At 38.2% G+C, this 121,896-nt stretch overlaps 4 protein-coding genes and 1 non-coding gene across 14 annotated transcripts in view; 2 read left to right on the forward strand and 3 right to left on the reverse strand.

Annotated features, from left to right (window-relative positions):
- Nucleotides 1–3,892, reverse strand: part of MTF2 (metal response element binding transcription factor 2) — a 22,642-nt gene extending 18,750 nt beyond the window's left edge. For all 3 annotated transcript variants that reach the window (XM_030454788.1, XM_030454787.1, XM_030454786.1), the window contains exon 1: nt 3,659–3,892. In XM_030454788.1, coding sequence (XP_030310648.1) covers nt 3,659–3,663 — 5 coding nt within the window. In that variant the 5' untranslated portion in view covers nt 3,664–3,892. The remainder of the gene's footprint in view (nt 1–3,658) is intronic.
- Nucleotides 3,893–21,553: 17,661 nt separating this feature from the next.
- DIPK1A (divergent protein kinase domain 1A) lies at nt 21,554–36,044 on the forward strand. 2 transcript variants are annotated; one of them, XM_030455196.1, is made up of 5 exons: nt 21,554–21,831; nt 30,810–30,853; nt 31,179–31,286; nt 31,935–32,111; nt 33,281–36,044. In XM_030455196.1, exons 1-5 carry the CDS (start codon nt 21,765–21,767, stop codon nt 34,091–34,093), a joined length of 1,209 nt encoding a protein of 402 aa, XP_030311056.1. In that variant the 5' UTR covers nt 21,554–21,764; the 3' UTR covers nt 34,094–36,044. The 2 variants fall into 2 exon arrangements, with proteins under 2 accessions (XP_030311056.1, XP_030311055.1); XM_030455195.1 differs by having other exon boundaries at nt 21,560–21,831; nt 30,810–30,944.
- A 738-nt stretch (nt 36,045–36,782) lies between these two features.
- Nucleotides 36,783–43,712, reverse strand: RPL5 (ribosomal protein L5). The gene is made up of 8 exons (XM_030455197.1): nt 43,573–43,712; nt 42,662–42,731; nt 42,431–42,546; nt 40,896–41,030; nt 40,113–40,315; nt 39,010–39,187; nt 37,094–37,182; nt 36,783–36,951 (listed from the first exon to the last, which is right to left on the reverse strand). The coding sequence occupies exons 1-8, from the start codon at nt 43,573–43,575 to the stop codon at nt 36,852–36,854; spliced, it is 894 nt and encodes a 297-aa protein (XP_030311057.1). The 5' UTR covers nt 43,576–43,712; the 3' UTR covers nt 36,783–36,851.
- On the reverse strand, nt 39,351–39,446 carry LOC115598725. The gene has a single exon (XR_003987865.1). It is a non-coding gene; the product is annotated as a small nucleolar RNA SNORD21 (small nucleolar RNA).
- A 2,009-nt stretch (nt 43,713–45,721) lies between the features above and the next one.
- EVI5 (ecotropic viral integration site 5) lies at nt 45,722–120,691 on the forward strand. Of its 7 annotated transcripts, none has more exons than XM_030455193.1 (20): nt 45,779–45,897; nt 57,470–57,699; nt 61,636–61,825; nt 64,733–64,957; nt 65,832–65,906; nt 66,525–66,650; nt 67,475–67,618; nt 68,627–68,716; nt 68,825–68,922; nt 70,346–70,406; nt 72,816–72,869; nt 75,202–75,234; nt 75,784–75,930; nt 82,724–82,858; nt 84,964–85,104; nt 85,642–85,797; nt 87,231–87,377; nt 90,468–90,563; nt 98,912–99,007; nt 119,425–120,691. In XM_030455193.1, exons 2-20 carry the CDS (start codon nt 57,551–57,553, stop codon nt 119,728–119,730), a joined length of 2,469 nt encoding a protein of 822 aa, XP_030311053.1. In that variant the 5' UTR covers nt 45,779–45,897; nt 57,470–57,550; the 3' UTR covers nt 119,731–120,691. The 7 variants fall into 7 exon arrangements, with proteins under 7 accessions (XP_030311051.1, XP_030311053.1, XP_030311049.1 ...); XM_030455188.1 differs by lacking the exon at nt 45,779–45,897 and adding an exon at nt 46,332–46,419; XM_030455190.1 differs by lacking the exon at nt 45,779–45,897 and adding an exon at nt 59,932–60,025 and having other exon boundaries at nt 57,625–57,699.
- The last annotated feature ends 1,205 nt before the right edge of the window (nt 120,692–121,896 follow it).

The raw sequence follows: 121,896 nt of genomic DNA on the forward strand, positions 1-121,896 counted from the left end.
CCTTCTGGTTCTGTTCATGTAAATACAGCCCAAGATACCACTTGCCTTTGCTCACAGGACACACTGCTGGCTCATGTTCTGCTTTTCATCTGTCAGATCCCCAGCCAATTTTAGCCTGGGGTTCTTCCTTCAGATGCAGCGCTTTGCTTTAGTCTCTGATGCATTTCATGAGGTTCCTGTCAGCCACTTCCTTCACCCTTGCTGAAGTCAAGATAAGTGAGACCCACTCCTCTCTCCCTTTCTCCACAGATCCTGCCATTTTTAATACAAAAGGTCGTCAAGCCTGAATAAGTCAAGTTCACTTTTGTTTAAACATGTGCAGCAGCCCAATTCACAGCAATGCTTAAGCAAACACAAGCAAACAATGCTTAAAAATACACCATGGAGAGAAGTTGAAGTATCGTTTAAGGCAGAAAAACTCTGCTCTATCACTGACTTCATGACAATCCCTGTATAAGCTGTTCCTTGTCAGCAAGATGAAAAATTGTAACTTGCTTACATCTCTGATCTGTCCAGTCAACCATAATACCACCCATCACAGTCATGTGATTTTCATGTAATACACTACTATCCCAATAGAGCTGCTGTTCATTTTTGTTTCTTTTTAATCCTTTGAAAGAGCCTCACATTTTGGCTACCATTTTTGCTCTATTCTTCTGTCTGTCTAGACACTTCAATGCAATCTCTGGTAAACATAGAACATTTTTTCAATAATGTGGTTTTGTTAAGTAGCTCTATGCTTTTCATAGTGTATCTGTCATATTATCTGACTAAAGTGGTAAGTTTTAGTTCCAAAAAAGAGGTAATAGAAGTGAGCAAGTCCCTGCAGCCCATTCACCTGATTAGCAGTTAGATCTATGGATCTGTTACTCATTATAGATAAGTTCAGACAGAAGGCTGAGGGAAAATTACTATTGCCCTCTACACAGAACTGTTCAGATGACATCTAGAATAGTGTGTTTTGGTTCTCCCAGTGCATAAAGACCTCAAACTAGGTGGGTTCAGGCGAGGGCCTCCTAGACCAATGGTCTTTTTAAAAAGATCATTACAGAACTACATATTTCCTTACAATTTAGCACACAGAGGAGCAGGGCAGTCTTCTACTATAGGAGCCATTTATTTGGAACGGACCATGTGTTTGTACACAAAGGGAAGAAGCAGAGGTAGTAGCCGGGAGAAAACAATGACAATAGGTCATAACATGCCTCTTCATATCAGATCTTCCCCTAATTTTAAATTTAGCACCTCGTTGAGCACAGCAACTGCCTATTGGATTTCTACAGTACCCAAATACAATATGCCCAGCAACATACCTAAAGGAGTGTAATATGAGCATGCACTCAAACAGTGAAAAAGCTAAGAAACTACAACATGATGAATTTCACTGGGAGGTAGTTGGGAGGGAGGAAAAGGATTTCAGAAATGATCAAAAGCCCGTGAAGATAAATTTTTCTTTAAGACTAGTCTACAAGAACAGCAATGTTCATGAGCACTCCACAGGAAGAAACTAAAAATAAATCAATCTAAAGCGTAAGTATTATTCTCCAAGATATTTAGTGAATTCATTATGTTCAAGACTCATCAGGAATACTATCATTAGCCTTCTTCCTACTAAAGAAAATAAAGCCTCTTGATTTCACTCCTCCATTGATATTCTACCTTCTAGGAAGAAACCATCAGCTTCAAATCTAGATTGTTCAAAATGTAAATTCAACTTTAGTGTTTTCATTAACAGGTATCACCCTGCCCAGTTATGCCTGTGGTTTTATAATTCTTCTCCTGATGTGTTTTACCCAAAGACACACTTCCCCTTCATTTCCTGCAAGGAAGGCCTGTAAAGAAGGTGAAAACAACTCTTCATAGGTCGGTCACATACGAAGTACTGTCAGATGCACAAACTATGAAATTTACATTCACTTCTAGTTGCACGTGTTTCTTCTCTCCACAAATTGCATGAGGAGCACAAAATACACCTGAAAACAATTATTACTATTTTCATTCACATCTATCTCCAGGGAATTACAGATGACCACTCTCTACCAGCAAACAAAACACAATTCACTTGTTACTGCTGCTCATATATTTCACCTGATCTTCTAATACAGGGAAAGACAAATGAACTGTATCAACCTTGATACTAACTACCAGTGCATGTCTTCCATCCATTTGAAACAAACAAAATTCTCAGCCACTTAATGGTAACTAGCCATTTTAAGCCAACTTTTGAGAAGCAACCTAAATCTGATTTAAAATTCCTCCCAGAGTAGAAAAGATAAGTTGTTGAGAAGCCACAAATCTATATTTGAAAAAGTTAACAGTAACACTGCTACATTATACTCAGTACAGATCCACAATTAACCAGCTTGTAGTTCCTCACAAAGATCCTTCTCACTTTAGTGCTTTATCATACACCTTCTTTCATTTTTTCAATCTTTCTTTTCCTTTCTTCTCCTTCCACTAAAATGCTACAAATCTATTAACCTGTATTGCAGTACTGTAAAAACTAAGCTTTTTTTCTTTTAACCTCAAATGCTTTCAAATTAATTGTAAATTCAGGACAAACATTAACATACTAACTTTTACCAACCTGATTACAGAAAAAAAAAATCCATGGGAACTGTTTTGTTATTATCCCTTCCTTTTGAAGCATTGACCACTTTCCCTTACACTAAGTCAGAAGAAAATCATGCTGTTATACACTACCATGGCCTTTTAAAAGTCATGAGCACAGGCTATCAGAAATTCAAGAAACATGCATAATGCTGTACTGTTCTCCTGGCAGGCCCTTTCAATAATTACTCAGTGCCCTTCCTTTAAACAGTACCCAGATACTTCATGGGAGGATGCTAATTCCCAGGATTTCAACACTGGTATCACCGTCCTCAGCCTCCAACATAGTCCCATATTGTTCCCAAGACTAACAAAGTATCAACCCATTCTTCCTACAGAACTCAAATACCAAAGAAAAGGCGCTGCTGCACATCCTTCCAGCCACCAAGTTACCGTATGAGCTAAAAACGTGAGCGTCCAATTCATATTCTCCTTCTTGACAAGAGACTACGAGGTGAGGCGTTGCAAACAAAAAAACCAAAAAAAAAAAAAAAAAAAAAAAAAAAAAAAAAAAAAAAAAAAGAAGCCAAAAACAAAGTTACCAGGGAAGACCACAACCTCTTTTGTGCTGCGCTCTGCGCCCTCGAGCAAATGCAGCCTACTCGGACAATACCCTTACACGAGCAGATGAAAACACAGCAGCCACAAGCCCGACTGCCGCCTCACCGCTGCAGCACCTCCGCGGCCCCGTTCGACGGCCTGCCTGCCTCCGCTCCCTTTGTTTTGGTCACTGGTGAGCACCGCTGACCCCTTCCTCGCTTCCCAGCGTCTGCCTCGGAGGGAGCTTCCCCCGCCTCCCCCAAAGGCCTCCGGGGCCCCCCGCGCCGGAGCGGGGCCCCTCGCACCCCCTCCCCGACGGGTGGCGCGGCCGCCTCGGGGGAAAGAGGGGGGAGGATGCGGCACCGGCGGCCCGAGCTGCGGGGCGCGCCTGCCCCGCACACACACCCCAGCCCCTCGCCCCACCGCCCCTCCCTCCGCCCCCCAACCTCCCCCCCCTGCCGCAGCCCGGCCCGCCCCCCATGCCCCCCCCCCCCCCCAAACCCCTCACCTCATTCGGTCTCTCCAGTGGTGCCAACCGCCTCATACAGGGAAATCAGCCAGCTCAGGAGCCTCCCCCGGCGCCCCGGTGCGGCCGGGCCTTCGGTGCCCAGCGGGACCCCCCCGGGCACGGGCCCCGCGGCGCAGCAGGGGAATAGAGGGTGGGGGAGGGGTCAGACCTGCTTCACAGACAGCCCGGCTCCACCGTAACCCCTCGCCATTTTTGTTTCCCGCGGAGGAGAAGCTGGTGCATTCTGGGAGCACAAAGGGCCTCGGCCCCGCCCCGGTGGACCCCGCCTGCGCCGACAGGCGGCTCCGGGGCCAGGGGGCGGGAGCAAGAGCGCCGCAGCGGAGGGACACAGGTGAATCCAACCTTTGCCGCTGGTGAACAAAGAGGGACTACTTTAGGAGTGCTTGCCGAAGAGAGATCCCTGCCCGCCACCCGGGACTCGTTGCGGCAGTGCTGGGGGCTGGGGGCAGTCCCGTAGCCACCGCCTTTTGTTCCCTCGCACCTGCAGGAGGCGGGAGGTCTGGGGCGGGCGCCGCTCATCGCCGGCTACCTCACCGTCCTGCGGTCCTGGGGATTTCCCGCCCGCCTCAGGGCCGCGGCACAGCTCTCTGGGATTGGCCTCGGCATCTAGAATGATCCAGGGTGGGCGGGAGGGGAGCCTGGTTACATGGCCGCTGCGGCGAGGCCTGGCCCGTGTGGTGGAAGAGCACTGCGGCCCGGTTGGCGGGTACGAGCAGCCCTGCGGTGATGGTCATCAGGAATGCTGCTATCTTAGGAGGCGAGCTAAACCTCATTGCCTTTAGAGGTAGCTGTATAGACAGCCGGGACAGGCTCTGCACTTTCTGTCTTTGGGAAGAACTCGTTTTTGTGTAGTGTTGGAGCAGTCGATGTGGTCCAATGGTTGAAGTTGGCAACTGCCTGGTGCAGCCTGGTGCAAGGCCTGCGAGCTTGTCCTCTGTCCATGTTACTCAGCACTGCTCAGGCCCCTGCCCAGTGCTGAAATGGAAATGTCCACTTGATCAGAAAAACTGCTGAAACAAGATGCCCATCAAACAGATGAATTTGGTGGATGGGAGGGTAAATCTATGATTCAAGGTTTGTCTTCCTCATGCAGCCCAAGTTCTCAGACTTAATAATAATTAAGTTTAGCTTTATTCCAGGCTTCCTTCCTTTATTCCTTTTGCTTCCTTCCTTTATTCCTTTTGCTTCCTTCCCAGGGTCAGCCACTGAAAATAAGACAATCGGTTTGCTGGCACAGGAAGGGAAACCAGGGCAGAGCACTGGAGTACAGCTTAGTGTTGCCAACTCCTAGTTACATCAGAATAAAGCAGTATTTATGATCACAATCCCTTGTTCACAGTTTTTAAAATAGTTTTAAAAGTTTTAGGGGTAGCTCTCCCCTGCATGTACTAGCTAAACACTGTTCAGTAATGGTGATAGCCTACTCGTAGAAAGACTTTCACAACATAAATACTCCTGACAGCTCTTCAAAGATTTTAATGGACTCTGAACAGCAGTCAGGTACCACTCATGCTAATGTCAACAGTAGGAGGAAAAAGATTGCACTCACTGTATGTATGCTTGTATGCAAGTTTTTCTTTTTTTATCACAACAGTGCTGTAAGAACTAGAGTCTAGCTAAGTTAAGAAGCAAACTTTCTCGTCAGTAACAGAATAAACATGATTAAACACCAGTAATTGGCTCCCCCACAAGTTACTTTTTTTTAGTATGATATATGGAGGATCTTAACCAGCCTTGCTATGTTGTACCATTGAAAGTATTTAAATCTACACTTCTCAAAGCAGAACCACTCTGCTATAATGTAAATTCTTTTCTTCACCAGTACTGCCACCAAAATAACTCCTACAAATGCAACACAAGAGATCATGACCATCAAGACACATGTTGGCCCTACCTTCCTTTGCCCTTAGGCCATTGCTCCCCAAAGCAGTTCGTATAACTCTGTTGCTGAGCTGCATGGCCACATCCTATCCATGAAGCATCCCTTGTCATAAAGTTGCTGCTGGAGTGGCACCTGAGAGAGGCATGACAAGAAACTAGGAATCCCTAACTTACGTAGGAAAACTTGGGTTTGAGAAACTGGTTAGTTTTCTGTTTCGGGGACTGCACAAGTTAGTCTAGAATGTATCTTGCAAAGTTTGTTAGCAGTAACTTCATTGCTGCAAACAGCAGGCTATCAGTATTTTACCACAACCTATATTCCACATCATATCTTTCTCCCACAGTATCCAAGAAGTACAATATGGGCTTATAGCCAAACAACAAATAAAACAATTTTAAACTCTGTATTCTTTAAGATCAGCTGTTGCTGATGGCTAAAAAAATTCCAAGCCATATATCTTCCACATACACCTCTCACTCCCCACCACCTTAATTTAGTAACTCATAACATCCTTTTTTAATCAGTTTAGCAGGTCACTGGCTGTCCATTCAATGGGAAACCTCCTTCTGTGGCAGTGACCATGTGACTTCTACCCCTCTAATCCATCTGCTAGACCAAGTACACCAAGTGGCTGATGTATACATAGACAGAGGAGACTTAAATTCAACAACTTGTACTCTAGGAGGAAAAATTTGCACTGGAAGAGTAATTTACATGGTTCCTTTGCACAACCTGGCCAGATTATTACAGGTTTGGGATCTTACTGGAAATGTGCAAATGATCCCTTACAAATAGTTTTCTAGTTAAAATACTCAGCAAACCTGTTTTTGCAGCAGAAGGAGGATCGTTGTTATTACTGGCATATATGGGGCAAAGAAATCAACAGCAATAATTAAAATTTAGTTCAAACATTATTTCCACAATTGCCATTACCATACTCTGTATTATGAGACATGTTTGAATTACCTGATTTGGAGCAAGTTTGAATCCTTGTCTGCTTTCTATTTACTACTAGTAGTAAAACATCAGTTATTTCTATTTTTAACATAAGGCAAGACTGTGTGTCAAGACTTGGAGACCTTTCCACCTTACTTTCTTTTTTGCCTTCTACTATTATCTGAAATGTATTTTAACATGCAGCTTAAGCAAACTATTCTGCTGTGTTTTCAATTTGAGACATATTATCTATATGCTTTGAAGCACTAAGTGAACAAAGCCAAATAAATTACATTTCCTCCAATGTCTGTAAGGGCTTTCTTGTGGAAAAGTTTCAGAAAAAAAATAGTCTTTGATTATCTATCTGGTTCTGCTTAATAATAGATAAGTTTAGCTTTATTCCATCTGATCTTAGAAATAGCTCTGTTACAGATAAGAGCTAAAGAATAACAACCTGGACTGTCTGTCTTTACTTCTGTTCACTTTTGTCCATATATCTGTTAGGCAAGCTCTTGCCATGAAGACAATGCAATAGAAAAGTCTTGTTTATTTAAAATTGTATCTTGCCTTGCTAGCACAGAGAAAATAAATTTCATATTAAAAATGTTAATTCCCTAGTACCAAGTAGAGATGGATAAATATGTAGAATAAGAAATAATGCCATTTCCACTAGCCAATAGCCTTTTTCTCAAATGCAATGTATTTTTTAGAGCTTGGTGTTATATATATATACTTTCTTTGCCACAATGGCCACATATATATTAAACAAGCAAACCAAAACACACAAAAACCAAAAGTGTAAGTCAGCAGTGTATGTAGATGAGAGCACCAACTGCTCTACAGTATTATTTTTCATCACTTTTTTGTACCACACAACTTAACATCAAAACGATACCCTGGAATAAGACAATACTGTGAGGATTATCCTTGTACAGTTGGTTGTCATGACCACAATAAAATAAGAAGGGAAATTAGATCCCTGGCCATTTTCTCTGCATTGTTTAAGCATGGGAACAGCAAGGAAGCTCACCTGGGATCTTCCTATCTGAAATAATTATGAATATGGTACATCTATTTTTACATAAACATAATAATTAGCGAGACAATGTATGAATGCTGCATTTATTATGGCTTAACTCAGAATCTTCAGTTTCAAAATTTAAAAAATAGGCAAATGATGTTTTAAAGAATTTTTTATTGTCTTGCAACTAGGCAACAATTGTTACCATAAAATGACAGTTATTATTTTATCTTTACACTAAATATATAAAAATAACACTGTAAATATTTTAAAATAGACATATTGAAATATTTTTCTAGATAGACAATAATATGAATAATTTTACATCCTCTTGTATCAACAATACAGAGGAAAATAAATTAACATTACTGCCTGTAAGTTACCCTTATACTGATCTTTATAAAGAAACACTTTTTTTCTAATACAAGCACTTTACCATTCCCATCTCTTTGGTAGAGGTATATCTTCTCAGAGATCAAGAAATGCTGAAAAAACTGTCCTGTATTTCATCATCTTCTTGTGAATGTCAGGAACTTGCTTGATAAAATTGAACTGTTAGTATCTTTTATAATGTGCTCAGTACCATGGTAACTGTTGACCCAATTTAACCAGTCCATTACTATTTTTTTCAGTTGAATTCAGTGTATAGAAAACCAACATATTTGCCCCACTATCTTCATTTATATCTCCTTAGTATTTAACAATCTATGGCTTATAGCTTTTGAAGATAGAATATTATGGGAGTATTGCAGTCCCGTTTTGAACTGTAAGTCTCTAAAGGACCTCTGCATGTCATGGGTTAAACAGCAATTACTGTGTGTTAGTAAATGATCCATTGGTATCACAATCTTTATTAGCCTTTGAACTAAGCTACACTTAAACTTGAAAACCATTTGAAGGCTGTTTAACTTTTAAAAAGGAACATTTAGCAATGTAACTTTGTTCTTTAAATCCTTCCCTAGAAATATTACTCAAAGCACCAAAGACATAAAAAAACCCTCTATGGATGTTATCCCTGCATCTAGTATCAGACACTTTGGATGTCAAACAAGAAAAAATGTCAAACAATATGCAACTTAACAAGTCCTTACTATTTGATTACTTTAAAATTCTATTCCAGATGAGTAACCTTTCTGAAACTACTTTTAGAACAGAAGTCAAGATTTTGTCTCTTCAGGTGCAGTTCTATAGTTCTATCTATAGTTCAGAATTAAAAGCACTTGAACTATTAAATGTTCACATATTTCTAATATAAGACCTTAGTTATTCCTGATTTGGAGTCTACCCTCCACGATGGCTGAAATAAGTATAATGGCTGAATGGCTGAATAAGTAGCTGAATAAGAAACAGTCCTTCAGTTCACATATGTATAACAGCGGGAAGAATAAAACTTGGAATAGACTGATATACCCAAGATCTGAAACAGCAAGAGCTTGAGACATAGTATTTCTAGATTAGTTACAACATCTCTCAGTAGGCTAGCTAAAGAGTGGGAAAAGCATTTATTGTGAGAGAGTATCTATCTTAGTTATATTCAGTCCTTTTTTTTTTTTACCTAAAGGTGATGAATGAGGTCTGAAGGAGAAAAAATAGGTGCTTTACTGGGTTTGGCCTTGCTGGGGGTGCCAATCACGTATGAGTTACTGTGTTCTTACTGGTAATACTGGCTTTTCTCTATTGAAGACTTGTGAGCATATGTAGCATTATTTTAGCTCCAGAAAATAGTTGAGAGAGGACTGCAGCTTACTACTATTCTAGATAGTAGAAATTCTGTGAAGGTATGCAAGCACAGCCCTGCATAATCATTCTTCCTTTTTTTTTTCTTGTGAGACTAGTTACTAAAAACATGAGCTCATTACTCAGAGGTAGAATTTAAGAGGTTTACTACTCTCACTGTATTGTCATTCTGCTACTACGTTCATTCTACACTAGTCATATAATCACCTTCTTTCAGAAAACAAACAGCTGCCAAGACTTGAAATTTTGGTTAATTGCTTGGATCACAAAGAGGTTCCAGTTCCCAGACTCCCTGAGAATTCAGTCATGCATCCATGTGATGCATTCCTTCCCCTACTCTCTAGGCCGAACTCTGAAAGAAGTTGCTGAAGCTCTGGGGGCTAAAGTTAAATGTATATCCAGCAATTCACAGTTCAAGCCCAAGAAAGCATTTTATCCATTCACTTAAGCTCTGTTCTGTAGATTTTCAAAACTAGTTGCAGTCTCAACTATTTTACATCATGATGGATTGTACCATAACGTCTTGAAGACTGTAGCATTATACAGTTTTATGACAATATTTTGTCCATCACTATCTAAGCTCCTTTCTGTAGTGTTAAAACATGAGCTAGGGCAGAGTTTTCAGCTCTTCTGTGGTTAAATTTTGTAACAGTACAGAGCAGACTTACCTCTTAACCGTGTAAAAAAGTGTTTAAGGGCCCCTCAGGATACAGTTACATGGCAGAATATTGCTGTTTCATCTGAAGTGAAAAATCTGTTCTGGACATCAGTATGGCTGGAGGGAGAATTAGTACAGCATTCCTTCTGCTCTCCCACCGCCTGGAATGCAGTATGGGCCTTCTCACAAGCTTTCAGCTGTCCTTTTAAGTTCCATTCAGACATTAAGTCCCTCGCTCCTCTTTTTTGCTCTTTTTTTTTGCCCTTTTTTTCCTTTTTTTTTTTCCCTGTAGCATCTCTTTGTCCAATGAAGATGGAGAAAAAATTTTGAACAGTGCAGCATGGCAGGATCCTGCTAATACAGCTGTTAATGGGCTTGTAAATTTAGTTGCAGGGGCTGAAGATTGGGCAGAAGCCCTTTCTGTAGCTGCTGCCACTCCAAGAGGTCTGCACAGAACAAATGCAAAGTGGTCCTGGGCCAACACACTACCCAAGTCTTCGATTCCATACTTCATTTTTCCACTGATTATAAAATAGTGATAGAGTTAAATTTGTTCATTTTGATGTACTTAATTAAAGGGTGCAGTCTAAGTATCATTGTTTTGGCTAATCCAGATGTAATAGCTACTGTCCGATACTTTGATCTTTTCATATTGATGCCATGTTATGTCAGTCTGAAAGCCAAGATTCTGTTCTAACACAGTGTTGCATATCTGCATTTAGCTAAAAATTTATACAGAAACAGGATCAAAATAAATTCTTATTACATCAGTCATTTCTTCTCTATTTTGACATCCTTCATGCCAGCACTGACATCTCCACCTATGCAGTTCTGTCTCTGTAATTAAAATCTGGGGCTGGAAGAACAGACAGGAGTTTTGTTTTTGGGTGGGGTTTGTTTTTTTTTTTTTGGTTGGTTGGTTGGTTGGTTTTTTCTTTTTTTTTCTTTTTTTTCCTTTTTTCTTTTTTTTTCTCTTTTTTTGAGGGGGGAGGGGTTTGTTTGGTTTTTTTGTTTGGTTGGTTTTGGTTTGGGTTTGGGTTGGGTTGGGTTTTTTTTGCTGGTTTTTTGTACCATGTGCTTTTTTGACAAGTTAAGAACATTAGCTAAATATCAGTGTAAAACCAAAGCAACAGTTCAGTTGCAACATCATCAGACTGCAAATGCATGCTGTGCCTTTGTAAGCTAGTGAGATTATTATTATTATATATCAAAAAAACAGTAGGAAAAGTTTTTTTCTATTTCTACTACACTGATGTAGTTAAAATAGTACAATCTGTAGCAGTTGTAGCATGGATGTAGTTACCAGATAGCTAAACATAAAGATGAATTTGGGAGTAGTGGGGAGACATCACACATGGCCCAGCCATCAGAGCAGTCCCCAGCTTTTGCAGCAAAGTAGAAGTGTGAAATTTTCAAAGCAGCTAATGGGAGCTTTTAAAGGCTTCAGCCCTGCTGCTTTCCTCCCAGCGCGCTGCCAGGGCTCCCATTGAGCCCACTTGGGCACTCCACTGATGTTACACTGATCTCGTATCAGAGCCCAAAGTACTACAGACAAACCCCACAACAGTGATCAATCATTTTCTGCTGGCTCAGGCCCCTGAGCCTACTCCTTGGGGAGGAAGGAGAGGGCTGGGCTGAAGGATGGGGTAGGGAATTGAGCCCCAGCAAGGAGCTGCAAGTCCAGTTCTTCTCTGCAGTTGTAGCTGAGGGTAGTTTTCTGACCCAACCACACTTGTCCTGCAGCTGCTGTCATCTGAGGCTGGACCTGCTTCTGCTCAGGGGACTGCTGACATCTGCTGTGGTGGCTGTCCTCTGTGCCAGGAGCCACACAGAACTGTTCAGTGAATTGCTACAGCTGAAAAACATTAATTTTATGCAGCTATGTATACATAACACACACATGTAGAAACATGGATTATTTTTCAGCCAGATCAGCTAGCACTAATTTCCTGAGCCTACAGTATGTATATATTGAGGAGGGAGTACAGAACCAAAATATTCTCTTTTTAAAATGGAAGTTCAAAGAGAGAGAGGGCTTATTTCTTCCTCTGTTCCAGCTGCAGAATGAAATATGTACAAGACCATCAGGAAACATAAACTTACCTTCAGTTTTACCCCATGGATGGCCTTCTCTCTTTCAGATGGGCAAATGCACGTTTCATGGTGGTGGGCACCTCTTGAAGTGACAACTGAAATACTTCTGTTCACAGGACAAGTGAGATGATTCTTGAGTCAGTAACCCAGAAGTGGGTCCAGCAGGACTGCCAGGTAGATCTGCTGGCCCTGTAAATTTACTGATACTGAAAAGCATTGTGTGGTGGCCTCAGCCAAACCAGAGTTGAGAACCACATGGCTTCCTAACCTGGGCAGCAGTGGTGACTGTACAGGGGTCTTGATGGTTCTGTGGTGTTCCATTACAATAAAACAAAGTCCATCATCCTACCCATGACAAATGTAAAGGAGGCTATCCAGACCTGCCATAACCAGATGGGGTGACAACTTCAGGATGAGAAAGTCCACATTCAAAGTGCTTGCCTACATGAAAGCACCCTGAAAATCAAACTTACAAAGACAATGCACAAAAGGGAAAGCATACTAAGAATATGTGAGTGTTATCTAGTTCAGAATCAGTTTGCTGCAGTTTAATTCTTCAGATTACAACTCTCTGTTGTCAGTTTGCCTCTCTCAGGACCCTTACCCGCTGTCTCAGTTTTCTCTGGTAGGGATGATTCTAGAGCTGCACTTGCCAAGGAATGGAGGAAATAGAGGCAAACATTAACAAGATGCTGTGCTAGCACACAGGTGGTTGCTAGAAGTCGACCTGATTGTCTTTTGCCCTGCCTGTAATTCATCAAAAAGACCAAAAGGTCAAGTAGTGATGGCCTCCAAGGACTTTTTAGTTTACTGCAGGTTATAGGATGTAAAACATCTGTGACAGTGCTAGCACACTAGTAAAGAAATAATGCTGTATCAGATTACTGGTGGGGTTTCATTATCAGTGGATAGCCTGTAGTGAAAAAAAAGAGCATCCTTGATTGCTAGACATGTAAATCCAAGTCTTATTTTAAAATGTTTTTAAAGAGAAACAAAAAATTTAGTATGAATTAATCATTGAGTACAAATTAAACACTGAAATATGTAATTTTATTTAGAATCCACCTTAAATCATAAATAATGGCTGGGCAAAGGGATGCAAAATAAAGACAAGGAAAAATCATGTGGTTTTCACTTTGTTCTGATTTTAAATTTAAACAAACTGTTACCATCAATTTGTGACACATGGGAAACAATATTCGTGGTTAGAGTTTGACTTGAAGTAAAGCTATAGGATCAATCAGCTATAGGATCCTATAGGATCAATTGTGTACATGAGTCCATCTTCAAACACTGCTGTGAAGAAGGGTTTTTATGTGGACAGTGGCAGGATGTGAACAGGAAACTGGGACAGGACATAGGTAAACAGGGGTCAGTTTGGGTGTAAATCTGTTTGTTTGTGTATATGTAGAGGCAGTCACAAAAAGTTGATTGAAAACTCCGCAAATCCCGTATCAAAGATAACCTAAACTAAGTCATTTAGTACATATCGAGACAAAACAGAAAATAAATATCTCTATTAATCTGAAATATTGTCAAAGAAATGGCACTACGGGTGTCAAATACATTAACTGCAATGACCAGCTACCTGTTAAACCTTATTACAGGTGTAAAAGTTTAACAAAGTCTCTCTATGTCTTCGAAGAACTGTTCAGTTTACCTCACCTACTACTAATGTTTTTGCAGCTATACTCCAAAATTCCAAACCCAAATTAATTTTGTGGGTTGGAAATGCAGGTTCGCGGGTTACATCTCCTTTTGTGCAGATACTTTCAATACAAAAGATCTAGAAAGGGTCTGGTTGCCTACTTGGTCAAAAGAAAATGCTCTATCTGCTGCAACTTCTGTCCAGGTGTGATGTCATTTGAATGCACTGCTTGGAAAGAGAGCTCTGAGCCTCTGCACAGTGAGAACTCAGAGCATGTATAGTTATACTGTGCACCAAAAAGGCACTGAATATATCCAATTCATTGCAAAGGATATATTTTCAATATGTTTCCTCTGAGCTAATAAATGTTTTAATTAACTGCAACTTCTTATGCATTTAGGCAAAATATAATTATTTTTAATAGACCTAATTGTATACAAAATTCACCTTTAGTTTACGTGAAAGACAAGGAATAAAACAGCACTATTTCTGATGCAGACTCCTAATTCTAAAGTACATACATCAGTTAAAATACTTCTTTGAGGCCTACATTCTTACAAATAAATTGTCAAATAACAAAATTACTTTAGTTGCAGTTCCACTACATAGTTTTTTAAGCAGTCTGGTTGGCTTAAGAAGTTCCCACCACAGCCTTGTTCTCAGGCACTCTCCCTGCATCTCAGCGCAGGCATCAACTGTTTGTTCAGCTGTGCTGTGAATTTCACCACAGAAACAATCTGGGTTAAAAATAACCTCTAATTAAAAATAATTGAATAATATTGATGGTCTGGGTTATAAAACTGTCTCCAAATGGTTTTATCCAGACTGAGGGGTGGGAGTAGGGAAGAATGTTACACAGAAATTAAATGAGTTAGAGGGGGAAGGGGAAAAATAACTTCTGTTGTGAACTGCAGTACTGCTGAGAAAGTGTGTGGCAAAACTGGTCAGAGAGAGCTGCAGTGCTGCAGAGCCTGGAAGGAACTGGGCATAAACATTATTTGAAAAGATACTTCTGCAGAATATTGATACGATGTAGTCAGTCTATGATTGCTGTGATGCTTATATCCCTGAACTTAAGTTAAGCATATAGATAAGAGTGTGTACTATATTAACATAAGCTTGATCATTTACTTCAAGAGTTTCAAACAGTTACTGCTCCAGATTGCCTCTTGTAACTCAATCAGTGGGAAAAAACCCACACCTATAGAGATGCTGTAATCTAGTTGGTATTGGGTTGGAATTTGTTATTTTGTATAGATGTATCAAAACCATCTGTTGCTCAGAACTGTTCACTATGACAAAGAACTCAAAGAACATATCTTAGACTAGAGAATTTATTTTCTTGTGGGTTTTTAAAATTTTTTTAAACAAAATTTGTGTGGATAAAGTTCCATACATTGCTTAAAACAGCATTTCTGCTTTATAAAAAATAATTCTAAATATAAAACTATTTTACTTTATTAAAGTAATTCTGATGGTGAGAAGTACTGCTAAGTGCTATAGAAATGTAGATACTGACAAATTTAAAATAATTTCATTAATACCTTATGCCTCCTGGGATATTTCCAATCAACACTCCCACATTACTTTCTATAAAGTAGGCTACAATAATTAATCAATATACAATTAATAAACTGCCTTCTCTGGGGCTTGGAAAAGGCATCTGCTCTGTACCAGAAATATACTTATTCAGGTCTGGCTGTTTGCTTTGTGGTTTATTTAAGGTGAAAACTCTTTTATCTAGAAAAAAACCAATTCTGAATATTTAAGCAGATCAGCTGTACATACAGTTAATTCACAGCTTGGAATTTAAGCAGTATACTGCTGCTTCCTACGAAAGGGGTGGTAAGCTTTTTAAGAAAGTTTATATATTACAAATTACCTCAGAATTACCAACTGTAATAAGATAATACCAAACCTAAAACATTTCTGATCCATAAAGTTAGACTTCTGAAAGGAAATCTTTATTTATTGAAGATTTCTGCTAATTATGACAGCTTTCCCAGTGTATTGTTAGTCTTCTAACAATTTGTTACAAAATTTCTGCTTTTCAGGTACAGTGATTTTGAACACAGCAAAGCAAGTGAGACAGTGTTATATTTTTAGTAAGTTTTGCCAGTGTCATGAAGACTGTTTGATAAGCCGTGCCAGTAAGTTGTATTCATCTTGCATACAGGGACAGATTCCCAGCTTCATTAAAGCCTGATTCAGATTTAATTCTGTATCATTCAGAGCCTGAAGGAATGATTATTTCAGTTCAAAGTCCTGCATAATACAGTGATTCATTCACCCTGCCCAACAAATCACTGGGCTGGAGTATATTTTTTAAGGACGCATCAGTTTTAGGGCAGATTTGAAGAACTTTTTTTCTTACCCCACTTTAAGCAGTTCCCATTTCTGCCACTTCTTCCAAGTGCCAACCTATTCCTGCATTTCTGAATCAGACAGTCTTTAGAGCAGCATGCAGAATCAGACCAGAAAACTAATGTGGCTTTTTGGTTTTTCTGGGTTATTTTTCATTTGGGTTCAGCAAAGAGTTCACCATTCTTGCATCACATGCTTGCGTGGCAGGAGAGAGAGAATAGCATGAGAGTTAAGTGTAAAGAGTACAAGAGAGGAAGGGGCTTCACATAACAGCTCTGTTATCTGCTCTTGGCCTTCTACCCATTTTTCTCCTCCACACCATAGCTGTGTGCTATGGCATATCTTTGCCTCACTGTCTGAGATTTATAGTCTGGCATTTCTGTGTGAACTGACATTTGCAGGCAATTGAAGTAAATGCACCAGACTGAACCAAAACAGTTGAGTTGTGGAAATGTCCTCCAGCAGGGGGAATAGCAGGATGGCAGGGGGTAGCAATGTCTCAAACCATTGCAGTTGTTTTCCTCATTGCACTTAACTCGGTAATTAAGTACACCATGTGCTGAAAAACATACCACTGCAGGTAATTTCTTCTGATGCTAAACTCCCTTACAAGGTAAAAATCAACATTCTCTTTCAGAATTGAATTCTGCTGAAATCTCCTTCTCACCATTAACCTCACTTCTGTGTCTTCTCGCTTCAGTACTGGAATTCAGTATTTAAAACCTAAGGAGGATTTTTGAGTGTGAGGTAGAACTTGGCTGTTTCCTAGCTCTCTGAGTTATAAAGTAAAGAGGAAGGTGTAAATGTTAATTGAGGATAAGAAGTTTTGGGAAATGGCAGTAGGACTCTAAGAAAATGCCAGACTACTTATCTTTATGGAAAAGTCCATAAATAGGAATTAAGACTAACATTCTGATTACATATTATTTTTTCTTTTCAATAATAAACAGTCATAAGATAAACAGAACAAACAAGTATTTTACTTCAAGTAGTGTGAACAGAAGTTCATAGTAGATTATAACTTTATTTTGCCACTCATTCAAAGATGGAAATAGCCTGTGTAATTAAGCAAAACAATCATGCTGAAAGCTGGGTACATTTTAAAAATCATTAGGCAAAAATAAGTTGTATAAAATTATAAAATTATTTACAAACCAGAAGTAGGTTAACGCTAGCAAGTGTACTTTGACCATGCATTTTAACATTTAAACTTGAGTAAAATTCTTGAACTTCTCCAGCAATTAATAGAGGAAATGGACTTCAAAGGACAAGTATGTGCAAAGGAATTGGTTAATTGAATCTGAACTGTGTTGTCTTTGTAGACTTTGAAACAATGAGAACAAAATGCTGTCATTTAGCATTTGCTTACAATTCACCATTAATGAGGTAATAACTACCTTCAAACATTTTCTTCTGAGCAAACTGTATTTCTTGAGTTTCCTCAGTCCTCTAACATATAGAGGGCTGTAATACATAAAGCTTTCTATTCTAAATTTACAAAGATCTATTTACTCTAGACATGTTATATCTTATGTCTGTTATGTCTGTTACATGTTTTTGCCTGCTATTGTAACTGGGGAATGCAACCCCCCCTGTCCTTGTTTCCATTAATGAACCCTGAGGTGGATTTTCTCCTCTCTGTCTCATGGTGTGGGGGGAGGTGGGTGAGTGAAGGCCTGGTGGATACCAGGTGGGCCTAAACCATGACATTTATTAAGACCTATTAACTGTAATATCTTCTAGTACATTTTGAATTTTAAACAATATACCAGAAAAAACAGTAGACACTGTGACTCTCAAAGCAAAGACTTGTGCCCCAAATTAATCAGGTATGTCTGAATGTTCAATAACAGCAGGATCTAATCTCAGTCAAAAGCTAGAAATGAGTTGCATACATTTATGTAATTTATCTGACTGTATTAAAACATGATTTTTTACATAGATAAGTTTAAATAAGATAAAAGTTTCAGTGATTACAAACAGACACTTTACTCTGGAATAAATCCAAGCTGTTGATGAAAAGAACTGGACTGTCTCTAACCTAACTCAGAGGAAAAAACGAAGTAAGATTAATTTTTAGTTCAGATCATTGAGGTAGTTCTTTGTATAACAGATACGGTTTTACCAACCCAAAGGAGAAGGTAGACACCAACCACAGGAGCAAGAGAAGAAAGTGACACCATCTGCTTCTGCAGCAGATTTGTGCAAGATTAAAGTGACCATATAAATACAGCCTTAGAAATGAAACCTGCTGGCTATAAGAGTCTGTTTCCTCTAGTAGATTAATGATTTGTTTATGACAAGTTAAGCCACAAGAGAATCCTTAATGGGCTTCGTCTTCTTTCTGGGTGAGAGATGGCTCCACCTATTCATGCCTCTGAAGCACCAGCACTTTCAAGAATTTCAGTGTGATAGGAAATATTCTGTTAAGTTAAAATTAAAATTAACACACCAATTAAATAAGAATTCAGAGAAGTTTGCAGAGGGGAAGGAAACAGAATCTCACTCTGAAGGGAACATGAGGGAAAGTTTAGGTGTATGTGACTCCAGATCTTAATTTCTTTTCACAAAGAAAAGCCTAAGGAAGGTCTATGAAAACAGACTCCCAGACAGGTCTCTGAGCAAGCACCTCAATAGCTGGGTAATGCAAAGAGATAGAAACCCCTAGATTTTTTTAGATTTTATTTAAGCAATGCAGATGGTTTTATTTTAAATAATTGTCATGGTGTATATTGTATAAATACAGTTATTGAAAGCAATTACAGACCAAAGTAGTGGGCAAATACTTAGGTGTTCAATTCCTACTAGTGCCGTAATACTTTAAAACTGTGGTACTGCCTGGGATCATAGAATATTTCTTAGGCATTTCCAAAGAATGAGAGCACTAATCCAGGAAGCCATGCTAGGCAGACTAAATGTGGGTAATGCTGCTGTGAAAAAGAGAAGTCTTGTGATTATTAACATTAGCCAGAGGCTTCCTGCACATAATACAATGGTGGAGAGTGTGTGAACCCTAGGGATTTCCCATGGAGTTTCTTATGATAGCATTTAACTTGAAGTGCTACGTGGGTGCAGCTGCTCCAAATAACTGCAAGAAGCAAATCCAGCACCATTATAGTAAGTTAACATTTAGCTTTTGGTTAATGTTAAAACCTTTATTACTTGCTCGAGTAACACAGACTTTTCTTCAAAAGAAATTGGATAAAAATATTTGTTGTATTTATGAAGATGCTCATTATACTGAGTATCATGAAGAATTCAGATTCTTCTCAGTAGTTTTCCACTCTCCAAATAAGTCTCATATTTTTATCCATAGCATATACAGAATTCTGGACACTTAAGCACATGGTAACCACTTTTAGTTTTTTATGAGTAATTTTCAGTATTTTTGCAACAAGCTCTGAGTTATCACAGTGCTGAAGTTGAAGGCAAGAAACCACACTTACCTTTTGACACTGTGAGTGACGAACACTGCATTTTTATATTCAGCAAGTGGTTTCTATCCTACACACAATCCCTGCATCACTATAATAAAAACACTCAGTGTTGATATAGCTGGATAGGAAACTTAGGTATTAACAGGTAGCAATAAATCACTATAACTTTTACAGCTTGGGAATCAAGATATACCAAATTTTTGGCATTGACAAAATTGGATAAGGTGTGAACTGCAGAGTGGAAAGGTGTGTGTGAATGGGGAGGCTGTACAGTAAGTACAACATCATTATGATTGATGTTCTAACTAATTTTGCATCTGCCCCCCTGTCTTTACAATACTTACTTGGTTTTGCACACCCACTGAATGCCAAGTCAGTGCAGGTTGTATCCTTTCTGTTACTCTTCTGGTTCACATGGCAGAGCTTTTAGCAGGAGTTGCCTCTCCTAAGGCTTAACTGGGAATTCCGTGTTGAACGGGTAGCTGAAAAAGGCTGAAATGGCAGTACATTTCAGCATTTGGCAAAGCCTGGGCACAAAGAGTCCCTCAAGAAGAACTGAAACCTTCCATGCTGCATCTGCTCTCACAGATGACTAAGATCTCATGTACTAAGTGAAATATATATCCCCTAATGAACATATGCCAGGAACCATTTGGATCCAGACATAAGAGGAATGAAATATTTAGAACCTTTCCTGCCATATGGGAGACACACATTTCCTGATTACTCTTAGCCTGTCATCTCAAGGGCTGTCACAGAGCACTGGATGAAGTAATACCTTGAGATTATTCAGCAAAACATTTAAATGTTTGCTCTGTGGCCTCCTCTTGTGTTGCCTTTACATTTCATACCCATAACCAAGCTAAACTTGTGCAAATCACTGAACAGTAGAGGAAGGTGATGCACACAGCATGGCCATCTGGGCCTGCCTGAATAGAAAGAGAAGAAAACCCCTGACTGTGAGAATCGCTGGCTGATATTAAAGCCAGGATTGCTTTTACTGGAGTGACAAATCTTACTAATTAATTTTCAGATTTATACTTCAGAGTGATGCTGGTAATGATTACAATTATTCAAAAAGCAGACACAGACTGTTCTTGAATCTTAAAGCACACATCTCTTTAAATTCTGCAGAGTTTTAATACTTTGTGAGCACCTAACATTTGGTTTCCAGATATATATCTCTCCTTAAGAGTAAGCCTTGCCAAAAAAAAAGTAACTTATTCTTACAGTAGGATTTTTGTGACCTGTCTTTTCATCCAAGAAGCCCTCTTTGGTAAGCATATTGAACACCAGAAGCCATAACATGCCACATTCATTTCATTATTTTTATCCCTACACTGTGGCACTATCTTTTTGCTTGAAGTCTCACAGCCAAAAAGTCTTTGAACAGGTGAGTCTCAGTTTCTGACTTAGACTCTGCTAAACACATTGCATTAAAAGAAGTCACAGTCAATTCATAAACAGAAGAAGGCAAAATAAATATAAAATTTTGCATAAGAAAGGGCGATTTTACTTGAAGTTAGTGATGCTACCACAAATTTCAGCAGATCATGAGCTTCACCAGTGTGTGCTGTTGAGAGATCCTCTGGTGAAGGAGCCATTGATAATTTCTCCCCAGCTTTATGAGACTGATGTCCCAAATCTGTGTTAATAGGACAGTATGCAAACACTCTCCCTCTTATTTCGGAGGAAATACTCTTTATTTTTTTACGACTGCGGCAGCCCCGCAGCTGTTTTTAATACCACATCGAGTAAATGACGGGAGCCTGTTTGCAATCTGTGAGACACGTTATTTATTAACTGACTTCTTCATAATTGTCCCCAGGCAAGAGCACTTTTCTGCCAGACGAGTCTCACGCCCGCCCCTCACAGCCCGGGAGCGGGAACCCAGACCCTGACAGGCCCACCGGCCCCAGGCGGCTGAAGGGGGCAGAGGGGGCGGGACAACGAGAGACCACGCCCATCAGCTTCACGAAGGGGCGTGGCCTATAGGCGCCCCGCCCTTCTCTCCCCTCGGCCCCGCCCGTCTGGCTCTCAGCAGCTGCGATCGTCCCCTTTAAGAAGCGGGTGGCGGGGCGGGCGGGTCGTTGCCTCAGTGGAGGCGGGGGCTGCCGCCCCTGTTGCTCGCTGACAGCCGCCGCTGCCGGTGTCTGAGCGGGTTGGCAGCCGTGCTCGCTGCCTCTTCCCTCGCCACCACCACAGCCACCGTCGCGCGTGTGCCGAGCCGAGCCGTCGGCGCGGCTGCAGCGGCAAGGCGGGGAAACGTTCCTCGCCGCTCCGCCTCCGATCGCCGCCCGCTGCGGGGATGTGTGATTGCCATGGCGAAGCGGCTCTTCCCGGGGGCCTGGCTCAGAAAACCCCAGTACGCGCAGGTAGGCCGGCAAGGGGTCCGTCCCCCGCGGCGGACGGGGCGGGGCGGGCAGGCCGGTGCCTGCACCCTGCCCTCCCCGCTCTCCCCCCGCAAAGTTACCTCAGGAGCAGGCGCCCCCCGCAGGGATCGCCGCTTCTCCCGGCGCGGGTGCGGTCGTCGTTCCTTCCCGCTGGCGCCTGGCGGCGGAGGGAGCTCGGCTGTGCTCGGCTGGCTGTGTTGTTTGGTGGCTCGGCCGGCCGGAGATCGCGGTGTCGGTGTCGGGGCTGAGGCGGTGGCCGGGGCCGCCGGTTCTCTGGGGAGCGCGTCTTGGGACACGGGAGCAGGTGCCGGGAGGCATCGGGGTTGCCCTGCCTGTTGCCGCCCCTCCCGCCGGTCGGATCGGGCCTCTCCTGCCTTCTCTGGGGTGCAGCGAGCTCCGGTCCCTCCCCAGCTATCTGCTCTCCGGCTGGACCTGTTCGGCGGCAGTCTCCCCGCCGGCCCCCTCGGGCTCACCGGAGACTGAGCCACTGCCACGGCATTGCCAGGGCCCGGAGGAGCGCTCACGCGTTGCCCCACATTCACACCTATTGCTGGTGCTGTGGAATTCCATCCCATCAGGGGCTGTGCTGGAGCTTGCATGAGCAGACTAATTTTCCACGTATCTTGAAAGAATTAATGCTGGATACTTCCCTTTTGCTGTCCAGTATTTAGTTGCTCCATGTATTTGTGTATGCATTCGTTGACAGTCTTACATTTACATGTACAGGTGCATGTTTGTATTACTTAAGCTGTCTGTGTAAGGATGTTTTGGTTTAAAGTGCTGTGGCTGTCACGTAGCAGGAAGTTCTGCTGTGAATTACTAGTGAGGTGAGGGTTATTCTCTGGGATTCCTTTTTATCTGTTGTTACATTTTAGTTAAATTGTAACCTAAATGAGCGTTTGTTGAGTTGAAGGGGATAAATATAGTATTTTCTTGGTTTTATATATGCTACTTACATGTACATCACCTTTTAATATTTTGTTAAATGCTATGTGGTCATTGGATTAGAAATTATGAACATCCTTATGCATTTTAAAGTCCCAAATGTTTTGATTCCTTCTCATCTGCAGATCTAATAGTGGCCTCGTGAACATTAATGTATTTTTCTGTGTTAGATAGTGAATGAAGTCATGGCTGAACTACACTAATTCCTGAGTGTTTTATTGAGATTTGTCTCAAAAGAGTCCAGTGTTCATTACGTAAATGCTAGACTTTAATGCTTTGATATAGCTACAAGCTAGATGTAAAGATTTGTGTAGTATTGCTATGCAGTATTTCAACTAGCACACCAGGAAAGATGGGTGTACAATGGAAGGTATTGCTGAGTGACTTCCAGATCTTTTGGCTGTTGTTCCAGACTTTTTTTAAAACTGTATTGTTGATAGCGAGTTGCTAGAACACCAGGTTCCATGTGGCAGAACTTAATACCTCCTCTAGTTTTCCTGCTGTAATAGGAGCAGGATGTTATCAATTAGTTTGAAACTGATACTCTGTGGCAAATGCTTTATAATAATAATAATTATTATTATTGCTATTATTTTACATGTTCTTTAACTTTTATGCAGAATGCTAGATCCACTGGTAATCAGCTGATGATCTTTCTGTCTAAAAAGGACGTGTTGCTAAGTACCAGCTCATGGAGCAGGGTAAACTCTTAAGTATCTTACCTCAGCCCCAAACCTAGTGGCTAGGGACTCACAGAGATAATGTTAGAGTTTTGTTACAAAGCAGAAACTCTGAAATACAATTTTTTCCCATTGCTCAGGCTGCAAATCATGTAACAATAGTAAAACATAAAAAGCCCCTCAAACCTGACAAATTTTTAAACACTCCTAAATAGCACCAAAATAAAAATCTTAATTGTAATTTAGAATATTACAGTTGATTGATTAACACCGTTGGGATTTGTTTCATGTTTTATAAAGCGAGGTTAGTGCCCCAAATTTGTGAGATGCTGTCCTGAAGTTTTTTCTGATAGCTGTAGTCAGCAATTGTATCATGAGGCTGAGGGCAAGCCAGCAGGATAGCACATGACAATAACTATGTAAATAACACCTGCATGTTTGGAAGCTTTCAGGCCTCTAGAGGTTCTGGACCAAGTTTACAGACTGTTTAGATTTAGAGATGTCCCATCTCTATGTCCCATCCCATTTAGTCATTAAACATGCATCATCTGCTGTTAAAAATCTGAATGTGTCTGCTACATGTCATATATTACAGCATAGGCTATTATTCTCAGACATCATGTCAGGCTTCCTGAAATGGATCCTGTGATCCATAAACCAGTCTGAATAGGGAACAAAACAGAATTATTTTTTTTTTTAATCTCTTCTTTCCTGTTGCTGATAGGTAAAGCAAATGGAGTCAGCAACTTGGATTTGGAGATAAGTTATGTGGAATACTTTGCAGAATAAGTTCTTTGTACTATTAAACAAAGAAACACTTTTATAATCTTTAATCATAAAAATCTTATAAATAAAAAGTACCTTACCAAAAAAATGGCAAGTTATGTTGCATTTTGATCCACTACTCTACATATGCTTTGGAGTACATCCAGGCTTGAGTTCTGCCAGAACTGGTTTTTCAGTTCTGTTCCAGACGATGAATATCTAATTATTATTCAATGCACATGACGCAGGAGAACATACAAGTGATGGAAGAAGTCTCTTTAATATCCTTTTAAGCATTACAAGTGCCTTCCGTCATTCTTGTGTTCCTTGGCTCATATTTGAAAGTCTAAATGGAAGAGTGAAGGTGCAAAGGGAAATAGTGTTAGCTGGTTTATTCCACTTTCATCCTTTACTGATAACTTCAGAACTCTCAGTTCTTCTGTCACCCTGAATATGTTATTAAAAATGTTTCCTAGCAATTTCACAATTCCAAATGACGTTTGTCTATATGTATTGCTCTCTAATATCTGTCTGGGAGTTGTTGCTCAGAAATGTATTCAAGTGATCTGTGTAACATAAGCACAGCAAGTCTGCTTGCTCAGGGTGCATTGGTGCACATGTGACCTAACCAGTTAAACTCCTGTCCCTGCTGCATCAGCACAGCACATGCACACCAGTTCTGACACTTCTGAGATGAAGGGGACTGAGTGTATCTGCACTTGCAGACCAGTTCTGGGGAGGAAATGGAAATGTGATGGGGTGAACGTATGGGAAGAAACCAAATAATGATAGCAATTTTTGTTGAATGTGATAAGGAGGTTCTTGTTAGAAGAGTAATTCCCTTTGAATCAAAGAGTGGAACCTTGCAGTATTCTGTGGGCAGATGTCTGCTCCTGCCTGTGCTCTGAACTGGCAGGACATAAGCCTCTTTCAAGTCAAGAGCTATGCAACTGTGTTGGCACAGTGCTGAGCCCAAAATAAATCTAGCTTCTCTGGAACTTCCTGCCAAGTGTATGATGTAGTTAGATGGCATTTGGGGAGGATTTTCTGTCCCATACATACTTGCTTTCTGCCTAAGAAGGTGTACAGATTTGGATAAACCCATATATACAGCATTCTCTCCAGGCCTGTGCTGTGGTCCTGAGCTGCAGTCCTGACCACTGCTGGGTTCTGAGATTGTAGTAAATGGTATGCATTTAATACAAAGTTGCATTAAATTAGTTTGAGGAATGAAGGGGGTTTGTTGTCCTAAAAGCTTTGGTTCCCAAGGAGTTTTAACACGTGGAGCAGCTTTGCCTAAAATTCTCAGATTTATTTCTATTGATTTTTCTGAGATTTTATCAGTAGTTTTCAGTGCTTTAGTACTTACGTTCTGCAATAGTAGAGTTAATAGGAATAGCTTAAAAAAACCCAACAACCCACAACCCAGATTCCCCCATCTCTAAAGGAAATCATTGTATGTTATCTTTCAAATAGGTAAAGCAGGGTCTTCTGACAGGCTGTAGGAAGATGTCATGGTTGTCTGTAGAAATGACGGTGTGATAAAATAAGTTTTAGTTCTCCTGTAGGTCTTCTGCACTATTTTATTAAAGACTGGGTAATCAAATAGGTTCATTTCTAAAATCAAAATTCAGGTTGTAAAAAAGGAAATATTTTTTATGTTTCCTATTAAACTCTGCCCCAAGCATCCTGTTCTTTGCAGACTTACTTTCCAGACTGACTGCAGCTGTAGAATAATAATCTTTCATATATTTTAATTTAGTATCTATAAATGGCAGCTGTATCCTTCTTGTGGTTACTTTTTAATAATAATCCGCAAGCCGTGTTTTTTGATTGTTTTTTTTAAAGTTTTATCAGTGTCTGTCTCAGACATGTTTCTTGAATCACTGAAAACTACTTGCCATTATGTTTGGTATCCTTTCGTGGTTTTGAGTAGACTTTCACATAGTAAAAAAAATCTCATGTTAACTCTGTGTGATGGAGTTAGAGATCCAGACTTGGCTCCAGTGAGTGAGAAAGTCCTGAAAGAACTGCTGGTATGTTGAAGTAAACATACCCAGAAACTGTACTGATGCAGTTTTTGTCATTGACTGGTTTTATGCATGGTGTTTGTTATCAAGATATGGAGTGTATTGTGATGGTTTCTGGCAAATCAGGCTTTTCTTTGGAGAAATAAAACTAAAAGAAAGGAGGTGCTTTGCTCTATCTTCTTCCTTGATTTGATTGTTTACAGCAAAAAAAAAAAAAAAAAAAATTCCCCTTAAGTTCCTTGTCCTCCAACTTGGACAACAGAACTTAAAGGAAATAGTTGGAATGCTTTGTAGAGTGCAGTGTGGAGTAAACTGGGACTTGGACCATATGAATAGAACCCACCTCAAAGAAACTGAGTAAATCTAACATTGAACTTTTATCAGCATGGTTGTATGTATTGATGTTGATGCATTTTGGCACAGAATTTTAGCATTGTTGAGATGGCTAGGTTCTTTTATATTGCAAGAACTCTGGATGCAATTGGTTTATAGATAGCACTCTTAAAGAGGAATAAAAGTAGGAAAGGCTACAACTGAATGCCCTTTGTGTTAACTTGATTTCCCCCTGCCAAGGTTTGCATAGTTCATCCTGCCCTTACGTTGCAGCCTGCCCATTTGTGGCTAGGAGGAGAAAGTCATGAACTTGTGTTTTTAATGAATTGAATTGTACCATTTGCATTGGAAACCTTTTTTATAATCTTATTTTTACTTTATGCTTTTTTTTATTTTCTGAAGGAAATAGACTTATCTGAACAATAGGACTTATAGGGGAAGTATTTCCCTGAAGAATGTGCAGACAGTATGTCAAGATATGAGATGACTTCTGACAGGATTAAAAAGTAATTGTTTCTTCAGATTCTAACTTCATAAATGAATGGCAATTGAACATTTAAGTACATGATACAGTAGAGAAAGCACTGAGCTTTGCAACTGAATTCTGAAATTATTATGATTGTACTATAGTGCTGTTTACTTAAAATAATCCCCAAAGAAACTAAGAAATCACAAAACCTGCATTTCAGGAGAAAGCTTTTATGTGTAGAAATGTTATCTTGTCAGCCTTTCCAGCTTCTGTAGGCCATGTGCTGGATGGACAATAGGAGACTACCATTCTTTCTTTCTCTATATAGTTTATCTTGGCACCTCTGAGCTGAGTACAGACTATGGGAGATTGGGTAGAAAGGAAAACAGCTTACCTGAAATGCAAAACAAACCTCTTTCTGTTTTTTTGCTGGTAGCAAATTTAGGTAAAACATCATAAGCTGTTTAAAAACATGAATCTTTTTCAGATTGGCTGCTCAAGGGTTCTGTTGCTGGAGTTGTGTGTGTGTGTGTGATGGTTGTCTTTGGGATTTATTTATTTTTGAAACACACATTGAGATTAGACTTGTCTGAGATTATGTTCACATCACTACACTGGTAGTTTATATTTAGATGGAAAACAAAGTTTCTGAAGTTAGCTCTGGGGCAGTATGCATGCGAGATGTTAAGCATGGTTTGAGTCAGCCTTTGCCAGTGCAGCCATTTTCATTTCAGTCTGGTTCATTGTAATTGTACTTGGTAAGTGTGCTAACAGCTGAGCTCTGGGGAGTGTTGTTGAGGGAGTCTAAGATACCCTCTGACCCTGTGCTGCATTAATTTAATAAACATACAGTTTAAGAGGCAGACTGAACATGTGCCCCTCGCTTAGGTACTCATTATTTGTTTGACTACAGGAAACTTCCAGTGAAAATGTTTTTTCATTGAGAGGATTATTCCCAGAGTATGAGACCTATGCTTCTGCTGACTGTGTGGTGAGGTGGTAACCTTTGACAGAGGATTTGGGCAAGGGAGTGGAAGTGAGAATAATGGGCAGCTGTTTGCTCAGTTGAATAATAGTCAATACTGACAAAAAGACAAGTACAGAAAGAAACCTATGAACATGTCTTCATTGCATAGTTATCAATAATGGAATGTGATCTGATTTTATCAAAATACCATGTTTTAATTACAGGTAGCTTTTGTACCTCTCTTTAGATGCTGTGCTATCTTATTGTGCTTGTGAAGGCAAAGAAGATCATTCACTATGTTTGATACTGTATTAGTTACAGAAACATTAGGCCAAAGTAAAAATAGATGAATGACTCATGTAGTTAGGTAATTTCAGGAACTGTACTACAGAGCATTCATTGGTATTATTCCTGTGTTGAAACAAGCAAAAAACCTTAAACTCTAGGTTATGAAACCATGAAGTTTTAGGTTGTATAGAAGAAATATGAAAAATATTACAGAAGATACTGAACCTGCATTACTATAGTGCAGTAGCTCTTATATGTTAGCACTAAAACTATTAAATATCTAGCCTGCAACCAGCAGGTTGTGTGAAGGTAGCAAAGAAACAGCACATTATGGTCTTTAGACAGACTGAGAAAAATCTGTTTATTTGCTCTCAACGGATCCAGATCTGGAAGTCCCTCAGTGCTGTACCTCAGGTGTTTCTGATCTGCTGGTTCAGTTCGCTTTGCAGTTGAAAACTGTTTCAACAGACCTCTGCTGGAGAGCTGCCTCAGGGCTGGTAACCTGGGCTTCCTGGGACAGATCTGCTGGGGAAGAATAGATCTCTTTGGGTTTGTTCTGATATATTTTGTGTAGTGTGGGTGTAAGAGCTAAACTATGCAAAGAATCTATCTGCCTTGCTTACAGCTTTCCTTTGATTCTGGAAGTGAGAACAAGGAGAGGCACTCTCTGAAGTGCTTTGCCATACCAGTTCTGCTGGCTTCCCAGAGCTGCAAAAGAAGGATGCTTGTGGGTGATAAGCATATTTTGTACATGGGCAGTAGTTCAAGACAAGGATTCTGAAGCAGGCAGGTCATGCTGGAGAAACAGGAGAAGCAGTCCTGAAAACTTAGATGAAAATGGAACACAGACAGTGGAGGAACTGGAACTGAGGCCAGTGCTGCAGAATCAGATGGAAATAGACAGGAAGTAATTTGAAGAAAAGGTGAAGGCACTAGCATTGATGACACAAAACTTTAAATAAGGCAAAAATATTGAAAATGTTGTTAGCAAAATTACTTCGTAATATTTCTACTGGTTATGCCAAGGTGCACTATCCTATAGTTGTGCTTACACAACAATTTTCAGGCTTGGATTGTGAATCAGGACAACTCCCTGATTTCATCTGTGGTACAGACTCGTGACCAGTTTCTTTAGCTGTAATGACAACAAAAATAGGCTTCAATATAGAGATGCAAGAATCAAGGGCAAAGCAGTTTGTACCATACTGAAGAATTTGCACAGAAATTATAGTTTGAAGCAAGTTCAGAGATTTGACTGGTCTGTTTCAGTTCTGATTTTCAAAAGCAGAAAAACTGAGAAAATTACACTAATGAATTTTTGACTGTTTACTTATCAGTGAAGTTCCTGTGGCTGTATAACCAAATCATCTTGTGATATTTCAGATGAAATATAGAAAATTATATCTTAGTATATCAAATAAAATAGAAGCCACAGTCCAGATGCTGGACTGTAACTACAATATTTACTCAAAGGCAGAGGAACTGGTATTGAAGCAAGGAAAGAGGTTGTGAGATTATAAATGGAACATATTCGTGTAAATGATCCTACGGAAAGAAAGCATCCAATTTCAAGTTAAGCCTCTTATATTAAACTCATATACAAGCTTGTTAATGCTCTCATTTACTTCAATAAGATGTCTGAAGTGTAAGGTTGTTTCCACATAAACTGTAGTGATGCTTCTAATTTTTTACTGAAATTTTGAATTCTTGTGCTGAGCAAAGTGAAGACTGCAGATATGAAGAATTTGCAGATTTTGACTGGAGAAAAAAAAGACAACCAAAAAACCAAAAACCAAAACATGCTTCTTCTCTTACAAGGCACTTAGCTCTCCCTTAATTCTTCATGTATAAATACTTTTTTTTCCCTCTATCCCTAGTGAAAAATGTAAATGTGAGGCCACAGAAACAACAGGAAAGTCTTGCATACAGTTATGGGAAAGACTACTGAAGGTGAGGCTAGTACAGAGGAATTTTATTTGCATAATTAAAATAGTGTAACTTCAAGGAAGGAATGGGAGACTTCAGCACATGGAACCTGTCTGATACCCATCCTGCTCATTATGTATCTGTTTTGCATGTTTTACCATAACACACATTAATTTTTTACCAGATTCCTAGTCTGCTGGATTTAATTTCCCAGGAGTGGAACCCATGTAACTGGTATTAGAGAAAAATGCTAGCAGCTGAGCTCTGACAGTTTCTGATTTTCATAGACCTGGTTCTTGCAGTCTAGCTTGCCCTGTGAGGGTTGGTCATGTTTTATATTCTTTATTTATATAAATTTTCCTTTCACCTGTGTAAGTCAAACTGACCTCCCCAGTCAGTTTTGCTCACTGAAAGAAGTAGATGTTCCATGTAATGCAGTCTGCCTATTTTATCACTGTGGGGTTCAAGTTCTTAAATGTGAAATGGTGACTCATGTTTGTTTCCATTATTTTGACTGCTGAATGAATTATGAACAATATTTTCTCTGTGTCCTCTAGGTCCGTTTCTCGTATATTCGGGTGAAGTATCTCTTCATCTCTTGGTTAGTAGTATTTATTGGCAGCTGGGTTATATATGTTCAGTACTCCACCTACACAGAACTATGCAGAGGACATGACTGTAGGAAAATAATAGTAAGTATATTTAGCATAGCTTTTTAAAGTGTTTGTCCTGACTAATTCCACAGCCATTTCAGTCAGTGTCACATGTAAGTTAATTAAATTCTGATAGTCCAATATGCTGAAATAAGATTTCCTTTTCAGTTACAGATGGTATAGGGTTATTTAAATTGTTTTGTTAAATTTTTTTTCTTTCAAGAATCAGGTGTTGGTAGAGGCTTGCTAAATATTTTTCTGTGTTTGTTTCAGTGTGATAAATACAAGACTGGAGTTATTGATGGGTCAGCATGTAGCAGTCTTTGTGCAAAAAAAACATTGTATTTTGGAAAATGTTTGTCAACAAGGCCTAATAACCAGGTAAGGCTTTATGCATCCAACCTAGTTTTATGTCCCACCAATATGTCATTCTCTAGAGCATGAAGTAGATCTTAGTGTCAGCAAGCTGTGTCTGTTTAACACAAATTATTTCAAACTGTTTGTTGTGACATGCAGAACACGTTTATACACATATATACATATAGTATAGGCATACTATATATTGATAATAATATATTATGTACAGTTCACACCTATATATATACATACACACACCTATATATATTACATTATTCCCATATGTAGGGGGGTATATTATTTTATAGTGCATATGTTTTATAAACATGTATAATATACTGGATCTTTCCATGTTTTGACAGAATACCCATACTTTTGTACAGCCTGTTACTTTGCTACCTGGTTTCCCAAATGGAAGCAGCAGCCTCTTAACAACCTATGCCAAGATATTAGTAATGCCAACAATATGCTCTTTATCAAGCTTTGTATTTTGACAGTGCAGTGTCTCCTAAGTACCTGCAGCAGTGTACTGTATTTGAATTTGCCAGTGTTTGAATGTGTTTCTTCATCTGTGTATCTGCCTATCACTCTTGACAGTAGTTGTAGTAGAGGTGGTCTTTAGATGATGGACTTCTATGTTTTTGACCTTTTTTTTCTCCTCTTCCTGAATAGATGTATTTAGGAATCTGGGGAAATCTGCAAGGTGTTATAAAATGCCAGATGGAAGAAGCTGCTCAGCTTGATTTTGGTACTGACCCAGAACCAAGGAAGGAAGTAGTCCTGTTTGATAAACCAACAAGAGGAACCACTGTTGAGAAATTTAAAGAAATGGTATATGGTCTTTTTAAAGTAAGTGTATGCTCATTTGTTCTATTTTGACAGAAAGGCTTATTTTCCTGCAGCTAGAGAGAATACCCTACTGTATGAGTCCTGTTCAGGCACATGCTAGAAAACTAATCAGCACAAAAATAGTTTTTCCCAGAGATGCTTATCTCAAAGTTTGCAGTAACTAATTATCATTTTTTTGCTTGCTTTTTAACAGATGGAAGCTGGCATGTGTCTTGCATGTCTACATCTTTCACATGTATTTCTATAAAAAATACATCTAAAAAAATATTTTGCAGCTTTGGGGGCTATTGTAGCCAGGCACAAAGACTGAACAAGTTGAAAACTTTCAATGCTTAGGAAGAGTAACTGTTAACTGATCAGCAGGAATCTCTAACCAGAATGACCAGCAGTAACTCCCCCAGTTCTTTCTCTGTTATATTAATGTGATATTTACATCGAATACTCCCCCAGACTTTTTATGATATAAGGGCATCAATTTGATGCTGTGTCCATACTGATTTTGGGTTTTCTTTCTTAAAATTCTCTTTATTTTTATAGCTCCTATGTCTCCAGCGAGGGAAATAATGCTCTTCTAGCTGAGTGAGCATGTGTAGCCATGCACACAAATACAACATTAATTACATAAAGCTGGTGACAGCTGTCATGCATTACAGTAGCTTTGTCTTTAAGAATGGGTGTGCAGCAGGTAGTTTTGAGTTTTTAGGAGAACTTGGATAAAGTTTGCCTGACCACTTATGTATGTTGGTGGTAGCTGAAAATGCAACAGTTCTGATTCCAGCTATGGCTTCATTCTCTGTATTGATACAATGGAGGTGGTATTTCAATAAACAAAATTAAGTATTTCAGTACACTTACCATATGGAACTTGTACCCATTGTGTCTTGGTACTTGTTGGCCATACATACAGTTGATACTGTAATTCCTCTACACCTGTGAGGTTTAATCATCTGGAAACTAAACCTAATCTGAACATTTGAATTCTATATTTATTTAATGAAACAAAAAGGAAGCAATTCAGGCATTGGATAGGAAATCCTGTAACATCTATAGCCACTGAAAACTAGAACGTAACATACCCCATCATATTATAGAGTAACAAAAGGTAGAATGACAGGTGGGTTAATGGTGGTTAATGAAATCATGCTTAATCTTTCATTTGGTGCTTTTAGGCAAAATTGGGTGAACAAGGGAATCTTCCAGAACTGGTTAATCTCATCCTGAATTTCGCTGATGGAAACAAAGATGGTAGAGTTTCTTTGCCGGAGGCGAAATCTGCGTGGGCACTTCTGCAGCTAGATGAGTTCCTGTTAATGGTGATCTTGCAGGATAAAGAACATACTCCCAAGCTGATAGGTTTTTGTGGGGATCTCTACGTGACTGAAAGAGTTGAATATACCTCTCTCTATGGAATCAGCCTTCCATGGATGATAGAACTTTTCATTCCTTCTGGCTTCAGAAGAAGCATGGACCAATGGTTTACTCCATCATGGCCAAGAAAGGCAAAAATAGCTATAGGGCTTTTGGAATTTGTGGAAGATATTTTCCATGGACCTTATGGAAACTTTCTTATGTGTGATACCAGTGCCAAAAACTTGGGCTATAATGATAAATATGATTTGAAAATGATGGATATGAGAAAAATTGTGCCAGAAAATAATTTGAAGGAAATAATTAAAGATCGCCAGTGTGAATCGGATTTGGACTGTATTTATGGTACAGACTGTAGGACTCTGTGTGACCAAACCACAATGAGATGTACCACAGAAGTAATTCAGCCAAACTTGGCAAAAGCCTGTCAACTACTCAAGGACTATCTGCTTCGTGGTGCTCCTCCTGATATTCATGAAGAACTAGAAAAACAACTGTACTTGTGCATCGCCCTTAAAGTCACAGCAAATCAGATGGAAATGGAGCATTCTTTAATACTCAATAACTTAAAAACTTTGCTGTGGAAGAAAATTTCCCATACAAATGATTCTTAGCTTCTTCACCAGCAGAAGACACTGATGCCTGACATGAGGTGGCCTCCCACCTTTGATAAAAACAATCTGCAGGATTTTTTAAAGACATTTCTTTATTTAGATTTCATGAATGGCTCTTCAACTCTGCCCTTCAGACAGGGCCGTATGCCAGTGCTTCTCAGTGAATGAACATGACACTGAATGTTCAGGCAGAGGCCACAAGCACCTCTGGTGTTCAGTGCTGTATTAAGGAAACAAAAGCCCTGCATGCTTGACTGTTCTGTGCACTTTGTCAGATCTTTAACGGGATGAAAGCATTCACTGTGCCATCACATCAACTGATGGAACATCGTACAGTTCTGTGAAAATCATTGCTCACTTGTGAAACACCTGCAAAAGATCTTTAAACTAAGTAGATTTATGAAGAACCACCACTACTGAAAACAATGTGAGTCCAAGCTGCTGCTGTGAATAACCTGAACTGAGACTGAAGTTTACTATAACCTTGGCATGGCAGAATTTGCACATTGATGATTTTTTATTTTTAAACTGTGGAAAACGAGAATTTTAGTCTAGAACTGACAGGTTGTAATATGAGACTTAAATCAGATTCTATTTACACCTTGTTACCTCATGCTTACATCTTGGATGTTTCAATAGTTCAACACTTTTTAATTAAGTCCTTATACAGTGAACTATATTGGGAGCTGAGAATTTTAGAATGTTATTTTTTACAATCATGTATACAGTGTAGCAGCACTGTCAAACAGCCGTTTAAAAAACCCTATTGATTATTGTGCTTCAGTTGAAACCTTTAACCCAAATTAAACTGTAGCTAATATAGACAAGGATTTTGTAGACTATGCTATTTTTATGAGAACTGAAGTTAATTTTTAAAAATAATGGTAGCAGAGATGTCCTCAGAATTAAAAAAGGAAGCTTAAAGTGTAGGAATCTGCTGTATGATGTGAAAAAATAGCTGTGGATGAAGCCTTGACTGACTTCACTGTCCCTTTAAATTTAGCTATGGACTTGTACTTAAATCCTATTGAACTATTGCAGAAGTATGTAAGCAAGAGCTACATCTGAACTGTAGGACAGAAGCACAGCATCATGGAATATTGCTGTAATGGCAGCCTGTAAGTAACAACTAGGAATGAGATGGGGAAAAAAAGTGAGCTGTAGTGTCAATTCTTTCTAGTAGCATCTGAGTCATGGTTAGGTCTCAAGTTGTGAGTAAACACCATCTGATCCTGGCATTCCACATGGCATGACCACTGTGACACCTTTAATCTGCATCCCTGCTGTTTCTCTGATTTGCACCTATGTTCACAATTATGCAGAACTGGATGTTCATGTGACACCTTAATGCTTTGCTCAGTACTTTTCTGTTTATGCTTAACTTGCAAATGCTTTAGGTATGAAGTAGTTCAATCCTTCATGGTTTTAATGACACTCATAGCTGTACTATGAGTACACAGCAAGTCCTGGTCCTTTAATTTTCAGCATAGGCAAGGACAAGTTTTATTTCAATACTTGAAAGGCTGATAATTGCTATAGGTATTCTGTATTGAATGCACTCTCTTAAATGATTAAGCTGAAGTACAGGAACCAATTTCTCTATTCTGTATGTATGAGTATGAAGCTTGGGTTAAAAGTTTACTTTTGTAAACATGTTTTTAGTTTAAAAATTACTATGCTAATGCCAATTGCCTCTGGCTTGTTTGGCAGCTACGCTGCACTCAGATGTAAAGTGGTCATGTTCTTAGTGGGAAAGATCCAACAGTAATTTTGGGCAGACATTGCTGAATCCACAATTATGTTGAGTATTTCAAAAAACTGGAAAACTTTTCTAGTGCAGTTTCTTGTACAGAAACTTCATTTTTATTGCTGTTGCATCAAGTTGGAGCTTTCATTGGAAAAAAACCCCGCACTTCTGTTTACAATAAATCAGAAGTCTCCTTTTCTCTTTCAGTAGCAGTACTAACCAGTTATTCAAAGCAAAACATTCCTCCATGCAGCCTACACGACTCATGTTTCAACTGTGCAAGCCACTTCAGTAAGTAATGGAAAACAAGTACCTGTTAAACAGGTGTAGGAGAAAATAAGGAACAGGGGCAAATCAAGGCCTCTGCAACTAAGCAGACTTAAAATGTGATTATTCTTGTCTATTCACTATCTTATGTGAAATATTTACCTTAAAACACTACCTGTGATTACCTCAATTACTGAAGGAAACCTAATAACTTTAGACCTGTATTCTTTTATTAGCTACAGTAAAGTCACAGTAGGGAAAGTGCTGTTTGTGTTCCTGAAAGCCTAAGGCTGCCCTTGGGCAGAGGCTTTATAACCTACTGGGACTATTCCTGCTTTTTTCTTGTTACATAGATTCCTCCATAACATTAAATATGCTGAAAGAAAAATGGTGAGGGACATGTTAAGTCCTTTTTACAAGATTTAAAATAATGTCATTAGAAGCAGCAAGTTCTTACATCTAATCTTTGATACTAGTCATGCCAAAAATTAAATATATTTCCCCTTCTTCTATGAGTATTTCAAATGCAGCAGCTTTGGTTCTGAAGTTGCTTCTCCTCTGTAAAGAAGTTCAACTCATACAGTACTTTGAAGAAGGAAAAAAAGCCTCAAGATAACAATATCTGGATAATAAATATTCTACATCTTTATAAGATACATGAATTAGCCAGTCTTACACAGTTGCTTAATCAATAAATTTATTGCCACTTTTTCCAAAGCTTCATAGAAAATTGTGGAAGTTGTCTTAACTCTCAGCTGTGCGCTCCTGGGCCCTGAGGAAGCTGGCCTTCTTCTGAGCAACACGGTCTTTCTTCTGGGCGAGGGACATCTTGGGACAGTTCCACCTGCAACATTAGCACAGTGTGTGATACATCCAAGGCAGAAACAAACAAAAGGGTGGTCAATATATTCCCACCTCTGTAACACACTTCACCAGAATTTCTACATCAGAGAAGTCACATTCATGTTAAAGAAGATGAGTTTTACCTCTTTTTCTTGACTTCTCTCTTGGGTTTCTTTTCATGGACTGGATTCTCCCGTATAGCAGCATGGGCTTTTTTATACATCTCTTCCATCTTTAAATAAACAAACAGTTAAATTCTGCATAGTGGTCCATATAGGATCAGATAAAAAATTCAAGATGCTCTTACTGGAAACAGGTTTACATCACAATTCAGCCTGTCATTTTGGTTGGCTGCCTTTTTAAAGCACTTTATACAGATCACTGACACAGCATACTGAAATCCCTGCTATTGCTGTAATGCAACTTACCCATCCAAACCCACAACTGAACTCAAAACAGAGAAAGTAATCTTACCTTTATTTCACAGATATGGAAGGAACCAAAGCCACAGTGTAACTACAGGCTACTTGCAAGTCTCATAAAGACAGGCTACCATCTTGGCCCTTGAAACACTTCTTCCTCTGAAGCCTACTTTCAATGCCACAGCTTCCCTACATTTAAACCAAAAGGCAGTCTAGAAAGTTAATTCTACTGCCTGTAATAAAATACTTCATGTTTACTTACTAAACCAAAATTAGTCCACATAAACTGTCAGACATGTAATACCTTCAATTTGCAGAGTCTACTGTAGTACACATTACAGAAGTTGCTTATTAAGAGGGAAAGAGTAGAAGTTGTGAAAGCAGCTACTCATCAAAAACTCTTGCAAGAGCCACCCCAGTCCCTGCATCATCTCCAAGGATACACCAAGATTAGCAGAGACTACACCCAAAGAGCAGTTTGACTGCTTATACTGCAGGTCATTGCACTTGATTGACTATTCATCTAACATACAAGCCAGGGAAACAGAAGCGATCTTTCCAGCTATAAAGCTCAATAGCAGAAGGTACCAGAGGATGCCCACCTCTCTGCTGCTCCATCCCCAAAACTACAGCTCCATGATGGCACCAACTTTAAAAATACCTTTTCTGGTAGTTAATTAAGACACTAAACCCCAGCTGTGAAAATTTCTGGATCTACAAAGAGATCTGTCTATTGACTTAAGCCCTGGATGCACTTAATTGCAAAAGAAAGATACTACAAATATAAATTTTTACTTCATCTATACATTGTAATACATTACTTAGGTTTTACTAAAAAATAAGTAACAAGAAATAAGCCATTAGTTATGTTTACAAAGAAACCCAAAACCTCACAGCAGTAAACGGATAATGAAGGAAGCCAAGTTTTCCTTAGCCCAGAAGAGGGCGTAAGAATGTTTGATTCCAGCTTCACAACCACCAAATTGGGGAAACCAAGCAAGAACCTTACAGACAGCAGGACAAGCCATCTGGAACAAGTTTTAACACCTGAAAGAAGCACCTTAGTAATCTTACAGATCTTACAGTAGTTTCTACAAAGTACTCCAAAATAGTATCTGAAAAAGATGTGTTACACTCCGTAGTGCCACAAGCTGCCAGCTTCTACAATAGAGCTAAGCTGAGCTACTCTATTCACTTGGGACCTAGAACTATCTATGCAGTCACACAAATTGTAAAACAGACTTAGTGTAGAGCACATCCTTACAGCTGCAACCACTGGTTGCAAACATGACAGGCTGTGGTACAGAAATAGCTACTTCAAGTTAATAGAAACGCCAAGTTAATTTCCATATCAGAAAAAAAACCAACAAGTGCTCTATCTTACAGTACAGGTCCTGTAAACTCAGACTCACAGGCAGAATGTTAAGCTTCAGAGCAGTAGAAAAGACGTCACTTTCAAAAGTTCTACAGCGTACTAAAGAGCCCTTAATGAAGGAAAAATACTGTCTCAATGTGAATAACATACACCATGAATCACTGTTCTATATGTCAAGCTTATTTGCATTACTAGAGAAGGCCCTATGCAAGACTCATCTCCATCCCTATTAATGCACAAGAGCCAGCCAGATAAATCTTACCCCATCAGGTGTCACATTGTTCTTTATGTATTGGGAGAACTGTTTCTTGTAAGCATCTTCATCCTCTTCCATCAGGTACCGCATGTAATCTGCAACATTCTGGCCCATGATGTGCTTGCGGTGAACCTCTGCATTGAATTCTTTGCTTTCCGAGTCATATCCAGGGAAACGTTTGGTACTGTGAAACAGCACTCAGTGTCAGATAAGGACATCCTGCCAAATCCTCTAATTCACAGGATAGACTTCACAAAAAATTACTAGTTAACCAGATTCTCCTAGAGATAACAGAGGGATAGGTCTCTCTAAATAAAAATCAGGAGATACAGAAAATGAAAATGCCAGCTGCCATCAGTCCCGTCTTGAAACAGTGCAATACATCATGGACACACCATGGACCAACTACAGAGTGTCAGTCACTGGGAATATCATCATGTAGCAGCCAAGTGAGAAAAGTGACAATTACTCAAGGATGGATGAATAGGACAGTGTGGAAGAAGGCAGGATAATACCCAACAGATCTCATGCTTCCCCCCCCAGCGCCTAGCAGAAAGCAGCAGTCCACTGTACTAACAGTTTAATCAACATTATTAAATAAAACTGCCAAAAAACTTGAGTCAGTCATTGACAGCCTATGACAGAACTTGTCGCTACTTCCGTAAGGAAATCTTTAGTACAGGTGGACTGTCAGACCTACAACTGTAGTGACAACTGTAGCAAAAGCCAGTGCATTTGCAGCCGGTGAACACCTTTTCATAGGGAAACTAATATATACACCCAATTTGCTAAGACTTAAAACAGAATACCAAAGGTTATTATTTAAGTCCATTCAATAAACTGATCATTTGAAGTAAAGGCAACAATACCGCTCAGGAGTTTCTAAAAAAATTAACAGTGTATCTTCCTATTTGCAAGGAACACTACCAGAACTGCACTTGTGGATTAAAAAACCAAACAAAACAAAACCAACCCAGAACCTAGGCTGTGTAATTTTGTTACAACCTGGTAGTGATTATTTAACAAAAAGTGACTGTGTAAGTAGGCTATCATATACAGAAGCATCTGAGGTTAATGCTAAAAGAATTCATCCAGAGAGAGTAGATTACCTGTGAGGGATTGACAGACCACCATCCACTGCACCCTTCAGAGCACCAAAGACTTTGTTTCCAGTGGTAGTTCTGGCAAGACCCGCATCCAGGTAGCATGTGAAAGCACCAGGCTTTCCATCCACACTTTCCACATTGTATTCATCACCAGTCACTTCAACTTGGCCTTCATAGATCTTATCAAGACCAAATTTATTCAGAAGCTGTCAGGAAGAACACAGAAGCACTTCTGAAATTCTTTACATTTTCTGATAAAATGAAGATTCACCACCGCCTTAAAATGTAAATTTCCTGTAGTATCTTCATGTTTTCAACAATTTCTTTACAAAAATTACGCACACCATACTAAAAAACCCAAAGTTTTTAACAACCACTATGGTAAGCATGTCTTAAGTTTCAACATTTTGTGCCAACAAGTGCACCAGGGAACCTAAGACCTGATTCTCGAGATTGTATGGAAAATGGATGGATACTGTTTATGTTTTTGAATTCTTAAAGGTACATTTCTTACATTTTTATCCTGATTCCCTCCCTCCACCAAGCTTAAGTACTGACACTTAAAAGTGGGCTGCTGGAGTTGAAACTGCATGCTGTCATACTTCTCACTGTGATTTGACAGTCACAAGAGGCCATCAAATCTACATGGTAAAGAACAAAAGTTAGCATTTAGAAAAGCCCGGAGTTGAGTATTTATACTAACGTGCCACTTGAGGAAGTGGGCCTTCCCTTCAGCAAGGACACCAGACAGACAGAGCAGCAACTTCTAATCTGACAGGTACCTACCCTGCGTGCCAGCAGCAGACCTGTACAATATGCTGCTGCATAATTGGTCAGGCCAACCTTCACGCCATATTTTGGCAGCTCATGGGCATAGGCAGCACAGACAATCATGTCACCTTCGATTCTGGCGTAGGCAATCTGACAAGGAAACAACAGTTAGTGGTTTCACAGTAATTCTGGGCTCAATCTTTTGTTTCTTTGGTATCTGCTTAAGCCAACAGGAACTCTGTGTAGGAATGGTTCAGCAAACTGCCAACCTTGCCTGTAAACTCAATGGGCTGTGTTGGTTTTTGTTTTGTTGTTTTAAAAAGGTATAATGAAGGCCTCAAGTACAGATGCAGTGAATTCAAATCTGTCCCAGTTTACATTAGTAACCACATACAAGAGGCCAGGAAACTTCTTATTCTCAAAGCAACTTCTCAAAGAATCATTATAGATGTGGATCTCACTTTCTGTGTGGAGTTCTCATGTAATGCAGTATATGATGCACCTCAGAAAAACTGAAAAATATCTCTGAAGTTTGTGATGATATTGGTACTGTCCTTATGGAATTATTTTATTAATGAGTCTGAGATATTCACAATCTCATGGGTCTCCTGTGTGACAGAAAGTACTAGCAGATCTGTCTACTGCTCCTTTCACATACAGAACCTTCTCCTCTTGCCTCCCAAATATCCATTCTACTTCTAAAAGCTGTCCTCTTTTTGCAGGATTCCTGCATACTGGAAAGGCACCACCAGTCAGATGCAAGCACCTGCCACCACTGATTTTTGTTTTGAGTTTCAAAGATGAAATAACCTCATCAAAGTTATATAGTTTTGTCTGCACTGACTGTAAAAAACAGCACTCCACACTGTTCTCAGCAGATAACTATTCTATGAAGAAATCAGTTTTAACTTTTCTACCTTCTTTTTCTTGAGCTAAACAACACGTATTTATAACAGAACAAAACACACCCAAGTCTTTAACTTAAAAATTAGTCAAAACATTCTGAAAATTTTTTAAAAAGTGAATCACATTGACAAGACACACACAACTGCATAAGCACAAAAAAAATGCCTACTATTCTCATTTAATCTCACAGGAAAGCCATCACAGGGCCTAGCTGCTTCACATGAGCCACAGAACCATCAAATACACTGCAACAGCCCATGCAGGCTGACAGATCAGGTAGCCAACTTTGTTTGCAGCCAAGCAAAAAGACCCTCTTTTGAAGGCACTTTAAATACAGCAGGAAAAAACCAGCAAACCTTCCCTCTCCATAACATCTTTCATTAAGCTCCCTATCAGTACAGTTTTAGAATACAAACAACACTGCTGAAGAGGTTAACACTAGTAAAACTTCTGTATTGTGAATAAGGTTTCTGAATGAGGTTGCAGCTGCATCCTTAAAAGATTGCTCTCTTCTAAAAACCTACTTTACATGATAAAATCTGCTCAGATCAAGACCAAATAAAATCCAAGCTGTTTCACCCATCACAGTTTCTGTTTATTTCACTCTGGGAAGGCAGGTAAGTAGCAAGCACCACAGACCTTACCTGGCAAATGATGTCTCTGTTGGTAACACGCACAATCATCCTGTACTTAGGGGTGTTGTACTTATTCTTATCTTGAATTACCAAACGTTTGCGAGCATAGTAATCAGTTTTTCCCTCTGAAAGACAATAGTTACAGTGTGGAGAATGTATGAAAAAAGTAGGAATATTCAATGTCATGTAATTATATTAATGATATTTAATAATTTAATGCTACAGGGAATATCACAATACCTCTCCTTCTCCTGAATTTCACTTGGTATCTCTTGAAGTACGCCTTATTCTTGACAACTTTCACAAACCCCTTAAATAAAAAATATAACTAGATGTTATTAACATACAACCCATGCAAGTCAAAACCGTTTTAACTAAATTCAACCTGCTATGAATAAAACACTTTAACCTATACATTTAGATTAAATTTTCTATCCTTCCCACAGTAACTAATGCACACTTCTCCCCATAACGTCACCATATCGAAAAACCCCGAAACTTTGTTAACTGAAATCCTGTTTGCAGGCACCGAAGCAGTAACTGTTGTTATTTCCAGTCACTCCCCCGGCAGGCAATCCTTTCTAGAGCGAGTTCTGTGGTGCAGCCGGCATCTCCCGCAGCTCCCCCATCCACAGAACACAACAGCCTTCGCTGACTCCCCGACGGGGCGGACATTCCGCAGCCCCTGCCAGCGCTTCCACCGCCCAGCCCCGCGGCAGGAAGGCTGTCGGCCCGTCAGACGCCGGCACTCCCCGGCCCTCCGGCCAGGCGCCAGCTGCAAGGTACGGGTGCTCTGACAAACCCGGCCCGCCGACCACCTCCCATTCTTTCCCCCGTCGGCCCACAGCCACGCGCCTGGGCCCGACCCAGCCCGTCGCCTCACCCAACCGATAGACCACGACCCAGGGCGGATGGTGGCGAGGCCCGTCCAGACCGTGCCGGGCCCCGCTAAAGCCCCGCCGCGCCACTACAATCCACCCTGCGGCGCGGGTCCCGGCACTCATGGCAGCCATTGCCACGCTGGACCCGCCACTGCCGGCCCCGGCCCGGGGCCAATCGGCCTCCATCCGGCCGGGCAGAGCCGCGCGGTGGACGCAGGGCCGCGGGCAGAGCTCCTCCTCCCCCCCGGGTCCTGCGGGTCCGGTACTGACCATCGTGCCAGGTACTGTCCGGTCTAGGCCTAGGCCGGGGCCCGCTCCGCACGACAACTGCGCTCCGCGGCAGGGGGGGAAAAGGCCGCTCCCACTGCGCAGCCGCAGGTCGTGCCCTGCCCGGTGAGGCGGAGCCCGCCGCCCGGACTGTCCCTCATGCTTCCCCTACTGCCCCCTGCCGGCCCGGCGGAGCGCCCACACCGCGCTGCGGCGGCCTCCGGAGCAGGCCCGGGGTGAGGAGCTGGGGCGGGGTCCCTGCCTCTTGCTGCCCATCGGGGGGAGCGGGGGAAGGAATTACAGAGAAAAATATTGCTGCCACCACGGGACGTGTCATTGCTGCCAAGCCCTCCTTCATTAGCCGCACAAGAAGTTATTAACAAGGGATATATCACAGCAGAGGAATACTAACAACAGAAAAATCAATAGATTTGATCTTAAGACTCACCAATCATGGATATGAATGTTATAGGATATTAATTCCGTTCATTTTTCCACGGTAGACTGTGATTGAATAGGAAATAATCAAAACATGCAGCCAACTAAAACCCAATTGAATACTCTTCCTAGAAGAAATCATAGACACTTGGCATAATTAATATTTGATTAAATAAAGCAAGAATATATACTTGCATAGATACATATATATGTATATATACACATATACTGGGACAAACAGGCCAGTGGCAACAGATTTGACACTGCATAAAGCCAGAGTCTTTGTTCCTGACGTGTTTGCTGGTTATCCTCATTCATTTAGCAAAGAAACCCCAACACCACACAAATAACTACGCATATACCAATTTTTTGACAAGTTAATAATTTCATTAAATAACCACAAGAGACTTAAGTAACAGATGTTTCCTACGTTAGACAAGTACCAGAATGGTTCCTATCAGGTAGGTACCTGCTAGCTTCAGAAATTATTTAGCTAAGTCTGAATTTTAGAAAGGTCATAATTCTACATACTTCTTGCTTTTTACATAAAGTCTGGGGAAGCACATTGTCTTAGCTGCTCCTTAGCACGTACACACATGCTCTCCCATCAGAGTCTGCTGACAGCTGATGGGAAATTACTTTCTTTGATAAGACATACCACGCTGTATCATAAGCAGGGTTCTACTAGTCTTGTTGTTAAACAATAAAAAACCAAAATCAATTTCTCGTTCTCACCATCTCACCATGACAAAAAAAATCAGCCGGTTATCCCATCACACCTGCATGGCCTTTCTTGCTAGTTATCACCTTGAGAAACTGGGAAGATCCAGCTGAGTTTATTAGCCCCACTCTGGAGTTATTTACAAATTGAGGGCAAATCTCTCTGCACTTTTAAGACAATGTTTGTTGACAGGGCTGCTGCTGTTCACAGAGGCAGTGAAATTGTTGAGGTACAAGCTAAGATTTTTTCAGTGTTTAAGTAAAATGCATTTTGCTGATAACACTGACAGAAAAAAAAGTGTGTTTCCATTTTTGTCTTTAATGCTATTTCTCAGTTTCTGTTTTATAGTATGTGGTGGTTTTACTTTGTTATGTTATGAACAGAAAGGTATCATGCACGTCTTGTGTTTGGAGTAAGTCTGTTGGACTGATGAAGTTACCCCTGGAAGCAGGGATCCTCTCCCTGTCTGCCTGCAGAGCACCCAAGGCTGTTGGTTGTAACTGGACTGACCTCTGCACTCATTTGTAGCACCTACATTTCTGCTGTTGGGACAGTTGGTAGCCTTTTTATTAAAAAAAAAAAAAAAAAAAAAAAAAAAAAGTTGGCAGCTAATCTGTAACTTATTCCTGTGACTGTTGCTTGTTTGTTAACATCTTATTTGTGTATTTGGCTGTAAAGAAGTATATGTAGTGTCCGTATCCTGGTAGTGCGGGGCTTTTTTTTAAATTAAGCTTTCATAAGAAATCTTACAGATGAGAACTTCTGTATGGTTTTGTCTAGGAGTCTCTATGCCTCATTGTAGAGCACAATGGCAGATGGCTCATTATTAGATGGGGAGCTGCTCGGAGCAGACAGTCTCTCAACTGTTCGTGTAACCTAATCAGCATCTGGCATGAACGTGTCTGACAAGCGCTTGTCAGGAAGGGCCCATCGATCCCCGGGCTGGTGGGTGCACCCGGGGAACGTGATGTCACGGACAGACAGCGTCACGGCAGACCCTCGGCAGGCGCTCTGCCTGTACCCAGACAGCCTCTCCCTAAGGGAGCAGATGCGATGCATCCCTGCCCTGTGCCGAGGTGACGCGGCAGCTCCGTGGCTCTGCCGCTGCTGTCACCGCAGGGCCGGGGTGGCGGCTCGGAGTTGGCAGAGAAGCTGCGGCTGGGGGCGAGGTGGGGGCTCGGCTTACGCTCGCGGGGCTTTTGTCGTTACGGGGGTGATGAGATAACGGGTGTGGGGGGGGGGTGGGTGCAGGAAGGAGGGAACACGTAAGCGGCCTGGCACGCTGCGCTGGCAGCTGCCCTCCCAGTTTACCGAGATACGAGTAACGGCACCGAGCCCGGAACCCCCGTAAACGGGGGGCACTGCGGCTTTCCCGCCGCCAGGCCATCTCCCCGGCTACCCGAAGCACGGCCGGGCTCGTTGCCGGCGGGGAGTCCGGCGAGTCGGATCCGCCTCCCGCACAGGCCCGTGGGTCTCCCCACGGCTGGCAGAGGCCGCGAGGGGCGCGGGCGGGGGCGCGGGGCTGCTCACGGCGGCGGAGTGCGCCTGCGCGCGGGCAGGGCCAGGGACGTGGCCCGGCTGCCGGGGCCGGCGGATCGCAGTGAGCAGCCGGAGGTGGGGGCAGCTCCGCGGAGGCCGGCGGCGGGGGACGCCGATGCTCGCACCTCCCTGCCGCGGGCAACGTTTCCAAGGTGAGGAGCCGCCGGACCCGCGCCCTCCCCGCTGAGAGGTCCGGGGGCGGTGCGCGGCCGGGCCTAGGCGGGGCGCGGCGACCCCGGCCGTGCCGTCCCGTCAGCTCCCGTCGGGCCGCGGCGCGGCTGGGCCGGGCAGTGTCGGGGCGTCGCCGCCCCACGGGCACCGCGAGCCACCGGGGCCCTCCCGCCCTGGTGGGCGGTGGAGCCGGCGGTGTCGCGCCGCTGGCGGGCAGGGGAAGCCGCCCCCCTCCAGAGACCCGCGGAGTGTGGGTGCCGCCGGCTCGGGGGCCCCTCCGTGCCTGAGGCTGCGGCGGCGGCGGCTGCGCTGCCGCGGGGACGCGAGCCGGGTCGCTGGCAGAGCCGCGATGGAAGTGACTGGGGGCGGCGGGGAGGGGTGTGCGCCCTCGGGCAGGGTCAGGCTGCAGAGCGGGGTTTCTGCCTTGGGAACCTTAAAGCAGGCACCGCCGGGTCTTCCATTCTTGAGAGAGAATTTTCAGGTGTTGCTCGGGAGATCGTGTTTACTGCCACCTCCTGCTGCATCTGCAGAGACATGGTTATATAATGAAGGTAAAAAGTCGACATTAATGTTCTGGCTACTTGTTAGTGTATTCCACTTGTAATTCCTTGTGCCCTTTTTCTGTAATTACATATAATTCCTGCTATTTTTCAGCGTTGCTAATCAGAGCAATTTTATAGCAAACCTGCAGTAAGTGTACCATTTTGAATTTCCAGCATTAGCTAGCGCTGCCACTGGCTGTGTCAAAATACAGTGTTGTGTCAAAATGCAGTGTTTCACCTCAGTGTGGGACAATTTTTTTCCCCAAAGATCACACACAAAAGGTGTAGAAAAGAGGCAGAGTCATGCAGGGAACTGACAATATGCAACATGATTTAGATGTACCCAAAAGTATGTCTCAAAAAATTCAAAACTTTTATCCTAAATTGTTCAGTTGGCTTTATCACTTGTGCCTAGTGGAGGAGGTAACTGGATCCACTGTGGTTTTCTGGTAGTTAGTATTATAAAGTGTTTTGCATAAATGTGCCTGTTGATTTCACTCCAGCTTTTTCACTACATGGTTTCTGCTTTAGTCAGGATAGTACAGCTCTGTCTTTACAGTTGTAAATATTTAAGGCTTACTTTGAAATAATATATATTTAATCTTTTTCAACTAAGGATTAGGAGAGGAAATAGAGTTGGCCAGTGAAAAGGGGGGCCTGATCAATGCTTAGTATTATGAATCAACATTGCCTGAATTGGATCAACTGGGATGAGAGCAGCTGTAGTCATCTGCCCAGCCCAGCAGTAACTAAGAGCAGCAGATGTTTGGAGAAGAAAGCTTCAACAGAGAACTTCCTCACTATCTCTTCCTTGCCTCCCACAAGCTGAGGATTAGGGACTTCCTAAGCTACAACTTGGTGACTTGGACTTTTTTTGGTTTGGTTTGGTTTGTTGGTTTGTTGTGTTAATTTATTTTTTTTAGTTTAGTTTAGTTTTCCATTGCTCACCGTATAGCTATGGTTGTTTAATTACTTTTGAACAAGCAAGCAGGACGTGGCCAGAGAGTGGAGTGGTTGAAATGGGGTTCATGGAGAAGAAGTGGGAGGAAAGCGTTTTAAGGCTTACAGGAAGAGGTGGGAGAAGTGATGTGCCTAAACAGTTCTTGACAATTTGTTCTCTTGGTAGGCTTGATAATAAGTGAAAAAGGTAACAAAAACTGGAAGACAAGTGCTTTGTCAATGAATTTTTTGAATTTTTGTTTGTAAGTTTAGGCTCTGATACAGCAATTCACAAGGGAGAAAATGCCTGTTAGGGTATGCATACTTAATACTATATTTTTTTTACTTTTCTGCTCTGTTTTCTTAGCTTGTAGAAAATAATACATTTCGAAAGTTTAAGGAAGCAACATGGTAGAATTTAATGTTCAAGCTATTGTTTTAGGTGTCAAATGCATAGTTAAAAGAAAAATCTTTTCTGATAGTCTGAGAAGAGGAACAGTAAAAAAATCAAATCCTGTCTTTGAATATTGATTTCTCAGCCTGTGCTTGCTTTGGTTGCATACTTTTAATTTGTTTTTTACAAGACCCAATTAAAAGAGTGTTTGGTTGGTTAGTTTTTTGTGCTTTTGTTTTGGTTTGGTTTTTTTAAGCCACTGGTAAAAATTAAAGGAGTGTGTTATTTTGAGTTGTTAGTTATGTATTCTCTGAAGCTCTTGAGAATGTGTCACTTAAATTAGCATGCTGAATTAAAGTCTTGTGTTTTCCATGTTTGTTACAATCAGCATCATCGTTTGTACACCTTTAGTCCCTTTAAATTGGGAATACATTTGCTTTCATTTGCTTAAGTGTTTGGAAGGTTAAGGTGCTTTCTTTCTTTTCCAGCAAGTGGTAAGTGGAATAAATGAGGAGTGTGTTAGTAACAGTGCAGGAGTTCTGTCTTGTCTTGCTTTGCTCATTTTGTACACTATTGTGGTGTGGTTTTGTAGTATGCCTGTACACAAACTGTGTTCTCACAGGGTAACAACAGAAGTGATTTCGTGAACTGCAGCTTTTCCTTAATTACTCTTAATGGTGTTTAACTTCCTATGAACTCTGGAAACTATTCAGGTAGCCGTGAAGTGATGTTTTTGGCAGGGCCTGAAGGGTGCTGAGGCTGCATCTTTGCCTGCAGTGATGGAGAGCAGGGATCTCCTTTTGGTCATGCTGACCAGGAGTGGTCTTTGTGCTGTCTCAGGCCACATAGCTGTCAGCTTTGTTTGCCAGTTGTCTGTAAAAGTAATTGTTCTGAGTCCTGGTCAGGCAGTGATTGTGTATTTGGGAGTACAGTACTGGGGTTGCAATTTATACTGGACAAAAAATAAGGTGTTTTGATAGAATGATTGTGGACATTTAATCTTCTTGTATCAGTTTCCAACTTGAGAAGCAGCCAAAAGCCACTACCAAATATCACCTGTCTCCAGCGGGCTTTGTTACCAAAATCTGTCATCTTGTCTGATCTATATTGTTTTGTAAGTAACTTCTGATTTATTTATACTTCCACAGTTTAATCCGTTAAGAAGAATACCCCAAACTTAATGTGTTGGTAATAGGTTGTTAGGAAGTGTTTTGCTACACCATAAGCTATTAAACTCTTCAAACTCTTGAGTTATCTTATGCCCTATTTTCATGACTCATTGATTCTTAGCATAGCATTAAATACCTGTTTGATGGCATTGTAACATTTTTTTTGTCCTTTCTTTAAAATTATAAAAATGTGTAATTGGGATGATACAGAGCTCTGACTCACTAGTAACTTACACTTCTTTTCCCTTTGATTTTTTCAAGCTGGACCAGTATTTTTTCTTGCAGCTCTGAGCTCTCAGCTATCTTTTTTACAAAAACTAGTATCTAGCCAAAATTTAACATTTTGGACATGTGCTGTCCACATCACTATATAGAGTGGCATTGTATAAGTCTCATCTTTCAGGTATTCTTGATTATATCTAGCTCAAACAGTGAGCTACTTTCAGGCATAGTAAAAACAAATTTCATCTTTATGCTGTCTGAAACATTAAAGAAACAATATTCATTAAGCAAAGTATTTTTTCCTCTCTTGGTATGTATTAGTGTTGGAAAGATATAGATTTGGCTGAAGCTTTTATAAGTACTTCTCAGTCCTTTAGAAAAACAATTGATCAATTTTCCTGAAGAGAGAACAACCAAGGCGAGTTAAACTTCCACAGTAAGACACAGACCGTGATAAAATGGGCTTGGGTTTTTTAAAATAATCCTTTTGGTGTTAGACTGTCAGTAAAATCATCTTTGTTACATTGATCTGCCTTGAATTTTTCCACTCTTGAAAGAATAGGCCCTTATTTCCCAATGAAATCATGGAGGTCAGACATCAACTAATGGGAAAATATCTGGTTGCATTTGCTGGTGAGTAGGTATGTCACTTCTCTAGGGAGCCATTTCCCTTTTCTTCAGGAGATAGCTGAGGAAAATGTTTTCCCTAAGTGCCGTGCCCAGCAAAGGCTACAGGAGCACTGTTACAGGGCTGAATTGCATGAAGACTCTTCCATAGCCACAAAGAGCTTGCTCCAAGTCATGGCTGTAAGTGCTTGTTAAAGATGTCATGAGTATATTAGGTACATTGGTGGGTAAAATTAAGTTATCACTGCATGACCTCAGATTTTGGCATGGATTGTGCTAAAAGAATTGACTGTTTATGTACTCCCCCGTGTTTAAATCTGCTACACTCACTGAATAGCTTATACAGCTTTCCTATGTGGAAATTACTGAACTGGTTATACTTCTCATTTCTGAAGTTTGACCTTTTTTTGTTTTCTGTCAGCAGCTGCAGTTTGCAATGGATTTGTAGCTCACAGTAGAACTGGTTACAAATCAGTCATTTAGCAAGTGGTTTACTTTTTTGAATTTAAGTGTTACTGCTAGGAAGTTAACCTTTTGGCTGCTTATTTAAAGGAAAGAAGAGTAATAGCCTGATGGTAGGGTCATACCAAGCTCTGTCACCTGGATTGTTTAAAACTCTAGCAAGTAATTGATAAAGCTTTGAGTGCTACTGTATTCCATAGGGCCATGCATATGTTCTTTGGTTTTGCCATCAAGTCTCATTACGTACATCTCTTTGGGAAGGGGACCATGTACAGCTTGGTAAATGGCAGATGATAAGCATTTTGGTTCTAGCCTGTACATTGTGGCATAAATTTATCTCATCTCTGTAAACAAGGGAAATTGCACCTAGAAAATACTTGGGCTGCCAGTACATAAAATATTTGCATGCAATGGTAAGTTTTCATGTTGGCCGATACTGGATCCTCTTAAACTTACCAAGTTAGCTCCTTGCAAGTTTTGTAAGTCTTTTTAAAATAAAGCCATTTATTTTAATTACAGATCAGTGAACATTTAAAAATATGGCTTAGCTGTTTCTCACTTTCAAAATAAGACCTAGGCCTTTGAATAAATTTAACTGCATTTATGTACTTCTATTTGTTTAAATTTTGTCCCAATGCTAGTCCTGGCTCCTTTCCAGGAGGAAGTTGACTAAAGCAAGATTAAGGAAGCTGGGCTTCAGGGAATGAGTAGGAAGGTAAAACTCATAGACAGGAGCTTTAATGGTAAACACATGTTCTTCATTCTGTCTTTACTTTTTTGTAAACGCTTGATGATACTTGAACTTATTTTGCAATAGTTATTCTTTAATGTTAGCTGATTATTCTGATTCTTCCCTCTATTTTGTTAGCTAAGGGGGTGGTCCTGTAAGTGTATGTGTGTGTGGCTTGAATATGAAAATCTGAGTGAATATGAAAATATGAAGGTGTTTTCTGAACTGCCGTCTAAGAACAAAAGTTTCCTGTTAAAGGTTTTTACTGTAGTCCGTCAGTATTTTTTCTTGCAGCTCTGAGCTCTCAGCTATCTTTTGTACAAAAGCACTATATCTAGTTATTTTCCCCTTGAAAGAAGGTCTCTATGGTTTCCTGAAGATTGTTACACTGCTGTGTAAGATGTCAGACTTGTTAGATGAAGGACCATCTTTAGATGGACCGGAGATAATGTTTGCTCTGTGGTTTGTCTTCTCCAGCAGCTTACACAGTGGAACAATGCTTGACAGATTGTAACTACAATGGACTTCAGAGGTAGTGAAAAAACTGGACTTGTTCTTGGAAATAAATATAATTCAGTGGAGTTTGGTCAGTGATTGAGATGTTATTCATATGACTTTGAGCAATTGTTCCAACTTTTAGTGGATCTCTACATTTGTAATGAAGTACCTGCTTAAGATACCTCATGTGATTGTGTGTTACTTTGTGTGTGTGAAGTTGCATCTTCAGGTTTCTTCTTTCAAAAGCCCAACATGTTTGAGTCTGAAGATGACTTCTAAAATGTGTATTTGCTAAATGATACTACAGAAAGGTTTCTGATTCCTTAATATTTACAAAATAGAAAACTGTACGCTGCTTTATTCTTTATATCAGAAAAAATTGGAGAGTTAAGGAAGATCAAGTGAATTAGAAGCTGGTGAATGCTAGCCATCATGTTCTCGACTGTTGTTAGGTGATACTACAAGAAAGTAATGAATAAGAGTATGAGTCAGGACTTTTACCTCAGACTGCAGCAGAAATCAGATATATGAATTTGTAGTATGAAAGATGCAGATGAAGCTTAAAGTCAAACTGTTGAACCTTGAATTAGGATTTTAGCTTGTCAGGAGACGTGGTAACAGGTTGATTTACCAGATACCTGTCCTGCATATGTCATTGGCTGAGTCAGTTGAATTTCTTCTTCAGATATTAGAATGCCATTAACTTTTTTCTGAGGCAAGCAGGAGACTGGGTCTGTGGAATGCTGTATGACTGGCTTGAAAACCACAGATACCATTTCAGCCCAAATTATGTGACTTCTTTTTATATGTAGAGTAGTAGAAGGATTACTTCTTGTATTACGGAAACTCTCATTTCAGGAAGAGAAGAAAAAGTAGAGAGTATATGATGCATACAGTAGTGTTTGAGTAAGGTTTGCAGTTTTTACTTTGTCATATGATAAGAATGGTTGTGACAATATTTTGGGTAATTAAGATACCTGTAACTTTAATACTGATTTTTCTCAAGGGCTTGCTGAATAGAGGCATTAAACTAATTTAATTTGTATAGTGAAATAGCCTTTTTTAAACAAATATAAATAGACTTTTTCTAAAAACAAGGATTGCCTGTCAAATGCAAAAAATACATGGTGGTAACGTTTTTGGTCTTGCTCTAAGGTGCTGCACAATACCTTGGGATTCTCAGGGAATGGGATTTATATAATTGAACATAATGTGGGATGCTGCGATCTACATTCAGCTAACTTTATTTAAAATATTTCATATGCTGCTCCACTGCAATATTCCTTTGAGTAACTAAAAAAATCTAAACACACTTCCTTTTGATAATAAAGCACTGTAATCAGCAGCTAGTTAAAGATACTAAACATAAAGTTGAGATACTGAATTTTATATATTTCATTTGGCATATGGAAATTGCACATCATATATGTATCTGTGTTTAATATCAACATTTATCATCTTTGCAGTAGCTTGAATTATGCAGCAGACAGGTCTGTGCCTTGCCTAATGACTGACCAAATGGGTGAGAATTGCGGGTAGTTCTGTTTTGCTCACTGAAAACTGCAGCAGAGTAGAAGGTCAATAGTAGTTAAGTCTCGTTCCCCTCACCTGTTTGAAGATAACTGTTTCCAAACTGAAGGAAGCATCTGCTTAAGTGTTGACACTCAGCATCATGGCAAAGGCAAAAGTCCTTTCATGTGTAAACACATTTATTGCTGTGACCTAGCTAAGATTTTTGGGATGGACTCGGTGGGGTATCTTGCTTTGTTACTGCTGCAAACAACTGAGCACATGGCTATGGTCTTTTTTCCACAATAATGAAGAGCAGCAACGGGAAGGGCACTTCCTAGCAGTGGAGCATCATTGTTTTAGTCAAAAGGGAGTCACTGCTGCAGGCCTGCAGAAGGATCAGTGGCTAAATAATAACCAGGTTTTAAAAGAAACATTTGTTTTGGAAAAACTTCATGAGTGTCAAAAAATACAAAGAATAAAATACAAGGTTTAATGATGGCTTTCTTGATTCTTTCCAGAATGCTGGAAAGCATCTCTAAGGCCAGGAGGTGTTAAACCAAATACTCATCCAAATTTTCTTGTGTTTTCTGGAGTTGGTGATACGCAGCAAGAGTATCTGCTGTAGTTCATACTGAATTTATTCTCTTTGGTACAATAAAGGCAGAAGGACTAATTTCAACAACTTGATAGTTCTGTGTTTTTAAACTGTGGAGCCCCAGTTTCTCTGAAGGGGCTCGAGTGAAACCTTTAGCTCTCTGGTGTGTGGTTGAGGTGTCTCTCGGGAATCAGTAGGATTAACTTCTGTACTATGTGTATGTGTTGTCCTAGTAATGGGACATGGATTTCTTGTAGGGCTTGTCAGGGAAAAGGTGGGTAGCAGTGGTCTGTGGTTTTGTGGTGGCCAAGTAGTTAAATGGAATGGTGTATGTGGAGTTGCAAGCTTGTGACACATTGTGGGGATTCTCTGAAGCAAAGAGTAAGGATTTGGAAGGGCAAGTGTAGGAGCACTGTGGGCATGTTGATGGGAGTGCTAGTTTTCACATTTTCAAATTCCAGTGACCTAATTTCAGAAACGCCTCAAGTCACTTGCTAAAGAACTCACTGAATGGGAGTCTTGAAATTCACATAGGTGGAAATGATTAAATATGAAAATTCTGTTACTCTATCCTATTTAGGGAAAGTAATAAGGAAACAATAATGCCTTCTTGTCTAGGTCCAGGAGTCTACACTGATGCTGACAATTTGAGAGCTGACTTTAGGAAACCCTAGAAAACCTGGGAAAAATGGATGTAGGCTTTACTATTTAGCTGTTATATCAGAACCTTTTTCTTAATTTAGCTTGTCCTCTGTTGACTGCCATAGCTGTTTTCCCCCCCAAAATTCATGTGTTTTTGGTACAAACTTCTCTGTGAGTCTTTTGATCTTCCAACATTTGTTGTTTGCAGCTGTGCATTTTGCTTGTTGTATGTATCAATGCTTTCAGATTAGGAATTTTTGTGGCACCAATATTATCCACATAACTGGTTTCTACAAGCCTTTCCATTTTTTTTTTTTTAATGCCTAGTCATGTATTGGTGAATGAATGTCAGTAAGATTCTTGATTTCCATCCTTCACCCCACTCCCTCCTTCAGCTATCTTATTGTGGTGTATGAGCTTCGCATTGTGTAAGCCAGACTCAACTTGGATTTACTTTTTCATCTTGTCTTCCACGTTACTTTGTAAGGTAATACAAATGGATTGTGTAATTCCTCATCCTGTTTCTGTCATGTAGAGCATTACTCAAAATCACCACTTTTGATATTTATGTGTAAGAGTCTCGGAATGGGTGACTTAAAACCTGCTGCGTGTGGCAGTCATGTTTGTTGTCTTAAGACTGACTGATTCTGCCAGCATTTGATTCTAGAATAGTTGCATTACTTTTTATATTTTAAGCAGTTTAAAGCCTTTGAGAAAACAGTCTTAAGTGAGATATGCTATGATACTTTATGATAATGCTATTTTATTCAAAGGGAAACAGCAATAACTTTTTCCTAACAATAGAGAATAAATTATTTGGCTGAGTGAAACTGAGCATTGGCTGCATGCATTAAATTAAGATTTTGAAGCCTCTAGCAATTTTAATTTCTTTCTTATATAAACCATGGAGTCAAATGCTGGTATTGGAATTGATTTTTTCAAGGAATATCTTGAAAATAATGTGCTGTTGCTAGGTGGCTTTCTGTTTGGTTTTGTTTGTTTCTTGTCCAGCAGTGATGTTAGCACCAGCTGGAACCTTTCTGATATGTATGTTGGGGCCTTACTATTGCTGTTTATATCCCTGCATATGAAAATTTCTAGTAAAATCTGTTACTCTTTCCAGAATGAATGTTAAGCATATTGGAATTGGATACCTCTTTGCAAGTCCTCTAGGAGAGCTTTCAATTGTCATATTGCTGGTGGAGAGGAAATGGGGAGATAGGGTATCTCTGTTCTGTGTTTGGCCTGTAGAGTTCCTCTTGTTTTCTGAAGTTATTCAGTGTGTCTTCCTTTTGAAATGACATGAAAATAAAACTCTGCTGGTTTTAATTAAAATGCTACTGCAAACATTTTTCTTAAATCTAAATAGAAGCTTCTGCTTTAGCAGCCAGCTGGTCTATACACTGCGCTTCAGATAAATGCATGGTGTGCTGAGATGGAGTTACTTTTTCAGTTTGAGTTCTACTTTACTTAGATTTGATTAGAGGATCTTGGGAAGGTATTTTTTATCCTGTAGCTGATTGTCTTTAGTATCTTAGTAATTATTCTATAGGCTGTACTGCAGAATTGTTTGTGACAAGCATTGAGCAAATCAATGTTTTGAGGAAGTCAGCGAAGGTCAAAATAAAGAGCTGCCAGCAGCACTGTGTTAAAAGGAAGTTCCTTTTCAAGCTTGGATTTGAGAAGTTTTAACCTTTTGCTAGGCAGCTATTTCTTCTTTTAAGGTGCATCTAGATTGGGCCAGCTGTGGAATTGAACTCTGTTGTGAATCTCTGCAGGTCAAAGCTACTTTGACATATTTCAGTTGCTGAAGGAAGCTCTATTAGAAAATACCACCAGGAGCTGCTGCTGCTGTTTCTTTTCTGGTGATCAGTTACTCTGTTAGGCTGCATAGCCCCATGACACTGGTCAAGAACTAGCAGCAAATTTTGATCAGTCCCTGACTGTGTGCTCAGAGCTCCCTTCTGCTCTGGTAGCACCTCACTTTCCCTCCAGAACCTCTCTCCAGCCACTGTGCAATCAGGGTTCAGGGACTTTTGGTGTAGGAATGACCTGAAAACAAAGTGAGGAAAGGACTAGGCCTGGCACCATGAGGCCATTAATGTAAGACATTCAGGAACTGTTGTAAATTCATGGGTGTAAATTCTTTGTTTCTGCTAGAGGATCTTCTGCTTTGGTATATATTAGAAATGTGGTGCCCCTGTTTCTCTGTCCTGTCACTGCAGGGATTTGTGAAGGTGAGCAGTGAGTGGTCTGAAGTGTTTACACTGATTTAATTGTACTGCTCCAGTGTTGGTCAGTAAAGTAGTTGAGTGTTCCTGTATCTGGTTTTCACAGTTTCTATGCCATTATTAGTTTATCAAGTTGTTTTTAAATAAGCTTTTATCTCTTTATTTTTGTAATGGGACATTGGAGTTGATTGTGGATCCTGCAGTATGTCTGTACTGCATAAATGAGCTCTGTGAGTATACATCAGGAATTCCTCTAAACCTTTCTTTGTGATTAGCAGCATACTTGCTTGTTACTTCTTGATTGTGTTGATGCTGATGCTTGTGTTGCTTTTGGACAGCCTTGGGTGTTCTTGAAAAATAAATGGTCTCAATGTCACTTCATATTGATTTTTTTTTCTTCTTTTTTTTCTTTCTCTTCAGTGACTACAGGTTTACTGAAAATGCATGCTCTTCTTTTTGTCATCACAGGTGGCGACAGACAAGGTTGCAGGAAAGCTGAGCTCTACTCTCTCATGGGTGAAGAACACAGTATCACACACTGTCAGTCAAATGGCCAGTCAGGTGGCAAGTCCATCTGCCTCCTTACACACTACATCCTCCTCTACCACTCTGTCTACACCAGCATTATCACCATCCTCACCAACACAACTGAGTCCAGACGACATAGAATTACTTGCCAAACTTGAGGAACAGAACAGGTGAATGAAAAACTTTCTGATCTTTAAGTACAGTAAGTAATGAGACTAAACTTAGTTTATTGTAGTTTCAGCACAGAGGCTGTTAAAAGGGGATTTGATTAAACTTCACAGCACTGGTTTTTAACTTAAAAGACCAAAGTTTAAGAGCTTGTGTTCTTGTGGTATGTTTTTAAAAGTTCTTTTTTTTGTGGAACTTAAAAAGGTGTTTTTCTCTCCTGGTTTTATAGGAGTGTTGATAGGTGCCTCTGATCCTAAGAATTTATACTGGAGATGTAAGAGTTTCAGTAACCAGTGTCATAGAATCATAGAATTGGTTAGGTTGGAAAAAACCTTTAAGATCATCAAGTCCAGTCATATTTAGTGTAGAGTATCTTAGGGATGAAACTTCCATATAACCTTGCCTTCTCAGATCAAAACTGTAGTTTCTATTAGCTTTTTAAATGTTAAAGATTTCTGAATTCCATTTTCTTTATTTTTTCCCCACTTTTATCCAGTTTTTGCTTTCCACTGTTTAATTCGTTCTTATTAGAAGTGGAATTGTGTTCAGCTATCTTTATTTGCAAGAAATGGGTCCCCCTCATATGCTCGTATGCTAGTGGTAGCAGATGCATAATGTCTTAATTTAATGAAAAGTAATTTCCTAATCAATCTTTTCTGTTTGTCCTGGCTTTTATATATATATAGTAAGCAACCAAAGCAACCATTTTCTTGGCACCCTTTCCATGAGTGTGTATTTTATCAGCGTCATCCACAGCTCAAGGTGAAACTTTAAGTTTTATCAGTTGCTTTTGAAGTGCAGAGTGATTGCAAATTGTCAGTCTCACTAAGAAACAAAATTGGAGTGTGTGCTTTCTTAATGCTGAATTTCAATATCCCTTACTTGTTTGCCTTCATGAGGCATGGCTTCTAAGTCCTCTGGCCTCTAGCAGTACTTCGGTTTCTTTGACAAGTATGTTTCAAGAGTTTGTGAGACGTTAACTGTGAAGGGGAACTCCATCTCCAAATAGGGTTTAGACTTTGCAGATGGTACCTACTGAAGATCCCTTGTGCTGTAGGGAAGTGCAGAGTTGGGTAGTTTAGCTCAAACTAGCTTCTACTCCAGTTTCTGGCAGCATGCTGGACTTTGCACAGAGGCAGTGAGGTACTTAGGTTTTTTTTACTCTGCTGTTGCAGTTATAAGGGTAATAACTCCAGTAGAGGAAAATAGTAACTGGGAGGAGGAGCTAATGCCATTGTGTCACCTGGCATGTCTTCTGTCATGTTCCTATTCTGCATCCCAATAGCAATGCAACTTAGAAGGGATTTGTTAAATCTGTCTAGTTCTTGATGAAGAATGGATGACAGCTTCTAGACCACCTGCTTATCCTCTTGTGGCTTACGGCATTGTCTCTTCTTCAAAGATAAACTATATGTAATTTTTGCTGTATTAGTAGCAAATTAAAATATATCAAGACAGTATAAAAACAATAGAATGCTTTTAAGAAAGATAATTTGCATTTAATCCAAAGCATTCAGCTCTGTTTACAACTAACTTTAGAGACTAACTTTAGTTGAAAAGCAGCAATATCTGTTCTTTGGACAGCTTATCTGCATTAGATCATAATGTCTTTACATCTTAAGTCATCATTATGCCCGACAGATTTCTTGTTGAAAGGAGAGTGTGAGCTTGGGCTTGCTATCCTCTTTTTCAAGTCAGTTTTTTGCATTTAGTAAATAAGGTAACAAATCTTTATCTGGTTTTATTTAATTTTAGCCAAGACCTGTTTAATCCCACGGTAGTATTTTGTGTGAATTCTGATTAGAGGCTATCCCATCAAGTGTACCTTTTCTTGTGAGATACTACATTTATTTAGTAGAGAAATTTGACGCTTTTATTGTGCTGGGTGCGCTGTAGTTTCAGAACAGTTTGGATCTGCATTTTAGCACAGTGGCACTTTGTTAACAAAGAATTGTACTCTGAACACAGGGAACCATTCTTGTTTCTTTTTGCTGGAAGAATTGCTGGTGATGGATGTTTTGAAAGTTTCCTTTTCATTGTTGTTTTTATGTCAGTAAGGAAAATACGAATTAAAGAGCTAGAAATTGAAAGAACTCAAATTGTATCAAGCTATGTCTTGTAGCACTCTGTAATAATCCAACTATACTGAAAGTCCCCTCAGAATAATGAGACAGCTCGGTCCAGAGTCCTGGTAGAGCTGTTTGGAATTAGTAAATCATTTATAAATGTTTTAGGTGGAAGAAAACACTGACTAAATGCCACAGAACTCTTTACTTGCTGTGAAAAGAACTACCTGATTTCAAATCTAAGGACAATGTATTTATCCAGGTAAGGTCAAATTACAGAAACTTAAATGCTATAGAAAGCCATGAAAACTGAAAGTGACTTGTTGGAATCTTGTTTTTATAATTGTGGTGTTTTCTCTGTGCCCGTTTTTATTCTGTGATTACTTTGAATTTCTTCTTTAGGGAGTGTATCAGATTGAGAGGGAAAGTTCCAAAGTGTAAATTTTCATTATATGTCACTGTAGGGCAGGCTTCTAAACATGAAAAATGTAGTTTTTAATTTTTCTTCCAAACATGATTTTCTGTGTTCATTTAATAGGGACTAAATTAAAATTGGTTTTGAAAAAAACCAAGTTTTTTCAACAACACTGCTTATTTAACCCTTTTCCAGATAAAATACTGTTGCAGAGAATGTACTTGTCTTCATGAATTAAATTTTTTTCCCTGATTCCATAAATGCCAGTAGGTGAAAGCTGGGAACAGGGAAGGCTACTAGAAATATCTCTATTGTAGCAGAAAGCTTAAAAATTGCAGGTATGCTGAGATTTGAGTACTATGTCAGGTACAACATAACTCATGTTATAGTTGATTAAATAGCTAAAACCTAACCTGACCTTCTTGAGATGCTGGGGGGGGGAGGGTAGCTGTAAGAAATTATTCGACCTGACTACTCTTAAAAGTTAAGGCACAAATTAAACTTGATGCAGCAAAACACTTTTTCAAGTTAGTCTGAATTCTTGCTTTTACCTAAGCAATGTGGTCTAAAAGCCTGCTCCCTGCATGTGGGGCTCAGTATTAATTGAGGATAAGCAAAGTGTGCTCCCCATCTCCTTGCAAAATTGATGGCCAGAGCAACTGGGTAGCAGGGAAGTCTGTTCAGCAACTCTTTCAGCACTTGGCACATCTTTATGTATACTTTGCTGCCTTACATTTTCATTAGCTGTATTAACAACTTCTGTTGTCTGATCTTCATTCTTTAGGTCTCAGATGTATGTATATTTTAATTTATAGAACACCATGTTCTTCTGAAAACAGTTGTTAGCAAATGTCAGGTGTTTCAAAATTGCTCCAGGTTTTAATTATTCTGTCTGTACCTGTGTAATCAGGTAGACTTTTAGGAGGCTAATTTTGTTGTCCTTTCTTTAGAACTTTTTTGTGGTATTTTGAGACTTGACACTATCAATGAGGATATTTTACTCCTTTATGTTCTCTTTGTCTGATGAATGACTGTGTGTTTTTCTTCCTAGTAAAACAAAGCCCTCTTCCTGGTACTTCTGTCTGGAAACAAAGAATCTTCCCTGTGTATTTTCTCTAATTTGATATCCTTATGTAGTAAGATCTAGTTTGTGAGACCACAAAATGCTTGTGTTAAAATCTCACTGTTCAGTGTTTTGACATTTTAATGTTTCTTAAAAGGCTGCAGTGTGAGCTATGCTTCTGTCTGCAGGATTTCTTGAGATCTCAAGAAGAAACAGTAACATTGACCAGATCTTCTTGTATAATTTAGTACAGATATATGTTGGAAAAACTGTTCCACTGACCTCTTGGGTGCTTTCTTTGTAGAGTTTGGAAGAACAGACTTACAAGCAAACAAATGGCATGGTCCTGTGATTAGAAGAATTTAAGTCGAGTTTTCATGTGCTTCCTTTGCAGACTCTTGGAAACAGATAGCAAATCCTTGCGCTCAGTAAATGGGTCAAGAAGAAATAGTGGATCTTCTTTGGTATCTAGTTCATCAGCTTCTAGCAATCTCAGCCATCTTGAAGAAGACTCGTGGATTTTGTGGGGAAGGATTGTGAATGAATGGGAAGATGTACGGAAAAAGAAGGAAAAGCAAGTCAAGGTAGTTGTTGGACGCTAGGTTTTAGGACGTATTTGAAACGTGATATAAGTGATACTCTTCTCTTACTATTGACTTTTTTTTTTTTAAAAAAAATATGCAATAGAAGCTTCCAGTTGAATCTGCTTTCATTCCTAAGCCTTAGTGTTCCCTTAGTGTTGGCAGAATTTTTATAATTGTTTTGCTCAGCAAATGCCTGTAACTGGAAACTAGATGCATTTACTATAAATATTTAAGCTTTCAGTCTACCTCTAATGAGAGATTCCCATGAATACAGGGAACTTTTGCTTCATGCATCTGATAGTTAGATGAGATTATTATTTTCCCACTGATCAGCTGTCTGTTTTAAAACATTCTTATTAGAAGAACTGATAATTCCACTGTGTGAGACTCATGTACAGTTTTTTGTGCATGAAAAGCATGTTGACCCCAGGGGTGACCGTAAGCAGAAAGACACAGTTTCTATATTCTGAGTGGGCTGATAAAATTTGACTAGTGTGTGTCCTGTTTGAGTTAGTCATGGGCATGTACAGAAGTGGAATTCAATTACACTTTCAATTCAAACTAAAAAGTATCTAGGGCATTTGAACATAACAATGTTTCAGAGGCAGCAAGTGTAGTAGTGGTGAATTTTTTTTGTTTGTCAGCAAGTCTTTTCTGCTTTGGCTCTAGTCTGTAGTTTTATGTGCAGAATACAAATTTCAGGGTCTTTTGAGCAGATTGAAATGTGTGTGTATGAATAGGTTGTGGGAAGGCAGAACAATGGGCTAAAGTAAAGCATCTTTTATGTGAAGTGGTTGTGAAGAGAGAACATGACTTCAGAGAGGAAACAAGGGGAGAAAATTAATACGAGACTTCCTGCTTATGTAGGGAAAAGAGTTTCTGGGAAGGTGTTTCCAAAAGATCATGAAAAGAAGGCCACGTGTACCAGGCAAGAGAAAGTAGAAGCGAGACAGTAATAAGTAGATATGGTTGGGTAGAGTTCATTTGAACTTCTTGAAATGTCACAAGTATCAGATTTTGAGAGCTGAGCAAGTATAATTCTGGGAGTATTTGACAAACTTTCAGTAAATATTATATTGCAAGTGAGGTAACAATTTTTTGTTGTTTTCACTCTGTTTGTTGAAAGTCAGCCTGAACTGTGTCATTCTGCATTTGTGATGGAACACCAGAACATCCATACCTATTTCCTGCTTGTGCCAGTAGGTATGACTTTAGCAGCATAGATATACTCTTATCTTGGCTACTTTTTTTTGAAGTTATTAGATATTTGGTAAGTTTTTAAAGTTTTAGACATAGGTGTATGTATCTTCCTGCACAGGTGATGTGTTCCATCCTGGTGTCTTTTGATGCACTTCAGAAGTTGCTGTGGGTTTATGGAGAGTTTCTGAAGGATGACTGAAGCCCTGCTTTTTCAGTGTGTGTAATTCTGTACCATTTTAGAATGCACCATTCAGAATATGCATTTCAGAATAGCACCATTTTAGTGCTCCTTGGCAGGTGCATTTTCCTGATGTTCCTTTAGGATTCTTGGAGAGATTAACTCTGTTATTCTGTCAAGCAGCTGCATGGTAACTTAGAGCAAGAGACCACTTGCTAATGCTTCATTATTAGTAGCCCTGGAGGCTTTAGGGTGACTGATCTGCAATCTGAGAGGGTGCTGTTGACAAACATGGCTAGAGGCTGATGTTGGAAATCTTTCAGGAGATAACACAAGTTGTCCTAGATGGGCAAATAGTTGGGGGTGGCATTGTGAGGATGGTTGTGAAGAAGGCTGGAGATATGAAACTCCTGCAGTAGAGTTCAAGTTTAACAAAACCAAAATTTGAAAGCAAGAGTCTCTTTTAAAGTTATCACTGTTGCATTAATTAATCTTTGTTTGGAGAAGTAGGAGAAGTATTGGTAACAAATATGAAAGAGGAAGCTTTGCAGAATAGAAGATTACTGTGGCTTCAGAGTAAATACGAGTGAAATTATCCTTTAGGAGACAGAATACTTGATAACAATACTTAAGGTACAAAAAACACTACTAAGGGAACCTCATGTCTGGAAGAGACAATCTTCTAGGTCAGACTGATCCTAGTTGCAGAAAGTACCACTTAAAACAGTCTGTAAACTTCCTGACTCACACATTTTTCACAGTTTTCAGGTCAGCCAACAAGACTCCTTTTTGCTTTTGCTTTCTGAAAAGACAAGTACCAGATTCTTAGATCTATTGATCTGCTAGCTGCCTTTTTTTTTTTTTTTTCCCCAGGGAAGAGAAAGTAAATTTAGCTAATTCAGTAGATGTAGACTTAAATGTTCTTGGTCCAGTGTCTGAAACTACATTTAAATACTGTGTTGAAAAAGAACTTGGAAATAGTGACACACCAGAGAAATTAGATACAGCTTGTCAAGCCTGACGATGACTTCAGATAGTAGTACCGTGCAGTATTTTTTGTTGGCTGTGCTACTGTTTTTATCATTTACCTGTCTTGAAAATAATTTTTAAACTGATGATTTCTAATATCTCAATCCCTGCAAATATAACTAAGAGTATTATTTTCAGTAATCTTTTGAAATATAAAAATGTATTAAATTATGGCGCACGGGAAAATTACTTGAATATTCTAGTTCATGTAAAATTACTTGAATATTCTAGTTTTGAAGTAATTTACTAAAAATAGGGAAATACTTTCATTAGCTAATATACCCACTTAAGAGTGATTCTGACTCTCCTTTTTTCAGTAGGCAATCTATTAGGCTAAAATGGAGGTTTGTCCTTTATAAACTTAATTATTGGTCTGTGACATGAGGTAAACATTCTTCGAAGAGATGAAGAATATTAATATGTAGAAATTTTTCTTCTTTAGGCTCATGTTTATATTTTCAGGAAACGGAAGTGAATTTTTGTCTCTCTTTGTGATTTAGGAGCTTGTACGAAAAGGGATACCTCATCATTTCAGAGCAATTGTTTGGCAGCTGTTATGCAATGCTCAAAGCATGCCCATTAAGGATCAGTATTCAGAGCTTCTGAAAATGACATCTCCTTGTGAGAAATTAATAAGAAGGGACATTGCCAGAACATACCCTGAACATGATTTTTTTAAAGAAAAAGATAGCCTTGGACAGGAGGTCTTGTTCAATGTAATGAAGGTAAGTCATTATTTCACCCCTTAAAAATAGAGCGAGAGCCTTCACAAAACCTTGAAAAATAACTCGCCTTGCACATACTGAACTTGCATTGCTTTCATGTGTTGAAGTTTTTTAAACTTCACGGGACAAATGGTTTAACAAGATTACATTCTAGTTTCAAAGGTAGCTTTCAAACATGGTATTCCTATAATTAATGGTCTTACTGTATTATAGATTTAAAAAACATACTAAGTGTGCATTAAAGCAGAGTCACATATTAACTGCTCAGTGTATAATGGAACAAAGGGTGCCAGGAAGTAAGCAGTGTTGACCAAGACAAGACTGGCATTCAGTGTCCAAGTGTTCCTGAACCTGAAAATGATACCAGCAAGTGGCAGGTGTGAGATGTCACCATGAAGTTAAATTTGTATTTTTTTTGTCTTCATTGTACTAGAGCTTAAATTTTGAAAGACAAGACTTTTCTATGCTACATAGTTTCCCCAGGAAAGTTAGCAAGTTTCCAAATCATAGTTAACTTACACAGCTCTAAAATGAAGATGTAACATCTGTGGAGATCACCACATTTCTTCCACCTAGCAGCACTTAATTTTTCTGAAAAAATTGTTGTTTCTTTCTCTGGTCAGTCTCCTACAAAAATAGTAGCCTTTTGCAGTTTGTATGCCAGCTGTCTTTATTATCTTTCAGCAAATTCGTGTAGTTGAAAACTGGTTGCATTTTTGTTTAGGATCTGACTAAAACTTTAGAATAGAATGTCCTTGCCTGATCTGGGAGAGGAAGAGTGAAGTTATTAGCAAAATAACAGCATGACCTATGCTTACTTTTTATTGATAATGAGATTTTAATTATTGAGAGTCTTAAAAACTTTATTTTCCAGGCTTACTCTTTGGTGGATCGTGAGGTTGGATACTGTCAAGGAAGTGCTTTTATAGTTGGATTACTACTTATGCAGGTAAACATTAAAAATGTGATGCTTTAAAATCTCTACCAGAATGCATAATATATAATTATGTTTTATTGGGAAGTTTAGAAATAGTTTTCCTTCATCATTTTATTATAATGGAATTGTCAAGAGCAGCTGTTAAAGTAAAAAGATTTTCTTTTTTCCTGTGTGTCTCTATTTGCCAAGAAGATGCTATCTTAAGTTGGGGGAATACATCTATTACTCAGACCTAAGGCAGGATTGCATGGCAGAATGGCTGTTTTGCTCAGTGTTGTTATAACTGTCCAACTACTCATCTCAGTTCTATTATGCTAAATCTCATAGTTCAGGTGGAGCTTCACAGGTGATAATCTTACAGCTGCCTTTGTGTTGCTTTCTTTTGTTTTGGTATATTACAAGAAACTTGCAGACCTTCATTTCAGGTTAGAAATAATTTGACAAAATTCAATATATACAGAAGTTCATTACAGTAATTGGTTATAAATCCTTTAATTCAAAAAACAGCAAAGAATCCAAAACAAACCCACTGCACATGCAAAAAGACTTAATTCTGAACTCTCCCAGGCACTCTTGTATATCTTCATATTTGTCCAGAAATTTTACTGTGCTTTTCTATTTTAAATATAGATGCCAGAAGAAGAGGCATTTTGTGTGTTTGTTAAATTAATGCAAGATTACAGACTACGAGAACTCTTTAAACCAAGCATGGCTGAGCTGGGCCTTTGTATGTACCAGTTTGAATGCATGATTCAGGTATGTACAAAATCTATCAAATTTTTTCTTCAGTAACTATTAGTATAGAACCCGGAAACTATGGTTCAAGAATGGGCATGTCTGATGGCTTATGGGCTGCTCTCCCAAGAGTAGCTAGTTTCAGAACTTAATAACTAAATGCATGTGGCTGTATGGTCTACTTTTTAAAACTTCAGCAGCTTTAAACAATGAATGAAGCATGAGGATTTGCATTTCTACATTTTAAGCATATGAATGTCTAATTCTGTTTGGATTGAAGATCCTGAAAATCAATGTCTTCACAGTCAATTTGTAGCTATTTTTAAAAATGGAAATGGGGGGTTGTATGAAAACTGTCCTCGTATGTAGAATTAAAATTGTGGTCAAATTTGGGGCACAACAGAATTTTTCTTCCTGGTCAGGCCAATAGAGACAAATAGATTCATGAGCCACTTCCTGACATGAAGATCAGGCATGCGATGTTAAGCAGCAAATATGACATAGGTCTCTGGCCATATCCTAGATCTTTCCAGCATTTTTTTATAGCCCACTCTAGATGTGACTTCGGGATTTACAAGGTTTTGTCTTCCTATCAGAATTAGGAAGTGTTTTTGTAGTCTGAGCTGTAGAAGTGCTGTAGAGCATTCTAAAGTGGGATGTGTCTTGTGTGGTTCTTGAGAATGGTGAATAAATCCTTTTCAAGTCCTGTGTTAACAGAGCTGCTGTCACTATTAAACATCAACTGTTTTCTTCTTTTATTCAAAGTTTGTCAAAAATACACACACACACACACACAAGAACTACCACCAGAAGCTTAACATGTATTGTTTCTTCCTCTTTTCCAGGAGCATCTTCCAGAGCTTTATGTGCACTTTCAGTCTCAGAGTTTCCACACTTCTATGTATGCATCGTCATGGTTTTTAACTATATTCCTTACAACTTTTCCACTACCAATTGCAACAAGAATATTTGATATCTTTATGTCTGAGGTAACTATTCAATACTCATGATCCATTTCAAGAGTAGCTGTTCAAAGCAGTTATTTAGATATTCGTATAAATCCTGTTATGATGGGCAGATCTCAAATGCTCTTGGTTTTCAGTCCTTATACCTATCAGATTGTTTTGTAGGAGATGTCTATGTATGTAGTTTGTCAAGGAAGAGCAATGAAGCTTTTGAATGTAGATACTTTGTGCAACTTTGTACTGTAAACCCGGAAGCAATGCAATAGTGTTGCATACAACAGGGATATCAGTTTCTCAGTATTACAGTAAGTTTGGGATGGAAAGTAATGCTGCTTTTAAGCCAAAGTTAAACCTTCATGTGGATATACATGCCAAGATGAGGGAGTGTTGGCATCTTCTCCTGTTCAGGTGATGAACACTAGCCAAAGAGATTTGGTGTTCTTCAGTGTCACTATCCTGAAGACACCTAAGTCATGCTTAGGGGTTAGAGATCTACATGATTGTAACTGGTGACAAACTAAACTTCATGGTCTATTTATGTGCTCTCTCTGCAGTCATTGCTTAGAAAATAATAAGTCAATGACGGGTGTTTTCAGCTTACACTTGAGCATGTCCAAAATAGTATATATGAGTGAGACATTCCCTTGTATCTCTTTAAATAGCTTAATTGCATTGTACCATGTCTGAAATTAAAGTGGTGTTTTTGAGAAGTACCTGGGCTTTTTTTGTGCTAGATACGTTTAAGATGTTTGATATGGCTGGAACAGAGAACATGTGTCACTCAAGAGTTTTTACCTCAGCACTAACCTGTTGAAGGGGGATGGTGGGGTGTTCCTGGCACAAAAATAAATAACCAGGCTTCTTGTCTTTGGAAGAAAATAAGAAACCTGGTACCAATTTATTGAGAAATTTTTCAGTAGCTTTTTTGCTTGGTTGAGAAACTGGATACGATTTCCCATGTTAGTGGTGTGATGATTCTGTCCTGACAATGCCATGAATAATTGTTGGATATTTCTTAACTTCTGTTTTTAGGGTTTAGAGATAGTATTTCGAGTAGGTTTAGCAGTACTTCAAATGAACCAAGCAGAATTACTGCAACTTGACATGGAAGGAATGTTACAGGTAAATTAAGATAAAAATTGTAAGAGATACCTGAAATGTGTAATGTGTGTCTGTATATTCCTTTGCAGCTATTAATGACATGTAACCTTGTGCTCTGATTGCTTTTAGCACTTTCAAAAGGTCATTCCACATCAGTTTGACAGTGGTCCAGACAAATTAATCCAAGCGTCTTACCAAGTCAAATACAATGCAAAAAAGATGAAAAAGTAGGTATAACATTTTGAGAAAATAGATTACACTGTTGCTATATGCTGCTTTCTGTTTGTTTATCTTTAAAGCTAGTTATTCGTTGCTTAATTTTGCTTTTTCCGTCTTTTAAGTTTTTGGTGTTTTATACTAGAAGCAGTTAAAATGGAAGTTCTGTCTGCAAGAAAAATCTTTTAAAGCAGTACTTGTCACTTTTCTTAACTGTAATAAAGCTTTATGTCATTTATAGCAATAACCTAAAGATCTTTTGAAGAAAGATGGAAGTTATGGGGAATTACAACACTTTACTGTAAACAGGGTCTGAATAGAAAAGTAGTCTGGGGGGTGGTTTTGGTGAGGGGATTATTTGTTTTTTTGAGGGTGAAATAGGGAAAGAAGGTTAAACTTTGATTTGACCTAAATTCTTATGACTTTAGTTCTCAGGAAAAGTATTCAAAGTGCTAAAGACTGCATATATAATAAAGTGTAATGCTGTTTGAAATACAAATTAACAACACTTTGTAATACCATTGATATTTGTAAAATAACTTTCATTTGGGCTTTGAAATCCTTAGCATAATACAGGGGTTTGGTTTTTTGTTTTTGTGTTTTGTTTTTTATGGTTAGTTGCATGCCTTATCTTTTCTGCCTGTGGTAAATTGTTCTGATAAGCCAAGCTGAACATATTGTGTTATTCCAGGGTTAAGTTTGGCACATCTCCAGTTGTGTGTTATTTATTGTACATTCAGTGTTCTTGGACTGCAGATTTTGCTAGGGTCTTTCAAGTTGAATTTGCCAGTCCTTCTGTCAGTGGCCAGTGATCAAGGCTGTAGAGTGTGAAGTCTTTTCTAAAACAGAATCAGTAACAAAGCTTTCAAAAAAACTTTTTCTCTGAAAGCCCGTGTAACTGTATATAGTTTAAAATCTTACCATTCTGAGTCTGAACTTCCTTGGTTGCCTTATGTAGAGGCTTTTCATATTTCAGTTTGTTTCTCCTTCTTGCCTCTTTTTTTCAGTTGGGACAATTTTGTGGCTTGCTGGAGAGGGGCCAAAATTCCTTTTTATGTTTAAGATCTTTGTCTCAAATCTCACTGAGCCTTTCTGACTTCAAACTTTTCAAGCTCTGTTTTCTTTTGGCTGAATCTATTAAAATGAATATTGTATCATTACATTGAGTGGTTATTACAGAGTAACCCCAAATCATTGCCACTAGAAATATATACAAGTACTTGTGCTTCAAATTACAGAGTCTGTTCATATCCTTGCGTTTAAGTTTAGTTTTAATGCCCAGTCTGAATATTTATAGGGGTGTATTTGAAGTGGCCATGTAAACAGAGGAAGTATCAGTAGTATGTATCTCTGTTCTACTGTTGTTTGTTAGATATTATACCAACAAGTTGTATGCAGTTTTTCTAATTATAATTTGCTATTTCAAATTTTTAGGTTAGAAAAGGAATACACTACAATAAAGACAAAAGAAATGGAAGAACAAGTTGAAATTAAAGTAAGAGAGCCTCAATAAATTTATTTATAGATCAGTTTAATTCCTACATGTGGGGGTCACATACTTCATCTGTATTTGTAGGACATGTAAATGAGACCTCCAGAGTCTTTCAGCATTTGTTTATGGGATGCTTGTTCATAAAGGACACTTAATGAAGTTACTGAGCGTTTGGACATCAAAAAAAATCTGATGGAAACCTGCTGTATTTAGCTATTTTCACTTTTTTCTGCTGACTAAAGCCTGGTTATAGGTGGCCTCATTTACCAGAGGTTCCAAATATGTTGGTTTAGGATTAGGTGTCTAACACAAGAAGTTTTTAAAACACATGTTAAGATGAAGTTTATCAGAATGCACTTTTGAGTGGTTAATAATTGATTTTGAGATCTTGATCTTTTCTTAATGCATTGGACCCAAGACTGAGAGTCTTCTTTCTGTGTTTTTTCTTCTGGAGCTTCTGCAGTTGGTACATAATCTGGAAAAAACCATCCTGCAATTGCAGCTTATGTTTCCCTTTTACTAACTGATCTACCTCCTATATGTACATAATCACTGCAACTTTTTTTTTTTTCTCCATGATATAAATAGGCATTTGCTGATTATTTTTTTTTCTTTTTTCACTTCATTTTTTTTCACAACAGTTTTTGATCTGTACTTGGTTCTTTGTGTCAGGTTTTGGTCCATTTCATGGGAAAAGACAATGAGAGAAATGATGGGCAAAAGTAGTATGTAAAGCTTAGTAGAGGGAGTGAGGTACAGCCTTCCTTCTTCCTGTCCTGCTGGTCATTTTGCTTTTCAACATCACTTTTTAAGGCATCAATTCTTCAGAAAAATTCAGTGGCCTGCACTTGGGAGCACAAAGGTGTTCCAAGCTTTTTCAGACAGTTTGATGTGGTTGTAGCAGGCAGCAAGGCAGTTAGCAGCATTAGAACCTGCTGTAACAACATCCCAGATCAGAAGATTTGCAGGACTTGGATGACAGATTGGTGGAATAAAATCACTTGCAAGACAGATGTAATTTCAGAATCACAGAATGTCAGGGCTTGGAAAGGACCTTTGAAGATTATTGAGTCCAACCTCCTGCTAGAACAGGACAAAAACTGGGGCAAGGTCACTCAGAAATGCATCCTGACAGATCCTGAAAGTCTCTAGAGGAGGAGACTCCACAACTGCTCTGGAGGTGTGGAGCCTGTTCCAGGGCTCTGTAACCCTTACAGTAAAGAAATTCTTCCTCATGTTAAAGGTGGAACTACCTGTGCTCTGTCGTGAATCCATTGGCCCTTGTCATGTCACAGGACACAAATGAGAAGAGGTTGTCTCTTCTTGATGCCCAGCCCTCATATATTTATACACATTAATTAGATCCCCTCTCAGTCTTCTGCTCTCCAGACCAAAAAGCCCCAGGTCTCTCAGCCTTTCTTCCTAAGGCAGGTGTTCCAGTCCCTTAATCATCCTCGTAGCCCTCTTAACTATATCTTAACTTAGCAAGTTAGTATTTTAATTCAAATCCTTCTCTGCTCCCCATCCCTGCTGTCCCCCCAGAGACCCCCCCAGACAAAACAAACAAAAAACAAAAAACCCAACCACCATCCCCCCCCAAAGCAAAACAACCAACAAAAGCAACCAAAAACCCCACCATAACTAACACCAGCAACTCAGAGCTGTATCTTTCTAGGCCCTGCTTTAGGACCTTCTATAAACCATTTCTAACTTACTCTCTTTTGCTAAGAAGCTCTGTTATTTTAGGGACATGAAAAGCAAGCACATTGAGTCTTTATCTTAGCCTGACAGAATAAAGCCATGACTGTAATAATATTCTTGGGCTCGTTTCCTAGGGATACAGAGCTCTTCTGAATGTTGACAGCTAAAATTTATAGGAAATGCACTGCTAAAATATGCAGTTCTGTATAATGCTTTGATGCTTCTAGGGCATGTGAGGTAACAATTCTCAGTATAATCTTATTGATTAAATAAATAATGCTATGTCATTTAACATAAATCTTGTGAGGAAGAGGAAAGGAACCTCATAGATCTCATTAGCCTGTCCTAGTGCAGGAGGTGCACTTTCATGTCCTGTAACCGTGAAGACTGTGTCCAGCTTTGCTTATGAAGAGGAGGCTGTCAAGTCAAATGTGTAGTTAAGGTCTGTGGTTCACCTGCAGATGTATTGCTTTCATCCTATGCAATACAAATGCTCTTGTGTAACAACATCATTTCTGTATCAAGCTGTTTAATCTCGTCTTTTGAGTTAGTATATCATATAAAAGAATTTTTAAAAGACCACTAATTACTTTTGCATTTATATTGATTTTCAGAGATGTGATGAGATAAATAAGTTGTTGGCTTGTTAATTTTTGTCAAACTTTCAATTTAGAACTTGAGAAATACAATTTTAAACTGTTTACCTTTCAGAGGCTACGAACTGAAAATAGACTCCTAAAACAGCGCATTGAAACATTAGAAAAAGTAAGTATGTTGGTGATGAAGTTTAATCACTGTTAATTTATACTTAAATTGATGGCACGTATATCAAATGGGAATTTCTGAATTTCAGCTTACTGGTTTTCCTTCTCATCTATGGTGTTTACTAGCAGTGCTTAGTGAAATAGCATGGCAGTAACAAAGTAATTAGGGTCAGTGCTTGTAAATTTTTAAGGATGTGTGGCTGATAGTGAATATGAAATCAAGCATTTTGACATACCCAACTTTTGTACTGTTTTTTTTCTGAATTAGAAGCATCAGTTCAAAGTCCAGAAGACTACATGAAATAGTGGACTGCTTGGGTGGAAAAGAGGTTAATGTGAGACAATCCTCAATTTTGAAAAACTGAAGGTGCTGGGTATTTTGCATAGGAGCAAAATGACAGACCTACCAGTGACCACAGAGATGAAGATGAAGGCAGATTATTGCATCGCTAGCAAATGCAGCAGTAGAGAGGTGTTGTTGCAGCATTCACTTCAGTGCAGGGAGTCTGCTGCCATTAACTTGTTCTATATGCTTCTGAAATTCTGTAACAATTTTGGGTACATGGTGGGGAGAATATCTTTTAAGACTTTAATCTCACAAATATAAATAGAGTTTTATAAGGCTCCATTGTAACTAGATAAAACTTTAAAAGTATGCATGGTAGCTGTTGTTGATATGTTGCCAACAGGCAGACTTTGTTCTCCAGTGGCCCCTCCTGTGTTCTGGTGTCAAATTCTCTGATCTGGTCTGCTCCAGAATGAGAACATATGTGTTCATCTTAACCCTGAATATCTTTGAACAATGCACTTGTATGCTCTTGTGGGTTACAGATAGTTGTTTGTGTTCCACTGGGAAGAAAATGGTAAAGATTTGAGTTAGAGTGATACAGTTAAAAGATGTCATACTTAATATGTTAAATCCTTAACAGTTTCTTAGAAAAGCAGTCAATCTATGTCAAATTCTAATTGACTTTCTGAGTTTAGTTTGAAAACATCCACATAATGAGGACATACTGTGAAAGTTGTGACCAAAAGTACAATTTTGTAAACATCTTTGTTCCTAATAGCAAGTGCTGATAAAATTAACTGAAAAGAGCTGACATTTTAAAGTTAGAAGCTGTAGTGAATCACTGCAATGCTCATTTAGCAAATTTATAATAGTAAATATCCCTGGTTTTTACCTAACTTGTAAATGTTTGAAATCAGATTTTAATTTTTTTTTTAATGACAAAATCCTTGATGAATGGCAAGATGCTTGTGTGTTTGCAAATTCTGTTCTTAAATTTTCAGAATTCACTTTCAGAATATCTCATTCTTACTGGAATTAGAACATTTTAAAATGGGAGAAGTATTTATTAATAAGAATTTCTGAAGATTAATATAATTACAGCATCTGAAAAACAGATCATAAAGTGTGAACAAACATTCAGTTCTTCTGTTGGAAACTTATTTTTATTTTAAAATACTTTTTTCTCATACTGAACTATATGAGTTAGTCATAATTTCTGTAGTGACTTTAATGATAAATATACTAACTTCTAAGCAATAGCTCTTCTTAGCCAGTTAGAACTTTGTCCTTGCAACTTTCATTAAAAATAATGATGGTCTATGTATAGATGTGTTCTCTGTTGTAGCATCTTAAATAGAGTACTTTTAAGTGTGATAGACAATTAAATGAGCAAATTGGGGAGGGGCGTGGAACGTAGTGCTTTTCAGTGTGCATAAATGAAAAATTCTTGTAAGACTTTGGGAAGAAAAGAGAATCTATGAACTGCTCAATTGAGTTACTGCAAGAGTCCAATAATACAAAATATTAGCTGTCATGCTTGAAATCTTCTACTTGTCTGACAGTTTGCACCATTTAACCTCCTGCTTCATCTTTTTGGAAGCTTTGATTGTGCATGAATGACTCAATTCTTTGTGGAGTTTCCTTTGTGCTCAAAATATGCCTACCTTTCATGTTCTGGATGGATTACAGACCAGCTCTTGCATCCATATGCAAAGATTGTATCAGTAGCTTCTGTTTATTAGGGAAGCAAGACCTTCACATAAAAATACCCACTCTCCTGTAGGTGAATTTTAAGTGTTAAGGAAATCTGGCTTTGAGACCTTCTCGTATCAAAGATAGATTGTGCAAAAGCTATTGCAGAAAAGACTGCTGCCAGGGACTTCAAGGCTGAGTTGTCTTAATTTTTCACAAAGAGCTCTTTCAGATAAAGGGTAGAATTGGGGCATTTTCTTTCTCTCAGCTCTTGTCTTTTTTGTCACTATTATCACCCCTTTGTTTTTTGTTTTTTCTTTTTCTTATTCCTATCTGAATTTTTCCTTTGTAGGAAAGTGCTTCCTTGGCAGATAGATTGATACAGGTATAGTCTTTTAGTCTTTTACTGTATGACTCTCCTCCCGCTCTTGAAAAACCCCTAACTGTCTTAATGCATGCATATTTGCATGCTGTATTCTATCCCTGCCTTGCTGATCTGGAACAAATATAGAGCTAATCTCCTGCTAGAAACTTGTTTAATTTTGTTTACTAAAAATACATGAACCCAGTACCTGCATGTATTTTTCCTAACCCATTTTTTGTTACAAATTCCTATGAGGAATGGATTCTGTGACATCATATTAACACTGAATATTGTGAACTTAAATCTGTGCATGTACAACTGAGTAATATTGCATGAGAGGAAATTTTATTGAATGCAAGTACACAATTGTGCTTGCTTTTAATGTATGCTGAACTCTGTGAATAAAGTACTAAGGCAGCTGTTTAGTACTGTCGTGTCCTAAAATTTCAACCAATTGTGCTCTGTGCTGATTGCAAAACCAATCCAATGAAATAAGCAGCTAAGCATCACAAAGACAGACTGTCTTGGATTTGTCCTCAATTGCTTAAAAAAAATAAATTATGTCCTAAGGGACAAGTGACAAGGGCCCAGGAGGCTGAGGAAAACTACCTCATAAAACGGGAGCTGGCCACCATCAAACAGCAGAGTGATGAGGCCAATACTAAACTGGAGCAAGCTGAGAATACCATCAGGGAGCTCCAACAGCAGCAGCAATGGGTAAGAAGCCTGACAGCACATCATCTCATTCACTCATGTTTTATTTTTCCTCATCATGACATGGTCTCTGTGCTGTTCTTGTAAATGCTTGTTCATTGTGATTTGCATTCCTCAAATTAGACAGATTTGACTGAGTTTGGTCTGTTCTTACTCATAGATCACATTCGTGACCCCAGATAGATATATTACTTATTTTAAAAATAAAAAACACAACAAACACACCAAGGCAAAAATGGAACAACAAAAAAACCCACTACCACCAAAAAATACTAATAAAACCCCGCACAAAAACCCTTAGGTAGCTCTACTGCTGAGAATTTAGCCATTGCAATTTGTGTCACTTTAAGTACTAAAACTGAGAGTTGATTCATAATACATTACCTGCCTTCTCATTTAAGTCACTCTCTTCTGGTTAATGTTTCTTCTGTGTACCAATTTTATTTTCCCTACCATGCTTGAATCTGCTGCTTGCAAAAGCAGAAGGGGGTATTGTACCTGGATTTGGAAATACAGGACTTATTAAAGGTGTGGGTTTATGTGCAGATAGAGAGGAAAACCACTTTTAGAAGCTGTATGTAATACTGTGCATATATGTATTATGTGTTTTAGGTAAAATATTGTGTAAGAGTTCAGACTGTTGCTGTGAAGCTGATCTTGCTTTCTCTATGTCACTTACAAAGTGCTCAGTATCTTCTCTTGAGAAAGGGAGGGAAGCACTTTCAGCAGTCTTCACTTGCTGAATAATCTGTTCACTAGCAGTGAATATGCTCATACAGTTTTATGTAAGTGGTATCCAAGCACTTGTCTGAAGCCCTGGGCATTTCAGGTGTGTGCAGTTCTGCTTTTTAGAAGTACAGCATACTGCAGGTGCTTACAGGAGCCTTTACAAGCAGTACAGCAGTTTGTTTTACACATCTTCCCCCAAGGCTCTGAGGAAGACTTGTGCCTTGTCATGGAAGGTGAAGATGAGATCAACTATTACACTATAAAGAAATCATAACTTAAATGCAATATTAAAAAAATAGTTTATTATGTCTTGTTCAATGTGTTTCAGTGTAAAAAGGTTATACATGACTATTTATAATAGTTGCAAGGAGTTATTAATGACCTGTTACTCTGTAATGTGTAATGCTGTTTTTTATTTAACTTCTAGCAATTTCTTTAGGGTAAAAACCTCATAAAAATGATTATTAGAAAGATGGGGATATTGTAGCAATGCTTTAAAAAACTTTAGATGTGTTGTAATCTTTCAAGGGAAATAAAATGATGTTTATAGACTTGGTAGCCAATTGTTTACTCTCTGTTCACAATAGTACACATGCTTGTGGAACGTCTTTTTGGAAGCATCCATGTTACCTGCACTCAAAAGTTATTAAAAGGACTAAAATGCTCTATTTAACTATTAGCTAAATGATGAGTAATATGATTTTAAAAGCTTATGCTTTTAGTTATGCAGGGAATCCTAGTAAGCAGCAGTGATGGGCTGGCCTGGCAGGTTGGCTGGGCTGTGGATAACTGTGGATTGCAAAATTGGCTGGATTTGATCTGTGAGGGCAGAGGATTGGAGCAGTGCTGCAGGATGGGGAGTAAGGAAAATGCCAGAACGTGCAGTTAATTTAGAAGCCACACTTCCTATCCTGCAGGCTTGCAACCTTGTTTTCCTCTCCTTAGGTGTGTGAAAATGACTATAGGAAATAGTCTGAGTATGCTTGGAGCCGAGGCTCCCTGGTTATAAAGGGATTTGACCCTCATTAGTGACTAATTTTGAAAGGTTAAGGAATAGTACTGTGGTTCTGACGAGCATCTGAATTAACTCTAGACAAAGTGGTGAAAGTGCTAACATGGTTTCAATTAGGAGTTCCATAAATTCTGCTGCATTAGCAAGGTTTGTAAGGGAGAGGCTTATAACTTGATTTCCAAGCATGGAAATCGGAGCAACAAATGTGATGAGCTGCGTGTGCTCAGGGCACCACCTAGTGGAGATGCATCAGCTGCTGTTCACTACTGGCATTGCACTTCAAAGAGAGTACACTAAATATTTTTGCCACTTCGTAGTGTTGCTCATAGCAATACTGTTCTTCAGTATTAAGAATATTTGCTTAAATGGTTGTTTCTTCTGAAAGTTTGTTTTTTTTTTAACTTACAAATGTCCACATCTTTTATTTGCACTTATTTAAAGGTACAGCACCCATTCTACATATTTCATAATCTACATTGTTTCCAGTCTTCAGTTCTGTTTCAGCATGGCTGAAACTCTGAAGGCTGGACATGAATTTTCTGAATTAGAAATGTATGAAAAGAACTGCCTGGGGGCACTTGTAGCTGCCTCTTCTAAACAAGACTGTGGGCTTTAAAGAAAAAAAAAAAAAGCCTTGTTTTACTCTTAAATCATAATTCAGGAGAGATAAGAGGTTTTATGTTCATAGCACAAATACTGTCTAAACAACAGTATTTCTAGGAAAGCTAACATCCTTTGTAAAGAGTTTATGCATTTGTATTTAAAAATAGGGTTTATTCTGAGATTTGATTGTAAAAGCTGGATGACTTAAAGGTGTAAGTATTGAATGTGCCTACTGCATGTGTGTGTATGAAGAAATTCTCTTACCACAGCATGCAGTACTGCTTTGTAAGGCTGGATGCAGAGATGGGTATCTTTTTTGATGAGTATCTTTTTGACTGAAGTCCAACACCAGAATCCCATATTACATTCAACTTCAGTTTTTCATATGCTGAAGTAATAATAGGGAGTTTTGGGTTGAACCATAAAGACTTTGTTAAAACTGTTGAATCTACTTAGAGAAGTTCTTACCATTGTTTCCTAATGAAAGGAAGGCAAGTTCTGCTATAGTACTTATTCCAGACAACCTGAGAATAGTAGTCATGATCATATAATAAATCACATATTAAGTGTCATCAAATGCATTCTATTTATTTCTGAATATATTTAAGGTCATTTGGAGGGGGGAAAGGAAGTAAAAAATAAAGTTTGAGATGGAGACTTCATACTTACTTTTAATTTGGATGTGAACTTTTACATCCTAATAGAGAGAAACTGTCAGTGTAAGGTTTTTAAGAACAGTGTACAATTTTTATATTGAAAACTGTACAATTGATAACTGTACAATTGATAACTATAACAACTGTAAATTTATATTGACCTGTACAATTTTTATATTGATAACTTGGAAAAAAATAGTAAGAAAATTGTAAAGCCAGTGCTTTGGCTCTCCAAACCTGAATGGTTTTGAAGAGAATGGAACTGACCTATCTTTGGCATGTCTGATCTTTAAATACAGAAACTTGGCAAAGGCTTCGAGATGTAGTGGGTAACCAGCAGGTTAACAGGAAGGTGGTTTTTTTCCTCATACTGTTAGTATATCATGAACTGAAAAGAGGAAGTTGTGCCTGACTTCAGCTGATACAGAAGGTTTTCTTTGGAGGGATACTAAGACGCAAGATACTTAAGGAGGTGGGAGTGAGAGTAATCTAACCTAATCCTGATAATTAGGTGACGAAGGGTTTTTTGTTTTTTGGGTTTTTTTCTCTGTTCTTTTTCTCTTATGGTTTCTAAATTAAAAAAGGAGTTTCTGCTGGATGTATAAAATGAATAAAATAACATTTTCTGCCAGTTAAATACACCTCCACAATACAAATCTCAGTCTTTCCCATGGATACTCTAATTTGCAATGGTTACCTATTTCATCAGCCTGAATGCTTGAAAACTGAATCTGAGAAATGAGTGACAATTCAAGCTAAAATTGCTTCACATCCTATTTTTAAGAAGGCTCTTCGTGTATCATGTGAAGATGGAATTTTCATTGACTATACATTGATATGGAAGCATATCCATTTTACAAGGTAATTTATGGCTGTGCATTTGGTTACCATTACACCAGCTCCATAATGCAGAGTTTCTTTTCAGGAGCTCATGCTGAAATGCCTAACAATAATTGAGAGCATAATAATTTATGTAGGGATTTTATGCTTGTAATGAGTGCTGCAACTTTATGGAAGGCTTAATTTTATTGTAAACCTTTTTATATTACATTCTGATTTGCAACCAGAAAGCAGAAAAGAGAAATACTGTATTTAGTGAAGTACTGCAGCTAGTGCTTAAATGTGTAAACAAAGTTAGCTGAGCAGCTGCTGAACAATCTTATAATTGCCCTTCAGTATAGAGTACAGGAATGTATTCTGTAATAAACATAATTATGTGCAAAAATCTGCCATTGGCCAAAATCCTAGGAATGGTTATGTCAGTCTCCAAGACTTTAATATTTCTGAGATTTTAAGAAAAGTTGTGGGAAACTAAATACAGTTGTTTGAAGGCATCAAGGACTTTTCTTTCAGTAGTAAATGGCTGTGGGACTACATTTTTTGTGCTTTGTATTATAGACATCTTTTCAACACAGACAAGAAAAACAGTGTTATTGTGATTAAAATGTTTGGATGGTGCCTGGAAATCTGGATCCACATTGTGGGTTTTGTCACAAATTCTAGGGCCTACAGACTATATACAAGAGCAGAGTTTTTGTGCTAATGTCAGTCTTAAAGCAGAAGTTTGTTTTGACTATAAGCTTATGTTATATTTTTGTACTAAACTATTACTTTTTTTTTTTTTTTTTTTTTTTTTAAGGAGCAAAATCTGAACTTTGAACTTGTGAATACTGTTTTTTAAATCTCTTTTGATCTTGGCTGTGTTTTTTTCCAGTCTATGAAAGTTAAAGTTTGTAGCTGAATAGATGAGTGCTCCTAACATATTCCTTAGGCAAGCAAAATCTAAACAAAGGTTTAGAGAGTATGCTATTTACAGTATGCTTACACCTTGCTGCAAAATCAGGTTGTATTCAGCTTTTTCAAATCTCTTTTCCCTGGAAAGTACAAGAGGAGTTCTAACCTGAGAAAAGCATTTAGTTTTGTTCCATATGTATCTTAAACAGAATCTGGAACAGGAAATGTAGAGTCTGTTTAAGTGTCTGTACATATCAGCTGATGGACTTGGACAAACATCCATGAAATAAGAAAGAGCTGCTGCCTGTTCTCTGTCTGCATGGGTTACATGTGCTGCTCGTGTTCCTCTGTCACTTGTAGCAATTGTAGAAATGCATCAGCATTGTCTACACACCATCTACGTACATGCAAATCAGGGCTACCTCCAGTGCTTGTCGAGGCAAAGGGTTGAAAATAATAGGAATTAAATTGCCATTGTATGAGAGGGAGTAATATTAATTATACTGTGGTCTTTGTACATTAAGCATTCTCTGTGTTCAACTGGGGAGTTAAGTTAGGTGAACACTTACATGAATAGTCTCAGTGACACTAAAGACTGCTTGCATGAGTTAATTTGCCTTGTAATGCTATGTGTGTATCCCCTCTGATATAGCTCTCTGTAGACATAAGAAGCAGAATAAATTAGAACACTAAGTTTAGTTAGTGTAGGTTTTGAATTTGGATTGCACTGTAAGTCATGATGAAAGGCTTAGTTTTTACAGGCAGAGAACTATTAAATTATCTGAAGCAAACAAAGTAGGAAATAGGTGTATCTTGAAAATCCATAGAGCATCACTACACTAAAGCTAAATTGTTAGTTGAATAAAAATTAATCTATGAATCCAAGTATGGTATTTATTCTTCACAATATAGGTGTGTCACAAAAATATATTAAAATATTTCTCTTTAGGCTTATTTTTTGTAGGTAGCTATGCATACAGAGTAGCTAGGCAACTATTTTTTTTTCTTTTTTTTTTTTTTTCCCTAAGATGGAAATTTAAATGCTGATGGTGGGATGGTCTGTCAAGCAAGTCTGAGAATATGTGGTGAATCTCAAGCCATTTTAAAGTGACCCAAGAAAGAAATAAAATGTATTTTGTAACTATTGACTGGAGGAAAAAAGTTAAGTGGGGCTTTTGAAAACAAATGTTATGACTTCAGCTGGATGTATCTGTTGAAAGAAGCAGCTCCATGAATTTTTGCTGTAGCAAGTGAAAGGGTAAAATTCACTTTTAACTCTGCCTGATCAACAGTGAAGGAATAAGTTAATGGTGCATTAACTTACCCGAGCAGAACTATGAGTTTTTTCTCTTCCCACTGAAGTTTGGAAAGGGTAACTTCAACTTCTGAACTGGCTTTTTATTCCGTAGGGAATGTTTGGTGTACACAAAGCTGTCTGGGGATAGTCTTGGAGTAAGTCCTGTATGGAAAGAACCAAAGTTCCTTGTAGCTTGAGACCATGTTGCCTGTCTAGAAGGGGCTACTCTGCTGCTTGTGCTTGGATTCTTTTGTTAATCCACAGGGCTTGCCTGAGAAGAGAATCTCAGAAGGGATACCTATAGTGACTAAAATATGACTGTTTTAAATCCAAGATTATGGAAGGCTTCTGTTGAATCAGAGTTTGAGTAAAAGATCAAGAGATACTTGTACTAGCTTTGTGATTTGGTAGCCTTTGCTAGGCATCTTTTTCTGCATATCATGAAGTAATCACAGAACCTTTGAGGATTTTTCAGTTTGGGTAACAATGAGAGAAAAGCATGAGCTCCTCATAGGGCTCTCAGTTTGGTCTTAAACATTTGACTGTGCAGAGATGTGCAAGAAGCATAGCATGAGGGTTCTTACTGTCAGCAATCTGGATGAACATGTTAGTAACTTGTATAAGGTATGCATTTCTTCTGTTGATCTTAACTTAGTATTCCTCATGCTGAGCATTTTAATGTACTTTTCACTCCAAACCTGGCATATAAAACCCCTTTCAAATCATCTGTGCTTCATACTAAACATATTTCTACAAACTTTGTAGCATAAATGCAGTACACGATACAGTGAAGACTTTGTGCTACAGCTGGAAAAAGAGCTGGTCCAAGCCAGACTGAGTGAAGCAGAATCCCATTGTGCCCTGAAGGAGATGCAAGATAAAGTTCTAGAGATGGAAAAGGTAAACCAAACCAGGACCCTTTGTATGAAATAGCACCAGAAACAGAATGCAGGTCCCTTTAATTCTTTGCATAACTGTGCTCTACAGTCTTCTCTTCTGTGATTTCATGATTGCAAGATGTTTTTCAAACCTGAAGTTTATACAGCAAAACCACTAAGATCTTTCTGGACTTGCAGCGTTTTGTGGAGAACAGGTCACTTCTCTGCGCTTCTGAAGCCCTCTGCAGTGGAAAATTGGATTCTGTTGGGGTCTTTACAGTAAACATCATGTGTTTCAAAATCATACCCTGCAACAAGAGCAATAGGCTTAGGGTGAGCATTGAGGTGGTGTGAAACTAGATAGTCTAGGAGAGGAGGGTGGAAGGAGTTCAGTGTTACTATTCACAGGTCTTTTTCCCATTATGAGCAATGAGACAAGTTATCTCCACTGATGAGGATCAAAATCTCTACTGCTTTTTGGGTGCCATTCCAGCTTGTAACTTACTGATGCCAGAGTCCGAGTTGTACTCAAACCAGCTGTCAAACATTTAACCTTTCTTTGAAGAAAAACCTAACTGCAAATAACATAGAGAAAAATGAAAGGAAAAAACCATTAATTAACCTAGTAGAAAGCAGTCAGCAGTCTCTTCAGATCCTATTGTATTGGCTTTGGAAATTGCTTCCTCATGGAAATTTTGACGAGTCGTGTACTCAGGAATGTGGCCAGAACTTACAGCTGATTAAGTTAACCCACTGGAGTCAAGAGTTGAATTACCTGAGGAGTTTAAGGGAAGTCTGGCAGGCTAGTAGTGTGGTTGCTTTTAGTGTACTAATCATTGGTAAGGATATATGAACTAAGGTATTTTTCAAAGTTCTGAAAGAGTCTAATTCTTAACCTTCATCAGCATGAAGATCACATACACTGAAAACATAAATGTAAGGAAAGACTGGAACAGGAGGGGGAAATTACAGTGTGCCAAGCAAACTGATGCAAAGTAGTATTTCAGTCTCTCTATAGTCAATTTAGAGAACATGAAAGGGATTGAAGTTATACAAATTCCTGCAAATGCAGCTCTTTACTGCTCTTAGTTATGTGTCATTATCTGGGAAATTTCTGCTCAATAACCCAAAACTTGTTTGGCTGTACTGACAGTGATACAAACATCCTGAAACACACCCTGTCGCTTCCTGTATTTGCCAGTTCTAGGATCCAAGATTTGAAACAGAGAGAGTAATAAATGGCTCTTGTGCTGTGTTAATGTTAATAATGTCCTTTACTCTTTAGAAAAATCTGGCAACTGTCACAGTACTACATATTTACAAAAGTATTTGGTTCGGCTGAAAATTACTACCAAGAAACACAACAGAAGGCGATGAAGAAGAGTTCAACTTCTGAGTATTTAGTGACCAGTGATTTGATGTAGGGATATTGTAGCTAGGCAGACTATGTCCTTTTTCTTCCCTCATGCTTCTTTCTCAAACTTGCATTGTTACACTTTCATCACTTTTACTTTCCCCAGGTCATTCCTGCCATGTTTTTTCCTGTTTTCTGTTTAGCTTTGTCTAGTCTTTCTACTTTTTCCTCATGTGTTTTTGTAAATATCCATGTACGTTCATCTGTGAGACCTTTTCTTGACTGGTTGTTGTTTATTAATGGGTGGTTCCTTTGTCAAAATATATATTCTTCTTTTTGAAGGCAGATGAGCTACTTCCCCACACTCAAAATAAAAAAACCATTATTTTTCCAGTAAGCCTAAATAAAAGTTATAACTGTAAAGGTGTAGTTTTAGTTCCTCATTTGCTCTACTGCTATTAACTAGCTCAAAGGCTTTCAGATTTCTTTGTATATTTTTTATGATATGCAAAAATAGTATAAAGCTTTGTTAAAGGTGCCACCTGAGCAAGACAGACTATGTAAAATGACCTTTCAACTATTTTCTGTAGTTGGCAGTTGGAAGACAACTACTCACATGCCAAATCCAGGAACTTAAAGTTGAGTGACTGTATTTTGTAAGGCATGTGTAATAAGGTTTGGTTCGTAATAAGACTTGTCTGTATTCTTGGAGTGGGTGTCACTCAGCACAATTTTATTCAACTACCTATTTAAGAGGATGGTCTTTGTTGCAGAGGAACAGCTCTCTCCCTGATGAGGAAAATGTTGCTAGACTACAAGAAGAATTGATTGCAGTAAAATTAAGAGAAGCAGAAGCTCTGATGGGTCTCAAAGAACTAAGGCAGCAAGTCAAAGATTTGGAGGAACACTGGCAGGTATGGGCAGCAATACACTTTTAACAATTTTTATTTTTAATGAATTATGATGAAGCAAATAGCAACTGAAATTTTGAGATGTAGAGATCAAGTAGAAACTCCAGTGATTGTGGATCAAGCCACTGAGGTGAGGAAAATATCTAAATGCAAGCTGACACAAGAAATTTTAGTTCAAAAGTATGTTAGAAATTGGTCCCTAGTTGTTAGAGATGGCAGGCAGCCTGTGCTGCCAGCTAACCAGACTTGCAGAAAGGAAGCACCTGATCAATGCTCCTTCTTCACTAAATATTGATGTGGGCTAGAAGTAGGTGAAAGTCTCAGGACATACTTGCAATTCACTGACTTACTTCAGTTGGGAATGACAGCGTTCAGCTTTTTAACTGTTTCTAAAACTAGTAAGTCTGTACGGGGTTCTAGTTTTTAGGACAAACGGGAGAACTGCAGTGACTTGGTCTACATATAACTCAGACCTTAAATGAAATAGGGGAACACCAGGAAAGATCAGGCCTTATGAGCAGGGGCATGCTGTTGTTTCAGCGTCATCTGGCACGTACCACCGGAAGATGGAAAGATCCCAGAAAAAACACAGTGAACGAGCTACAGGATGAGCTGATGACGGTGCGATTGAGAGAAGCAGAAACTCAGGCTGAGCTGAAAGAGAGCAAACAAAGAATGATGGAGATGGAAACACAGGTATGTTACTGAACACAGACGTGTGAATCGACCTGAATGCTGGCAGATTTGTGTCAGAAGCTAAATCTGTGATGATCTTTTCTCACTTGAACTAATTGGTAGATTCTGTGAATGTGTGTGAATCTTAACTAAAATGTTACTGACATAACAAAAGTGTGCTTAAGGTGTTTTGAATTTTTCAAACCCAATTGATCAGTTTGGTAACTGTAGTTCTAATTCTTTAAATGCCTGAGAGAGCTGGGACTCTTTAGCCTGGAGAAGAGAAGGCTGAGGGGACATCTGGATAATGTTTACCAGGTTCTAAAGGTTGGCTGCAAAGAAGATGGAGCTGGACTCTTTTCAGTAGTTCACAGTGACAGAAGGAGGGGTGACAGGCACAAGGTGAAAGATAGGAAGATCCATTGAAACATAAGAAAAAAATTCTCTCCTGTGAGGGTGACAAGGCACTGGAACAGGCTGCCCAGTGAGGTTGTGGATCCCCTCCTCTGCGGATACTCAAAACCCACCTGGATGCAGTCGTGTGTAATGTGCTCTGGGTGATCCTGCTTTAGTGGAAGAGTTGGACTAAATGATCTCTGGAGATCCCTTCCAACTCTGACAATTCTGTGATTCTGTGTAAGGATGTGCTACTCAAGAGAGATGATTGCAGTGCAAGGCACGTGGTGGTTTATTTCTGACAAAGGCACCACTTCTTCTATATCAACTAAATAAAAGTTATCAGTTGCCATAATTTAAAATTTTTTATTGAAGTGTTAGTTCTTTTTCACTGCAATTAAAGGTGTGCGTTTGTTTTGTTGCTTTTTCCCCATCTGTATTTACTTTAGTCAGTAGGGGGCACAGGTATCCTGCTATTTGGACTACAAGGATTAAACTCACAAGGCCTTTAGATACTTCTCACTGCAGTGTTATGCATCTAGTCTTTATATCTGCCTATGCTTTTTTACTTTGATTTGATAGAAATGGAGTGGTTCTCATGTTGTGTACTAGTCTGTGCACAGCTTCATATAAAAATGATGACTTGTACTAATATGCTGATTTAATTAAGGTGCCATATTCCTTTGAGGAGCTCATTGAACTGAAAAATGTGCACAGAGTATTTCAGCTTGTTTCTGTAGTTGAGATACAAGTTCAGAAAATCTTTGCTTTACCTAAGCAAGAGATTAAGAAAAGCAGATGTAGAGGAGCTTTGCAATAATGACCTTACAATGAGTCACCTGGTGTTTAAAATCGGTTTGAATATCCTGGTCATAAACCAAATGTTATGCAAACTTCTCTGATTATACTTAGAAAATTCTGAAAGCTTTTTCTTAAAAAAGGGGTTTTTTTCCATAGTAAGTGATGTACAAGTCTTTCTTGACAGGGTTTGGGAATTAAATTAGTACCTAAGATCTTTCCTGAACATGCATTTTCTTTCCTTTTTTGGTAAATTTCAGAATCAGATCAATAGCAACCATTTACGAAGGGCAGAGCAAGAAGTCACCAGCCTACAGGGGAAGGTGCAGTACCTTTCTGCACAGAATAAAGGACTTCTTGCTCAGCTGAATGAAGCAAAACGTAGACAAGCAGAGATTGAATGCAAGGTAAACAACATCATGGATAGACTTTGTGGTAATGGATATGTACTTCTTAGTCTTGTCACTGTTGTTGGACAGGATTGTGTCTCAACTGAGAAGCAGAAATCACAAGACCAAAACTTTTTTTACTAGTATGGCAGTTATCATCTGGAATTTACCATCTCACAAACTCACTTGAGGTGCAGAGTTCCTTCTTTGTGGTCCAAAAAAGGTAAAATTTTCTGTGAAGTGAGGTTCTGCACAGAAAAGCGCGTGTGTAATATAGGAAAAGACACTTTTATACAACAGATTCTGATAACCAAGTAAACTGATTGTCTTCAGTCCATTACTGCATGGTTAGTTTAGGTTTGAAAAAAGGGAGTAAAAGTAGTATTTGAATAGAGAGGTCTATGGAAGGGCATGTTGTAGTAGTCATCACCTAACATTAAACAGACTGTAAGAGGACAGCCTAAAAAACACTGGGCAAAAGAATTATTTTATTATTGTCTAAGGACAAAAGAGAGGCAAATCTGATATATGAGTCTCAGATTTAAATAGTTAATTTTGTAACTAAATCCATAACTATTTGCTAATAACTTTTGGGTGCACAAGTTAAAGATCTAATATGGACAGGGAATAAAGGATAAGTCTTACAAGCTTTTTCCTTTTAAACTGGATGAGAATTTTCCTAAAATTGCTTCTTTCATATTTACTTAAAAAAAACCCAAACAGTTTTAGTTGACAAATCACTGTAGTGAAGATATTTTTTGCTAGTGGAAATAACTTTTTATTTAAATCTTATTTCCAAAAGATCTATGAATAACTTTTTATTAAATTAGCTAGTGTTGAACTGTTGGTAATTTCTAAATTGGCAACTTATTAGTATGTTACCAATAGTACTGTAATATGAAATGAATAATCAGAATACTATTTATTAAATGGTGGCTGTGAAATGGCAACTTGAGAGCAGATGCTGTGATGTAATATGTTGTTCATGATCACATCTTAGTCTTGCCTATATTGTAACCAAACCCTTATGTCCACTACTTGTTTCCATTCTTGTTCACACAGAACACCGTTATGGTTGAGTGTTAGTTTTTCAGTTTTCCTGGCTAGGGGTTTTAGGGTGGGTGGGTGGACTTGATGATCTTAAAGGTCTTTTCCAACCTTGATGATTCTATGATTCTATTTAATATGTTACTGATAAAACAGCTTTGTATTCAAAACTAATGAAGAAGGTTTCAGTAATCTCTCAGATAATGTCATGATGCAATACAGACATATGTTAAAATTTTGTAGCACTCAATATTTTTGAAGTTCTGCCTTGCATCTCTATAGATCTAGCAATTCTGTTTTTCCTAATTCCGTTAGAAACTGCTGTTTGATTTTTCTTCCTGCTGTTTGAAGTCATTTGAAGTCAAGCTCTGGTTTTATTTCTGTCACCACATCTTGGCTAGGTGGCAATATTTCTGATTGAAGAGGTGTGTCAAAATAAGATATATTTGCATTTTTAACTTGCCAGTTGCTTATTTCTGTGCAGCAAAGCGGTAACATCATTTCTAAAGCTTGTAGTTTTATTTAAAAGAGATTTTATAATTCATAAGCAGAATTTTAAATTTTGTAGCAGGTTGCATTTCATACCACCTACATGGCAACCATTTTCTGTCATTGGTGTGTACTGCAATGTTATTTCCTGTTTATCTGACTACTCCTTCAACAGCGAGGACTTAATTTCAAATGGTTTCTTGAAACACAGCCCTGATCTTTCTAATCTCTTTTGCTGAAGAATTTACAACAAAAGATTTGTGCCCCCATCCTACCCTCATCTTTCCTACCATATCAACTTTTGTGGTAATTATTGAGTAAATGCTCTTGTTTCAGAGATAATGCATCAGTGCCATCTAGAGCTATTGACCTATCTCAGATATCAAACTGAGCCAGTCTGCCCTTTAGCTTTCAGTTAAATACATGCAATCCTGTGGACTTGTGGGTTTGGCTTCATTCAAGCAATCATGCAGCAGAATTTAGCAATAAGGGCTCATTTTTGGCTAGCACATTGATGGATTCCTCTGAAATGGACTGTACTGATTACAAAAACTGTTAATTAGATGTTGTAGATGACATACCTACATTACAGAAATCTTTTCTAAAACAAAGGTTTTCAAGTAGCTACTATAGATAAGCTTTGGTGTGTTCAATTTTCTCTCAGCCAAACTGTCTAATGAAGGATAATTAAGTAGTGCTAATTTGAAACACACATTAAAATAACTTAAAACACTGGAACTTGTTTACAGTAACTGCAGTCAGCAGAGTTATACCTGACTGCCCTAAAAGTATCTGTACCTGGGCCCAGTCTCTCTCAGAATTATTTATACTCTGGTTGGAAGTACTGCACACTCAAAATCTATCACTGTTTTTTTGCTGTGATTGTACCAAGCTGCTGATATTATAATAACTGGTTTGTGCTCTGAACTCTTGATGACTTACCTCATAAAACAGAAATAAGGAAATTCCCTTTTCTCTTGTCCAAACTAAAATTACCATTTCTAGGTAAACCTTCCTGTTAAACTTATACCAGGAGTCTGATTGTAGGTCAGAGACATTACAATTTTATTCCAAACTGTCTTGCAAAGCTTTGTACACTGTGACTGATAGCTAGACTTAAATGAGGTTGAATATCTGTGCTTTTGTTTGGGTTTTTGATTGTAATTTTTTAGACAAGGAGAATGATGAAATAAGTAACTCTTGTGGATCTTTATTTCTTGTATATATAAATTCAAAAGCTGGAGCATGAATTGCTTTTGTTGATGCTTTTTAAAAGATTTCCAGTATTTCTGGAATGCAAGAGAGCTGCTTTCTGAACATGGAAATTTGATAATGGCATGTTTCCAAAGCTGCACATCTTTTTAGATTATTATAATTTAGAATTTATATTAGATTATTACAAAATTCTATGGGTTAATATTAATTTTGTTTACTTTAGAATATGCCTTATCTGTAGTTATGATACTTTACACGAGTATATTAAGTTCTCTTACTTAATTTTGAGTAAAAGCAGTGGGCAGTCTTTAATCAATGCAAACTTATTTGTTAGCTCCAATCTGTTACTTTTTTCAGAGTAAAGAAGAAGTGATGGCAGTACGGCTCCGCGAGGCAGACCGCATTGCTGCTGTGGCTGAGCTCCAGCAGCAGATTGCTGAGTTAGAAATCCAGGTAATGAGTGATGGCATTAAATGTAACCATCACGTGTTATCATCAGTGCTTAATCATTTTATAGCTCTCTCCTATTAGTTTTCCTTATTTCTGCTTAAGCTACAAGTGCTGGGATTGCGTACAGATTTTTATGATACCTTGTCATGAGACAGGGGAAGAAGGTAAGTGCAGGAATGTGGTCTACTTCATGACTCTGGCTAATGCATCCACTGTACCTGATCTGTCACTGTATTGCACTGCCTTATGTTCAGTTGTTTATCCACCTAATTTCTCCTTCCTTTTCATAATTACTACTTTGTATGATGCAATCTTTTGCTATGTTTTTCCATTTTTCTCATATTGCAGGTGGCTTTCTTCTTTTGTTTCCTCCTAAAGTGCATTTCAAGTTGCAATCTATTTGGTGCTCTTAGATGATCACTTGTTAATGATTTCTTGATCAGTAGTTTCTTGGTATGATTCTTGATTTTCTGCAGAAATGAGAATGGCTGTGCTTTCTCTGCATACAGCCTGGAGTATGAAGTCATATTGCTGCTGTGGTTCATGTTTCTAATTCAGTGAGTTTGCTCTTTTAGGCTTTTGGTAAATTACTGATCTTAGTTATACTACCTTGAAGTACAACTTCTTCAGTTGTGAAGTACAGGCTTTGAGTGTCAGCTGGACGAAGATGTGAAAAAAGAGTGATTTAGTAGAAAGAACTTCCTCTAATGTAAATTTACTTATTTTTTATATTCTAGCTGTGATTTTTATTGGGCTGTGACAGATTTTTTTGCAAGATTCTGAAAGCAAATAGATATTTCTGACCAGTGTGTTTTGTCAGCCAGCAAATGGGAAACTTAAGATCAAAACTTCCCTTTTGGGTACTCATGCTCAAAGGCTTCTGAAACACTTGCACCAAAAAAAACAATGGAGTTGGAAAACCTTAATTTCCAACCCTTGTAAACTATAAAACTTGAAACTAATAATAGAGCTTAAAAAAAGCTGCTTTTTAAGGTAACTAAAAATACAGATAACTTCTTCCTCACTGGGTAAAGAGCTGACTCCCATTCTTCTCCATACAGCTGGTCGCTAGAATTGCTGTTGGTAGCAGAGGGTCTTGTTTAATCTGGACTTGCCTTAATGCCTTGAAACATAATACTGAATAACACAAATACATGTAACTAATCATGAAGTGTAGGTGTCAGTCTCAAGGTAATTTTGCTTTTACCATGGAGCATCACAAATTGGTCTGTTTGTCATATAGTTTCAAAGCTGATAAAGATGAAGGGAGGAAGTTAACTTACCACATAACCTTCCTCTTTTTGAGGGGGGTGGTGCTTTTCTAAGTTCTAGGGATCCCATGTCAGATCCACATGGTCCGGAGCAATGCTTAATGTAAATTGTGCAATTTTCCTTCAAATGTTCATATAGGTGCAAGACACTGGTGTTAAATTTGTAGTGCAGAGTATCACTACTCCCACATAAAAACTGATCTGATGTTAAACACACAAATGCTAGATTTAAACCACAGTTTCTGGGTCACTCTGAGTTTTGCTTAGTAATAACGCAGAGAGGGAGAAGAAGACAGTTCTCACATTTATTAGTAGATGTAATTCTGCAGGAAGATGTCAGTTTATAATAATGATAGGAAGCTTTTTTGTAGGTTCTGTATGTCATCTTGGTCAGGCATTCAGTTCCTGATGCTAAGCTTTTAAGCTTTTGGGTAAGCATATTGGATAGTCCAATACATTATGGGTATTCTTAAACAAAAGACGTCCAAGTTGTTCCTTGGCAAAAAGAATACAAAATTGAAGTTTAATTTATCTTGCATGTATCTAGGCCCCAGAAATGAGAAAGAAAACCCCTGAAGTTATGTATAAACAAAACTTATGTTGTCAACTTTTTTTTTTCCTCTCCTCTATCCTTTCTTTTTTCTTTCATTTGCCTGTTCAGCTTATAAAACCCTTGGGAAGCAAACATGACTTGGAAGTATTTAGCAAGCTTTTGGGCTTTGAGCAGGACACTGGAGGAAATTATGAACAAATTTTGCATGGCTAGGCTGCTATTTCTTTTAGACTGGGCAGAAGCTGTTACCTTCAATATTATATGTTCCACTTTCTCTCAAAGGTTGAAAGTTCACATCCTATAACTATATGACTTTTTTTGGCCAAGATGCATGTACTTCTTGATCCCTTTTGTCCCATCCTTTTGCAAGATATAGACAGCCAGGAATAAGGAATGGATATTGTCTCAATTTGCAAAAGTTTGGATTTGTTTCCTTAGGGAATGACTCTTGTTTTCAGTTGAACTAGTTTGATAGCTTCAAAATGCAACAAACAAATGCTTTTTAAATTCTTAAAGCCTTTAAACCCCTACTCCTTTTAGCTTGTGTTTTGCTGAAGCTGCAGACTCTACCAAAGCTTCAGTACACTTCTGTGTTAATAGCAAATGTTTCTTCTGATTGCATGTAGTCAGTCCTATTGGTCTCTTGGTGTTGTTTCATTGTGTTTTAAAAAAACAACAACTTTACCTGCAATAATTGAAGGAACAAGGGAAACGAGAGAGTGTTTAGAGAAATTTAGGCAAGGTTAAATCAGTTACAAGCTATAGTTAAGCAGGTGGGTAAGGAACACCAGGCCAGTGAAAGCATAGACAGACTGAGGAAGCAGAGCTTGGGCAGCTGCAGTCTCTGCTCTGCAGCTTAATCCCTCTTCCTCCATTTGTATCCTCTTAAAATTATCCATGGCTGGTTTGGTTTCGGGAGGTACAGAGCACACTTGTAATATAGAAAACTGGTTTTAGGTCTGAGTAATCTCAAAGCAAAAACTATCTATAAGAATTAATTCTTCTCTTCATTAGGTTGATCTGGACAGAGGATAACATCACTTCCTCCTGATGTGTTTCCTGGCAGATTCAGAGAATTTTGTCACATTTACCCTATCTCTAACTATGTTAAAGCTGCTTTGAGGACAACTCAAGGAAATCCATGATTGTTGTAGTTCTCTCCCCTGCAGTTTAAACTTTTAGCACCATTTCATTAGAATTAAGCCTTACAGTGACCTCTGTTTAATATCTTTTCCAAGTATTGACTGTTGAGTAAAGAAATTGTTTCCATCTTTTCAAATTACAGGAAACTTTTTACTCTTACCAATAGTGGTGTGTGATGTTAGTGATGTGTTTTTTGAAAATCTAGAATGAGTCAGTGTAAAGTCACTGAAAGGGCACTAGTTACCACATTTACCCTTCTGAATAAACTTCATTTACATTTCTAATGCATTTTTTTTTTTGCCACAGAGAATTTTAAAGCCTCCCCTGAAAAGAGGCTGACACAGATTGTTACCAAGTAAATACTCTAAAAAGGAGATCAAACTTAAGTGTGTCCTACCCTCCAGACATTTTTAGTAAAGATGATACACTGTTATCTGAGGAACGAAAACTATCTGGGGTGTGTGAATTTTGACTGCTTATAAAACTATTACTTTTGTCTTCATATGTTTTTAAGTTTGCAGCTTCAAGTGAAGACAACCATAGATGCTTTCTTATTATTTAAAATAGCCTATTTTCTGGTTGACATGTAATGCTTTTCTTACACTGATGTGATCATAATGAGTGTTTTAGAAAACTTTGCTTGTGCTCCTCTTGAGATGAAACGCATGCAACTGAAACTAATGACATGGATCACGTGGAACTGATTTATGTATCTTGCATCTTTCTTAATTGAGCAGCAAGAGTAGGATTAAGGCCTCCAGTGTGTTCCAGGTGGCTTCCAGTGATTTTTTTGTATAGTTTGTAAAATTGTTTTATTGTGACTGCTATACTAGATTATTTTTGGGGGGGGGATGGAGGGGAGGAGGAGGGTAATGGTAATGGTTGTAGGTATTTAGCTCAGCATTCTTTGAAGCAGCCTGTCCTTAAAGGCTTGTGTTGTCAGCAGGATGTCTTGGTCTGATTGAGTTTGGAAGTTCTGTGCATTCTCAATAGTTCCCAGTAGGTGTGTATCTTGAGACTAGCTGCTGCTTCTTTTGAAGGTAAAGAAAAGCTGTTTTTCTTTTAGAAAGGCAGACAGAGGAGGATTTGAGTACCCTACTACAACCATGAATCTCAACTGATAGTTTTTGGTGGGCAGAATTTTCCTCTTTCTAAACAGCATGTTTCTGGGGAAGAGATTTCTCAGGAGCTCTCAGTACAGCTCTTGGTATGCACTGCAAGTTCAGTACTTCAGAGCAGGGTGAGAGGTGAGAGCTTCCAACACTGAAGGGACATAAGCAACTTTGGGTTGGGCAGCTGCCTTTTTCATCTCTAGGGCTCATTTCCTGCTCCCCTGTACTCAACCTGAGGCAGAAGGTTTGGCTGCTTATATTATTACAAGTGTCTTCTCTGTGGTACCTGGAAGGGGTACCTGGACAGTAAGGTGTGTTTTTTTCTTTGAAATAGGGTTTTCTAACCCTGTTAGTGCTGGTGGAGCTGGTCTGTTGTAAGAGATTAAGGGGAATTTTTACTGCTCTCCAAAAGCAGCAGCATTGAGATGAAGGATCTTTAATTACAATATAATACCAATGAGTATTAGTTTTCTAAAATGCTTCTGGGAAGAAGAGGTGGGCACTGCGGTGGTGCCAGCATGAATAAGAACCCCAGGGAATGGATGTAGAGATTCATTCACATGACTGGTTTTTTTTTTTAAACATAATTCCTAGATTCCAGAATTGGCTAGCTTGCATTGTTTTGCTATTCTGATAATACACTTTGCTTATTAGTATCCTATCTGGCTTTTTCACTTTATAATGATTTTAAATTTAAAATGGCTATTATCTGCCTAGAGACCAGCTATTCTTTTTCTGTGTCATGACCCAAATACCACAGATTTTCTGTAATAGGGCTCCCTCTCAAAGAAAACCCAAAAAACAAAAAACCAAAAACAACTCACATCCTATGTGTATAATCTTAGATTTAAAAAAAAAAAACAAAACAACAAAAGCAATTACTAATTGCTTATGCTGTTTCCTTTTGAAAGGTATGAGTTTCATACCTTAAAGACTTTTCCATTTTAAGTAGAATCTTAATATTCACTTTTGAACCAGTACAGTTTATCTGAGTGTTTTCTTCAGAAAAACTATTCAAGCACAGTATAAACCCAATGCAGAGTGAAATGACCAATTCCTACTTCAGTAGGAAGCATTCAATAAATTAACTTAGGCTACATGAAAGCAATTTGATTTTTCTTAGATCAGTGAGCCTGTCTAGTAACTTATGAGGAAGCTGGACCAGTTTGCAGCCAGAGCATATGAAAATGTAACTTAATGGAAAAAAAACCCTTGAGATTTTAGGTTTCTTAAAAAATTAGAAGTTAAATCCAGATTCAGAATATAGAAGGGCCACAAGGAGGGGTGGTTGGGTCCTTTTTTACATGGTGATGTTATATAAGACAGCTTTAAGGGTGCCTTGAGCACCCTTACAATTTAAGGGAGCTGAGATTAGTTTGTTTTAGCTGTCAAGGACTTGCCAAATCAATCCGTCCTGAGAGCTGTGTTTTCCAGCACATCTGTGTGGCTCAACCCTTGCTGCTGGGGTTGAACCACAGGGAGTGCAGGCTTCTGTCCTTTGGGCAAGTAGCCCTGTGTTCCCCAACTCAAGTCAACTCTTGATCTCAGTAGTTGATTCTTCCATCTGCCCTGGCTGGTTCTTAGGCTGAAGTGGCTGAGGCCAGAGAGGACTTAATCCATGCAAGCCTGATTTCTTTCTAAGTCTAGAAACCTTTTTGATATCAACTGCTGGACTCTCAGGAGGAGAAATGAATTCATCTGTTCTTTAGAGGGTTACGAAGCAGAAGTAGAACAGGAAGAATGGAAAACATCCATCACCAGAGAAGCAAGTGAATGCTGGAGGACTACTAGTTATTTCTGGAAGATTATAATCTTCAATTGCCCTGCAGTACATCAACTAACTAAATAAATTTAGCAGCCATATCCTGCAGATAGTGGGCTGGAGATGAAATCTGCAAGAATCCATCAGTGTTATTGTCTAAGGTCCTTACCTTTCGTTTCCACTCCATTCAGTACCTGTTTTATCTTCACTTTTCAGTTTCTGTCTAACTCTCATGTCACTTACAACCTAGATAATTCCCTGTCCCTCTCTTTCTTGGCCAAGTGTGATTCAGATTCTTAACTAAGAACAAATAGAAGCTCTGACAGTAATCTCGGTTGCTTCATGACTGCTGTCAGTTTCAAGAAATAGAAATTGTATCTGTGTAATATGGTATTATATTTCAAACAGAAAAATCCAAGCTGAAGCAGCTCAGGCTTTCTTAAACAAGCTACTAAATGAAACCAGAGCATAAAATCCTTTTTGCAATTTCCATATGTGTCAATAAATGTTTGGAGCATGAGTGTGCCTGCTGTGTCTGGGGCTTTCACCAGTCACCAGTTTACAGGTTAGTGCCAAAGCACACTGACATCATCTGGAATTACGAAGTACAAGTGGGAATCCATCCTATGTGAGGTCAGAGTGATGGAAGTTTCCATCTCAAGACAGAATGACAGGACTCATTTAAAAAGACTCTACGCTGATACTAAGATCACTTGAGAAAAACAGTGAGAAATAGGTTTTCATGGTTATCCAGGAGTAACAGATAACATGTTGTATAATCCTGAGTAGGTTGGGAAGCAATTCTAGGACTGCAGAACTTTTTTGAGAAAGTACTCTGTGACAGATACCAACAGATAATGAGGAAAGCTGTTTATATTGCTTTCTGTAATGGCAGAAGAAACTGCCATGCTGAAGTCTTTCCTGCCAAGAATTTTTCTTTTTTGACTTGTTTAATGAAAAAGTAGCATTGAAGAATATTACTACCAGATTTAACTTGCTAACGTTAAGATGTGCCTTTGATAAACAATTGCTCATCAGAAGCTGAAGGTTGATAGAAACTTTGCTGTTGCTCAGAGAAAAGCTGCTATGAAGAAGACAGATACCTTGTCCTAAAATTTCTCCTCTGTCATCCTTGCAATTTACCCAGTATGAACAGATGTTGAGTTCAGAACATGGTTTCAGTTACCTAGAAATACCTTATTTCTGTTGCAGCCAGTTAAAAGGATCAGCTTCTGACCTCTAGTGTTTTGAATGTTGCAAGAGGAAGTTACAGCATGACTTTCCTTGGAAAAATGTTGGTAGAAAATTACATAGAAGGTTTCCTTTTTTTGTGCTAAATTCATCTTTGTGAGTTGTCAGCTCTACAAAATCTGCAAGTTCTGAAATGAAAACAAACGTATTTGCCTTTCTCTAATAATGAGGATCTTCCAAGCCAGGCTTGTGCCCTACGTTCAGCTGCAATTGAGTGAGACAGTTCTTCCATGAGCAGATTCACATCAAATTATTCTGCAATATCTGCATTAGCTTTACAGTGTTATTTATGGGATAAAAAGTAACAGTAAAACACTTAAATATAATGGTAGAGCATACCATATTGGCAGTTATACACTATATGGTTTACACTGACATCTTTCAGCTATTTCTGCAGTGCCAGATAGAAGCCAGTTATGTTACTGCTGCTGTTAATTTATACTGCCTACTCCATCAAGAGTGGTTATTTATTGTAGATCTGCCAAGTTTGGTTCAGTCATATTAGGATTCTCTTTGGAGACAAGCTGAAAATTAGTGCTGCAGGCTTTTGAATGCAGACGACACATTCTTGAGGATCTTGAAACTTAGAAGCTGCATTTGGTTGACAAATGAGGAAAATCGAAAACCTCACATTCTTCTCCATCTCTGGCTTCTTATATTTATTTATTTATTTATTTTAATGCTTCTTGCAGTATTGGTGCTAGAGGACATCATTCTCTTCACTTATGCTCTCTGGAATTCCTGTACAATAAATGGCACAATATTTTATATGTTACAAGTGTTTTAGGGGAAAAAAGCTTGTTTCATGCAGTGTTTTCCAGTGTATGTCTTACAGTGCAAGGAAATAATGTTTTGTTTGCTTGTCACTTGGAAACAAAAGGAAATTCCTTGTTACTAAATGAAAACTTTACATTTGTGTAAATAATGTACACCAACAATCTATATATTGATAGTATTCTGTAGAAATCCTTTACTAAGTTGTACATTCAACGTTGTGTACGTTTCATGTGAAACCCACCTGTGAAGCTTTAACTCTTCATGCTTCTCTATAGCACTCTGCTTGTGCTGTGCTCAGCACTCTGAGGGTCAGCTGTGAGAACTGACAGCCCTACGTGCCTGCTGTAGCCAGGTGAAAAGTGCTGGATGGTCTGTGAACAGCTTCCATTCATGGCAAAAATACATGCAAATAGTTAAAATAAGATATTTAATGGACTGTATCTGTGAATAATTTGAATGCTATTCTTCTTTAACCAAAACAGAAAGAAGAAGGCAAAATTCAGGGGCAGCTTAATAAATCTGATTCTAACCAGTACATCAGAGAACTGAAGGATCAGATAGCTGAGCTGCATCATGAGGTAAGTGATAAAATGCTACAGTCTCTGATCACTTGCACTTTTTGTCTTATCTTTCCTTTTTAGCAGGTTTTGCTTATCTAATAATTATTCCAGCTTCATTACCTGATTATGCCAGCATATGTTATTTAAATGAATCTTGCTCTTATCCTGGGATGTGACAGAATAAAAATTGCTTAGTTACATGATTTGACATTAAATGAGATCAGCATTTATGTTCCATCTTGTTTTTTTCCTTAATTTCATGAGTTGGTTATATTTCACTGTGTTAACATTTATTGCATTTGGAGCTGTGTGCATGAAAATAAGCCTCTTTGTGTTGTCTTTGCAACAACTATTTAATACTTCTTTATATTAGAAACTCAGCTGCATTTGTGCAAGTAGAAGTGTCCTTTCTGGTTCTTGCTGTTGTGAGAATGAATGGTAGTATACTGAGATTGCTTAAAGAGAAAAAGGATGCTTGCTTAATAGCAGTTAACAGATTTTAAAGTTGTTAAACTGCCAAAACCTTCAACCTATGCAATTTCTGTCTTCAAGCTTCCTTGCTCTAATTGTTGTAGTAACTTTCTGTTAAGTTAAGAAGACCAAAAAGTCCTATAACTGAAATGGCTTATGTAACTACTGTGCTCATTGGTTCATTTTGGTTCATCCTGGATCATGAAGAAATGCCTTTACCTAATACTATGTTACATGCAGAATGCCCACTCATTGAATTATCCTCTGGTTCTGTTTCCATATGCCTTTTTATACACAGTTCTGCTAGCCTTGCTTAAAACTATAGTACCCTCGACCAATACAACCTAATTATTTGTTTGCTTTTGTTAAACACATACTTTATTTAAGTATAGGTAGTATTTTCATAACAATCTGAATGGATTCAATTTTTTAGGACCAATACCTTGAGAGCTGTAACATTGTGGAGGATCTTGGAATGGTGTCTATTCTATAGATTTAGGATAGTCTCTAGAGCCCTCAGCTGAGAGCCTTTTACTAATCATTAAGCTCACTTAAAAACAAATTTAAAAAATCAATAGCATGTCATTTTCCATTAAAGAAAATTACACTATTAGCTGGTTTTGTTTCTTATGAGAATGTTGCTTGGAGAGTTACTAGAAAGCCAGATATTTTGCATATTTTGCAATATGAATAAATATGGCACTGTACTGACTTTTATTCTGCTTGGTGTAGGCTTAACATGTTAAAAAAGACTGATTTGGTGAAAAAGTAGAATTATTATAGGAAAGCTGCTGCATAATTTTCTTTATACAAACATTTATCTGTGCCTGGCTGAGCAACTTATATGTCATGAAGGTATACAATTGTGTGTGTACATTTAATATATTATATTTATGTGAAACAGGTTAGAATAAAGTTGCTAACAGAACAGTGATAATTCTGAATAATACCAGTGATTCCTAAATGGTTATGTCTGGACAAATCTTCATTAGGATTTCAGTTATCAGCTAACGTGAATATGAATTTCAACAATAGTAGAATTTGAGTAATTGCATGTAGAAGAGCACTTCAGTTATGTGCTTTTTTGGCTTGATTTTTAATTTCCAGACTAGGTAAGTACTATAGGAACAAAGTATCTCATTTTAGGGTAGGTAGAAACAGTAGGAAGAAACTATATAGTAGATGAGTTCTATGTTGGTAGCATTTCTGAATGCTTCCTTACAGAATGGTTCTTAAAGCTTGAAAGTCATTGTTAAGGATTTTTTTTCGCCTTTTATGTATCTATTTGCCTAGTTTTTACAGAAAAACTTTGAAGGGAAAATAATACTTCATGCATAATCCTTTATTTTGAGCATAATCCACGGATCTGATTTTGAAGTAATGTAAGTCTGAAACATGTAGTTTTGTAGGTAAATTGGTATTCATAATAATAATTCAGCCTTGGGTTGACATAGCTGCTAAATAAAGAATTTTGCTTGCAGAATTTCCTGAAACAGCAAAATCTGAATCAAATGGCAGTAGGAAGAGGTAAAAATATTTGCCCTCAACTGCTAATTGTTAGGGTTAGTACACTTGTAACAGTTAAATAAGGCAAATTTTTTGTATCTGCACTGAAGTGTCTTCATGTGTAGATCCACTAATGACCATGCTCTTTGCTTTTTGGATATCTTTTTTTAAAATTCTACTTCTGCAAAAGATAAAAGAAACGTTACATATTTGCAATTTCATCTTCCTGAAGATAGGGTGATGGTGTATGTGACATGCTGACCACAACCTCCCAACTGCTTAACATTTAAAAAGCTCTGGTAAAGAAACAGAGTTCTTGGTGGCTGCGTGGTGACAGTCTAATACTCTGTTATTGCAGAACTTTAAACTGGACATAAAATAATGCAAAAAAATACAGCTTAAAGTGGGATGGGATGGGATGGGTGTGTGTGAAATGAGAAGTCTCAGCATGGCTATCAGTGTTGATTCCACTTAATGAAAGTCTGTTGTGTTTTTTTTTTCTCTTCAGAACTGTATTTTTACAGATGTTTACATCAGAAGAATTGCAGGTTCTCCATTTCAAGGATGGAGCAAAATAATGAGCTCATCTTATGTTGAATATAAGTAACTGCAAATTAAGTCTGTATTCTGGCCTTCTGATAAATACTACTCTGTCTTTGGCCACCAATATGCACTCATGTGTTCCTGTATCAGCGGAACCCAGAGGGATAGATACTTCAGTTCTGTGCTGTGATATGATCCCTCAGATGGCAATGGCACCAAGATGTGGAAACAGCACAGTTCATTCCAGTTGCAGAGTTCCAGGAAAAGGTCTATTGTTCCACTGGTGTTTGCAAGCAAGGCTGGTAGCCAGGGACACGTTAAACCTTGAACATCAATAAGGAACACAAGAGAATGACAGAGATGTCATTAATGCTGCCCTGTCTAAAGCTGAATCCTCCCCACTAAAAGGGGTGGTGAGGGGTGGGGTGGTTATTATGGGATGAGTGCAATAGGCTGCTGCCCCGACAGCTCTTGACGCTGTAGTGGAGGAAAGTTTGGTCAGATTTTGGATAGTTCTCTCACCCACTCCAGTCTGGTAACCTAAATCAACTACAAAACAAAACTTTGCATATAATTTAAGGTGATTAATTTTATTTTTTTTAAGTTTTGTTCATACTTTTAAGAACTCCGAATTCGTTGCCTGTTGTTTTAATCTGAGTCTATTGATTCATTTTGGTCTTAGTTTTCTGAGCTCAGAATTTTGCATGCATCTTAAGTATGGTGCAGCTTGCAGCCTAAGAATAAATTTCAGCTGCTTTTATTACTCATCTGGGAATAGTAATACTGCAGTCAGTGTTCAGATCATAATCTAAGAAGACTTATTCGTAATAAATTCAAGTTGTTTTGTTCTGTTACTGAGCAAAACTGCTACTGGAAACTGGTAGTATAGCATATAAAATTGAAGCAATTAGACACATTGCTATTAAATGCACAAGATAAATTACATAGAAAAAGATGTTTTTTTCTTACCTTTCAAAGAGGGCAAAATAACTATAAATAGAATTTCTATATTGGATTTTTGGTTTGTTCTAACAGTGTACCTGCTTGATTCCTCTTACACCTAACCAGCAGATTTCTGTAGTATGGTAAGCTGAATTGTATATTGTCTACTTCACCATGGCCCTTTATCTTGTATTTGAACACCTCATGAGAGCACACAAAGCTGAAGCTTTGAGAACATTGTTTACAAGACTGGGGTTGTAGATTTTTGCTCTATGCAGAGCCTCACATGTAGATCTGCTCACATGCAGCTCTTTGCACTAGAATAACCAGTATATTGATAAGTAACCAAACTATTTAACATAATCTACATGTAGAATTCTGAATTAATGCTTAAATTCCTCAGTGGAGCCATAACTTCACTCAGAGTTCACGTGCATGTTAATCAGTTACTATTAACATGCAATTTTAACTTTAGTAATATGTTAGTAATTTCTGTGTTCATTCCCTAGAAGGTTACTGACAGCTATCCTTCAGTCTTTTACACAACCTGTCAATATTTGAGGAACAGATGATGCATAATGAAAGAACACTCACTAAATACTGCAGTATTTCTTCCTAGCCAATAGCTAATCCTGTGAAGAGTTTTGTTTATTTAGTGCCATACGAGTGCTGCTCTCCTTTTCCTCCTTATTGGCTGAGTTGCTTTATTGGGCACAAAGTTGTGCCTTATGGCTTTATTGTTGAAGGCTGAAACTAGTGTGAAAACCTGAAATGTTGAGGGTTGTTACAGGTTCAAACAGGAATCACACAGATGTCATGACTTAAACATTTTCAAAGTGTTTAATATGCGCTAGACTTAGACACTCCCCCTGCCCTTTCAGAAATCCATGTCCTGTTGCCATTTGTTCTTACCATGAACTGGAATTGTTGCACCTAACATTTTCTTTCTTCCTCTGTTTTTCTTCCATTCTTAAAGTTATCTCTGCATCATTCTTGATTACTGCTACCTTAGCAGGCTTTTAACCTAAAATGCTTTTTCATCATGCAGTCCTGACAGGCTGCAGCTTTGTGCAGCAACCTGGTTACTCTTAGAATATACTTATTCTTGTCAGCAAGTATTGGTGACTTTGAGAATGTCTTTGACACAAGAAAAATTAGGTCTGGTGAGCACTGTACAGTGTCACTTGACCTTAGAGTTAATGTATTTTAATTGACGTAACAAATGGCATGAGTATACAGGTACTGCAAGACTTGTGCTGTGGCTTACACCTTCTTGGGCTCCACAAGGAGTACTGATAATTCATATAAATTGCCTTTGATTAGACACTGAAATGTGAAGTGGAAAGCAACTTTTGTTAAAAAATTTTAGTATTTAAGAGTGTACACCACTTCATTAAGTAGTACTGAACTAAAGCAGTTCCTGTATGTGGAAAAGAATACCTAGAGAGTTTGGATTGTCACAAATTTCCATTATGTAAAGTTCAAGGCTTAAGAAAAAACAACTAAGATAAATCTTGAACTAGCTGTTACTCATTTCAACATAAATCACGTACCGGGGGGGGAAAAAAAAAAAAAAAAAAAAAAAAAAAAAGAAAGAAAGAGAGAGAAGAGGTTCTTTCTTTGTAGTTTGCCACTCTTTACTTTTAGTTCAAACTGAATGGAATTAAATGATTTATAAACTACTGAAGTTCTGCATTTCATGCACTACCCCTCTGTACATGCAATCACTTTATATATATTACTCAGCAGCTGTCTTTGCTTCCTGTTGGATATTGCAAGGCTTGTGTGTGTTACCTAGATTACAGGAGTGGTGCAAAAGATTAGAATTGCCATACTTACCCACAAACTACACTGGCAGACCACAAGACACCTATGGAGGCAAAAGCAAGTGATTTCTAGTCTTACAGTCTTTGTGATTTGGGACTGAAATGCTCAAGCTTAAATTGTATTTCAGGTGAAACTTTGTGAAGTTTGTCTTGACACTGCTAGCTGATTTTTGTATCTCTTAGAGTGTGTTAATTAGTCTGTTTTCCTGTTAAAATTCAGTTTCTTAATTGTATTGCTGCAATGTTTCAAATGTAGGTTCACTTTCATCTTGTAACAGCTTTCATATTAGAAACTAAATTCTGCCTAATAGGATAGCTCTTTAAAATCCACTTCTTTTAAAATCCACTTTTGCTATACTTGAGGGATCCAGTAATTTTTTTGTAGCTTGGAAGCAGCTGAGGAAAACTCAAGAGCTTAGTAATGCTTTTTTCCCCTCTTTTTGACAACTTATTTGGCATTTTTAACATACAAAATATTCTTTGTAATCATGGCACAGTTTGATCTACATTCTTCAGTAAAAATTATAACTAGATAAAAGGCTTCAGACCTCTGTATAGTAATGGTGACTTGTGGAGGAGAGAATGTGGTTTCTGGCAATTTAACTGCAATTTTTGTATTGGAACTGAGTAGAGCTTTCAAAAGATACAGGGATGATTATTTCTTATAGCTCTAAAATTCCCAGGGGATACAAAAAACTGAACTAGGACTGGAATGAATTAATGCTGAAACAGAATAAACACAAAGTTACCATGGAATATAACTGAAGCAAAATTGGAACTTTTGAACTAAACTGACTTGTACCTTCCTTGTGCTTCTCATACTGTTCTAGCTGTTGTCTAGTCACCTTCAGCACCCAGTACCATTTCTGACCCTAAGGGAGGAGGTTCACCTATTTTCTGCTCACCTTCTTTTTGTGTCTAGATAACATTAGTAAATTGAAATGGTTGGCATTTTTTCATTCAAGTAATTTTGAATGGGAGCTATAAAATATTCAGACTGTAATAGGATGAAGATGGGCAGAGAGCATTTGTTCACTTCTTGTGACTCTTCACAATGAAACTGGAGTTGTTGAAAAAATACTGGAGGATATGGGTTTTTTTTTAATTGAAAAGATGAAATTCTTTAAGATTGAAAATCATTCAATATATTAAAATCCATGTTAATACAGATTAGAAAAAATAACTACATAAATCCATGCAAGGCCTGGGGTAGGGGAATTATCCTTGGAGATCCACAAATGTATAACAGAAAAATGGGCTGCTTGCTGCAGTTCAGTAAGAACATTCTGGGAAAGCAATACTATATAGCTGCCTATTGTTATGTACTTTCCCAGGCATCTGCTAGTGACCAGAGACAGAATATGGAGCTAATCTTCTCCTAGCTGTTCCTCTGTAATGATATACTCTTCAGAAATCATTAAGTTACCTGTTTTGAGGAGACGACGAGATTGTCTAATGTGCAAATCTTAGGCATGTGTTCTCAATATCTGAATGAAAAACAAAATCACAATGTTAGTATGGCACACTGTTCCTTCCACTTGTGTAGGAAACCCTCTGTCAGCTGCCTGTGTTAACAATATTTTGGCATGGGTGATGGAAAAGAACAAGACAGATTATTGAAGCATTTATTTATTCCACCAAGAGAACTTTTTGAGGCTTTGGGAGATGCAGAAAAGGGGAATTTTTTCCTAAGATATTTCTGGTTTTCAGTATCTGAAAACTTGATGGGTATTAGAAGAAGTAGTGACCACTTGTTTAGTACTTATGGAGTTTATCTAGGAATGGATCAGATATGATGATTTAGGAACCGAATGCCGTCAGTAAGATTCTGATACAGGTGCTATCTCATTGTCTGATCTTGCTCCTGGTGAGCTAACATTTTAAGATTGACTTAATGAAAAGAGATATAAAAGTTGAGATTAAATACTGTGCTTTTAAAAGATTTTGTTTGTGTAAATAAAATTCAAGACACTTTAAGTAATTACATTGAGGATAAGTAATGCATAAGTTATGACCAAAGGAGTAATTGGTAATAGTTGAATTAAGAATACATTTTGCAACTTGGGTTATTTTTCTATGCTTTCAATGCAGAAATTAAAATGGAGAAGGGAAAGTAAACTGTAGCCATCAGTGTGAAGGTTTAAAAAACAGCATCTCTGTAGGCCACATAATACAAGACCTAAAGAAAACTCAATGCAATCTAAACATAGGAGGAAAGTTTAAACCACAGTAACAGTTCCTTTGATCTTAAATACCATAAATTCATATGGTAGGTAAGTTGTGTTGAAAAGCTATCAAATTATTTCTTTTGATTTGATTTGTTGTTTCTGTTTTGTTTTTATTATTAGCTAATAATCTTAATGCACAGTTAAGTTGAAGTTGTCCCTTGAGAAGATCGGGGAATAGTTTTATAAGCAGCTAAATCACCACTCCTGCATCAGCCATGGATGAGCAAAAAGTGATGCTGCTGCTGTGGCCCATTGGGATAGCACCAAGACAGAGGGTTGGACACTCCTAGCAGCACTGCTAGCTTCTATTTGTTTCACAGTAACAGTGCCTGAGCTTTATGGTGGTACACCAGCAAGAAGCATTTTTCCCTTTCTCTGTTAATTTTGTTACTAGGCTTCCTTTGAATCAATTTTGATGCTTACTAAGTCAAAAGTTTTTTTATCTGAAGCACCACTGGCCTACGTTCAAGAAGCAGGGTAAATAACTCTGAGCTTCATCCTGCTGTACTTGGAATTCTGGTGTCCAGGTGCTTGGTTTGGATGTGCCTATGCTGTGTTGCAGTGTGGCTGTATTGTGGGGACATCTTTAACTTTCAGTGCTATGAATGAGTTGAATATGGCTTTACAAAATGGAGATAGGAGGATTTACTGGGGAAAGTGGATTCTAGTTAAAGTTCAACCTACTAGATTTAATTTTTTTTATGTTCATCTCTGAAGACCATTGAGTGATGGCTAGCAGAATATCAGATTTGTCAGCATTCAGGCATATTGAAAACAGAAATAGGTAACACTCCTTTCATCAGAATGAAGGAAAGAACAGCAACTCCAAAAAGACCTAGTTCTCTTTCTGTAAAATTTGTGTTTAGATAAAATGCTTTTCCACTCAGTCTCATGCCAACTTTTCTTTGCCCCCTTTCTTCTGAAAGGAATTTACTATTAGCTTTCCATGTAATACAGGCAGATGTATATTTAGCTTTTGGCAACTGTCATTTTACTTGTTTGCTTGCTTAAAACTGCCTGATCTTTGTGGGATTTATTTCAGTGAATTTTTACACTGTTCTCACTTCACTAGAGCTAATGTTTGCTAAAAATATGGTATGAACTTTTTCAAAGCACTTGTTTCTCAGCACTGACTAGAATCACACCAACATCATCTCGTAGTTTGTTTTTCTAGACAAATGCTTTCAAAATATGTGGTATTCTATAAATGTTTTCTTTCTTGATAAGAAGTGTTGCCCCTGAAAGGAAATATGTTAGCCCTCAGATTTACAAAGTGAGCATTTCGGCTTGTGGTGGAAGTTCTTAAAGCACAATAAATCATGTGCTTTTCTTTTACCGTATCTTGCAAGCACAGTTGGACAAGAGACCATCAGATCTTTCCCTCCCCACAAGTAAAGTTCTTGCATGGCTGCTGGACAGCTAAAAATGTAGTTGCTTTACTAGGACGTGTCAAAGTCACAGAGTCTGTGCTGGCAGAGTCTGATTTAAGTGGTTGTGGTCAGTCTGAGGAACCTGTGATGTGATAAGATAGTGTTTGTGAGGTCATGTGGTTTGCAAACACCCAATCTAGTGTAGCAGCTCGGTCTACACAGGATAGATAAATATATACTGTATGCTTGAGAACAGTGAACTGCTTTATTCCTTTAATTCAGTTTATCCTTGAAAGCCAGAGATGTTATATTGGCTTGATAATACCAAGATTGTTAACAAAAGTGTGAGACTGAACAGATTGGGGGTTTTAATTCTTCAATAACCTTCACCAATTTAGTTGCCCTAAAAAAAACCAATATGCTTTAGCAACTGTCTGGGTTAACTAAACAATCATCTGGCAGAAGCATTATTGCACAATTTAATCCCTATACATTTTATGAGCATCAGTTGTTTCAATCAGTGAATTTTGAGTGGGAGTAATGAACACAGACGTAGTACACTTGCCCAAAAAGGTAGGATTGATTCCATAATTATGATACTCCATAACACAAATCTGTGGTGACAAACTCTGTCTTCATAATGTATCAGGTAAGTTTGATTCATTTTTCTTCCTCCCAGTAACAACACCATCAACTAACAACACCATCTGCTAAACCATCAAATATTTTATATCTCTCATGAGAGTGGAAAATACCTGTAAATGTGAAGAGTGTAACTAGGGCAGTGATGTAGTCTTTCCTCAAAGAGAATAGAAGTGACTTTGTTCACTTTGAGGGCAACAGTTTTAGCTATGAATCTTAACTGTTTCATTGTCACTACTGACAGATTAGATTCAGTGATAAAAGAAAATTGCTGTTTGTTCTCTTTATAAACAACCTCCACCTTTTTTTTTTTTCCTTATATCACTCTCAGAATGGTAGCCAGTGCAGATGGAAGTAATTTCTGCAATCAGAGGCAAAAATAAATGTAACCTGGGCCATTTAAAAATGCTGAGTTTAACTCCTGCTGTAAAATGACAGACTAAAAGTGTGAAATGTTTTTTTCCTGTAACTATTGTCCTTAATGGGTATATTTTCAGTCTCTGCATCAGCCAGTACAGTCAAGTTAATGCTTGAGGTTTCAGTAATATTTGTGTTTGTCGATGCATGTTCTAGGGAGAAGGTGCATTGAGATTCAGTGAGATTTAGGTAGTTCATCTGATAATAATTGCAGCTCACTCAGTGTGATTATAGTGCTGTTCTAAACTATCTCTGTTGCCATATCTTGCTCCAAATACAGACTTTCATTAGGATTTCTTGTAGGAAGAGTTTCGGGGAATTTTCCCTCTACCTACCAACTAGCTATTTATACAGTTCCCAGGGTTAAGTCAGCTTAGAACAGAACTTGTTTGGAATTCCAGACAATGTCACTACAACAACATTGTCAAGTATTAGAAAAATAGATAAAACCTGCCTTACAGTTACCAAAGGGTGTTTTCTTTTGAAAGTAGTTTAAATGTTGGGTACTTCCTTAGCACTGTTGTTATTTCAATCGCATATTTGATACAGAGCTTCAAAGTTTAATTTTGTTACACAGCACTAGATCAAAAACAGATTCTTTAACCATAATGTGCAGTGATGAAAAAGTCATGACCTCCCATTGATTGCATGGTTGGTTTCCTGTTCTGATTCACTGGAAACCTTCTGGTCTGAGCACTTGTTGCAAGTTTTAATCTTTGTCACGTTTACAACACAGCAGACTTGTCTATGGTAAAACTGATACACAACACCTACTTAACATCGAATTTCCTTTTGGCTCAAGTGCTCTTTAACTGATAGTATTGAAAAAACACATTTTATGAAAACTTAGGTCAGGAAATATGAGTAAATCCAGAGCAATATGAAAGAAATAGTACAATTGCAGATGAGTTTTCTTTTAACACATTAAAACTATATCATGGATTTTATATAAGCTTTCCGATGTCTGTAGGGATTTTGTAAAGCATTTTGTATTACTGCAAGACTGAATGGGACTTACAAAAGCTAGCAATTTAAAACAGAGGCCAGATATTCAAGTGCTATTAAAAAGCCCAGGAGCCTGAAAGGACTCAGTCTTGGAAATTTCTTGCTGCTCTTTTGCTTTTCACCTATGACACATTGCAATGGCTTGAATTCTGTCTACTGATACAGGGTGAGTGAAATTCAGTTGGGATAAATATTTCAGGTTGTTTAGTAGTCTGTTACTTTGTTAGTTTAGCTCATCCTTTTAAGACGGTTTCAGAAACAAAGGTAACTCTTTCCTTTTAGAGGGGAATTTAGTAGTTAATCACACAGATGAGCCTGGATTGCAAAGAGTTAGTGACAAATGGGGCAGAATCATCTAGTATTGTTGCTTTTAATCCCACTATAGATGACCAAAAAAACCCACAAACAAACCCCAAAATAAAACAAAAAAACCACCAAAACAACAAAAAAAGTCTGCCACCAAAAATCTCAGTGTAGAGACTTTCAGGGGTTTTATTGTTTAAGAATAGCAGCCATACAGATACAACTGAAAAATGGTAGATCTCTTCAGGTATAGGATATTGTCATTCACTGCTGTTCTGGGCCCACAATAGTTTTATCAAGCCTGGAGTTCAGTATTTGCTCTGGTGTCTGATCATCTTCTGTTGACAATTTCAAGGTGTTTTGCTGCAATTGCAGTTTTCTTTATCTGCTTCTTTCTGCTTCTTATAAAAACACTAACAACTCAAATTATTTTTTCTCCAAGATCCATTTTATTACACTTCAAAATAAGAAGCCAAATACTTCATCAAGTCCTTAAAGGATTTTATCAACTGATTTTTATCTTGATGTGAGCACTATGGAATTGTTTGGGGGCAGATGAGGTAACAATAACAGAAAGCAAATACAGCTCTGAACTTATTTGTATAAAGCAGAGTAAATTTTAACTAGGAAACTCTTTTATAGTTTATATTCTTTATAAATACTATTCTATAGAAACCACTAAACTTGCACTGTTCTAGAATCATTAACTCCTGTCTGGGTTTGTTGTTGATTGTGCAGGTTTCCTATTTCAGTTATGCTAAACTCAGTTCCAAATAAATGGCAAATGTGCTGAGGTGGAGACCAGACAGTCCTGAGTATGCTGGAGTGCAACCTGGCTCTTGCTACAGGGATCCTACAGGGACTGGCCAAAAACTGGTTTTAGGGAACTTCATCCCTAAAAATCAGTGTTTTGTTGATGTTGATGTCAGACTTCTGCCAGTTGAAAAGTTTTAGATGAGGAAATGTTTTTTCCACATTTAAATTTCCACATTTAAAGGGCATCAAAGATGAAAGACAATACTGTCTTTAAAAAAGCCTCCCTGATAAATAAAAATTTTAATTGTGCTTTATTAACTATCAAGCAAAGGAGACAAATTTGTGAACAGATTTTGAAATGCTTTCATTGCATGTTACTTGTAAATATGACCAAGATACTTTGGCTTTCTTAAGTCACAGTACCTAATATGCTGGACTTCTTTTAAACAGCAATTTCAGTTTGCTTGATTTTGCTTAACTAATCTAATTTGTTAAATTAGACTCTGGTTAGACTCTTGAGTACTGCCTTACAAACATCACTTTTGTGGGTGGCTGGAAGGCAAAACCAAAGATAAATTGTAAACATATGCAATGGTGATTCTAATCTGCTAAACCCTAAATTTATGTCAGCCCCTACCCCAACTACTTCAGGATAACTTAAATGTTTGTAGTTTTGGTGAACTACAAGGAAAAAATATTTTTGTCCACTTTAATGTTATAGTGAAACTTGCCTGAAACAGTTTTCTCTGCATTTGTTTTTAAGCAATTTTTAAATGCATTTTTCAATGTGTGAGCTTTGTTCTTTATATCCATGACTCTTCAGCAACCCATTAAAGTGCATTGAACAACTTGATTTCAATGAAATCTAGTCAGTTTCCTGGGATTATTTTGACACGAATTTTGATCTTGAGGAAAGGAGTAGTAAGGAGAACAACATAGTAACACTTCCTATTTGAGAACAAAATTTACTGTATCAGTTTCAAAATTAGATCTTAAGCTGAAGCACAACATCTTCAGGAAATCTGAGAAGACTCAAAGTTGTTCTGGAAGACTTTTAATATTTTAAAAGATAAAAGTAACTCTGTGAAGGCAAAAAAATGAAGGTATAATATATTTTCTGAATTTTTCTACTAAGGATATCTCTGCAGATTTCCTCCATGTCTGCCTTACAATGTAAAGAAAATATGGTTCATTGTTATTTCCTCCCCTGCCCCCCCCCTTTTTTTGTCCTTATTCCTTTATTCCTTGCTTGTCTTTGCTGATCTACAGAATTCTAATTCATTTTTTAAATCTCTCTAGAGGTCAGTATGTAGGCATGTCATTGGAAAAAACCAAAACAGCTTTACTAAGATGTGGGGTTGGCCATTTCTGAAGATTTTCATAGAGATTTCAGGGAAGAGAAATCCATCCTGTCCCTCTTAGTTGTTATCTTTCAAACACAGAGACCATGGCATTACAGCTCAGGAGGCTCAGGAGGGACAAGAGTGATCAGGTAATGAGAGCAAGCAGGATACTTGGGAGTTGCTGAATTCGGCATCTCTTCAGTTTGATTAGTTTAGGCTTCTTGAATCATCAGTAATTTCCAAAAATGACCCTTGTTTGGCATTGCTGATGGCTGTTAATTACAAGTTAATAATCCTAACTATGGCTGCACCTATAACTATGGCTTTAGAAAAACCCTTTATGTTAACTGAGGTGAAACAGGAAATTCACTTACAGTGAAATAAAAGCCACTGAGCTTTGTTCTAGTGCAGTTAAAATGATAACGTTTCCAGTTTAACATGGCTTTTTCAGAGTTATTTTAAAATTTATTAGAGTATGCATCGCTGTTTCTAAACAAAGAATGTTGTCATATTATATGCAATATGTGTTGTTGACTTACTATGCACATAATCTTGAGGGTTATACTAGTTGTCAGGAAGCTGTCAAAAGACTGTCCTCTGTCTTCTACATAATTATCCATATATTTGGGTCAAAACAGTCTCATCCTTGAGGGAAATGAAGAAATGTCTTTAGAGTTGCTTTGGATTTTCATGAAACTTCTTTGCTGCAGGATTTATTTAAACCATACTTACAGTGGTCTTAAAATCTCAGACTTCTCAAAGATAAATAAGCAATGGCTTTCATTAAAATGCTTCTGTCAATGCATGTCTAGCAGTCCCTTTCATATAAGGAAGCTGATTGTTTTGGGGAACTTGAGAAACCCCATTTGCATTGTAGCTGTACTTGCTAACAATTGTTTTAAATTATGGATTGCTAATATTAGTTTTTGCGGCTGTTCGTTTAGCTCATGATGTCTCCATTTGTGCAGTGTTCATGTTGTGATGGTTTCAGTATGAATGGGGCTCACCATGGAAGTAAGCTTTATGTGGAATTCAGAGAGATTAAGGTATCTGAGGACTTGCTTATGTTCACAGAAGTGAGAAAGCAGCATAAAGAGGCCTGCAACCTTAACTTTGTTCATTCTTTTTGCATGCATGGGAAAAAATACTTCTGCATGGTAGGACCCACTGGACATAATATTTGCATGAACTGATATTTGTCTCCCACATAACAATGTTTTTTCCATTAATTCAGTCTGAGATGCTGTGACTACTTCAGTTTCTGGGATAAGCATTTTTCCAAAAGTGGTTACTGGGAGCTTTTTCAAATAGGTCATAATGGTGTGTGCCTTAGACTGGATTGATCTTGTCACAATGGGAAAGGTCAGCAGTAAGCAGCAGTCACCTATTAAATATGGTAAGGGATCCTAGTACATGCTGTGGACCATTAGCCTCAGGAATTTTTGAGAACTCCAATTAAATTGCTTTAATACATGTTAAATGTTATTATAAAATAATAGATCATAACTGTGTTCTTTTTTCGCTTGTAATTAGATTTTGACTTCTGAATCTCTTTTCATGTCGCCAAGTTGACAATATTTTGGTGAATTACAGGACAAGTATTTGAAAATGCTGATAACTTATTTTGCTTCAGCTAAACATGGTTAAATTGTACTTTCAGCAACATTATAGGGTTTTTTTGAATCATGTTGAGTTAGGCAGACTAAGACTTCCTACTGTTACGAAGATGGAGACAGAGGGAACTATGATTTTTAGATTCCTATTACTATAAGTAGAAGTACTGAGAATTCTATATTTTTATTCCTTAAATAAAAATATTGCCTTCTCCTAAAACCAATTTCATTGACCCAAGGCAGTGGTCACATTTTAATAATTCTTTTATCTTACTTGTGTGTAGCTTACTTATTCTACTGTGACTAGATTGAATATTTATTGACAAGCTTTCTTAAAAATCTTCTTTACTACTGCAAAACTGAGTAAATTTCAAGTCATAGTCACTGAAGCCTTTTAAAGGGAACAGAAAGTAACATTATATTTTTACTTCTTTCCACCACTGAATTCCTAAATTTAAAAAAAACCTCACAGGTTACAACATCAAAATACCACCAGGACCTTAAGTTGAACTCTCTTTCCCAAAGTCCCTCTTGAAAATTTGACCCATATTCTGTTTACTAAAACAAAGGGACTTAGAAATATAAGTTGCTTGCAACTGACTCACACCCTTCAAAATATTCTATGATTTAACATGGAAGAACTTTTGAATTATACTAAATCTTGTATGTTTCTCTTTACTGTCTCTCCTCATGCCTGGCTTGATGAGGCAGTCAGCATCAGGTAAGAAAGTTTATGATGAGATGGAAGGATCTTATTGGTGGCTTTTTTCAGCTATTCTGAATTTGTGGAAGTACACTGTTATCTCTTAAGAGTATGTACAATCAAAGTCTTTTCATATGTTGCCCAGTAGAACATTCAGTTTATCTTTAAAATGCAAAATTTCTTAGGCACAAGAAGGGTATATAAATGCAAACATTATTATTAAGAGTCTGTTCTTGATTCAGCTGGCTTTTGAAAAGATAATGATGTGACATACATTTTGGTCACTTAATGTTATTAACCCTTTGAAATGTCTTGAAGATCACATGAGTGTGCTATAGTGAAAACCTGGGTTGAAGCTGCAGTCACATATGACCTGGATTTGAGAATTAAAAGCAAAATGTGGGTTTACCAGACCTGTTTTTTTTACAGATGTGATCAGATTTGAGATTCTTGCGAAACTGAAGCAGTAAGAAAGAAGCCAAGGTTAATTTGAGTGTCACCTGTGGGGGTGAAAGAGGTTTAGTTCCCCTCATATGAAGGAGGACCAGATTCAGAACTGAAAGGCTTTAAACAATACTGGCTTTTGGTACAAAAGAGAAGAGAAGTGACAGACCCTGGGGTATAGGTCCATATTCTGCTCAACAAGGCTGGAAGAAAAGGGCTGTTCTTTTTTCTCAGGTGGAGTGATAAGGATAGAGTAGAACTAAGGTTTGGCTTAATACTTTACTTCGTACTTTAAGCTCTTTCTCTCTGTTCAAATAAAACTCTTGACAACAAGAACCTCAGGAAGTCTGTCTTAAAAAGGTAAGCTTCAATGTGGATAACTAATAAATCAATTGCAAAATCTAAGCCATACCTACATGATGGCAAGCACAGAATTGGTAATTACAAATCAGGAAAGACATTTTTGAGTTGTTGCAGAGTTCTCTAACATCATTGACTCAGTGCTGCAGTAATCAGAACAGACAAGACAATGCTGGACATCAGTAGGAAGCACATTAAAAATAAAGGGGTTTATATTGCCATTACAAAACCTTGGTGCAGGGCTGGTCTCTACACCTCAGGATGGATATAGAGTGTTTAAGGACAGTCTGTAGGGAGGGGAAGTTAAAGGGCAACTAAAATCATCAGTGAGCTTGAGCACTGCCTATTTGTGAGAGGCTAAAATCTCTTGGGACTCATCTGCTTTAGAGAGAAGGCTGAGGGAGTCATTATAATATAAGTTTCAGAATCATGACATGCAGAACTACTTTTCACCACTTTTTCCTGTATTACTAGAACTTGGGGACAATTCCCGAAACAAGTAAGAGGTTAGTTCAGAACAAGTAAAGGAATTTCTGGAAATTATTGCCACAAGAAGCTGTGGAGGCAGACAACAAATATAAAAAAATCAACAGCTGATCTATAAACACACGTTGAAATATCTAGGAAGACATGCTCAGATCTGCCACGACAGTTTCTGGACCAAGTGAGTGAGGGTTTGGGAAGATGAAGACAATGGATTGCAAAAACTGGTCATATTCACAAATGAAACAACATTAATTCCTATTGAGACTCTTGGATACAGAATATTGGCTGATGACCCATTGCTGAGCCAGTAAGACATATTCCCATCTTAAAAAAATATATACTTCTTTTTCTATTAGAAGTACAGAGCCTCACTTACTAGTGTGAGTCACTGTGTAACTGTGAAGTTACATGAGAATACCAGATTTTTCATTTTAAGAAATATAGAGCCTTAAGCTGTCATTAACTACTAGTATCTAATTGCACTGGAGCACATGCTGTCTACAAATTGTTCCAGATGCTTTGAGAAGCCTTACAAAGCCTTTCTGCTGCAACAGAAATTGCAGAAAACCAGGCTCCTTCAAAAATGTTCTTTAACAAATACTAGATTGAGGTGCTCCTGAAGTATCTTCAGCTCCAAAACTACACAAAACTGAAAATACTGCACAGCTTTCCCAAACCTATTCTGTAGGATACTTTTCATTTCTTGAAGATTAGTCGCTTACATCAATGTTCACATTAAAAAGAAAAAAGATGCCAATCAAATGCTAATTTAAATTGAAAAACAATTTGCCTGAAGTATTTTCAAGATTCAAGTGACACTTTTCTAACTGTAAAATAAAAGTAACATTCTGTTGCAGACTAGATTTTGTGATAATGTACTAATATTTAATGTAAAGGCATTTGTTTTCAAATTATGGCATTTATGTTTTTAACAAGTGCAGGAATTGTGGCGAAGTATTTCAGTTTATCAAACACAAAATGGCTCCAAAAGAACAGTCATAGGCATCCCACTGCCCATGCTTTTCACACATCACTGAGCTATAACCTGTCTTTCAGGTTGGAAGAAGCCCTTGGACCTCTGTAGTCCAGCTGTGTGCTCAAAACAGGATCAGCACAGTACTCAGTGCAGGTTGCTTAGGGCTTTGTCAATCGGGTGTTGAAACTCACTGAGGATGTAGTGTCCACAGTCTCTGAACAAGCTGGTGTGATTTTTAACTCACCTTGTAGCAGTTTTCGTTCGATATTCAAGTACAACCTTGCATTGTGTTATGACCCAGGTTTCCTCTCCCACCACGCATTTCAGTAAAGACCCAGTTCTCTCTTAAGGCATAAGCTCCTGCCCTTTAACTGTCTTGGTGCTTCTGCACTGAATCTACTCATTAGTATCTTGTTCTGAGGAAGGAGTGAGGTAGCAAGTGCAGAACAGGACGGATGCAGCCTAACAAGTGTCAGGTAAGAATCAGTTGTGGAACTATCTGGCTGTCAATAGCCTTGTAATACATATTGTCTACAGTACCTTTATGTTTCTTCCTAGCAGTCTGGTTCCCCTTGTTTGTGAGGAGTACTTGAGGAAAAGGGCAGGCAAGTGTAAAGCTGCAGGTCAGAAGAAGTGTTTCTGGAATGTGACAAAGTGGTGCATCCTTTCATTAGAATAACAAGATAACATGCCTTTTACCCAGATTAACATTAGGAATTGGCAAAGGTTGTGTCTATTTATGATTTTTACAGCAATAACATTTTCCACAGACTCTCATTTGGTGTTTGCAAAGACTAATGGCAAAAACTGAGGCCATGATTTTGTCACGTTATTGAAATACTCTCATCTAAAGGCAGTGTGTTGAAGTTTTCATGAAAGCATTCAAGTTTGTTGGCTTAGCTTTCTGAATGTTCAAAACAACTAGAATTGAGTGTCAGCTTTATAATTTCAGGTAAATCAAGGACTTAACTGTGAAGGCCTAAAAGCATATGATTTCTTACTTGGATATGAAATTTGTAGTCACTTGTACAGTGGAGCTGTTACCACTAAGGTTTAGATCCACAGGATGTACCCATATTCCTAAGAAGGATATTTTAACATACATCAAAAGCTGGAGCTTTTACATTCTGTTAACATTCAAGTTGATGGCTTCTAGCATGATTGACTCTTGTGATCTTTTTTCAACCCCTCCTTTATTCTCATCTTTTGCACAAGCTCATAGTACAGAAATTTCTTCTCCGAATGGACAGGTAAAATGTTCTGTTGGTGTTAATAGCAAGGACCTACCTGCACCTTTTATTTATCAAAGTGAATATTGCTTCAGATTTCTGAAACACCAAATATATTTATGAAAAGAAGCTCTTCAGGCTTTTTCTTCTGTATATTTTCCAGGTGTCTGATACTGAGAAAAGTCATTTAGAAAATAGCACTTGGTGCATCTTCCTTTTTAAGTTTTCAGAGTGACATTAGGAAGTTTCTGTAATGCATTTCTAATATTTTTCTGCATGCTTAGGATTTTTTATCTTAATACTTTTAGACTATTAAACTGACCTTGGGGTAGTTGATGCTAAAAGCTAGCAAAAGTGAAAATCTAAAAAAATAACCTCTGGAATGTCTTCCATGAATTGGAGGTATTTCCAGTTAATTAATAGGACATGTAAGACTTCAGCGATTTAAGCTTTACTTTTGAATAGCTTGAATGTATTGTTGCAGTCCATGGTGCATTTTTAATTAAAAACTTATTTCATCTGCCCATGGTCTGACAATTATTTTTGTCTCGTTTGTTCTCTTAAAATTAAAACTACCATCTCTCTATGTAGTTTCTTGTATGCTTCTTGATCTGAAATATCATTGGATCCGAACTAGAGAATGAAAAGACACTTGATCTTGCAGTGTAGGCAGAACTAACCATATTTTCTGGGTTGGTTGTGGGTTTTTTGGGGTTTTTGGGTTTTTTTGTTTTTCTTGTGGCTGTATGAAACTGACAATATTCACTTGGAACCCTACTATTTGGGATTGAAGGAGAGCTTTTCTCAAGGCGTTAGGTGGTCAGGGGAAGAATGGAGCTGTAAAAGTTAAGATGTGAAGGCCAAAATTTCTGTCAAAATAGGCCACTCTAGAAAACTAATTATAAATCATCCTTGTGGAGGTATTAAAGATGCAGGAAATAGCCTAGAGGAATCTGCCATCAGTGATTCTACATACCTGGATTATTAAGCCTTAAAACTGAAATACTCTGGCAGTGGAAGAATAATTTTGGAAAATTCCAAGTACAGTTTAAGACATTCTTTCAAGGTTTCTTCCTGGGCAGCCAAAAGTGAAAAATCAATTTGTTCTGATTCCAGATGAGTTTCAAAGGGATCATCAAAAGTGCCACTTCTAGATCTAGCGTTTACTTCAACCCAGTAAGGGTTCAATGAGACATTTCTTGGAGGTGTGGGGTTTTTTGCTGCTGAACTCTTCAGCTCTGATTAACTGTTAACTTACGCTTTTTCTGACAGATCAAATGCCTAAAAGGCCAGAGAGACTTCTCAGACCAACCCACTTTTGATGGGATTCACATTGTCAACCATTTCACAGGAGATGATGAATCATTTCATTCTTCTGATGAAGATTTTACAACTAGCTCCATACAGGAGAGGGGGGTGAACTTTCATCTACACAGGAGGACTGGTCAGATTGCTCTGGATCACACAGTTGTAGACAGCAGTGACAGTGATACTGATGAAAGTCCTCTTCAGACTGAGAATTCAGACAAGATGGTTTCCAAGCAGAGAAGAATGGAATCTTACTCTACAACTGTGTGACGATCACTGTGACTAGCATTGAAGACTTTAATATTTCATTAAGGATGAAATTGTCAGATAACAAACTATCCAGCAGTTGGTTTAGGGGAGCGATTGGATCTGGTCTGGCCTGTGATATACATACACGTACATGTCTATCTGCCTTCTCTCTTTGCCAAATCTTGCTAATGACATACCATTGCCATAAGACAGGCTGGGAAGAAGTTGATGGATGACAGTTCTGACAGTATTACTGAATGTTCCTTGGTTTAGAAACTGCAAATATGTAATTTCTCTAATGCCTAAGAACCATTTTTGCTGTTCACAAACAATTATTTTCCTCAAAAGAAGTTGCTCTTGTGCAATATTTTATGCTCTGAACAAATGTGTAAGTTTTACATTGTTATCCATTTGTGATCTAGATGGACCCTCATAAACCATCTGATCATGATACACACATATATAAAATTATCTTATGCTTCTCAATTATTTCTGGTTTTACTAATGTTATTGGATACCCACAGAAGGCTTGAAAGAGGAGCCTTTGTCTGTACTACTCCGTATATGTAACTAATGGTCACTAATGTCAAAGGTGGTTTTCACCATTTTCACTGAAGTCTATGTGCATCTGCTTTTGATGTTGCTGAGTAATATCTGTTCTGAATATATTAATTACAATAATGTTTATTTTGTATATATTTATATATCTACACCAAGCTGAAAATGTACATTACACCATTTTATATGAGGAATGTAAATGTTGCAATATTACTGTCTCTGGTATTCTAACAGAAAAATGAATTCTGTATATATACACCAGAAATTAATTACTAAATAAAGGCAAAACACTAACTTTACATCATTTCAGCCTAGTTACACTAACTGGTTCATGTTGAAAATGCTTGTTCAAAACACTGTTGACTGAAATCTTTTACCTTCATATATATGTAATGAAAATAAATTTTTCATTATTTAACAAGGAGCAGCATTTACTGTTTAGTCACTTCTAAGCTACAGCCTTTGGGTACTGCATAGTTACTTGCTGATTGCAGTGGTAGTTCAGATTAGGTGAAAAATTATTTGTTTCTTACAGTCAATTGTAATGAAGTGCAGTAAAAATACACAAATTTAGTCGTCTTACAGTTTTACACTACAGAGCTATCTAGGAAATAAACTACTGATTCTATCACTAAATAGCTGTGATTCACTGAAGCAGCAAGAGCTGAGCATTCTGCTTTCACACTCTCCTGAAAATTTCGATTCAGTGAAATGGTCCCAGCTTTGTGCACAGAGATACTCTGCTATCTTCATACCCCTTCTCAAACACATTCTATTCAATACTCTTAATGGCAGCTATTAGGGCCATCTTAGGTAGTTAAGCAATCCTTATGACTTCTTTTCTAACAATGTTTGGAACTGCTCTAGTAATGAATAAAAAAGCCATGCAGGTTGCTACTGATAGTCAGCACATACTTTAACTGCATTTCTACCATGAGTAGTGCAGTTGTTTAAAATTGCAAAAGTGTGGAAGCACACTGCTGAATGCATCTGCTAGACCTCTTAGGCATTTTATTTTGACTGTGTGTTCTGAAACAAACAGCACTGAGGAGATAACAAATGTTCAAAGAATGATAGGGCTGCATGGAAGAAGCACATTCTGTGCCTCTCAACAGTATTATCTGTCCAGATGCAACTTAATTTAAATCTTAAGGCAGGTGTATGAGAAATAGTGAGTTACCTATTTATGAAGCTCCTAACTCGTGCCAGTATTTCTGCAAATTGTCCCTGCATCCTACCAGCAAATATGTAGTTCTCAGGATAGCCTGTGGAAATTGCTGTCCGTGATGAGTATTAGCTGACTTTATTTCTGATCATTGTTGGAAATTTCATGTGTGCAAAACCAAATCAGAAGCACTTTTGTTCATTACTAAATAACAGTTGCCTCTTTTCCTTCCAATAAGCATCTGGTAACTTATGTTTGCACCTGGATAATTGCTGCCCAAGAGGATAGGTGACAAATGTCTTGTTGCCTCTCATCAAGACCAGCTGCAAGTCTCTCTTAAAGGTAATGCTCTGTAATAAATGACAGGAGCAAAATCCAGTTGGAGAGCCATAAAAATCCTGCCTGTTTGAACAGTGAAGTGTTATGATTTTGCAGTAACTGCCTTGCTGTTTAAGTGATACCAA

The sequence above is a fragment of the Calypte anna genome, chromosome 8 (genome assembly GCF_003957555.1).
Source record: "Calypte anna isolate BGI_N300 chromosome 8, bCalAnn1_v1.p, whole genome shotgun sequence".
Classification (NCBI taxonomy): domain Eukaryota; kingdom Metazoa; phylum Chordata; class Aves; order Apodiformes; family Trochilidae; genus Calypte; species Calypte anna.

Coding starts and splice junctions, on each gene's coding strand:
- DIPK1A (XM_030455195.1), top strand. CDS start 21,778: ATGGCGAAGCGGCTCTTCCCGGGGGCCTGGCTCAGAAAACCCCAGTAC. Junction 30,945..31,178: donor ATGACTGTAGGAAAATAATA/GTAAGTATATTT, acceptor TGTTTGTTTCAG/TGTGATAAATACAAGACTGG. Junction 32,112..33,280: donor TGGTATATGGTCTTTTTAAA/GTAAGTGTATGC, acceptor TGGTGCTTTTAG/GCAAAATTGGGTGAACAAGG.
- RPL5 (XM_030455197.1), bottom strand. Junction 42,547..42,661: donor GAAATTCAGGAGAAGGAGAG/GTATTGTGATAT, acceptor ATTGTCTTTCAG/AGGGAAAAACTGATTACTAT. Junction 40,316..40,895: donor GTCTGCTGCTGGCACGCAGG/GTAGGTACCTGT, acceptor TCTTCCTGACAG/CTTCTGAATAAATTTGGTCT.
- EVI5 (XM_030455193.1), top strand. CDS start 57,551: ATGGCCAGTCAGGTGGCAAGTCCATCTGCCTCCTTACACACTACATCC. Junction 65,907..66,524: donor TTGGATTACTACTTATGCAG/GTAAACATTAAA, acceptor TTTTAAATATAG/ATGCCAGAAGAAGAGGCATT. Junction 72,870..75,201: donor GCATTGAAACATTAGAAAAA/GTAAGTATGTTG, acceptor TTTCCTTTGTAG/GAAAGTGCTTCCTTGGCAGA.